Source organism: Neopsephotus bourkii, unplaced genomic scaffold (genome assembly GCF_033783945.1).
Source record: "Neopsephotus bourkii isolate Nb327-2 ecotype Australia unplaced genomic scaffold, CSIRO-AGI_Nbou_v1 NB_1508, whole genome shotgun sequence".
Classification (NCBI taxonomy): domain Eukaryota; kingdom Metazoa; phylum Chordata; class Aves; order Psittaciformes; family Psittacidae; genus Neopsephotus; species Neopsephotus bourkii.
In genome coordinates, this window is record NW_026901984.1 from 3,795,673 (window position 1) to 3,901,413 (window position 105,741).

Genomic DNA, 105,741 nt, shown 5'->3' on the forward strand with positions numbered 1-105,741 from the left:
GTGTTAGACAGAGATAGCAGGAGAGGTGAAGACACAGGACTGAGGTAAGGCACAGGATGGAAGACATTGCAAGGATGGCTCATGGTTTTTTGCATTAATTTTGCAGAGTGAAATACAATTAAAGCTTTATTTTGGATTTTGTTGTCAGGGATTCTGTTCAGGTCATCCTGGGAAGTAAATCTGACATGTAAGGCTGCACTGTCAATTTTCAAGTGTTTTAAAGAAGCACATGGATGAGCTAGTTATGCGTCTAAGCTAGTCCTCTACTAGATGTCCACCTTTTACTTTGCTTCAGGATTCCTGCAGAACAGTGTTTTCGGTTCTCTGGCACAGTAACATCATACCAAATCTTCCACACTGTGATTTTTTCCTGCCAGACTTCATCCACTTCCCAGACAACTCATCCCCTCTCCCACCCATTCTTTCAAAATATCTTTTCTCTATCAAAAGCAAATTAATCCGATGCCATGAAAACATGCAGATATCCTGGTATACCAACACTTTCTTAACTGCCTTTTTATGTAGCAGCACAACTGTCAGTGCTCGCTTTTTTTACTGGATCAGCCCAGTCCTTTGCTTTTGCTATGAGAACTTCCTCTGGTTTTGGGAACAACGCACTGACCGTGAGGCCGGCTCCCCACACCTCGGGCCGGCCACAGGTGCAGGCCGCACTTCCATACGCCCGGCTGTTCCACCAGGAGCTGCCCCTGTAGAGCGGGTGCCTTGATAAATTGGGGTTAATGACGTATAACCCGGCGGCCGGACGATTAAGGGTTTGCGGATGTGAAAGCCTACTCCCTCCTCCTGTCTTTCGCCAGAGATGCCGGCCCGGAGCCTGGCACTGCAGGGGGGGAAGCCTCCTCCTGGGAGGACAGGCCAGACGCAGCAGGGCCGCCACCTCCCCTCTCGCGGCTGGCACCTGCCGCGTCGACCCCGGCGCCGTTGCGAGGGGTAACGGCTGCCGCGCCGCCTGAGGAGGCGCTGTGGGCTCTGGCGATGTGGTGTGCGGAGCGGGGAAGGGTGCGGAGCTGCAGCCGGCAGACCGCCGCTACCGCCGGCCGCCTCCCGGCCCGCCGCGTCCTTCTGCTGCTGCTGTTGCTCGTCCTGCTGCCCGCAGGTAGCGTCCCGGGCCGGCGACACACGGAGCTCGGGCAGAGATCGGGACGGCGGGGGGGGAGCGTCGGGCTACCCCTTTCTCCCGGGGCCTGGCAGTGGTAGCCTCTCCGGAGCTCCGGAGCCTCGCTGCTTCCTGTCCCGGCCCTGCCTGGGGCATCGGGTGTGAGTTGTGTAGGTTTTATCGAGTTCACTCCCTGCCTGTGCTTTGTCCTTGCCCTCATGCATTTATTTACACTGTTCTATAAAAGCAGGTGTGTGTGTGTCACTGCATATGTGACCCTCTTTGCAGCCCGTTACATCTCTGTTGCTGTTCCATAATGCAGCAGCTGTGCCCTTTAACATCCAGATTTTATCCCGTGGGTTCTGTTTCACCCCCACTACTTCTCTTTCCACCCACACACACCATATGCACCAGTGGAATAAAACTTTCTTTCCACATGTGAAGGTGGGGACAGATACAGGAAAGCTAAAGGATTATCTAAGTAATCTCTTGTTTTCCTCAAAAATGATAAATGAGTGTTGAGGAGAGGGGTGTTTCTTCTCCCAAAGAAGCCTCATGCCGGAGTCAGGGGATAACAGGTGAGTTGCCTGGGGAGTGAGCAGCTGGTAAGCAGTACTGAGTGAGCAGTACTCAGCTAAAACAGCTGCATCACTTTGTGAAGGGCTCCAGGTTAGTTAATAGGTAGGCTCTTAGTTAACGGTTAGTCTCTAAGTTAGAAATAGTTATGTGGTAGTATGCCAAGATGTACATATCTGGTGTACTAGTGCTGATTTTGTATCCACTGTGTGCATAATTGGAGCTATCAGGTGTCACTGGTTGGCAAATTCTGGTGACGGCTTCTCAACTCTTAAGACTCAGAATAGCCTGAAAAGACAGTCTCTGCTTCCTAGTGAGGCTTTGAAATTTGAACATAGGAAATCACTTAGGCTTTCTGATTATTAGATTAGTATTGAATTATTTAATTTATACATTAGTGTGTATATATGCTAGATCTTCTTATTCAATGACCTGGTTATGACTGAGTTTCACTTTAGAAAATCAAGGTCTTCTCCAGGAGCAAGATCAGAGGTGAAGTCCAAAGTTGTTCTACTCTCTGACAAAACCAGGAAAACCATGTGCAGTATTTCAGTATGTATTCACTGAAATGTCTGTCTGGTTTTAGTGGGCATAAGAGACACTGTCAATTAAAAAAAGGTCACTTATTTCAGTTTTATTGCACTATTGTGTTATTAATATAGTCTGAGTTCAGAGTGATGTAAAGAATATGAACATCTTTGAGGATTTTGTTTGTTTTGTTGGTTGGGTTTGTTTGTTTGTTTACTAATGCTGACAGTTTTGGCTTATGTGTTTTTCCTTAAGTGAAGAATTAAACTTTTTAAGGACGATGTGGAGCATGGTTCTTAAAATGTCTTAATTGACTTTTCTGAGCCATCTGTAGGAAGTGTCCATCTTACTGAAAAGGTACATTTTTAATTTTAGCTTGCTGTATGAGAAGGAAAAAAGTTTCCTCTTTGACTTATTGTCATGGTTTAAGCCCAGCTGGCAACTAAGTGCCATGCAGCCGCTTGCTCACAAACACACCTCCCCAGTGAGGTGGGGAGGAGAACCGGAAAAAGGGTAAAAACCTGTGTGGTGAGATAAAAACAATTTAATAATTAAAATAAGTACAATATAGTACTGATACTAATGAAAAGAGAAATAACAAGAGAGAGAGATAAAACTCAAAGAAAAAAAAAACTCCAAGTGATGCACAACTCAACTGCTCACCACCTGCTGACCAGTACCCAGCTTGAGCTGAGCAGCAATCTGCCCTACTGGGTGTCTCCCCCCAGTTTATATACTGGGCATGGTGTGCTGTGGTATGGAATACCCCTTTGTTTAGTTTGGGTCAGGTGTCCTGTCTCTGCTCTCTCCCGGCTTCTTGTGCCCCTCCTCACTGGCAGAGCTGAAAAGTCCTTGATCTGAGTGAGCACTGCTCAGCAACAACTAAACCATGGGTGTGTTACCAGCATTGTTCTTAGTCTAAAGCCAAAACACAGCACTGCATCAGCTACTAGAAGAAAAATGACTGATACAGCTGAACCCAGGACAGTTGCGAAGTGTGGTAATACTGTCATTGTCAGAAACGAAATGTGAAAGCCTACTTGAAAAACAATATAGTTCATGTCTTGCAGGTTAAACTTAAGTGAGACAGGTTAGAAACTGCAGTTTGTTTTCTCCTATATGACTAGTAATAGAAATGGTAATATTTCTGCACAGCACTTGCCATCAATAGGCAGCTTAGAAATGCCAGCTGTAATTAATACTTGGAGATAGAAAAACACTTGACTATTAGCATAATTGAGCAAAAATAATTTAAGTCATGTTGCTATTTATATACTCTTGGTGCAGAAATCTCTTTACAAAAATTATCTCAAAACATAATTACTTTGAAAAAACTTTCAGCAACTACCGTAACTTAAATAAATCTTTTCCTATCGCTTCATGGAACTTTCATTTCTAAATAAATGAGTTGAAGCTAGGCCAATTGAACATTCAAGTAATACAGTATTTAATTCATGAATAAATTGATTGTTTAATTATTTAAGGCTCATTTTAAACTCTGTTTCCTGCTACTACAATTTTTAGACCAAATTTAATTTTCTGGTGAATTATTGTAAAGCGATTAATTTTACAGCTGTAATGCTCATTTTAAGACTAAGAGATTCAGGATAAAATGTTTTATGAAATAGTAGAATATACTTTATGTGAGATTCGGGTGAATGGCATTTCCTTTCACCTCAGTGGGCTTAGGAATGAATGCTCATGCAGTCAGTGCTTACCTCTGGTCCCTCTTTTGCACAGGAACTGGAGAAGGACTCCACATTACTTGACCATAGAGGAGCGGGGGGGGGTTGTCTGTGCAGGTACAATCCACCTGATACTTCTGGTCTTGAATTGAGACTTTTCCCCCTAGAGGCAAAACCCCTTACAAACCCCTTACAAAGCTCAATTGCTTTGTTGCCCTTTATGTTAGGGATAGGCTGGAGAGTATGGAACTCTGTCTGGGGGCAGGTGAGCACTTAACAGAGAGTTTGTGGGTCAGGGTTAAATGGAAAACAGCTATGGGAGACATTACTGTAGGGATCTGTTACAGACTGCCTGATCAAGGAGAGCCTGCGGATGAAGCACTCTAGACAGGTAGGAAAAGCCTCCCGCTCACAGGCCCTTTTTCTCATGGGTGACTTCAACCACCCTGACATCTGTTGGAATGATGGTACGGCCCGGCACAAGCAATCCAGGAGGTTCCTCGATTGTGTGGAACAAACTTCCTTCTGCAAGTAATAGAGGAGCCGACAAGGAGAGGTGCCATGCTTGACCCTGTGCTCACCAACAGGGAAGGGCTCATTGGAAATGTGATGCTCCAGGGCAGCCTTGGATGCAGCAATTACGAGGTGGTCGAATTTGAGATCCTCAGGACAGTGAGAAGAGCGCGCAGCAAGCTCACTGCCCTGGACGTCAAAACGGCAGACGTTGGCCCCCTCAAGAACCTGCTTAGTAAGGTTCCATGGGATATAGCCCTAGAGGGCAGGGGGGCCCAAGACTTTTGGTTGATATTCAAGGATCAAGCTCAGGAGTGTTGCATCCCAACTAGAAGGAAGTGGAGCAGGAGGGCCAGGAGACCTCCTTGGATGGATAAGGAGCTGCTGAGGAAAATTCAAATGAAAAAAGAGGCTTATAGAAAGTGGAAGCAAGGACAGGCAGCCTGGGAAAAGTACAGGGATGTTGTCCAGGAAGCTAGGGAGCAGGTTAGGAAAGCTAAGGTCCAGTTAGAATTAAACTTGGCTAGGGATATTAAGGATAACAGGAAGGGACTCCACAGGTACCTAGCAAGTAAAAAACAGAGTAGGGAGAATGTAGGCCGCCTCCGGAAGCTCTCAGGAGAACTAGCTACACAGAATTTGGAGAAGGCTGAGGTTCTGAATGACTTCTTTGCCTCGGTCTTCACTGGCAAAGGCTCTGACCACACCACCCAAGTCTTGGAAGGCAGATGCAGGGACCATGAGAATGGAGACCTTGGGCCCACTGTAGGAGAGGAACTGGTTCGAGACCATCTTAAAAATCTGAACGTGCACGAGTCCATGGGTCCTGATGAAATCCATCCATGGGTCCTGAAGGAGCTGGCAAATGAAGTTGCTAAGCTGCTGGCCATCATATTTGGTAGATCATGGCAGTCAGGTGAAGTTCCCGATGACTGGAAAAAGGGAAATATAACCCCCATTTTCAAGAAGGGGAAAATGGATGACCCGGGGAATTACAGACAAGTCAGTCTCACCTCTGTGCCTGGCAAAATCTTGGAGCAGATTCTCCTGAAAGGCATGCTAAGGCACATGAAAAACAGCAAGGCACTTGGTGACACCCAGCATGGCTTCACTAAGGGGAAATCCTGCCTGACTGATTTGGTGGCCTTTTATGATGGGGCTACAGAACTGATGGACAGGGGTAGAGCAGTTGATGTCATCTACCTGGATTTGTGTAAAGCGTTCGACACTGTCCCACATGACATCCTTGTATCTAAATGGGAGCGACATCAATTTCATGGATGGACCACTCGGTGGATAAAGAACTGGCTGGATGACCACACGCAAACAGTTGTGGTCAATGGCTCAATGTCCAGCTGGAAACCAGAAACAAGTGGTGTCCCTCAGGGATCGGTGTTGGGACTGGTCTTGTTCAACATCTTTGTCGCTGACATGGACAGTGGGATTGAGTGCACCCTCAGCAAGTTTGCCGGTGACACCAAGCTGTGTGGTTCGGTTGGTACGCTGGAGGGAAGGAATGCCATCCAGAGGGACCTTGACACGCTTGTGAGTTGGGCTGATGCCAACCTCATGATGTTTAACCATGACAAGTGCAAGGTCCTACACCTGGGTCGGAGCAATCCCAGGCACAGCTACAGGTTGGGCAGAGAAGGGATTCAGAGCAGCCCTGAGGAGTAGGACTGGGGGTGCTGGTTGATGAGCAAATGAACATGAGCCAGCTTCGGTGTGTGCTTGCAGCCCAGAAAGCCAACCATATCCTAGACTGCATCAAAAGGAGTGTGACCAGCAGGTCGAAGGAGGTGATCCTGCCCCTTTATTCTGCTCTTGTGAGACCTCACTTGGAGTATTGTGTGCAGTTCTGGTGTCCCCAACATAAAAAAGACATGGAACTGTTGGAAGAAGTCCAGAGGAGGGCCACGAGGATGATCAGGGGACTGGAGCACCTCCTGTGTGAAGATAGGCTGAGAAAGTTGGGATTGTTCAACCTGGAGAAGAGAAGGCTGCATGGAGACCTCCTAGCAGCCTTCCAGTATCTGAAGGTAGCATATAGGGATGCTGGGGATGGACTCTTCATTAGGGACTGTAGTGATAGGACAAGGGGTAATGGGTTCAAACTTAAACAGGGGAAGTTTAGATTGGATATAAGGAGCAAATTCTTTCCTGTGAGGGTGATGAGGCACTGGAATGGGTTTCCCAGGGAGGTTGTGAATGCTCCATCCCTGGCGGTGTTCAAGGCCAGTTTGGACAAAGCCTTGGGTGAGATGGTTTAGAGCTGGGTGTCCCTGCCCATGTCAGGGGGTTTGGAACTTGGTGATCTTAAGGTCCTTTCCAACCCTTAGCTATTCTATGATTCTATGTGTTTGGCAAAATATCTGCCAAGTGGATTTTAAATACAGCAAACAGGGTGTTAATGTTTTGTACTTACTGCAGGATCTTTGGCCTGTTTCAGTTGCATAAATCATTAGCAAAGCTGTTGAATTTAATTCCATCAGATTTGAAATTCACTCAATGAATCTTCAAGTATCTTAGATACTTTATGTGGTAAATATACCCTTGGATTCCAGTGTTTGGGAATGGGAATGGCTTTTCAGGTGCTGAGAAGTTTGAATCACCCTGGGCTTGGGGGTGAATTACCCCAAACCTTCATGTGTCTGATAGTGATCTAAAGCTATTTTTCATCTATGTTCTTGTGCATAAGGAACTGTTGCTCACACCTTGTATTATGCCTGTAAAAAGTACAATGAGGAATCTTCCCTACATATTTCTAGTGCATTGGGCTGCTTAAAAAAATTTGTGGAATTAATTCAGATATCTCATTTATTTTTCTCAAAAGTGAGTGGAACAGCTTTTGCCACTGCTTGTTAAGTGCAGGTCAGATTGAAGGGGTGGAATAAAATATTTAATAACTTTAAAATGTAATTTAAACAGATCATTTATCCATTACTGTTTTGTTTTTTTTTTGGTAGCTCTTTCTAGGACTTAATGACCTCTTGATACTTTTTTTTTTTCCTAGGAAAAGCATGTTTCTAACCTAATCACACACGCTCTTTTAAAATTGAGAGTGAGAATAGAAAGGTATTTGTGCTAGAGACTGCTACAGAAAACTCTTATTTAAATTCCAGGTGGTTAGGAGGAAAGCGAAGGAATTCAAGTAGGAAACATGAAAAAAGGCTTGAAAAAAATCTAAAAGGCATTGTAGAAAGTGAGGACAAAGTATATGAGAGTTGAGATTCATATGTGGACAGGAACATTTACTGACTGAAATGGTTGCTATGGAAGGGAATTGTGTATACACATGAAAGAGCATTTAAGATGACTTTCTCAAAATCTAGCATGCAATGTCACTGAAGGTACCAGAAAAGTAATTCCAGAAGTTGTACAGTGCTTTCCTTCAGTAATTACGTTGCTTTTACTTTTTCTAGCTCTTTTTAAATAAACAGTTCAAGAGCTCCATCTTTGGGTTTAAGCTATTATTGTAAAAAACCAAAAAAATACTACTTTCCCTTTGCATTGATTTAGTAGTGCTTATACATCTTATTAGTTACCTGTATCTGCTCATACTTTGTCAGTTTGCAGTGCTCAGCTTTTCTAGATGCATTTGTTCAGTCAGCTTCTGGTAAACTTTCAATACTTTCTGTATAAGGTTGGTTTTATTCAGTTTTTCATTAATTTATTTGGTTTTGGTGGATTAAGTTTTTCCTTTCCAATTACAGTACATAAATGAACTTGTCAGTTCATAAAATATTTATGATGTACATAGATAATAGTTGCAGAATGGATTTTAAAACAGACTGGATTTCAGGTAGGATTTATAATTTGCTGTGAATTAGTATGCTTTTATTAAACGCAAAGCATATGCTGATTATTTTTTTTTTTTTTTGGTCAATGGAGAATCCAATTGAATTCTTTTGGGAGCTGAATTTCAGAGAAAAATGAGTTTTGTTTCTGCCAGTGCAGCAGAATTCTGAAAAACTTAACATAAATGTTCCAGTGAGAAAATGTTAATCTATTTTGTTTTTCAATAAAATCTCTCCAATCCTTCTAGGAGGTCTTTGGGGAAAATTAAGTTATTTGAAAATCTTTGCTTCTCAAACAAAGTTGTGGAAGTGATACATAGTGAAGCAATATTGTAAAGTAAATTAAACTGTTAATCATGGAAATCCACCATATATAAAACTGCTTTTATAATTATCTTCTCTCAGTTGTTTTTTGGTTTTGTTTTTCTCAAGCAAGGTTTGATTTCTTCCTCCTTTCGAAGTATTTTAAGCTGTGTACTCTGCTCACATTCTGAAATGACAAGTACAGATAATTCTTTTAATTTACCTTGATTATCTTATCCTGATAGCTGGAGAATCTGCCTTGCTTCTGTTTTCCATAAGAATACTGTTGAGAAGTACAATTACCATTTGTATAATAGATGGGGTGAATTGATAATTTCTCATTATTGGTTAAATCAAGATAAACCAAAACAGAGATGGGACTCTACTACATCTCTCTCGTTGTCCCCAGATGCCTTCATCTATAACCAGTTTACCAGAGTATTTACTGTTGCTTTTAGTTTTTTAATATTGAACCTAAGTTAACAACAAGCACTGATGTAGTGCCACATAATTATTTAGCTTATCTTCATAAAATAATTGCTACTGATGATATGTTCGGTATTTTATTGCTTTCTACTGTATTCAAGACTTTGTATTAATTTATTATTTACTTTGCTTATCAGATTCCCCAGACGAATTAGAAATCACAGGCATATTTTAACGCTCAGTAGCCCATGTTCTTTCCAAGCAGGAGGTGGAGACAAAGAACACAAAATCCTGAGAGGTCTAATTGCCGTTGTTATCTTTCTGCTGGCGTCAGTTCCATATCTATAGAAACTCCTTTAAAAGAAAGTTATATCTGACTAGGAGTAGAATACCCACCTGAAAGATACTTCATTTTTCTTTCAGAAGCCTTGCATATCTTGCAAAGCTTTACAATCTTTATAAACATGTTTGTAATTTCTATTTAAAATAGAATAAATGCAAATGAAAATAGCCATATATTTCATTTCGTGGGGAAATTAAGAAAATCATTAATGGTCAATGTATAATACATTTATTGACATCCCGACTGAGGGTATCATAATAATGCAGCTGAGTTTTATCCTCATTTGTAGAGTGCCTATTCACACTTTCTCCATTGCGGACAATCTTAATTTAAAATGTGACAGTTCTTTTGTAAAACCTGACTATTTTTTAAATTTAATCTAAATTTAAGTGCCATTTAGAATAAGGATGCTTTTTCTAGTATCAAGCCTTTACCATTGGTTTTTGTTGCCTTAATGACAGTCATGTGTCGTATAAGACATTATACATTGAAGAATATCCATTGAAGAACAAGTCTATTAATGAATGTAGAATAGTCTAAAGCTGCTTGCTTTTGCAGATGAATTAAATGGTTGTATTAATATAATTGCTTCATCTTTTAACAGTTCAACCTTCAAAGAGATTTTTAAGAAGTCCAGGGCCAAAACACGACAACTTAAAAATAGTGGGATCTGTCTTATTTCCAGGTATTTTTCTTCAAACATAATTTAACAATTTTTAGAGAGAATATTTGTTTTACCAAGAAAAGGCCCTTCTTTATCATACCCCTTGTCGTTGAATTGTTTAGAATTGTTTTAAGTGGTTTAATTAATTACAATTCTGTACTGACATATGTATACGTAATAGGCCATCCTACAGAATGTACTTCTGTTATTGGTATTTATTTTTATAGTCATTTTATACTTACAATTTTTATGAAACCAAGATAACTATTTTTACGTAATTGTTATAACAATAGCAATATTCCGTGCACTCTTCCACCTGGCTATAGGACTCTTGCTCTGAAATGCTTTCTTCCACTGTAGGTATTCGTGTTTGGTCTTGTTACGTACACAGAACCTGGAGCATGAAGTTTATGTTTTATTCTACAACAAGAAATAAGTAGAGATAAGAATTAATTTCTTCCAAGTTAAATCAATCTAACTTATGTATATAATATTATGGCTTTCTTTTCTCATTAAACAAAATATTTATTGGAAAATCTGAAAATTAAATTATAGACCACACTGTTCCTCACTGCCATATATTTACTCATGTTGCTTTTTCTCTGAATGCACATTACTGGCTTGGTTTTGGTAATACTCTTCCCCATAGATTTCTCCATGTGTGTTTTCTAGTAACAGTAGCATAACTAACTAGTAGCATATCCAGAATTAATATTTCTATTGTTGGGGGAAAGCTAAAAGTCAGTATATTTTGCCTTTTTTGGGGGGGGTACAAATTCTTAGAAGTGTGAATTTTTGTCCAAGGTGAAACAATTCTGGGATTTTAATTTTTTTTTTAAGTTTTCTCTTAATAGTTTATCTTATAATACTATTTTATGTTAAATAACGGGCTATAAGTAGTCTCAAGTTTCATCCTATTTGTATACTTTTCCTCTCTTCTGATTTTCTATAAACATGGCTACTACTTGAATGGCAGAGGGCAATTTGAAAATTAGAAGACAAGATTAAAATGATTTATCCAAACTGTTTCTAAACAATTTGGTATTAATAAAGAATGTTTCCACCTTCTTTGGAATAGACAATTGTGAATATATTAGATTTGGCTCCAGTGTTCTTTTGAGATGCTGGACAACAACTCTATTTTGTTTGTTGGGGTTTTTTTCGCAAAAATTTTATTAGATTTAATCCTGCAGTTTTTAAATCCCGCAGTTTTTAAATCCTGCAGTTTTTAAATCCTGCAGTTTTAGAATACCTAGCATAAGTGTTCTTTTTTTTTTCTTTTATCACTGTATAAAATAAATATTTTTATAATGATGAGAATATGAACAAATAATAAAATTAGCAAACAACTTTAATTAAAAGAGTATGACCAGAAGTGCAGAGGAATAAGGTTATACCTGCTAGATATTTTTTTCAGCCATTATTTTTTGTCCGATGCCCTTGTGTATCCTATGATACATGCTTACAAAACTGTCATAGAAATTTAGAGTGGTGGGACAGAGTTTTCCATCTTCACAGGTTATGATAATAATAACACCATAATTTTGTTACTTTTTATGATGGGTATGTAATTATCCTTTTTTATATTGCCATGAGACATAACAAAGCAACCTTGAGGAAATAAAAAACAAAAATGTGAAGTGGGAGACATATGCAATGTATACAATTTTGCCTCAATAGTCTACTACTAAAGCCAGTTCATTAGTAAATTTTGAGAAAAAGTATTAAGGATTTGCAATGGAAGAAGACTAATCATATTGACAGTTGCATTAATATGTAGAATTCGTATCGGTTTTCATGCTTCAGGGTTAAAAACTGAAACACTACCTGTAAAAGACATTAATTTCCATGATATGCTGTTGTACAATTGAAAATATATACTTTGCTGTTTTCTGCAGTGTAAGCTACTGTAAAAAAAAATTATTATTAGCTGGGATGGACATACCTACTGATCTTAAGACAATCAAATACCTAAAGTTGTTCTTATTTATTAAATGTTATATCTAAGTCTTTATTCTTTTTAAACAACTTCATACTTTAATGTGAATGTAAGTAGGTTTTAATATTTTAGTGAAAGTGAACAATCATAACTGGAGAGGAAAGAAAGCTGTGGTAGCACTACTGCCAGTTGCCATAATGGGAAAGTGACAACTTTTTCTGAACATTAATCCATTCCTGTAACAAATAACTTAAGTTGTTTTCCACTTGCAGGGAATCTGAAATAGTCAATGGTAAGATAAAATATGGTAATTTGCTTGTTTGATTCAGTTTAAATTATTAGTCTGTTTTATCAATTCACAGATGTTCTAATAGCTGTAATGTTTTATACTAGTTGTAGCTTTTCAGTGCCAGGAAGGTAGCCTGATGTAGAGCATGGTATACTAAAGTACACATTTACTGAAATGTAAATACCTAGCCTCAGACTTCTGAAGAGGATAAATGCTTTGCAGAATGTCAGTAGGAAGGAAAATATAACAAATTGTACACACTGAAATCCTGCATATTATGGAAGTGATTATGACTATACCAGTTGTAGTGTTTAGAAACAGTTGTGAGATCTAGAAGCACCTCTATGCTACAAATTGCATACCAGACAAGCATACCTGCTCTTGTGGGAAAATACAAAGTAAATCCTTACCTTACCCAGTTTGCTTCCTATCTCATTAAACCCTGAATTAAAAAATAGGAAGATCACCATTTAATGAGCTACAACATCAAACCCTTTAAAACAAATACATTTTGCACTGGTAAAAGGCAGTACTATTAGCACTGTTAATAGAATGGAAACATCAACCTTTCAAGTCTGAGTATCCTGGACCAACATACTGCAACTTCACTCTCTACATGTGTGTGTTGGACTCCAGTTGAGACGGCAAGCTGTGGATGTCTGTGCTTGTGAGAACCCACTAAATGATATAATCCATTCAGGAGGATGTTAACAGCGCACTGTGGGTCTTGTTTACGTGAGATAGGTCTAGAACTAGAAAGAATTCTCTTAGTTTTATTTTCTGGGGAAAGCAAACCTGATAGTAGAGGTAACAGAACAAGTCCCAGAATCAGAACTCCATTCAAGATCATTGTTGAACCACTGTCTTGAAATTCATATAGCTCAGTGTTATGATACCATTAATAAATATTTGGTGTTAATGATATTTTTTTTTTTCAGTCAAAGTTTATGTCAAGCTGAATCACAACAGTCCACGTATTTTATGTCTGACAAATCGTCTGCGAAACTTAGAACTGATTGATCCAATATTCCAGTGGACTGGACCAGGTGGTGGTCTTTCTTCAGGTAAGGATGTATGTTCTTACATGTCCCTTGGCACCTTCTCGCTTTCTTCCCTTCACCCACAAAGAAGCATGAGGGTGGGAATGTGACTGAGGGTACTTTGTAAGAGTGCTTGTATGTATATTGTATAAATTAACTTTCACTTTTCAGAAGGAAAGGGGTGGGATAACCAAACTAAAACACTAAACTAAAAGTGCTAGGTGGAACAGGGCATGTTTGATGCAACAGAGGCTGAGGTTGAGTGTTCTTCATGGCACTGAGAGGCATCTGGCAGTGTTTTGTATGGACAGAATAATAGGATAATGGGCCCAACTTCCTGCTCAGTCACAGGTGACCATCATATATGAAGCTGCTCAGGACCTTGACCACTTGAGTTTGGGGAATCTGTACCCTGGGAGATTTTGTGTCTTTTCTGTGCAACCTGTTCATCTTTTTTTTCTTATTTTCAATCATAATTTCCCTTACTGTAACTTGTCATCATTGCTGCATGTCCTTTTGTGGTGCACCTCTTAAAAAATATGGGTTATTCTTCCCTGTATATCTGCTTGGGTAGTGAAGGACTGGAATTTCTTCCTTAAAATTTTCAAGGATAAAAATTCCATTTTCTTTTGCCTCTTGTCCTGTGCATCATCTCCTTAATCATCTCAGAAAGCTCCTTGTTGACTTGCTCCAGTTTGTTATTATTTGTCTTGTCAAAACTGGGCACAGTATTCCAGGGAGCTCAAATGAGTTCTAAGTAGGGAGAGAATAATCACTTAGCAGGGAACCTGAGTTCTGGTTTTTGTTTCCTTCTGTGCATCTCATTTGCCCTTTAGTCTAATTTAATTTTGAAAAAGAACAATAAGCATTGTGATGAATTTATAAACCTGTTTAATCTGTTATTTTAGTTTACAATTTAGGTTATGAATCATTCATCCTTTTACAATGGCAGTGTTTCTAAGAACTATTTGCTTTCCTCTTACTCTGTACTAGTGCTTATCAGAACTCTGTCTTTGGTCTTATACTTTCCTGCTACACAATCTGAAATACCATTTACATCACATGATTGTATGTTCTTAAACCTCTATATGCCAGACTTCATAGTAGAGCATTTTGTATTTATATGATATCTAACACAGATATATTCAGAGTTTTTGCTCTGTATCTAATAGCAGGCTTCACCCTCAGAATTTTTATCATTCTTTGCCTCGAAGTGCTATAGGTGGTTTTGCTTGTACTTAAGCCTGTGGGCTATGTTGTTTTACATGCAACTGCTAATCTCCCTTGGTATAGATATATACTGGTTAGCTGAATGTCCTGCATTGTAACATATATTTTGATGCCCGGTCTCTGATGCGTGACAGACACAATTTCAGATATATTGTCATGTGTTTAAGTACTGAGTACTTAACTGAGTCTGATTAGAAAGAAGACAATCTACCAATTCACAATTAGCAAAAATTGCCTGTTTCACCACCCTGGCTTCTGTTTACTCATACTGCAATTTCAACAGTGTAGAACAGAAAAACATGGAGACCTCAGACTTCTAGTTGACAGGTATAAATCTCTTTGGGCAGATATGCTTTAGCATCTGAAGTTGCTATGCCAACCTTGGTTAACTACCAAGAAAAGCTATGGTGGCAGGGGTTCTTGGCTCTATGACAACTTCAGGTATACTAGAATCAGCAGCAGGTGAGCAAACATTACGGTGAGAGAAGAAAACTTTTGTTTGTCTGACATAACTTTCTAGAGGGATGAGAAATGCTTTAGAAAAACTATTTTTAAAAGCAGTAATGAGAGGACTTCAGCCTCAGCCACCACAATTTTGGGTAAATACCACAAAGCTGTATTAGCCTCTTAGGGCTGTTGTCCCTTTTTTTTTTTTATTTTTTACTCAAAGAAAGTATAAATAGACAAAAAGTTATTTAAAATTTTTAGTTCCTGAAGTGTTTGCTATGTAAAAGGATTTTATCACTTGGCCTCCATTTAGGATGGGTGTATCTGTAATGGATAAATATTATCTGGGTTTTGTTGTGACTAGTTGGTATTCTAATACCTGTTGTAGCAGATCTCCAAAATAGTGGGAAATTAGGTTTCCTAAACCTTGCTTAATACATTATTTAATACTTTTTCAGTGTGATTGTAGGGAAGAAAAGAATAATTTTAGTGTAAACATAGAACTGTGAATTGAGTTTTAGGAAAGACTTAACAAAATAATGCTTCTTGGAATGCTGAAAAATAAATGCAAATATTTAAGCATAAAGACTGAAAGAGGAGAGCCTATCTTTCATTGTACTATCTGTCACAGTAGAAAAATCAGATTATTTTTCAGGCACATTAGCCTTTGACACACAGCTATATGCATCAGACATCATGACTACAAGGAAAGCTCACAAAGAGTCATAAACACTTTTCTTTCTGTAGGCATTAAAAAACAGTTCTGTTCTTTGAACAAGCAGCTTTGTTCAGATAGCTCCAGTCAACTTACGTGTGCTTGAAAGAGTAATGAAAAATTAAATACTGCAGAAAATGTAATTTAAAATCATTGCAACCTCAAAATTAGCAAGTCATCTTTCTTCACTTAGCATAGTGACTCTTTTTTCTAAGATCTGGAAATTGGACATTTTTAAGCAGCTTTTGGGCTGGCTGAGAATAAGAGCTTATTCAAAATATGTTTTAAGTGGAGGATAAAACCTTCAAAATAATTGTTTATTTTCTGGATCTTAAAGTTTTTCTGCATAAAACAGCAACTTTGATGGTGCTCTGAACAGCTAAGTAGAACAGAAGAGAGAAATTATTTGACCTTTGACCTGCAAATATTAGAATAGACCTATTCTAGTTTGCACCTAAGAATTTGGAATTACAGGAAAGTTACTGGTTTTCGTACACTCTGACAGCTAATATATGTGTAGAAGGAATATTTCTTGTGGAAGATTGTGACTCTCCTTTCACAGGACTGAAAAAAGTGTGTACTATAGTTTTGTAGGACAAAGCACCTGACAAATTAAATACCTGCACCCAACTTCTCAGCTGCAAGCTGAACCCCAGATATTCTAAAACCTGCTACTGGTATATCAACCAGGTTTTCTACAGACAGGCAAGTAAAGAGAATGAGAAGAAATACGAAGCTTCTTTTAATAGGTGTGTATATCTGTATACTCATGCTATCGTTATAACTGATATAGGACTTATACATGTTTCCTGAGAGACAGTCAGAGTCCTGTATGGTCTACAAAACAGAGTGTGTTTCATTCCTAAAAAGCTTTTGAGGTGAACTCAAGTTTATTATATAGGGTATTAGCTTTTTTCCTGTATGTCTATAATTAATCACTGAATTTACCCATTTGGACATTCTCGGATATTGCATATTTAAATCTGAACATGCACATTCTTTTTTAATCTGAAGATTAGAATTTAGGATCTGGATTGATAGCTGTTTCTGAGTGTCTGAAAATCTGTTTCTGAAAAGCCCATTGGCCTGATTTTGCTGTCATTTACTTCTTAATATATAATTTCAAAATACAGAAGTTGCTCTACTGTAAAACTGGTCTGATTGGTGGACAATGGGGAGTAACTTTTTTTTTTTTTTTTTTTGCACTGAAAGCACTGGAAGGAGTATCAGTCTGTTGGGTTGAAGTTTAGTAAACAGAAACTAGAATGTAGGAGCGCTTGGTTTCAAATACAACTCTACAAGTGCATGGACACTTGCGGGATTGTCTTCATAACGTAATTCTCACAGGAATAGCTCTATTTTGCATCCTTCTAATTCCTGAAGATCCTGGGAAATGGTTTAGCTTCCTTTCTTACCATAAATTAAAAATAACTTATTTTCTATTTTAAGTTTTTCTGGTTTTCACTGACTCCAGGGAACATCTCTATTGATCACATTGCTTTTTTGTCCATCATGAATGTAAAATGCCTCCTGTGTAATACAGGCATATTAAATCATATAATGTAATTTACATCACAAAATGTGAGGTGAAATCCTAGTCACCTGTCTTATTGAACCTGCTGTAAAGGAATAACATGGAAAAAAGATATTAGATTTAACAAAAAGGTAAATAGCTTAATTGCTTTCAAAATTTTGTTTTATGGCTAACTGTCTGTTTTGTGACCCAAGCTCATCTGACAGGTAGTATTCATCCAGATAATCCCACGGAGGAAGGCATTTTAAATGTGGTTTCTTTTATAACACTAGGGGGAAGACCCCAAACCAGCAACATAACAGGCTCTTGATTTAACTATCCAAAAGGACATTCTTTACACACAGATATACCATTAAAGTAATTAATAGTTATGATGTAAAGATTGTGATATTTCCTGGTAAATAAAGTGTTCATTGTTCAAGGTAGGATAAATTTCTGTAATAAAGATCTGTGACTCAGTCCATCAGAGGAACACTCTATTTTGCAGAAATTATTTGTGATCAGAACTTTTTACTGGATTTCCAAGCTTTGTCTTTTGCAGATTTCTTGTCATCTTTGCAGTTCAGTAATGCATTTTCTAAATATAGCAAAGCTGTCTGTGATACATCTTAAAAGTGTTCCAGCAATCCAGTCAACTAACAGTGGTGGTGTTTCTGGCCTATGCCAAAGATGAGAACTATAGCTCTTAAATCTATGCTTTTTTTTTTTTTTTTTTGACAGTATTAATCTGATAGCTATTCTAGTGTACAGTGGCAAATGACATCCTAGTTTATAGACATAGCATGCTGAGTAGGTCATCACCAGATTAAAAACCTCTTCATCATCCAAAAAAACGGAAGACAGTGTGCCATTAATTTGCGAGCCCAGGTTGATACCGAATCCCAAACCTTTTTTGTCAAAGAATTTACTCTTTCAGTCTTTTTATAGTACTGCTTTTTGGTTTTTTTTCTTTTTTACCAGTATTTGATATTTTTTTTAAACAGAGTGATATATATGAAAAGGTAATTAAAAGCTTAAATGGTTTATTGAGGACCAAAGTTGTCCTACATCATTTTGCCAAGTATGTTAAAAGATGATACACTTCAATAAGGCTATTTTTTTTCCAGCATCTTTTTTAAAATCACACAGCAGGAAAGTCACTGTGCATCTACAGTAACATGTTAGTTTGAATAGAAGTGTAGCTTTGAAGTTAATTGCTTGATTGTACACACCATGTTTTGTTTGGATCATGGTGTTGTCTTTGAATGCACAAAGTAGATCCGTTTTGTGTGAAGCTAATTGTAAAGGTTTTATTTGAAAAATAATGTGTGTTCAGTCTTTAAAACCAGCTTAGGACTCGTCTGAAGTAAATGCCATAAGATATATGTGGTATAAATCTCATGTCCATGATTTTTTCAGTTTGGAAATACACTGCTCTTGCACCACATGCATTGACTAAGCTTCCATTGTCTACATAAAAATTCTGAATTATTTAGGATGTTAAAAAGATTGGGGAGGCATCTGAAAAATTGAAACAAAAATTTATTCTCAGTATTTTATTAAAGTGAGTATTTTATCTTGAAGCCTATTAGAATCAGCTCTAATGTAGTGGCTCCCAAGGTTTCCTTTGACAGCAAGATGGGCTGCATATTACTATTTGACAAAGTCATTATCTATGTTGCTGCTGCCTGAGGACTTTTCAAATCAGGAAAGGACTCATCAACTGTCATCATTTAACCCACATGCAGGTGACATGGCTCGTTATCAGTGTCTAAATCTGACCTTAAGCAGTGCTTTAGAAACTTAAAGAGCCATGCTCATTATTTGCACTGTGAAGTAGGATCCTGCTTCACCTCTGCCTTGAACTAAGGCATTGTGTTAAGGCTTTGGCCACTGTAACAGTGCTTATCTTTCCATACAGAAGGATTATTTTACAATCTTAAGCATACATGATTCTCATTTTGGCATATACATGCAATTCTTTTTGGAAGGTCTGTTATATACTACTTGCTTAACTTGAACTTCCTGACTATCTGTGAAGTTTACTGCATGTTAAACACTAACAGGAGCTAATTCATCAGGCAGTTCCTGAAGACTGAAAGGTTAGTAATCGGTTTGACTATATACAGAGGTATAAGAGATTATTTGCCCACTTTGTGCTTTTTTTCTTTGAGCTTTTTGCCCTTGGAAGTAATTATTTGAGAAAGCAGGAGATGTCTAAGATCAAACAGAAACAGGTTTCAAGGACAGCTTTGCTAACCCAGTACTTAAAAACACAGGAGCAATAAGACGTGTTTGAGTAATGCTGAACTGAGTGACACCCAGTCAGCTTCAATTCCTGAGTCCTGTGCCTTCAGCTGAATCCATAATATTAGTATTTTGTGCACAGTTTAACATTAAATAGCCATTTTGAGCCTTGCTTTCTACATTTTTTCATGATGATAACTAAATTTATTTCATTATTGTATTTATTAGAAAACAGCAGTGTGAAAATATCACCATCAGGAACTTTAATACTGAGACACTTCAATCAGAGTGGAGTTTACACTTGTTCCATTGTTTATAAACTAACAGCAATGCAACTTGTTGAACACCTCAGAATAAAATACCTTATTTATGGTAAGTTATGAATCCATGTGTGTCATTGCTTTGATAAAGTTTAATTTTAAAAAAATATGTGTTCCTAATTTTAAATAAGTAGATTTATTTAGAATTTAATTTTCAGACATTCTGTTTCTCTGGGAAATTGTTTTTAATATTAGTTTCTACCAGGCAGTTCATTTAATGTCATTTACAGAGCCTTAAATTAAGTTCAGTGGGTGACTGAGAAACTGATGAATACAGTTCTTTTTTAAAAAAGAAACAGAAAATGTAATGAAATGTAACAAATTGTACAGGCAGTAATCCTTAATAACATTAAAATAGTATCATTTTAAACTGAATTATTCTTTATGAGCTTGATTTTTGCACAGCCGTATTTTTTTTTCACACATGTTAATGCCTTAATTATTACCTGCTTGTGCTTTGTAAGTATGTATCATTTAATAATGTAGTATTTGTAGCTTATTCTTTCCTGTTCTGATTACATTTCCTTCTGTCAGGGGCTAAAAAGTCTTTGATAAAGTGAAAGATTGTAAAGGCAGTGTCAGTTATTCATTATGAGCTCTCCTTTAAAGGATATTTTATTCTTGTGGAGATGTGGGCAAGAGCTTCTCTTGCCTTCAGCAAGAACTATGTCTGATCTTGAATTTAAAAGGCGAATCAGTGCTCATTTAGAAACACGGTAGAGCACAATAACCTAAATTAACCTTTGATGTAAATTAATTTTACTTTGGCACAATAACCTTCATACAGAATAGCCCGGACTTTTAGCAGCTAGCTTGCTTGACAGAACTGCAAAGGAAGACGTTTCTTTGAAACTGTTTTAATGGAAAAGGTTACAGTTTTCAGTAATGCAGAATTATGTCCTTATTGAATAAGGATCAAATCTGAGTATTAGTATACCAAATTCAAGTTTTATGCATATATATATGTAAAGGAATATGCAGCAGCAAGGGAAAGGAAATTGGGGGAGTCAAAAGCAAGGTGGAGGATCTAATAAACTGTCTTAGTTGGGTACCATATTTTGGATTTTCTGCTCCTTCTTTTAGCTGGCTTGGTTTCTATTCCTTTGTTCTTTCTTCCCTGCCACCCTCATTTCTGTGATTATACCCACACCATGACCCCTGTTCTTCATTCTTTTACTCTTATATTCTGTTTAACATTGTGCTCTGTTGATTTTCAGCTTTGGGCAAGTAGAGTAGTTATCATGAAATAACTAGAAACATGCATTTTATGGTACATTGGCTTAGTTGTAAAGATGTCCAGGTGTGCATTTAGGTTTGCAGTAAAGGTGAAATAATTTGTGCTCACAGGGAAGGAATTCCTGTTCATTGTACTAGTTCATCTTCTGTTGATCTGTGGGGAAGAGAACTGAGGTTTTAAACCCTTTAAAATAATTTGTGATAATTGACTAAAAATAATTGACATATCGGTATAACTGGCCATAATGTGTAAGATTAAATACTGTGCTACATACTAAAGGGTATTTTGTGTGTTTCTTAACATTACCATTCATAACCCTGATCCTTTTACTGTAATTTCTTCTTGTTTTAAAAATGAAAAAAAAAAATCAGTAATAAAGAGACTTACCCATGGGTATCAATAAGAATGTTGACTTATAAAAATCTCTTAAGTGTTTCCAGTTGGCCCAGCATATACTATTTTATCATTAAAAGTTCTCTGGGGGTGCAAAATAAGCTTTGTTTATAAATTAAGTATTGAAATTGTTTTTTTTCAAAACACACAAATTACTTTTTTTTCTTTTTACTTCATAAATGTTCATTATCATCTTCCACATTTTTCCTTGCAGCTTATTCTGATCCTAAAAATTACTATGAGTTCACAGCCCAGTATCATACAGCCCCCTGCAACAGTTCTGAGAACGCTTATTTTGAGAAGGCATTGCTTCAGATACTAAGCAATCTTGTTGCTGAACTTTCTTGTGAGGTTACATTAATTAAGTCAGAATGCCATCATGTAAAAATGCAGAGAGGAGGTCTACAGAATGAAAACTACTTTACATTTTCAGGTAAAAATCTAACTTGTTTTTAAAGTAAATAATACAATTCCTTCTGATTAATTTGTAAATTCATCAGAATTTACAAATAAATGGCAGATCCCATAAAGGATTTAAGTATACCAAAACTGAGACACAGACATGTAGTGTCTATGAAGATAAGCTCTTATTTCTTTAAATCATTGAAAGTCAGACATCTAAAATGTTCTAAAAAGTCCTAAATACTTGCATAAGAACTAACTAGAATCTTAAATCAGTTAATTAAAGAAATAACTGTTGATTTCATTGACTTTGTTCTTTTATAAACAGATTATGTTTTATTACAGTTACTTCCTTAGACGGAGAAAACCACAGACTATGTCAGCAAAGAGATTGTGATGCATTTTATAGACTAAACAAGGTACAGTAGCTAACGTAATACAGGAACTACTGTATTAAGCTATTCTCACAATAAAGTGAGAATATCTAGCACTGTATTTGTGCAAAACTTTTTTGAATGAAGCGATTAGTGTTTCATGATATGGTATTAACAATCCCCTTATTTAACTTGGCTTCAAAAGGAGTTTGGCATTTTCTTTTTGTTGAACAGAAATTGCTAACAAAGGTGGAAATTACGTCTAATATGTAAGTGAACCTAAACTACAATACATGTATAGATGGGAAAGCTGCACTTCTCTTGATGTTGAGCTACAGATGTCTAATGTAAGCAGAATTGCCATAGATTAGATTTTAAAGTTCCATTTATATAAACCTGAACACTTCAAAGACTTTGCATTAGCTGATCAAGGTTTATCTAAATTAAACCCAACATATTCAAAAGTATCAGACTGCCCTGTTTCCATTTAGCTACAATCAAGAGATTTAGTGGTACGTCCTTTAAAACTCATACTCACTTTTTTTGTCTTTTCTTGTATTCTGACCTCTTCCATCAAACATTCTGATACAATATTGTTTGTTTCAATTTAGGCAAAACACATTATAGAGAGATTTTTTAAGGAACAAGTGGAAATTACCAGAAAAAGTTCTGAACCATTGCCTAAAATATACTACATTGATGGTACTCTGCAAATGGTATGGGTTGATCGCTGCTCTCCAGGGTATGGAATGAATGCTGAAATGCATCCAGAATGTCCTGGGTGTTGTGGTAAGTGACAAATTAATTTATTGTACAAAGTATTAAATACTGTTACTGTTTTTTGCTCTGATGGAACTCAGTACTTTGTTACTTGACTTTGTAAAAATGTTATGACATAATATAACAGGCTGTGATCCTGTCAAGTCTGTCAAGGTAACCTGTACTAGATTAGGTTAGTCCTTGGGTATAACTTTCTTAAGACCTTGTTGATTTAGATTTTAAGCTAGACCTGCAGTGTCTGTGGATTGATTTAAATTAAAATAAGTAAGATTAATTTCAGACCTCTAGATAGCAGTGGGGCTTTCTTGAATTAGCATAGAAATCTATGATCTGACATGGTATCTTTCAAGGTTTTTTAATTTATATTTTTAATTTTTTTTATGGTGAGATAAGGCAATTATGTTTGTTCTTAAAATTATAAAAGGGTACATAATAATGCATAATAATGCGATTCCTTTAACTAACTACATGCTACACTCCAGATATGTTTAGCGTAATAGTTTTCTTATCTGCTGTGCACCTCCACCTCCTACACTAGACAGAAACACTACATAGTCCTACACTAGTGTCAAGATCTCTGTTGAGCTTGAATCATAACAGACACTGCTTTGACAGATACAAGGGCAAGCTTTCACATCTGAGGTACCCAAGCATCTAAAACAGTTAGTCCTGAATCTTGGCTGATTACTACCTCCCATAGTTGAGGATGTAATTCCCTTAGCATGCTCAAACATTCACTGTTTTCCTTAGTTGACCTCTTCCTAGAATTAGTAATTTCTTTTCCCAGAATCCAAAACACCGTATCATAGGCAGCAAAATGGAAACAGTCCTCTGCTTATCATTCTACCTCAAGGCAAGATATGAGCTTCAGTTATTTCTAACAGATGTATCCTGCATAATCTTTAAAACCTCAGAAGACTACGTAGACTCACAAGGGAATAAAACTTAGTATGGCATATCCTCACCCTTGGAAGGCTTTTTTCTAAGATATTTATGTAATTTCACTTCAGTTCATACCTTGTTCTGTCTTCTTGTTCTGTCTCACTAAATCCAGAAACAATTCTGTTAACCTTATCTGTGAAGTAGCTATTGTATATCTTAGAAGACTCTGACCATTTTTTTTATTTTTCTGATACTTTGTTGAATTAAACCACCTCAACTTCTGTCTTTTTGACTGTGTTTGACTGACCTCAGTTCAGTCTGATTACTGTCCACACTAACTTCCCTACCTTTGTTTTTAGTCCCTCAAACATGATGCAGTAGTTCTAAGAAGACCGTGTTAACATGAGAGGATTAGTTGTGATTTGCTAAAATCGCTGGATCTGTTACTTAAATAGGAAATATTTTCCCCATATCTTTGTTAGTGGGGGAGGTTTTTCCAAAACATACAGTTACTCAGAAATATTTTGAAAAACATACTTCCACTGAATTACAGCAGAGTTCATTTTCTTGGGTTATGCAATAATTTCCCTTGTAGTTGCAGAAACCAGGCTCTGTAAATCAGATAAAACAATTTTAAGGCTCATTTTAGAACTGTTTGAGAGTTTTGGTCTCTTTTGCTACCCTTGTTCTGTAGTTAGAAGATCAAGCTTTCAGTCTAAATCAATTCATGGAAAGTTCATACTCGTTTGCCCTAATGGGGAGAATGACCTTTAGCTTAAGTAGTTTTTGTTTCCTGTTTTATAATCAAAACAAGCCAAGTACTTGCTTTTGTAAGAGCTTTCATGCAGTAATCCTCTATGTCACATGCCTTATTTTGAATTTTCAGTCTTTGACATCACCAGTGCTTTTCTTTTGGTCCTAAGAACTTCTCTCTCACATGATGTAACAGTTCCATGCTTCTCCTTCCCATGGACTGATTGTGCTTACAGTCTTCTTTAATCAAAAAAATATACAGACTTTCTAATTCATTTCTTTTTGCCTATTTAAATCTTGACCTTATTCACAGCTTCTCCCAGTTTTGTTGTCAGCATAGTTCATCGGGACTTGTAATTATCTTGTTAGTAGAAGTATTTAGTAAAATTTGTCTTAAGACATAAGTTATCTCCTTAGCAATGTCTTTTTTTTTTTTTTAAGCAATATTTGGTACTCTTTTTAAGTTTTCTTCTAATCATCGTCTTCTGTAGTTTATTACGTTGTATGTGCTGCCATATTAGCTGCTTTAAAATTAATTACACGTTGTCTTATAATGAAGATAAACATCAAACTGTATTACTTTGCACTTACCTGCATGTGTTTCAGTGTTTATTCCTGAAATCTTTACATAGTATAGAAGTCTCATCAGCTGTTGTGGTTTCTGCTATTCTTTTTTTCCTTTTCTGCAAAATTTATAATACATTTCTTTCCAGTCATAGGTTAGCACCAGTCATAGGGTATCATAGCAGATACATTGAAAACCCATTGAAAACTCGTTATCATCTATGTTACCCTTTTGAGGCTGGTTCTATTCTGGAACACAGTAACAGATGTTACTCAGACTTTCTCATTTGAAGTACATTAAACGTTGAACAGTGCTACTGCTTCTAGTCTTCAGGTCTTGATAAGCATATGACAGAATGAAAGAGGTTACAGGCTAAGCCCAAGAATATGGACAAGTAAGACAAGTATGCATATCCTCTGCAAGTTGCATAAGCAAACCTACTCTTACTTCTTATACAGCAAAATAGCTAGATATTCAGTTACACCTGTTCTCTCTCCTCTATAATTTTTAGAATAACTAGGTTTATGTAGTCTTGTAGTGGTTCTGGTTCCTCCATGCTGTTGTGCAGTGCTCTGTAAACATTGCATTGTTTATTCACACTACCATCACACAATTTGTGCGCTAAGCATAACCCTTTCACTTACTGCATGATGTACCGATCTGAACCTCCTGTATTAGAGCTTCATTCTTTTTCTTCCCTATGCTTCAATCTCATGTTCTTTTGTATCATAGTGTATCATCATTCATCTTTCCACCCTCTGCTTTTATATTAAAATGGCATTAAATATTGAGCTATTTCCTCACCTTCTACTCCCATTTTGTAGTCTAAATCTCTTTCTGAATTAGTCAATCAATCAAACATGTTAACCCGATTAGTCACTGGGTAATGTATTTATTTTTAGAGAATCTTTCTGGCAGAAGACACTGGTGGTAAAACATATCAAAATTTTGTTCATCAGGTACTACATAAGCCTCAGGCACAACTCCTTACTGTGTAAGTTTTTAGAGGCAATGACTTAAAGAGTCACTGCTGATTAATAATCATTACTGCTGATTAATAATTCCATTCTGCCCCTGTAAAGAAGTCCTGAATAAACAGAACTGATGAGTACAAACATCTTAGAAATTATTTTACATGGTTTTATCTTAATGCTAATGTTCGTCTGCTTTTAAAGCACTATTTTATGTTAAATAAAGCACATTATTCCAGGATAAGTTAATTAAATATTTCGGCAACAGCCACGAGGTATGATCAATCATTACCTTTTATTTAATGTAGGTAATTGAGTCACTTTCATGTCATCAAAACTTCTAAATACAATTTTTCTGCTTTATAAATCTATTTTTCTGGTTAAGGTTTTTTTTTGTTTGGTTGGTTTTTGTTTTTAATCAGATGCAGGTGTGAGATTAATACAGTACAAAATGATGTATTTTTTTAGGGCTTCTCTGGAGACATAATTTGATATCATACCCTGTACTAGCTTGATTAAATATTTTTTTGTCCTGTATTATTATTCTCCAGAGCTTGATTTATGTGGTATTTTTAGTACATTAGATACTGAATAGTCACTTCTAATTTGTTTTTTTTCAGTTGTTTCTCACAGCATGGTGATTATTTACTTACTGAAACACAGTAACTTGAAAGTTCAAAAGGAAATATATTATTCAAGAGAATATTGAAATAGTCCTAAAAATCAGGAGAGAGTGCAAAATACTAGCTTTTAGGATATAAGAACAAAATAAGATGACATGCATATCAGTTTGTGAGGTTTGTAGTGTCAAGTATGTAATATACACTGTGAAGATGGAATATTTTGCTAAGATGTTTATACTTTCAAAGTGAAAGTATATCAACAGGAGTTTTCCACCAGTGAAAAGGCTGAAACAAGTTTACCAGTTAAAGAAACCTTCTAGCAGCTGGCTAAATTAGCTAGGAGTCCCTACTTCAGATTCCTTTCTCTTTTTCATGCTTTCTGCCAGATAGCAAACAGATTACACTTCTGAGAAAGAAACTTTTTGTCCCATTGTAAGGGAAGTCTAACTTGCTTTATTTAAATAAACTGAAAACTCTGAAGGACCCCAAGAGTGTCTATATTCTTCAGTAAAAAGAGGATAATTACTCATCTGGTACCCAAGATGATTGATTTTCCAGACTAGTCCCTTCACTATAAGAAAGACACTGAGGTGCTGGAGCAGGTTCAGGGAAGGGCAACAAAGCTGGTGAAGGGTCTGGAGAATAAGTGTTATGAAGAATGGCTGAGGGAACTGGGGTTGTTTAGTCTGGAGAAGAAAAGGCTCAGGAGAACCTTACTGCTCTCTCTACAACTACCTGAAAGGAGGTTGTAGTGAGGTGGGGGTCAGTCTCTTTTCCCAGGTAACAAGCAACAGGACAAGAGGTAATGGCTTCACGCTGCACCAGGGGAGGCTGGATATTGGGAACACTTTATTCACAGAGAGGGTTATCAGGCATTGGAACAGACTGCCCAGGGAACTGGTGGAATCAGTGTCCCTGGAAGTGTTCAAAAACAGTGTAGATGAGGCCCTCAGTGACATGGTTTAGTGGTGGTCTTGGCAGTCCTGGGCTAATGATTGGACTTGATGATCTTAAAGGTCTTTTCCAACCTTGTTTATGATTCTATGAAAATGCCTTTAGTTACGTGCATTTGTAAAGCTCTCTCTTTCCCATAAAGCCACCTTGGTCTGCCTATAGTGATGTACAAAAAAGGCAAAGTTTTGATGTCATCTGCAGAAGACTCCTTCTCTTTTCCTTTCATAAGACCGCTAAAACCCTCTTTAGTTAATAGCAGTGGCAAAATTGCCAGGCCAAGCTAGTAACAGCCACTGGGGATCAAGTGAATCCTGCCAGCCTTAACAAATGAAGATAAACGAAACCAAATACTGAAAATACTGCTGAAGGTTTCTGCAATAGTGACTGAGAAGTCACTATTAACCCAGGCAAACCCCAATAACCAGGTAAGCATTGACTCTGCGAAAGCAAGGAAACTCTTAATTACCTTTGCACAGTGAATACTAATGCCATTAATTAAAAATTTATCCTAAAGAAAGGCTACTATTGCCAAAGAGAAGTATGATACAGGATAGTCATAACCAAATAGCTCAAATTTTGCTTTTTTCTACCAAAAGCATAATGGTGAGTTGTCTTTTGTGATGAAATCATTCTGCAGATGACTGTACACACGTCAATAAAAGGCATAATCCAACAGGAAAGAATGTTTCATCCAAAACACTTGTTCTCCATCATACACTGATTTCGGGTTCAATACTTTTTCACTACTACTTAATAATTATGGGAGCTTACACTTCGGTTTGTCTTGTGTTACTTTTATAAGCAGCTAAAGCACTTTACTTAAACACTGTTGAATATAGGCCATATTAAAATGTAATTGATGGACACATCCCCTGTAAGCAGATGGAGTGGAAAGTGATGAAGAGAAAAATATGGTGTAATAAACAGATGATGCATAAAATGTATACAATTTTTTCATCAAGTAGCAGAGTACTGGAAAAAAATCTGATTTTTTTTTTTTAATAGATGAAGATGCAATCTAAGCATTTCAAATGTAAATATTTTGTAGTTATCATTTAAATTCCACATTTTTCCTTGTTTTTCTTGTCCATAGTTGTATGCAGCCCAGGATCATACAATCCTAGTGATGGAAATCGCTGTCTTCAGTGTGACAGAAGTTTGATATATGGAGCAACAAAGTGCTAATGGCTGAGGGATTTACACTCTTACAGTACCTCTTATGTATTTTAACATGGTAGTGTTAATAAATATTTTTAAAGTACGTACAGTTTGTTTGGCTTACATCAATAAAATACACTTTTTTTTAAGAAATAATGATCCATCAGAATATTGGTGAAATGTTTTAGGTCATCTCACTTAGGGATACTTCATTTGTAAGGTCTTTAGAACATCTGCTAGGTTAATACCAATAGAAAAGTAAATCACAAAAAGTAGAGATATATCACAAAGGTAGAGATATTTTGTATACTTAGTCCTTTGCTTATAGACTTCAGCTCCTCTTGACACGAAGTGGAGTAAGGCATCTATATTTTAGTTTTATCTACCTGTCCATTTATTCATCGGTTAGGACCATTATAGTAAATAGCCCATGGTGTACCTCCAGCACTGAAAGGTCATGAATGTTGCAATGCAGCCTCAAATGCAAAAATGTCCTAAAAACTTATTTTCAAGATGAATTATAATATCACTACTGACCAGTTAGTAACTTCTTCCCAAAGAATGTAAAATTCTGCTTGGGTCTGTCGCCTATTCTACCTTTAAAGATACTACTTTGAGCACAAGACTTTTGCTCTTACCTGAAGAAAACAAACACTAATGCAAAATACTGTGGTACTTTTTATGACATTCATCTTCTTTACTTTTGTAAGACTGTTGAGAATTACTAAGCAGTTAGGTTAATACATTCCTTGTATTTGTCATTCATTAATAGTCTTATTGGTATTCAGTAACAGAATCCTGTTTAAAATCGTATTTGTCTTGTATTTGCAAGTAATACCCCATGCAAATTGCAAAATTTTTAATGAATATTCCAAATTTTATACCCTTTTTCTCCTTAGCTCTTTGTTCTGTTTAGTTCATGTATAAAATGAGCTAGTTGGGAAGGTAATTTTTAGTTGTCATGTCTGGAAAACGGGGATTGCAGGCTCTAGTTTTTCTCAAGCATAGATACGGAGCACAGGTTTGAATATGTATATTTTCAGGAACCATACTCTGAAAAAAAAGGAATAAAAAGAAATTCTGTGCTACATCTAAGAAGTAATCTTGGAATACACTGTATTATCGTGAGATACTATACTATCCCACTAATGTACTCTTTATGTGGCAGAGCCTGAAGCTCCAAATATATTATGTTCTCACGTGAAGGACACAAAAAATGAAAACAGGACATCTGAAAGTAACCAGTGAGGCTGTATGATTTCCCTTTCCAGTTTGAATGTACTTCTGTGCAAAAAATACACAACTAAGGCATTTGAAAAAACTACAAAATAAGTATTGTTAGCATTCTACAGAGTGACACTGAGCAATGGCTCAGACTCTGGTATAAACACCGAAACTAGCAGAATATATAAAATAGCTCTTTTTATCAAATGCCATTTGAAAATAAATATTTGGGAAACAGCTTGTTAAATGTTTAGCAGTTAAGAAATTAAACTCTATTTAACTGTAATCAATAGAATGACTAAAGGCTACCTAGTCCTTACTTTTGTGTGGTAAATAGAAATGAACAGACTCCTCACTTGCTACGTTAGGCTGAAGCACTGCACATCCATATGCTGTGTTTCCATAATTTAGCCTACATTAGGACATTGTCGTGGGGAAAGAGCTTGCGTGCCCTTGTGAAGTTGGGAGTTATGCTGGTGGTGGCTTATGCTTCCGGTAGGGTCTCCCATGCCAGTCAGCTCTCAAATGAAGGGTCAGACAAAGTGTGTCCATGGGCAGGATGGGCTCACTAGCCTTCAGGCAACCATCCTAGGAGAAGGACAACTCCAACTTCAAACCCGGGCAGATGGAGCTCGTGTAGCCCTGTAAGGCCATCCATCTAAGAGAAGGATACTCTAATTAAACCTACGACCTGAGGACTTTGCTGTCACCGTCCAAGCTTGCTAGGCCCTGGCAGATAAACCTCAGGTGTAAAGGGTGAGGTCAGTTCTGCGCACGCTGTGCCTCACCTAAAATAAATCCACTGCGCAGGCCCGAAGGGTTTACCCACACTTGCAAAGCCCTGCAGCGACAGGCGAGGGACGAAACGGCAGGTGATAAGGTGCACTGGAAGTCGCAGACCCAACCCTGCATGCAGGCGATTCAGGACATTGGTCGCTCAAGTCTGACCCAGGAGATGACAGTCTTGTTCGGCAGCATCCTGAATGACCAAGCAGCCTTTTTCAAGGACAGCACTGCTTGCTCCATATGGAGAGAGGCCTAGAAAAGGTGGCCTAACCAAAGCTCATCTCCCCCTCCACCTGGTTGGCTAGCCGCGGCCAACGGGCATCTTCTATTGCGGTCAATTAAAAACAAAGAGACAAAGGCATACACCTGCCTCCAAAGGTGTGTCCAGATTGACACTCGCATGTTGGAACATCAGAACCATGCTTGATACAGTGAACAGTGGGCGTCCTGAGCGCCGTTCTGCGCTAATTGCCCACGAATTGTCACGTCTTAACATCGATATCGCTGCACTCAGTGAAGTTCGCCTTCATGAGGAAGGTAGCCTCAAAGAACATGGTGCTGGCTATACACTCTACTGGTCAGGCAAACCCAAAACTGAAAGTCGTCTTTCTGGAGTCGGCTTCATGATTAAAAACTCCATAGCCTCCAAACTTGAAAATTTGCCGATAGGTCATTCCGACCGTATTATCTCCTTACGTCTTCCACTGCACAATAAGCAACACGTTGTTCTTTTCAGCATATATGCTCCAACTCTGCAAGCTGACCCTGCAGAAAAAGAAAAATTCTACTCCGACCTGCGTCACCTCACTCAGAAAGTTCCTATAGAAGATAAGATCATAATCCTTGGTGACTTCAACGCCCGAGTAGGAAAGAACTTTGAAGCCTGGAAAGGAGTGCTAGGCAAGCACGGTGTTGGCAACTGCAATGATAACGGTCGTCTCTTGCTAGAGTTCTGTGCAGAGCAACAGCTTACCATCACCAACACTATCTTCCAGCAGAAAGACAGCTGGAAGACAACCTGGATGCATCCACGATCTAAACATTGGCACCTTATTGATTATGTTTTAGTGCGCCAGAGAAATATTCGTGATGTCTGCCAGACCAGAGTGATGCCTAGTGCAGAATGCCAAACAGACCACCGCCTTGTGCGTTGCAAACTTAAATTCCACTTCAAGCCCAAACCTAAGAGGGGCGGCATTCCAAGGAGGAGGCTCAATGTTGATAATCTTCAAATAGCTGCAGTGAGGGACAGCTTTCAGGCTAACCTTCAAACTAGGCTTGAAGACCAACTTACAGATTCTTCTCCTGAAGCGCTTTGGCAACATATCAAAAACAGCATCCTGCAGTCCTCCGTAGAATCCATTGGGTTCTCCTCAAAGAAAAACAAAGACTGGTTTGACGACAGCAACCAGGAGGTCCAGGAATTGCTGACAAAAAAGAGATCTGCTCATCAAGCACACCTCGCTCAGCCACTCTGCCATGTAAGAAAAGCAGCCTTTCGTCTTGCATGTAGCAAACTCCAACAGAAACTTAGAGACATCCAGAACAAGTGGTGGGTCAACCTAGCAGAAAAGACTCAACTATGTGCAGATTTGGGTGACCACAGAGGATTCTATGAGGCTCTGAAGGCAGTGTGTGGACCCACATTCCAGGTTCAAAGCCCCTTACTTGGTGCAGATGGCCAAACGCTTCTTACAGATAAAATCTCCATCCTGAATCGTTGGTCTGAACATTTTCAAACCCTCTTTAGTGCTAATCGTGTAGTCCAAGGTGAAGGAATCCAGCACATTCTGCAACATCCGGTGAAAAACAAATTGGATTTGGCCCCTACCATGGGAGAGACTCTTAAGGCCATACAGCAGGTGAAAACTGGCAAGGCAGCTGGGGTTGACGGTGTCCCACCTGAAATATGGAAGCATGGAGGCCAAGCACTCCACGCTAAATTTCATGAGCTAGTTGTGTGCTGTTGGGAACAAGGTAAAATACCGTCAGACTTTCGTGACGCAATCATCGTCACTCTGTATAAGAAAAAAGGTGTCAAGTCAGACTGCTCAAACTACCGTGGTATAACTCTGCTCTCCATTGCTGGTAAAATTCTTGCAAGAATACTATTGAACTGACTAGTACCTGCCATCGCAGAAGAACTTCTACCTGAAAGTCAGTGTGGTTTCAGGGCTAATAGAAGTACCACAGACATGGTATTTGTTCTCAGACAATTGCAAGAAAAGTGTAGAGAACAGAATAAGGGGTTATACGTAACTTTCGTTGACCTCACCAAAGCTTTTGACACTGTGAGCAGGAAAGGCTTGTGGCTGATCTTAGAACGATTAGGTTGTCCCCCCAAGTTCCTGAAAATGATTATTCTGTTGCATGAGGATCAGCAAGGCCAAGTCAGGTATGGTGATGCACTCTCTGAGCCTTTCCCAATAACCAATGGTGTGAAACAAGGTTGCGTTCTCGCACCGACCTTATTCACAATCTTCTTTAGCATGATGCTCCAAAGGGCTACAGCAGACCTCGACGAACAAGACGGCATTTATATTCGATATCGTACCGATGGTAGCCTATTCAATCTAAGGCGACTGAAGGCCCACACTAAGACCCTAAACCATCTTGTCCGTGAACTGCTCTTTGCTGATGATGCCGCCCTTGTTGCCCACACAGAAGCAGCTCTGCAGCGTTTAACATCTTGCTTTGCGGAGGCGGCTGAGGTTTTTGGGCTGGAAGTCAGTTTGAAGAAGACAGTAGTCCTCTACCAACCTGCACCGCAAGAAGATTATCACCATCCCCATATTACCATCGGCGAGTCAGAGCTTAAGACAGTTCAGCAGTTCAGCTATCTGGGAAGCATCATTTCCTCGGACGCCACGATCGACAGAGAGATAGACAACAGAATAGCAAAGGCATATAGAGCCTTTGGAAAACTCCATAAAAGAGTCTGGTGTAATAAACACCTGAAGAAAAGTACAAAGATCAGTGTCTACAGAGCCATTGTATTGTCTACTCTTTTATATGGGTCTGAATCATGGGTCATCTATCGTCATCACCTGCGACTCCTGGAACGCTTTCATCAGCGCTGCCTTCGTACAATTCTAAACATCCATTGGACTGACTATGTGCCTAATGTCACTGTCCTCGAACAGGCAGGGGTCACCAGCATCGAGGCCACATTGCTGAAACTGCAGCTGTGCTGGGCAGGGCACGTCTCTAGGATGAAGGATCACCGCCTCCCCAAGATCGTGTTTTACGGTGAACTTGCCACCGGTAGCCGCAAGAGAGGTGCCCCAAAGAAGAGATACAAGGACTCCCTGAAACAATACCTTAGCCTTGGCCATATTGACTACCATCAGTGGTCCACCTTGGCCTCCAATCGGGAGACTTGGAGGCACAGCATACATAATGCCGCTGACTCCTTTGAGAGTTCACGAAGAACTAGTCTCGAGGAGAAAAGACAACGCAGGAAGAATCGTGTCCCACCTGTTCCACCCAAGGAGACCTTCTGCTGTGTTTTTTGTAGCCGGATTTGCCTATCCCACATTGGCCTTCTTAGTCATCAGCGCGCTTGTAGTAAGCGTGGGTAAATGCCCTTCCCAAATCTTCGTTCGCGAAGTCAAGCCATGATGATGATGATGTGGCAGAGCCTGAAGCTCCAAATATATTATGTTCTCACGTGAAGGACACAAAAAATGAAAACAGGACATCTGAAAGTAACCAGTGAGGCTGTATGATTTCCCTTTCCAGTTTGAATGTACTTCTGTGCAAAAAATACACAACTAAGGCATTTGAAAAAACTACAAAATAAGTATTGTTAGCATTCTACAGAGTGACACTGAGCAATGGCTCAGACTCTGGTATAAACACCGAAACTAGCAGAATATATAAAATAGCTCTTTTTATCAAATGCCATTTGAAAATAAATATTTGGGAAACAGCTTGTTAAATGTTTAGCAGTTAAGAAATTAAACTCTATTTAACTGTAATCAATAGAATGACTAAAGGCTACCTAGTCCTTACTTTTGTGTGGTAAATAGAAATGAACAGACTCCTCACTTGCTACGTTAGGCTGAAGCACTGCACATCCATATGCTGTGTTTCCATAATTTCCTACTCGTAATAGTATTAAAGTAGTTAGCATTACTTTGAATTATTAATGGATAAAGAGAGAGCATAGGACGCAGTATTGTCTTTGTGAAAATACTGACTTTGTTTCTGCTAAAAAAATCATCATACCAAGTAATACCAGCACATGGAACTCCCTACAGTATGGGTAACAAATCAATTTGAGAATTGCCTTCTGAAATGAATGCAGCTTTTAAGGCAATAGCAATATAGATTAAAAAGTTTGACATTTTTATATATTCACCTTCCCATTGCACATCAGAAACAGAATGTTCTGGTTGGCAGACCATTTCATCAATTAAAGACATTTATAGAATTGTCTCTATACTTTGAGGGAGAATAATAAAGCTGATGTGGTTTTCTCAGGAATACTGTACACACAAGAATATTGACTTTCTTCTCCATGAATACATTTTTGTGTTTTAGCAGAATACAGAAATGATGCTTTTGAGTCCTCCTGACAGGTGAAATTCATTTTTAATTCACAAAGTTTGCACACTGTTTAAGGCTTACTGGAAAAAGGAGATCAAGTGGCCATAAAGGTTTGTCTTTAATTCTGCTTACTACAAAAAAAAGCACTTTATATGAATATTTGTTAGTGTTCTCCCTCATTCACTCTTCGCAGTCAAGTATAAATGCTCTACTACAAGAGCAATCTGTGGAAGAAATCTTGATCTCAAGTTAACAGTATCAGTGTGGGCTTCTAAATTACTCTTCATTTATGCTGGCTTCACCAAGAAAAGAATTCTCGTGTGCATACATGCTGTACATATATACATCTCTCACTATTAAAATATTGTAAGTTTACTCTCTTGTGTGGTTAAGAGACCCAGAAGAAAGTAATTTGTGCATAGAACCATGGAAGTAAGTTTTCCTTTTTTATCCATTCCCCAAAATAATCACGTTGAACTTGCTCACATTTCCTCATGGTACATTTTGTATGTGTTTGCTATTTTTCCACATTGTGTGTAAACTGATATTTGTATTCCCATTTTCACCATTTTTAATAAATTCACCTCTTTACCACAAGGTAAAAATCTGTGCACAGAAACACTCAGCACATACATACACTTGCTATTCTGTTACTATAGTCTGCCTCTTCAGTAATAGCTTTACTTATGCTGTCTGGTTCTTAAAAGCAATTATCTTTTTAAAAGCAAGAAACAGTGAAGTGTTACAGAAATAGCATTACTATTCACTAATATGCCCAAATGAGCCTAACATGAACAATGTTAACAAATATTTCTGGCAAGTTGAGAGTTGATTGTTTTTAAACATCAGCTTTGAGCTGCTGATTATATCAGTGTTTTCCTATTACTACTTAATTAATATTACATATCAGTATTTCCACATAGCCTCAACAGGTAAACAGTAACATTTCTGACTGCTCTGATGCCTGGTAACTGACATACAGATTTGGAGTTTTCCTGTGTTTGTTTTAAAAGCATATAAAATGCATGAGGCACACATTATATATAAGCAACCGGAAAAACATACTAGGTTGTGTTTATTTTTTTGCTTTGGGAGTTGTTTAATGTGACATTTCAAAAGACTGAAAACTTACACTGTCGGTGTGGTTAAGGAGAAGTATTTTTTTTTAGAGGAAAAAGGATTCTGGGAAGGAGTGTCTGTCTCTCACAACTGAACAAGTTATAAACTTGCTGATAGTACTTAACTTTTATTCTAAAATTTGACTTTTTGAATAGCCAGAAAAATAGTCTGTGGTATTCAGTTTAATGCTGTCTCTGCAGTTTTTAATGCAGCAGGAATATAGGGCAGAAGGTGTATTTTTGCAGCAGAAACCCCATGGAACCCAAGCTGTGAAGAAAATTCATTGCCTGATAAAGGGAATAAATGGAGCGTTTACTGGACTGTATTTAAAGAGTCTTAAATATGTGCCTTTCAAAGCCTCCTACGTATTATGGAGCTATCATAGTTTAGATTATATTAAAATTACCATAAAAAGTAACACTGAATACTTTACAATCATGACAATATAGTTTATATTACACCATATGAGACAAAAGAGATTGTTTTCCAAAGAGAGGGAACCTTTCATCATATCTTTTTCTTTCTTATTTTTACTATAGACTTTAATTCAATGTCACTTAAATTGGGATTTCAATTTTACACTTCTGCAGATCATCCAGCCCAATACCTCACTGAATGCAGACTGAGTTCCATCAGGCTGCTCAGGACCAAGTCCAGTCAGGTTTTGACCATACTTAAGGATGGAGACTCCATGACATGTCTGGACAACATCCTCTAGTATTCAGTCACTTCTACTGTGTGGTTTTTGTTTTGTGTTCCCATCTCCAACTAGGATTTCTGTATTTCAATTTCCGCACAAATATATTTCTCATTTACTTACGATTTCCTTTGAAAATCTCCCTATGAAGTACCTGTATGACATTGTAACCAGTTTTCTTTTATTGAATATTCCTACCGTAAATCTCAACTCCTCTGTTTTATATCTTGTATCTTTCCTTTTTTTCCCTTTTCCCTTTCAAATCTCACATGAAGTATTTAAGTGAATATCAGCACTTCCATTTTTGTGGTTTAAATGAGTAGTATAAAGAATCCTACTGCACAGTAACTGCGATTTTCTGATTACCTGAAACCACCTAGAATACAATCTCTCCAGGCACCTACTTGCACAGGTTCGAAGCCAAATCCATGTATATTTCAATCCTACAAAAATGGATGAGGCCAAACCAAAAAATAATTTGTCTTGATTTCAACTAGGAAGTAAGCAGAAGCAAGTGAAGTAGAAGCAAAAAATCTGATATCCATTCCAATGCAGCTACATAAGAACACGGCAGAAGAATATTCATTATCCAAGCAAGAGAACTTCAAATACAAAATCGTTCATGAGCTATCAGTGTGTCTGGATATACAGCTTTTATAGACAAAACCCACCTGCAAAGCTGAAGAGCTCCTCATATGCAGGATGCATAATACTGTTTGCACTGAAGCAAGAACCAGCTGAGTGCCTAGGCTTCGGTGGGGAAGTCAGTATTATCTAGAATTTGGTTCACTGGAAATGATGCAGATGGCTCTTTTATTTTTTAAGGTAAACTATGAACAGGTATATTACATGCCCAAATCTTAGTATTTAGGTCAGCACATGTGGCCACCATGGCAGTTCTCTTTTTTTGCTTAGAGATTAAATTAAAGGCAAATAGTTTCCAACTGCATTCCACAATGGCTCTTTTTAGAACTTTTAATCTTTTATTTTCCACATTTTCATTTTCCACTCTTATAAAGAGAAAGGAAGTTTTCTGTTTTAAGCCTTTGTCTCTGTGAAGTGACAAGACACAGCAGGCTGCAAATCTCAGCTCCCCAACTCCATTGCCAAAGACTTATGCACTGCTTGTTTCCATCACCTCTTGGAAATTGGCTTTCAGGGTCTTTCAGTGTGTTCCCTTCTGTGCTGGGGTTGCTGATGGTATCACTTTGTAGTGTGTCTGGCTGGGATTCCTCACAGTAGGTGGTATAGTGCTCTGTTTTAGATTTTTGACCAAAACAAGGCTGGTGACACACCACCAGTATTTTGGCTATTGCTGAACAATGTCCGTGCACAGCGTCAAGGTCTTCTTTGTTCCTTATCCAACCCCAACAAGTAGAGTGGGACTGCACCAGAGCCTGGGAGGCGACACAACTGGGCAGGTGACCTGAACTAACCAAAGAGGTATTCCATGCCATATAATCTCTTGCCCAGCAGTAAAATGAAGAGGAGCCAGGTTCAGGTAAGGTTAGCTTTCTTTTGCTTGGGAGCTGGCTGTTGAATGGTCTGCACATGGGAGGTGGTGAGTGATTACTATTGCATCTTTTTTGTTTTTCTACTTCTTTGCTTAGATCATTTTCATCTTAACCTGTGAGTTTTCTCACTCTTCTTTTCCCCTGTCCCACTGGGGTGGGTGGTGAAGAAGTGTGCAGCTGTGTGGTATTTAGCTACCTACAAGGGTTAACCCATAACACACTGCATGCCAGCTGTGGTTCCACAACTGGGCAAGGCTGTTGAGAGCTGCCCAAGAAGAGTCACTCATCTCATTTCCCCATCTCTGGGACAACAAAAGAGAGCCCATATGGTAATACCTGCCCAGAGAATCTGTGGCTGCCCCATCCCTGGCAGTGTTCAAGGCCAGGCTGGATGGTGCTTTGAGCAACCTGGTCTAGTGGAAGGTGTTCCTGCCCATGGCAAGGGGTTAGAACTAAATGATCCGTAAGGTTATTCCAACCCAAACCAGTCTGTGGTTCTGTGATTTTACTACTGGCCAAAACTGCATGTGTCCAGTGATCTTAGAATAAAGGAGCTCCAAAGCCCATTATGACTTATACCTTACTACATAAAAAAAGGATCTCAAAAGACATGTGCTAGGAATTCCAGCTATTGGAGAACAGCATTTCCAGTACAACGTTTAATATGTACACACCCATTTCAGTGTTACCTGGTTTTTGTGTGATTAGAAACTATTTAAATCAAATAATGCCTTTCCTGTCCTTGTAACTGGACAAATACTGTGTGTCTTTGCCACAGGACGGAGTGTGCAAGAGACAGCTGCTTGATTTTGGATTCTGTCACTCCTCTTCCTCTCCTGTACCATCACTGGGGAAAATAACACACCCAGTGACAGACAGACACATCCTCAAAACACAGACGTAAGGTAGTAACTGGGATCCATTTAAGTCACTGGCAAAAGTCCCATGGTCTTTAGAAGTATGAAAAAATCATATGACTGCAGACCGGCTAACCAGGTTACACCATAGAAGTAACTAGCAAAGAGTAGGTCGGAATTCAAGCGATAGTTTTCTGTTTTCAGCTAATGATTCATTAAGTCCTCTCTCTAGCAAAAGATTAAAGGTAAGCACATGTTTAAGTGTCTTCTTCAGCCTTAAGAGGTATTCAGAGCAGATGCAATGCAAGAGCTGGTGACAAGCTAAACTAAACCCAAAATGCATCCAAGCAAAGGCCGTTGGTGGCTGAAGCAGAGAGACGTGATTCACCTCACAAATGGTCAGGGTCAGCTTCTGTGCTAGAAACCCTTTTATGGATTCAAAGACTTGGTTCTAAACCTGTGTCCTCAACACAGTGTTACACACCTCGTACAGACTGCCAGACAGAACCCAAAAGCTGAAGCAGCATGAGCAAGGCGGCAAGAGCAAGGCCTAGGGAACAGTGCAGCTACTAACCAGCTCTCCTACCTGTGGATTAACATGGAGCCGCATCACTGGAGGCTTGTTTGGCTGCTCTAGCCCTTCCACACGGCACTGCTCCACATTCATTATGCATTACATTAATAATGCTACGTGATTACTTACCATAATTTCCACCAGCTATGTTGCTTATGCCATAGAGAAGTTTGTCCTGCTGAAATATGTTATGTTTGAACTGAATATTAGGTAATGATATTGTCGGATTAAATTTTTATAACAGCAGTTATGAGAGACCAGTTTCCTGTTACCCACTACTCCAAGTTATCTTGGTGATGGACCAGTAGGTATGCACCAGTGGAACAGAAAGAAGGAGCTGACCCAGCTGTACACTACAGCAATATTCTCTGAAAGCATATTTTGTTCCATCCTCTTCAAAAGCAAGAATGTTATTCTTGCTTTTGAAGCACATTTCTGTCATATGCTGCTGCTTTCCTGGCCCACTATACTGAAAATAAGCAAAAACCAACCAAACAAACAAAAAAACCAACCAAACAAACCCCAAACAAAACAAAAAACCTCTGAGAAAATCCTTATATGATGAAACTAGAATAGAAATGCAATGTTTTAGCCATGGCGCATGTATACAACAGGACAGGCAATGATACAGTACTTTAATCTGTATTGTCTATATAAAACATTTATTTTTAAGCTCTATAATGATATTATAGAAATACATAGAATATTTATAGAGTGTATTTTAGTGTACTCACTGTGAAAATAACACATTTATTAAGACAGGTATTCTTATGTCCAAACATTTTAAATATATGCACTTCTCTGCCTTGCAGTATCATGTTACTTTGAAAAAGAAAATATCAGTATTTTATTCTTTGCTCCTCACCAGAATCTTCTCATTCAGATTTCCCTGGGTCATCTAGGGTGCTCACTGCTGTGAGATATTTTATAAAAACCACGAAAAGTACTTAGATTTGTAGATTTGCTATATTTGCTTGCATTCATGTCTAGTGCACATAGCTTGCCGTTCAATTCTCCAAGTGCCTTCTTCATAAGTACAGTGACATATAGTGCATTCATCAGTTTTCACCTCCCGGCCTGCTGGAATGACAATGGTTTCTGCAAAGCAGTTCGGGCCTAAAAAAAAAGGGAAGAGTTTATTGTGTGACATCAATAGCACACAGTAATCTGACATAGTTCACTTTTAGTCTGAAGCATGGAAAATCTAACACAAGGTGAGTAACACCGGGCACATTAAACAAGAATGAGCATCATGCCCGAGGCTGTCCTGCCCTGCACAGGGGAAGGCACACTAAAGGCTTTCTGTGAAACATGGAACTGTGACGGTGACCTCGGCACAAACTGACAATGCAGATGAATACAGATTTACGCTAGTGAAAATGCCAGCTATTGGTAATGCAACAGTGTGACTGTAGGTTACTGGAGAGCTGAGTGTAAGTGTTACTACTTTTTTCCCATTGGAAACAAGCATTGTATTTCATGTGGTAATCAAAATATCAGATTAGTTTATTTTCCATTTCATGAGAAAACAGTCATTTTCCAGTTGAGTGGAATAGTTCTAGCCTCTTCTGAATGGAGATGCTTTTTGTGCATAAAATGCAATATTCCATTTTATGTTAAATCAGCAAGTCTACAAACTCCCCTTTTCAAAGTACACTGAAATAGCTTCATTTCCAAGGGCATGACAGGAGAACAACCCACAAGCACAATGTTCAGAAGACAAATCTAGTTCTTTCAGAAGGTGACATCTTCCCTCTGCTGCAGGAGGCTATGAGTACTGTATTATCTACAGTCCTGTTAAAAAGAAGTCTGATTCTGCACTGAAAATCCACACACACTTGCAAAGCAGCACTAAATCCTACCAATCATCTATCTATAAACTGTCATATCCTCGGGGGAATTATAGTATCACAGTATCACAGTATGCTAGAGATTGGAAGGGACTCAAAAGATCATCAATCCCCCTGCCGGAGCAGGAACACCTAGATAAGGTTACACAGGAACGTGTCCAGGCGGGTTTTTAATGTCTCCAGAGAAGGAGACTCCACAACCTCCCTGGGCAGCCTGTTCCAGTGTTCCGTCACCCACTGAGAAGAAGTTTCTTCTCAAGTTTAAGTGGAACCTCTTGTGTTCCAGTTTGTACCCACTGCCCCTTGTCCTATCATTGTTTGCCACTGAGAAGAGCCTGGCTCCATCCTCATGACACTCCCCCTTTATATATTTATATACACTAATAAGGTCACCCCTCAGTCTCCTCTTCTCCAAACTATAGAGACCCAGCTCCCTCAGTCTTTCCTCATAAGGGAGATGCTCCACTCCCTTAATCATCTTAGTTGCCCTGCACTGGACTCTCTCCAGCAGGTCCCTGTCCTTCTTAAACTGAGGGGCCCAGAACTGGACACAATATTCCAGATGAGGTCTCACCAGGGCTGAGTAGAGGGGAAGGAGGACCTCTCTCGACCTACTAACCACCCCCCTTCTAATACACCCCAGGATGCCATTGGCCTTCTTGGCCACAAGGGCACAGTGTCGGCTCATGGTCACCCTGTCGTCCACTAGGACCCCCAGGTCCCTCTCCCCTACACTGCTCTCTAACAGGTCGTTCCCCAACCTATACTGGAACCTGGGGTTGTTCCTGCCCAGATGCAGGACTCTACACTTTCCCTTGTTATATTTCATCAAGTTATTCCCCGCCCAGCTCTCCAGCCTGTCCAGGTCCCTCTGGATGGCAGCACAGCCTTCTGGCGTGTCGGCCACCCCTCCCAGCTTAGTGTCATCAGCAAACCTGCTGATAGTACACTCAATTCCCTCATCTAAATCATTGATGATTTATCCCTTCCATTCACTAAGCACACACAAGAGGTGCTCGGGCAGAATCTGGCCACTCAACAGCATTTTGGTGGCACTATCCATCATGGTAGGATGGGCCATACATAATGGCCAACATATATTGACATGATACTGCTGAAACTCTTGAATGAATATGGGTGTGCAAAACATTCATCAACTGCCAACCTGTTTGCCATACAAGTAAATGAATTACACATGAGGCTCTGTCTTCCATTGCCGGGTCTACTCTGAGACCTAAGCCAAACAGTATGATTGCTTCTATTTTTTAAAGTGCTTCCTCTGAAAACAAAAGGTAGGGGCACACTGCACATTCTAGGGCACAAACCAAACAGCTACAAATCATCTTTAGTAGTTATCTCTTCAGATCATGTTATGTATTTGGGTACTGACACAGCAGCCTGAGAATCAGATGCAAACTGGCAGTAATGACGGCCTTTCCTCTGTGAAGAGCTACCCTCTAAGAGAGACACCTGCCAGACCTGCAGAAATTTGCTTCACCAAGTTGTACCATTAATCCTCTGGATATTTAAGCTGGTATTTATTCTATCTGTAACATGTGGCTTCTTTGATAGTTTTGAGTGGCTTCTTGTCTAGTCGAGGCTTTGGATGCAGAACAGATAGCAAAGTACAGTGTATCTCATGTAAAATTACCTGCTTTACTAACCTAAAGTTACTGTGCTACTTTTGTGTTTGCAGCCCCCTCAGTCTGTCCATACAAGGTATCACTGATCCGGACAACCCAGGAAGGAGGACTCTGGCATGGCAGACACGCTCCTGGGTCCCACCACATGCTGGGAGGTACCCCAGCTTTCACCTGAGATGAAGCAGTGTTCTTAACAATGCTCTCCTTAGTGGAACTTTAAAAGATTTAAACTCTAATCTATGAAATTCTGTTTCAATTAAATACAGAATTATTCTTGTACCTGATGAACTTTCATCCCAAGATGGGTTTGTCTGCACATTAGGTAAAGAAACCTGAGTGCTTTGCATGCCAGCCTGTAACGGCCCCGTGTTTTACAAAGCTGTATGATATAAAGAGTTAAAATACTAAAAGCAGAATCTACTTTCCACAGTGAATTTGTATGAAACCTACAAGACCACTTGAAATTTAAACACTATGTAAAAGGCACAAGAGGAACACCAGTGATGTCAATCCCCTGTGCAGGATTTATTTCATTCTGGGAAAGTAAATGTTACAGGCTGTGCTTGGTTACAAAAAACAGCTAGGGAATGAAGTAAAAACAGTGCAACACACACAATATAATTCACTAGGATTCCAAATGTAAGTGCCTCCATTCACAACTAGCAGCACCTCAATGCAATGTGTACCAGTCCTTCTTACATCAGAAAGTTGTTACATGTAAAGATACAAGTTAGCCCTCAATAGTTAAACTATTTTAGATGGGGAAAGTCACTGTTTGGGTAAAGCTAAATAAAGAAGAGCAATAACCATCTACTTGAGAAAGGGACCCACAAAAGTAAATGACAGCAACAAATATTTTTTTAGTATCATGCAACTTTTCTACAGAAAACTGCCTATTTCCTGGTTCTGCATTTGCACCCATCATCACTGTAACTGCAAATCCAATATAGAACTTAGACTGGCAATAACCAACTGGTATCCTTGCCTCATCTTTTTCTTTGCAATACTGTGTGCACACAATATTGTGGTTAATGTTACAGAAAAGGTCATCAATGAAAAGGCTGAACTGACTATATTACTGCAACACCCTGCACATAAATGTCAGTATAATATAGTGTCCAAACAAGGGAAAACAATTCCATTGCTCTCCTTTTATCATTTCTCCAAACCTTCAGACCTCTTCTAGGGAAAAAAACAACCAACCAACCAACTGAGCTTCACCCCAAACCTCATTTAGTATTGAACCTGTATGAGCTAGCCCTGGCTTTTGGTGTCTTGTGGCCCCCTTCCACCAAACAGGCAATACTCATCCCTTTCCTTTTCCTCTGAGGAGCAGTCACAGAAACCAGACTGGCTAGAGGCAACTGGTCTGCAGTGATGAAGAATGCATGGGGTGGCAGTGGCAGGACCTGGCTACACCTGCACCGCCAGCAGTCCTTCCGGGGCCCTGCCAGTCGGACAGATGATGCTGATGAAGCAGCTAATGATCCACCTGTCTGCCTAAAAGCACAGGGGGAAACTGAGGAACCAACGATTTTAAGCAGAGTAAGCAAAGCAGGTACACAAAGGCTGGTGTTAGGGTCAAGTGTTATTTCCTCACTGTTTCTTAGCAGAGGGAGGCAGAAGCACGTGTCTCCTCTACATTCAAACTGGATGAACTGCCTTGAAGGTGCAGCATTTGCCAAAATACTGCTTTACCTGAAACTGGGAAGCTTATATTGAATTAGCATGAACTTCAGATTCCCATCATAAGGGGCACACCATTTTTTAGTGTTTTTTAAATGTTTGCAAAATCACCTGACTTAGCACATGAAAAGCATTTCAGAGTGAACTGGGGCTGTTCCAGCTCCAAAGCCGTGGTGTGGTCTTTCTGACTATAAGTTGCTATTGCAGGAATAGCGGATCTCTTCTCCTTGGTCTACAAAGCAGGCGGCCTGCTTTCTGAGCTCCTCCTTGGTGATACTATCCTGCGCATCCTCACCACTCAGTGCTCATGCAGTGCAGCAGTGGCTTGTTTGAGCTTGTTTATCTATAGTATAAACCTCCTGGGCCCCATCCCCAACTGCATACACACAGCTCTAAGGAAGCTGCATGTTTTCACAGTACATGAAGATCTTGCCATATCACTCTTAAATCTGGCAGAAAATTCAATATGACATACTGTATCAATTCCAAGTGCAGCTTGAAATCTAACACGACATCATTTGTTTTCCTAAAGTATGTACTGGCGCTGTCAGACTCCACTTGAGCCATACCATGCTGGTATCAGCAGAGGTTTCTTTCCTAGGGCTATGGCACAGTTGCTGCTGTCTCAGTGATGTCTTGAAGCAGCTAGTTCAGTGCAAATCCTCAGTTCTCATGCTGAGCACTAGACTGGCATGCAGCTCTCAGCTTCCCTGCATCTGAAATATTGAGTCCTAACTTCCAAAAGCAACATTTATATTGGGATCTAAGAAACTAGGAAGACATATTGGTGGTTAACTCATTCGGAGTTTATAATGGAATTTACTGATTTGGGTTCAAACTTAAACAGGGGAGACTTAGGTTGGATAGAATGAAGAAAATCTTTACTCCGAGAGTGGTGAGGCACTGGAACAGGCTGCCCAAGGAAGCTGTGGCTGCCTCATCCCTGGCAGTGTTCAAGGCCAGGTTGGACAGGTCTTTGAGCAACCCGGTCTAGTGGAAGGTGTCCCAGCTTTTAGCAGTGGGGTTTGAAATGGATGATCTTAATGTGTCTTCCAATCCAAACCATTCTATGATTATACGATTCTATGAATGGGAACCTCACCTTTTAAATGCTTAAAAAGTATAAAAATACAACTGGGGAGACTGCTGCTATTGTGATTTTTTTCGAAGGCTTTACACTGGTCCTGTGAAAAGCTTCCAATGACTTCTCTGTTATGCTTCACAGTTGACAAATGCAACAACCTCATTAAAATGCAAATTTTGTTATCTCGGAAGAAAACAGCCAATACCAATTGTCGGCAGAGAATGCCCAAGCCACTCACCTACAGAAGCAACAGCACCTGTAACCTTGACAACCTCACAAGAGGCTCTCAGAAGCTTCTTCTCCTCCTCCTCCTCTCCTTCCACAAAACCACAGCTGTACACTACAGAGCTGTGCCTATTTCCTCTGCAGCCTGCCCTTGCTTTTGCATGGGCACATGTTCCCATCAGTTCCAAAATGTAAGATACAGCAATTTGGTAAATTGTGTTTTAATCAACTGTTTTCATCATGTGTTAAACCAAATTATGGACAAAGAAATCTGTTTGACTGCGAGTGTTTGCCTGAAGAATAAGTCATGGCAAATTTCCGCCTATTAGAACTACGGTGACAAACTGTAATATAACACTTTAATGTAGGACTGCTTTGGGCTGTGCATTGGACTTACTCCCTAATAGCTTTTCTTTGAATAGCTCCTTGCAGCAGTCAAACAGGTCACTTCCAAGGTACCTGACAGCAGTCCCATCTACCCTGAGAGTTTTAATGGTATTCCTCACTGCAGTATTAGAATGCTTTGTAAATGACATAACCTCAACATGCAGTTTAGCCCCAATTTGTTTCTAATTTACTTTCAAACTTCAGGGAGAGATTTCCAACGGTTACAGGAAAAGACAGATCCTACACTTTGCCCTGGAAGTCTTGGGAACCATGACATTACAACACAAGAAACACCGTGCTGGTTGAGATTAGAGGTCCACCTCCAGCAGCCAAAAGGAGATGCCTGGGAAGTATATGGGGACACAGCAAGCACACATGCCCAACTTCCAGCACTTTCTGAATCAGAGATTTTGTAAATGGCTCCAGTGCTTAATTAATGAAGTTAATGGATTGAGTTAAATACATTTCTTTATGATGAACCTCTCCAACATCCTGCTGAGCCCACATAAACAGCACTTGGTGGCAAAGAGGTCCAAAGCTCTGGTGCACAGTGTAAAAGAGTTTCCTGTTGTTGCCCAATGCTTTCCACCTACCACCTAAACTTGGTATTCCCAAATCCTCATAGTGGAAGAGGTAGTAACAACCAGGCAGTAACAACCACCCCCTTTGCTTATAGATCTGCATGACGCTTCCCCTTCCTCCCATCACCTCACCTGCAGCCTGAGGAGCCTGGTTCTGAGCCCTGACCATGCTTGCTGACTTCTTCACACCTCTCCCACTTGCGTTACCTCTGTTTTGGGCTGAAGACCAGACCTGTGCACACAAGCAAGTTGCAGAAACAGCACAGACTTACACAGTAGCACAGTGGTATTCCCTGTTTTGTTTCCCATTTCCCTCCTACTCCCTGACATTTGCATTTCTGTTGTGACCACTGGTTGAAAAGTTGAGCTGGCGTTTTCAGGACACTGAATTTTATACCAGATAGAAATCATACAGAAACAAATATTCTGCTACATCAAGCCAAATCTGCTGCTGCCTTTCTGCATTACAGAAAAACTTCACTTTCCAAGCAATGCTACTTGACAATCTTCCATGTTCAGTAAGAGCGTTCCTGTTGTTCAGTCATTTCAGTAACACACCAGGGAAGGTGAGACCTTCCCCTCACCTTTCAGACACTTCTTTCTGATGTTAAGACTTCCTCCAGGAAGTTTATTGCAGATGCCAGTAAAACTGATGAAACACCAAGCTGGAAGAAGAGATGTAAACAATTTCCTCACCTGCATTTCAAGCTGTCTGCTGCAGATGAGCTGGAATGCCACAGCACAAACCCAAGGACTATTCCACACTCCAGATGGAAGTTACACGGGGGAGGTGGGACAGCCAAGGACCAAATCAAGGATAAAGGGTAGCTATACCTGTTTCCCTTACGTACCTGCTAAGATGTTTGAGGTGGATTTCAAAATCTGCTAATGCAGCATGGTGAGTCAAAATGAAGCTGCTCTGCCGTGCTGCACTGAAGCAGCAAGATTTCTGAGATGCAGGCATTACCTCCCTCATCCCTCTCAAATCTAATCACTTCCTCAAGAGATGGTATTGGTACCTACTTTGTGCCCTTCTAATCCCTCATCTCTTCTTAAGGGTCTGTATTTCCCTGACCCGATTCTGTTTCCCTCTCATGTGGATACACATAAATACATCTATCTCCTGCGAAACGTCAGCTTGGAAGATAAAGCACAAAAAGCATCTGGCATAAGTCGCCTGTGACTGGGATTACAGCAGATTCTCATTCTCTCACAGAAATAAGTTCATCACCCCTGCTGCTGTCACGATTCTGACTGCTCCCAATCCAGCACAACCTTTTACTTTACTTCAGTACCTTTGAATGCTACTGAACCGAGTCCAGAAGAGAGTTTGCAATTACAGAGGAAGGATTCACGGAGACCCAATTTTAAGAGCAATCTGGGACCCTCAAGAACCATGTATTATTTCTGTAGTTTACCAATGCCTTAAGACAATGGCTGCCAGAGAACTATGGCAATAGTTCTGAATAGTACTGGAAGTCTATGAGACTTTCAGTAAACGTGCATATAAATGACAGGGAGAAATAAAATAAAGGTATTCATGCATTTGGTGATTTTAGCTAGCTGCTATGGGAAGTAACAAAAAGACAGTGTATGCAATGTGCTATCTTTCATGAAAGTGATGTTTTGCTTATGCTAGAGGCTCGGTGCTTTTAAGAATAATAAAACTCCTCCCTCTGTTAGGGTGTCCTGGGTTCAGCAGTAGCAGTCATTTTTTCTCCTTCTTAGTAGTTGGTGCAGTGCTGTGGTTTTGACTTTCAGCCTGGGAACAGCGCTGATAACACTGACGTTTTTAGTTGTTGCTCAGTAACATTTAGCCTGACCAAGGACTCTGTGAGCCTCATGCTCTGCCAGGGAAGAGGGGAAGCCAGGAGGAAGCAGAGACAGGACACCTGACCCAAACTGCCCAAAGAGGTATTCCATACCACAGCACATCACTCCCAGTATATAAACTGGGGGCAGTTACCTGGAAGGGCTAGATCACAGCTTGGTTGGGCTGGGTATCGGTCGGTGGGTGGTGAGTGGTTGTATTCTCTTCCCTTGTTATTTCCCTTATCATTATTATTATTGGTGGTAGCAGCAGTGGTTTGTGTTATACCTTAGTTACTGGACTGCTCTTATCTCAACCCATGGGAGTTATATTCTTTTGATTCTTCTCCCCATCCCTCCAGGAGCAGGGGGGGAAGAGAGTGGAAGAAGGGGGAGTGAGTGATCAGCTATGTGGTTCTGGGTTGCTGGCTGGGCTTAAACCATGACATAGGGTCATGCTTTGCTAGAAGCACAGGGGACTGGCAGATTGAAAGAAAGTCTGTCAAGGGCAAAACAATTAAAAATAAGATTTTGCCACCTGATTTAGAAGGATGGGTACAGCAGCATCTGCTGTGAGTGGACAGACAGAAGAGAGCTCAGTGAAGTACTCCAGCAACTAAATGGGGCGGCTGTATCCTCAACAGCACTGCTTTGGCAAAGTGGATAGCAAAGCTCCAGCTGTTCCTTAGTCTAACTGTACCTCTGCATGTGTGTGTGTGTGTGTGTGCATTTTCTTTAATGCATAAGATAGAAAAATCTATAATCCTACTTAGAGTTGGGCTTTAATATTCTGCTTATAAGACTCACAAGACCTATTTATGATTAAGTTCTATTGCTTTACTTTTTCATTTATCATGCTTGGCAGCACTACTGATCAACATTTAGTTCCATCCCTAATCCCAGAAACTGAAGAAGTGTCCCAGTGTCCTCTGGGACACAAAACAAAGCCACCATGGCCACTGGACAGATCCTTCCCAGCTCTGATTCTCCATCCCCTTGCACTTTGTGGTGATGTTAGTATCCCTGGAATGACAATGCAAAATGCTACCAAAACCATGGCTGCAGTTACCTCTGCACAGGAAGAAACTGCTTGCAGAAAGGGAATGGCCACTGCCGATGGCCCCTTGGATTTTCACGTGTATTCAGAGAGCAGAATTTGAGATGTCTGCTTTTTGTGTGTTGAACAAAAAGAAGCAAAGGAACATCGACCACTACACAGTCCAATTCTGCACAAGCCAAACAGAAAGCCTCAGAGCATAAAAGGTACCGATTAAATAGGAGGCTTAAGTGCCATAAAAATAAACTCCATCAAACAACTTCCTTTATCAGAGAAAATATAGAAAGACTTGAATGCTCTGCTTAAAATGATTTTCAGAAGTCCTGCAACTTGTAAAGAGATATTGTGTTCCACCCAGAAATGGCACCAATTAGACATGAGCTGAACATGGTGTGCATCTTTCACAAAATAAACACATAGAAGCCAGCAAGCCGTGCATCAATTCTGCGCTCAGCTTTCTTGCAGCTCAGGCACCACCCAGACGATTAGGAAACTAGAGACTCGGGGCTTGAATGTGGCAGGAAAACTCATGTCAGATGCCTCCTTAGATAACTGAAACACTCAGGAGCTGACACTGCTCACCTGCAGCTCACTGCTGAACCTGCCTGCTGGGAACAGGTTTTCACCGATGTTATGCTTGCAGGGACTACCTGCCTGTGCTCCCCAAAGTTCTCTGCTCCCTGCTTCACTGGCCAGGCTAGACCGTGAACTAGCCTGGATTAAAGTTGTCCTGGAAGACAGGAGGGCTGATTTTGGCCCAGGATATGATCTTCAGCGCAGCATCCTGCAGGGATGCTTGCAGTGAAGTGGGGTATGCAGCAAAAACATGAGCTACTTGCTTAGAAAACTACTTCTGAAGCCCAGAGAGGGCAGTCACATCTCAGAAACCAAACTGATAAATTGCTAAGTTTTCCCTTAGTTACAGAAGCTGCCGCAGCATTGCCAGGCACTGTGGGGACATACTGCAAGCATGGCGGCTTAAAAGCTCTGCTGTGGAGGTTAATGCATGGGGGCTAATCCTTCCCTTTCGTAAGCTGTTTATTCATCCCAGTGACCCTGCCTGGGAGCCTGGTTGAAGCCCTACTCAGCACTAAGACATCTTCACACTGGAAAACATCAGTTGACTCTTCAGACTAAGCAAGGCATGTGAAATGCCTTTGTCGAAAGATCCTCAACAAGTTACCCTAAAAACTATTACGCAAATTTAAATAGACTCAGCACTTCTAAAAACACACACTACAGGCCAGTAATTTAATGCATCAGAGATCTGCTGCAAACCCTAAAAGTACATTTTAATTAGCCAAAACACAGTAGCACCGGTGGGCTGCAGCATCTATCAAGCAGGTCAGTTAGGTCGCTCAGAAGTGTACAGCAGCTTAGGTGGTGACGTGCACGACTGTATGTGTCAGGAAACACACACTAAATGCAGGATGCTAATGGAGGAAGAGATTTTGAGAATTATTATGGAAAAATCCCTAAAGACTTCAACTAAATTGAAAGTTAAAGTGGTACCAAAGCATAGTATAATGCTGCTTTGGCAATGAAGTGGAATCTAAATAGACTAATTTTCCAGTCACTATAAAGCACTGGGTAGTGAGAATGTAAGGATGGTCAGTAGCTACCGACTGCTACAAGGAGTTATTCGATGAAATTAACAAAACATTATCAGCCAAGCATCAGCCATATTCTCACCACATTTTAGGATAGAATACTGTTAAATCAGGGGTTAACTTTCTTACTGAGATGATTTATTTATGTACTTATGATCTTCAGTATTACTGAGGATGATTTATATCAAAATACTGAATGTAGTGTCATTCAATTCCAGAAAGACTGTCAGAGCAGACAGTAACAACTCTCCCAATTAAATAGTTCCCTTACAAAATTAAGTATTTTATAAGGCATTGGTTTGGCTATTTTGTTGTTATTTTAGGTTCTGTCACCATAACCAAAGCTTTGGGTTTTTGTGTTAATTATGACTTTACCGGCTTGCCTACACAGACAGATTTCTAGCCCCTCATCCAAATTCACTAGAGGTGGTTTGCTGTGATTGTAGTTGTACAGATGTACTTAACATGTCTCTCTCTAGATAATCAGCTGCTGAAATGATACACACTAATCTAGAAACAGTCGTTATCACTGAAGGAGCAGTGGTTTGAGGTTTCAGACACCTGTGTGACCCTCTCATACAGGCAAGCTGTGAGCAATGTTGTCAGCTGCTCGCAAAGGTAACAGAAGTTGAGACTGAAAGGCAATAAAGTTCATGCAATAACAGAAATAAGTGGTCCATCACATCTGAACTGCTCAGCTTCAAACCCGGAGACTGTTCCTGTGGCAGTTTCTGGACTGTATCTGCGATGTTTGGCTCATTTTATCCATTTTCTTTGAGTTAGGTGACAAAAGGTAAGAACCCAGCAGAGATCGATCCCAGTGCAACTGTTATTTAAAACATTAAAAAACACCGTTCCACAAAGGTCTTTCTTTACTATATATATTGAAGTCTGACCGCCTTCTCTTCCCCTTCCACCTTTCCTACTTAGAATGTTTCAGAAAATCTGTCACCTAAAACCAGATAAATGGTGCCCTTTACAACAGGGATAAAAGTGACAGCGATCTATGCTGAAAAATGAATTATAATTGTCGGCGTGTCATACATCACTTTAAAATACAATGACTTCCAACAACATCCTTTGCCATGCATTGTTAGCTTCATTGACTGAAATAAGAAGCTGTACTTCTGAAAAAACAGGTGTAGTGCACTGGAATCAGAATGGAAACTGAAGAAGCTGTTTCCTCACCAATCCTAATGAATCACTACTATCTTTAGGTGTGAAAATTTATAAAATATAAAGTTATCATGCTGGTAGTTTTAACATTACTAATATCATGTGAAAATACCGGTAAAGAACAGGTATTTCTGCCTAAGAAAAAAAAATCAACTCTTAAGATGCACCCAAGTTACTCCAAAACTGAGAAAAATCACAGCACTTTTATGAGCAAAAGACAGGCTATGCTTTGCCCTCCATGCTGCTGAATCAATAATTCTACCGTTTCTTGCCCTTTAATGATTTTCCTCTGGTGGTTATGAAGCACAGCAGTGAGACAGCTTGCTTTTGAAAGACTGTATTTTGTGCCTGTTCAGGAAGCCAAAGAGAAAGTATCTGGAAAACACTGCTGTGAGAGCATGCCCTTCCTGCCCCTCATACCCTGAGCTGCTCTGTTCCCGTGCTCCACCAGGATGTGACCCAGAGAAAGCCTGGCTTTGGTACCTACACCAGCACACTCCTGGAGAGCTCTGAGAACAAGTCACTCGGCACCCAACTTTGCCACCTAAACCCAAGGGATCTGGTCCGAGCCGGCCATCTGTCTATGGAAGGAAAACAACAGTCACCTCCAGGGGCAAGTCACTGCACCCCCTTCAGCCACATGTTGCAACAATGGTTCACAAGCCTGGTCTGCCATTTGTTCCCCTCACCAGCATGCAGACGTCCTCCTCATAGTTCAGCCCAAGTTCTGACATGGGCTTGTACTGCTTGCTTATCTCACAGAGCTCTTGCCCTTCATGCCAGGTGCCCAACAAAGCTGCTCTACCACTGCCCTGCTCAACTGGACAGAGAAGACAAAACATAATGAAAGCCTTGCGGGTTGGGGTAAGGACAGAGAGAGACCACTCAATTACTGCCATGGGCAAAACAGACTCAATTTGGGAAATTAGTTTAATTTATTACCAATCAAATCAGAGTAGGATAATGAGAAATAAAACTAAATCTGAAAAACACCTTCCTCCCACCCCTCCCATCCTCCTGGGCTTAACTTCACTCCCAAATTCTCTACTTCCTCCTCCTCACTGGCACGCCGGGGGGGGGGGGGGGGGGGGGGGAATGGGGCCTATGGTCAATTCATCTTATACTGTCTCTGCTGCTGCTTCCTCCTCAGGGAAGCACTCCTCACACTCTTTCACTGCTACAATGTGGGATTCCTCCCATGGGAGACAGTCCTCCACCAACCTTTCTAACGTGAGTCTTTCCCATGGGATGCAGCTCTTCATGAACTGCTCCAACAGTTGCAACACAAAAATTCATCATTATCAGAAGTCAATTCCCTCTCATTTGTGTCTGCTTCACCATTTCACAAGTCACGAATCAACAGCTGGCTAACAGAGATCCTTTGGGGTAGGAAGAGTGGAAAACCAGAAGATGGAAGGGTGATTCACTGCAAGGGCAAAAGAGTAGGAAGACACTAGTGCTGGAAGAAACCAAATTAGTGGGATTGCAAGCAGGAAAGAAAAAGGCAGGAAACAGGCCAGGTGACTGGCAAAATTATTTTAAGGGCACGTCTCTTTGTGGAGATGGAAAGAAAGGTGATTCAAAGTGTGAGACATGAATTATGAAAGATACGGGAAGTGGTTTTGTTAAATGCAAAAGATTGTCTCTCTGAGTTACGCAAATACTTTCATCTTGAGAGAAGAGCAGCAGCACAGAAATTGCATGTCACTCACAGGGGCAGACATAAAAGGATCTCACTCACTACCCAAATGAAATCTTCCATAGAGTAGTGCTTGACTTTGTATCTGGTGTCTGAATCCAACATTTTCCCATGCAGTTATTAGCACACATTTTCTTTCCATTACACAGGTGTGTGAAATTGGGAAGGGCACAACAAGGAGTCAATCACCTCAGAGGAGACAGATTTGTATGTACATGGACGCATGTCAGCTGGGTCAGAGTCTAGTGAAAGAAACATAAAGTCATGAGGGTAAACTGCATGTTTCCTTTCACGTTCCCACTGCAACACTGCTCGCTTAGAGACCTCAGTTTTTAGGCAATGCAATCTCATAATCTAAGCAGCCAAAATTCGTAGAATGAAGGTTGCAAAGATGTCTGCTCCTCTGAGAAGGAAGAGACAAGATATTCCCAGACAGCAGCTGAACTATTTAAATGTCCTACCGCTTAGCCAAAAGCTCTGGAGGATGCAAGCACTACCAACATTACTGAAGTTCCTGTTCACAGGAGTAGCCAGCAAAGATGCTCTGGGGAAAGTAAGAAATCAGAACAGGCCTTTTGTTAAATTAACAGTCCAGAAAACTCTGTCTTCACAAAAACCAAACTGGCTTCCAGGCAATGGCCTCCAGGATGGCCATGCTGCCACTGGGAGCCTGGGCTACATCTTAGATCTCTCTTTTCCAACACGTTAAACCTCTGGAGCAGTTATTGAGGCATGAAAGCTAGTCTTTGTATTTACAGTAATAGAATCACTGTAAACCTACTCTTAAATATTTCCACATATTATACATTTCTTCTTGTAAAATTATCCCCAAAGGCAAGTATTATGGAAATAAAAATTCTAGGGGAAAAACAGCTGGTGCTTTAATGTTTATCTGAAAGCTATGTTTGTTTTCTCCCAGGCAAAACCAGAGCCATATGAAATTGTAAATGATTCCCGAGACACCCTGAACTGTTTTTTGTAAAACTTAGATTAGTGCACTAAAAAAAGAGTAGCAAATAAAATGAAAGCAGCAAAACTAAAAATTACATTTTACTTTTCTAATGAAGTTATTAATCCAAAATGTCCTACAACCAACAATTAAAGCACTTGGTTTACAATGTTAGCTACTCCATTTGTCTTTGGGATATTCTTCTACTCTACAGTGATAAAAATGCTTGCTTGCCGCATACAAGGCATAAGCTTAAGGGAGACCTGGGAAGCTGGTGTGGAATGTAAGTCATTAGTTTACAGAAACCCCCTAGAAGGCAAAACTAAATTAAAAGGAGGTGCTCTTAATTACAGAGTGGACCAAAGTGTTGCAAAATACATGTGATTCAGAGACGTGGAAAGGGGATGTTTCCTGGAGAAAGCCAATGTCACAGCAAAGGGGGAATATCAGCCCAAGAGGAAAAAAACACCAGCTCGTTTTGATTCATTCCTTTTCATGAAGTGTGGTTTATTTCTGGCTTGCTCAGGGGCTTAACTTACAAACATTCCTTTTGAACTGATACCAGAAGCTTTAGTAGCACAATACGTACTCGTAAAGTCTACAACCACTAATGGATTAGTAATTTCTTTTCTCATTCTTTATTCCAAGTATGTGTGTAATTTATGCATGTCATTGAAATCTGTGTATTAATGTGCATAAAAAATGAGGTCTGTAATGAATCTCTGTGGAACGAAAGCTTTGGATGGGTTTTCAAGAGTGGCTGGAGAAGAGAAAAGGGAAGGAGGAGTTTTAAGCAGTCTCATTTCTACTAAAGAATGCATGAAGATTGGAGGACAGAAGATCCAGTCCACAAACAGCCAAAGAGTCATACGATATCTACACTGATTTCCTTCCCTTTGTATTTGTACTTTTTTTTTGCTTATAGCATTGTAAACTCTTCAGCGCTGAGGCTCTTTCTTGCAAGTTTGGGGTTTTTTTTTGGCATAGGACCTTGCAAGTTAGATCATCGATCCTAATTTGGAAAATAATTACAGTAATTACGATGAACATTTTTCTTTCTATAGGACCTTTCAGGGCTTTGCCTGATAGTCCAAATGCTAAGTGTTAGTTATTTGCCACAGCTACTAAATTATGAAGTAGCAAATCTCACTGAACAGTAAGGAAAAGTTGAGACTTAAAGGAATTCTCTCACGGGTGTGTTAGAGATGAAGGAAACCAAAAATGGCCACAGTCAGAAAAGCTTCCAGGGCTCTAACATTAGTAAAACAAATGTACACACACATTGTAACACCCCAAAATTAACAAGGTGGCTCTGCAGTGATTGACTTGCAGTGTCCACCAAACACTAAAAAGTCACTCATAGTGCTGTGGGAGCTGGCAAATATTGTGCCTCTACAGACTCCATGACTCTATAAACCTTGTCCACATGTCCCCTCCTCCATCTTCTTTCCAAAAGGAAGAGAGGCATCCTTTTCAGTCTCTTCTTTTTGGCCAGCCCCATGCCTTCTAGCATGCTAGCTGCTCATCTTTGCACCTTCTTTCCGTCTGCTCCAGCCTTTTTCAGGTGCAGAGACCAGGACAGCACACAGTGCTCACACATGAGTGTGCTGGTGGGGAAAAAAAATGAACCATCTATTTCATTCTAATTATCCTTCCTGGTTATGGACAGTATTTTCAATTAAGGGCAGTATTTCACTGGCTGTGTTACCTGCCACCGCGTACCAAGCTGGTGATTTCAAACTTCTCAGTAACCGCACCTGAGCTGCTACAGCCACTTCCCAGCCTAGCACAGAGACACCGTCAAGATTATTTACCCTATAGGCATCACTGTACACTGAACCATAGAATCACAGAATCATAGAATAGTTAGGGTTGGAAAGGACCTTAAGATCATCAAGTTCCAACCCCCCTGACATGGGCAGGGACACCCCACACTAAACCGTATTCCCCAAGGCCTCGTCCAACCTGGCTTTGAACACTGCCAGGGATGGAGCATTCACAACCTCCCTGGGCAACCTATTCCAGTGCCTCACCACCCTAACAGGAAAGAATTTCCTCCTTATATCCAATCTAAACTTCCCCTGTTTGAGTTTTAACCCATTACCCCTTGTCCTACCACTACAGTCCCTAATGAAGAGTCCATCCCCAGCATCCCTATAGGCCCCCTTCAGATACTGGAAGGCTGCTATGAGGTCTCCACGCAGCCTTCTCTTCTCCAGGCTGCACGGGCCCCAACTTTCTCAGCCTATCTTCATATGGGAGGTGCTTCAGTCCCCTGATCATCCTCATAGCCCTCCTCTGGACTTGTTCCAACAGTTCCATGTCCTTTTTATGTTGAGGACACCAGAACTGCACACAATACTCCAAGTGAGGTCTCACCAGAGCAGAATAAAGGGGCAGGATCACCTCCTTCAACCTGCTGGTCACACTCCTTTTGATGCAGCCCAGGATACGGTCAGCTTTCTGGGCTGCAAGCACACACTGAAGCCGGATCATGTTCATTTTCTCATCGACCAGCACCCCCAAGTCCTTCTCCGCAGGGCTGCTCTGAATCTCTTCTCTGCCCACCCTGGAGCTGTGTCTGGGATTGCTTCAATCCAGGTGTAGGACCTTGCACTTGGCATGGTTAAACTTCATGAGGTTGGCATCAGCCCACCTCACAAGTGTGTCAAGGTCCCTCTGGATGGCATTCCTTCCCTCCAGCGTATCAACCGAACCACACAGCTTGGTGTCATCGGCAAACTCGCTGAGGGTGCACTCAATCCCACTGTCCATGACAGTGACAAAGATGCTAAACAAGATCGACCCCAACACCTATCCCTGAGGGACACCACTCATTATGGTCTCCAGCTGGACATTGAGCCATTGACCACAACTCTTTGTGTGTGTCCATCCAGCCAGCTCTTTATCCACCGAGTGGTCCACTTATCAAATTGATGTCTCTCCAATTTAGAGACAAGGATGTCTTGTGGGACAGTGTCGAATGCTTTACACAAATCCAGGTATATGACATCAACTGCTTTACCCCTGTCCATCAGTTTTGTAGCCCCATCATAGAAGGCCACCAAATTGGTCAGGCAGGATTTCCCATTGGTGAAGCCATGCTGGCTGTCACCAAGCACCTTGCTGTTTTTCATGTGCCTTAGCATGCCTTCCAGGAGAATCTGCTCCAAGATTTTGCCAGGCACAGAGGTGAGACTGACTGGTCTGTAATTCCCTGGGTCAAACGGGGAACGCTGCTTGTCATCTTTTTACGCACTCATTTTGTGAGCTACTTTTGGAGATGTTTGCCACTGGCGTAGCATCTGACTATCCAAAAGAGTTTTGTACCATCCAAAAGGGTTTTGTACCATCCAAACTGCAGAAATCAACTGCATGCTCCCTGTTGGATGTTGATTCCCTCAGGAATTAAGGCAGGAATGCCTTGACCCTCATGCCCCTAACATTTTGCTCTATTGGACTCTCTTTCTGTGAATGTATCTGACCATTTTTCAAATCCATGCAAACTCCTGACAGCCAAGGGAAACTGTGGCAATGACTTCCAGTCTCACTCTAATGTCTAAAAAATCACTTATATCCCTTTGCTTAGTTTGAGCCTTCACATAATAATTTCACTGAGCTAGACTAGTTCTTTTAATGTGAGAGACAGCAGAGGTGTTATTCCTAGGATGAGCAGCTGAAGTTCTTGATAATAAGAATTTTCTCCTTTACGATGCCTTCCAGCCAAGAACTGCAAACCCTATCTTGGGACTTACATGCTGTAAGATTAGCCAGATGTCTATGAATTTATAGTCTGAGGATCTGTTCACTTTCTTAAGCAAGAGAATAGCAATGATTTTTAATACAGTTTTCTCATTATATTTTGAAAAAGAGAAAATCACCTAAATCCTTTAGATGAAAGTGACCATTTTTCTTAAAACTGCAGTACAGAGACACCAACCAATTTCTAACAACCATTAAATATACTCTTGCTATCTAATGTGCATATGGAAATAAGGTTTGCAGTATTACTATTTTACAGGCTAACAAGGGATCACACTTCGTTTCTAAATTGCAGCACAAAAAAACACCACCACCACCAAAAAAAAAAAAAACCAACAAAAAATACCCAAACCCAAACCCCTAAACCCGAGAATAATTTTTAAGGGAAGTCTTTACCATAATGCTGTGAATAAGACCACTTTAATGCTTTCAAATAGACTAAAGCACTTCGCAATGGAAACTTTTATGCAGAATTTTGCATAATTGTAGGCAAATTACATCAAGGAATAAAATACATCAGGGAGTCAATTCCCTGAGGCATGAGTGTCAGTTGATTTCTACTTTATTAGGAACACTGCTCCAGGTAAAAATATCCCAGCAGCAGGGCAAAATAATCCAGTTGCAAAGATAAGATTCCCTGAGGGAATCATATGCAAACAGAAGCAACGGCTCTTCAAAATGCCAGCAATAGAAAATGCAGTAAAACACACCTTCATCTTGGGCTAGCGCTGCAAACACCAGAACTGTGAAAGAATACTGGACTAAATCAAAATACCCCAATCACGGTTAAATAATCAGACTGATAAATTCAGATTTCTGATTTTAAGCCTCTTTGGCATTGTTGTGTCATTTTTTCCTGGGTGCAGTCTTAGCAAATAAAACACCTGTACAAATGTAATGATGAGATTTGTATTTTAGCTAATTATGGCATATTTACGCATATTAAAGAAAACTGTGGTGACAAATAATTACTGAATACACATACTGATGAGTCCGAAAGGGGCAAATTTTTAAAAAAGGATAAAATGTCAGATATAATGGAAGACAGGAAGAAAAACTGCTTTTTATCTCTGGCACTTTCTCTTCTTAGTCTTCATTTCTTTTCAAAGGGGAGCTTTTAAAAGTCGTACTCAGTCACTTGTTCTTCTCAGTAACTAATCTATTACATGTCCTTCCTGCACACAACATTGCTTTTAAAAGACCATTTCAAACAGTGGTTTCTGGTTAAAAGCCAGATTTCATTTCCAGGCTGTTAAAAAGTGAGAAAAAAACATCTAAAGGAGAGGGCTAGCCTGCCAAGCCATATTTGACCACATCTGACTCCCATTACAGACAGACTTCCTATGGCTTGTATTCTTATTTGTTTGCTTTCTATTAAAAGAAAGATTTAAAGAAAAGCTTCCACTCCAGACACATTTATTTTTTTTTCCCTTAAGATGCTCCTCCGCCCTGTGTTCAGTTTTCAAATGTGAGCTTTGTGAGAAGATTGGAGGAAGACTGTGGAGGACATTCAGCCATATACACTTAGGAGAACAGAGCACCTTGGCCACATGGCAATAGAGGATGAATGAGGATGGTAAAAGAACTTGGGGGAAAGTAAGAGTGAGGGAATTACACAAACAAGGTTCCCGCACTGAAATGTTCATGTCTGCATGTTCAGACAACCAGGCCCAAGGCATTAGGAAGATTTCAAAAGACTATAAATGAAACTTAAGAGTACCGTTCCTCCAGCTATCAAAGCATGAGCACCTTGCACCTAAATGAGCTTTTCCAAATCTACCCACTGCCAAGTCTATGTGCATTACGCTAGTACCTATGTGTTTCAAAACAGACAAACCTCTGAGGCCCTGGATTTATTATTACAACGATTTCCTCCAAAAACATGTTTGTTTTTTTTTTTTCTAAAGAGTCTCCCTCCAAAATCACCCCCCTCTCCCCATCAGAGCTTTATACTGCCTGCAGAAATTACATTAATTAGCACTACCTTCTACAAAGACAGACAGGAGTTTAGGGGAAAAGCAGTAATCACTCAGTACCTCATCTCTGGACATGCTGGATTACACATACATTTGTTTCTCAGCGCCTGTGGTCATACGAATAGGCACAGGTGCCAGATCATTGAAGCAGTGGACTATAAACAAGAAATGTCTTTTGAAAATATGTTTGTTTGAAGGACAGAAGACAAAGATTCTTTGAAGGATTACAAGACAAACAGTGGCAAGTCTGAAACACTGTCAGATCCCTTCAGCTGCATGAGTCCAGGGACTTTTAAACCTTGAGGGAAGATTTACCCAGCAGAGGTGTAATTAAACATGCCTGGAGAGCACACTTACAAAGTGCCTCAAGGATTGCTCTTGGCTGTATGAGTTTTGTCCGTCTTGCTCAAAACATGGAACTTGTCCAAGCACTTTCAGGAAAACACAACCAGCGATCAGCCTGCTCCTCACTCCCAGCTGGCACTCACGGGTCTCCTCCTCAACGTGCCAGCTTGGAACTTCCTGATCGCTACTCTGTGCTGGGTCACACTCTCACAACAGAAATACACACACTGAAGTTCCCTGCAGTGGAAAACAGCTTGTTCTAAAGGTCAGCACCCTTTGGCTCATCCACATATACCTAGGTACGTGGTCCTGCTACCACTGCACAGGCTAGTAAGAAATCAGAGAAGGGAAGAATAAGCCTGTGTTCTGGGGCAAAAGACTTTTTATTGAAGAGATTTACAGAAAGCAACAGATTGTTGTAACAAAAGCATATAAAAGATAACTGATGTGAGAACGGAGTCCATCAGTTACGATACCTCATTCCCATTTACTGGAAAATAGGTCACTCTGCATGGATGTCTTACCTTTACAAAATCAGGTATTACGGGTCCATTCATTATGAGGCAAGTCTAGGAGATTATTATGGGAGAAATTCCAAAACAAGTTTTTTTTAAAAAAAAAAAAAAACACCTGAACATTAGAAGACAAGTTTTGGTTCCATCAAAATCACTGGAAGCTCTGACCAGCCCACAGTCACAGTGGCAACAGTATGTAAAATATAATAACGAGAGTATAGAAATCAACCACAATAGGTTCTGTCAGCAGTATCATAACAACCCTACTTTTTCTCTCACCGAGTAGCACTAACTCCATGTGATAGCCATACACTTATTCCATGTTTCCATCTGTCAGTCATGGAGGAGAGAGAAACTGTTACAGTCTGAGCTGGAAAATCTACATCAGGTAAGTTTAAGTTGTACACCAGAATTTTCTTTCTATGCAGGACTGTTTTGCCACAAGGGCACCTTTTCAAGATGGCTGCCATGATGAAAATTGAATGCTGCGGTGTTAATTCAGTTTGTACTTCAGTTACTACCAGCCCACAGAGTGCTGAGAAGTTTCTGTGCTATTAAAACAAAACCCACCTGCTTGAAAGTGCATCCCATATTTGTTCTGCAGCTACATTCTCAACCAATTGTCCCAGCAGAGCAGTACAAGGCACACTACACAAGATGCAAGTTTCAGCTGGCTGTTACCACAGGACATACCTTCACGGAGTGCTCTTCTGTAAGTTGCCCAGATCTGCATGCAAACTGCAACTGACAAAATCTTGAATTAAGGTGAAATACTAGTGAATAAGGATGCTGGTATTACCTTGGGGATTCACATAGCTATATCACAGGTTTTCGGCTGTCAAAGCACTCATCAAAGACTGATAAGGGAAACACTGTAGATTAACAATACTAAAGGACAGATGCAACTTGAGCAGATGTTTAGTATATGGGAAGATCACTCAGCTATTGAAGCCTTTTTTGTGTAGTTCTTAAGCACTCTGGCAAAAAAACCCAACAAACACTGCTGGAGCAGGCCCTGTTTGCCTGTTGGTACATCAGTAAGCTCCACCAGATGTTGCTGGTGATAGACTGGCTACACGAAGTGGAAAGGCAAACATTCAATAACTCCACAAAGAAACACTTTGAAAGCTACTTTCCTTCACTTCAATGTCCTGATCAGGTGTCCTAGTGAAAAATACATTTTCAGACCTAAGCAGAATTAGGTCTGCAAAGATCTCAAGAAATTAATTCAGACCTGTTTTTAACACTCAAACCAGAAGGAGCTGGACTCAAGAAGGTCTCTGACACACTTGCCTTGGCGCCTTTCCTACTGTGCTGCTAACAGTAGCTAGGACTACAGAAAAAAACCCACAACATACAAAACAGGCAATTTTATTTAGAAGAACAGTGCAGCACAAGCCCTACTGAAAACTTTCCAAGGCCATCTATCTGAATTATTGATAAATGCAACACCATCCAAAGAATTGATGGTGTAAACAAAACATCTATAAAGTTTCTGGAATGTGCTCAACAGTAATAAAGGACAAAAAATCCTCTGAACTTGCATCATGCTTTTATTAAAAGGATATATCCAAAAATGCCCTAACATAAAACATGGGATAGAGCAAAAACATTCCTTTGGAGCAAACAGCTGCAGGTTAAAAAAACAGAGGAAAACACCCTATCATCTCATCAACATTTACTGAAGGCTCATGAACCTGCGGGTCAATGAAATCTAGCCTAACCTGCCTAGTAACAGAGAGGAGCTACAGAACAAGTTTCTCCATGTCTTTGATGACTTCTTCCAGCTAACCAAAGACCCCTGCAAGAAAATCCCTCTTCTCAAATCATCTCTACACCACAAACAGCTTTGCTTGTGCTTCACCCCACACACAACAGACCCCACCCAGTCAGTCCTAATACTGGTGGTACATGCATACACATGTGGCATTCTGGTGGGGCTCTGCAATGATGCAGCATGTCCATTACAAAATAAATTTAAAATGTGCAACACAAATTAACTAAAGATTAATCATGTTGTTAATATGGGCTCAAAATCTGCAAGCACTGACAGATCAAAATGCCTTTTCAGTGTGGTGATTGATGAGTGAACTTGCAGGCATGGAAAACTGGGAAATCTACATAATTGGACAAGAATTTGCTGGAAAATACACCTTTTTTGTGTGTGTGCAAATGTACATCATGCTTTCTTTTGCAGAAACTGCAGCAATTTGTATGCCACCTCCACATCCCCAAAGGTACAATGAGAGTTATCAATAAACACTACCACAAACTTTCGTTTGCCAAAACAAAACCTTATTCACTCTCATCTAGCATTTAAGTGAAGGAAAGGAGACAGCTCCTGCAATGCAAATGTCTCCTGCCAGGACCAACAAGTAATGGATGGATAGCCAATACTAAAAGGAAGACTAGAGATTCAGTAGATCCCAAAGCAGCCCGGAGCTTTTGAAATGAGTTTGCATGAGTTTGTAAGAAAGGCTTGCCAAATCAGGCATAGAATTATTTAGTTCCCCTCTAGTATTTCAAAGTTGTCATCCATAGATAGTTATATATATATATAATTGAAATATAAATGTCTATAATGCATATATATACACACACATATGTATACATATATATGTCTGTGTGGGTGCCACAATTAAGAATGCGTTCATCCTTCCTAGGCTGCCACTGAGAGGTGGTTATCAAGGCCAAAACAGAACCTAGAAACAGGCAAAAACCAACGCAAAACTTGTCACCTCAGGCTGTAACAAGTTGAAATTTCTGATTACAGCTCAATTACTAAAACACGTTGGTGGAGGACACCTACCCTTTTAGAAGCACAAGCCAAAATATATTTACCATGTATTACGGCAGCCCTTCAGTAGCATTTTCTGCTCAGGAAAGCGAGAAGATAGATTAAAGCAATTACAGAATACATTGCAGGGGACATTACTAATGGGACTGAGTTGTGATCCTGCCATTAGTTTGTTATATAAATATGATTTTATATACAATTTATACACTGCCCTTGCCAATAAGGTATTGAAATTACACCAAAAATCAGTGTAGGAGCAGGGTTTTCAAAATTAAGAATATGTATATGCACATACATATGTGTGTTTATATATATGCACACAGACACACACAACTCTGCTGTATTATATAGTACATTGTTATATAATGTACATATAATTATATACTGTACTGTATGTCCACATGCAGAAAGTGTAAAGAGAATGATAGTATTATATGCATATGGTTAAAATATTAGAAATATATTAGCAATATTGTCATTGTCAGAAGACTGCCAATGGCAATAATTTCTTCTTTTACATTCTTGGCAATATCCGGGTTTGCTGCACCAGGCTTTTTTAGATACAATTCATTCTAGCACTAAAGCAGTGCACAAGTTGCAGGGATGTACATGTGCTCTCGCTGTCTGATGATGAGTCTGAAAAGAGGAACACCAAAGCCTGTGGGAAGGGCGTTCACGGCACTGGCTCTCCGTGGTTCACTTTAAAGCTGTCAGTGCAAAAGAGCTCAGCTCTGCCAGGGTTCACCAGTTAGTGGTGGAAACTGAACACTTGATCCTAGGAGTAAACAGCATTGGTCCATTCGGCATGAAAACTCAAGAGTAAAGGAAAGCAGAAAAAGACTGGAGAAGTCTTTATTCTGCAAGCTGAAATTGAGAGTTATATGCTTAATCATGACTTACAGGTTTTGTCTGTTTTGTTATTTAGAAAACACTGTACTATCCAGAAAACACCAAACAAGAGCTCAGCCTCCCTTACAAAACAAAATAAATGAGCATACAAGCCCAGATTTCTTTTTCCACAGAGCTAGCACAGACCTCTCTCACTCACACCATATCTGGTACCGTATCTCTGTTTCAACAGCAGTGCACTGGAGCAAAACAAACTGCACACAAGAGAACAGGAGGACAACCTAGATGAACTCATTCTTAGTTCTTTAGCCACTTCTTTTGAACCTTTGCCTAGAAGAGAAACTGCAGCTGTTTTAAAGAGCATCAAGTCCACCTGCTTCAAGAGATAGGTATGACTGAGGATCAGGACTTTCTTGGGTTGTCGTGCCAGGCAGCCAGGAGCAGCAATGGAGTCTGATCCCTGCAATCAATACAGCTGCTTGCTACTCAAAACTCAAATAAGGTATCATAGAATCACAGAATGGTTTGGTTTGGGAGGGAACTTAAAGCTCATCCAGTTCCAACCCCTTGCCAGGTGCAGGGACACCTTTCTACTCGACCAGGTTGCTCCAAACCTCATTCTGGCCTTTAACACTGCCAGGGATGGGGCAGCCACAACTTCTCTGGGCACCCTGTGCCAGTGCCTCACCACACTCATAGTGAAGAATTTTTTCCTACTATCTAAACTAAACCTCCCCTCTGTCAGTTGAAAACCATTCCCCCCGTCCTATCATTACATGCCCTCGTAAAAAGTCCATCTCCAGATTCTTGTAGGGCCCCTTCAGACACTGGAAGGCTGCTATGAGGTCTCCATGCAGTCTTCTCCAGGCTGAACAAGCCCAACTTTCTCAGCCTGTCTTCATAGGAGAGGTGCTCCAGCCCCTGATCCTTTTCATGGCCCTCCTCTGGACTTGCTCAAGCAGGTCCATGTCCCTGTTGTGTTGGATTTACCAGAACTACACACAGTACTCCAGGTGGGGTCTCACAGGAGCAGAGTAGAGGGGGAGAATCACCTCCCTGCAGGCCACCTTCTTTTGATGCACATAGTTGGCTTTCTGGGCTGCAAGCCATTGTCAATACAATCATTACCCCCAAGCTCTTCTCTGCAGGGCTGTTCTCCATCCATTCTCTCCCCAGCCTGTAGCTGTGCCTGGGATTGCTCTGACCCAGGTGTAGACCTTGCACTTGGCATGGTTAAACTTCATGGGGTTGGCATTGTCTCACTTCTCAAGCGTGTCAAGGTCCCTCTGGATGGCATCCTTTCCCTACAGTGTGTTGATTGCACCACACATCTTGCTGCCACCAGGAAACTTGCTGAGGGTGCACCCAATCTCACTGCCCATATCACCAAAGATGTTGAACAGTGCTGGTTGCAAATCTGATCCTTGAGGAACACCACTTGTCACTGGTCTCCACTTAGACACTGAATGCGGCCATACAGCCAATTCCTTATCCACCGTGTGATCCACTCAGCAAATCCGTACCTCTCCAGTTTAGAGACAAGGATAAACTATTTCAGAGTATTCTTACTACTATTGGGCATGTGCTTGTGGGCAATTATTTCAGTGGAAATGATATCTCTAAGAGAAGAGTTTGTGGTCATCTTACACTGATTATAAAATACTCTTTTTAAGGATGTTATCAGAAACTCTAATAATAAATTAAGGAAAATAAAGAATAGTGCAACTGTGCTTGCATTCCTGTATAGGAACATCAGTTTGTGGTTTCTTGCCTTTGAAAGACTGAAAATTCTTCACCGATTTTTAAACCACCTTAGCCACAGCCTTCACACAGGATTTGAACATAATAATGCCATTCAAAGAAACTGCAAGGAAAGAAATAATTACTCACAGGCTTCAAATTTTAATTAATGCTTCCTGTTGTAACAAGAATAGGGTATGTTAAAGGGTGCCTGGGCAATGGAGCTTCAGACGCCATGCTTATTTCTTACAGTAGCTTTTACCAAGTTGTAAAACTGAAATCATTAATTTAAAACCTTAAAATATCAACATGATATGTTTACTACCAAGTCTTAAAAATAATTGGGTCATTATCATTAAAAGCTCCTTAACTGACTGCAACTTGAAAGTGCTTGCAGTGGTGGAGATATGTTGTATAAAATGAAGATGTTTTTAATCCCATTTTTAATGCTATGTGATCTAAACAACCAAGACATCAAAGTCTGCACACTTTCTAACACATGGCTTTCCAGTTTAATGACATCCAGTTTTCCACTGCACTCTCCTCTTTGTCTCACACGCTTCAACCTTCCCATTTATTTTAAATTACACTAAACCTGCATCAAAGATGTAAAATCCTAAACCTACAGCTGGGTGAACTATACCTGCAGTGGCAGCCCCCTGTTCGGAGCAGTCAGCATCAACTTGCTCAGAGGTCACTATTTCCCTTTGAAATGATCATCAGCTTCAAACCACAGCCAACATATCCTCTAAATATCAGTAACCCAAAGATGACTTCCAGAGAAAATGAATGACAAGCCTGATGCGCCAACTCCCCACTGCTGGTTTTGCTCTGATTCCCACTGGAGCTTAACAAAGTTGTCACCAACCAGTTTGACAGCACACCTGACTACCACACTGCTGCATGCTAACATCTATCCTTTAAATCACAAGACGGTTTAAAGACAATTTGCTTCTACCCCGCATCACTAGTGGCAGCCTCCTGGTGCCGCAGCTGTTAGTTGGTGAGCTCCTGCCTTCAGCTTCAGCCACATGTGCAAACAGCCTCTGCAGTCCTATCAGATTTATCTAGGGCACTGCCTTCTCCATTTTCAGCTGTCCCAGCAGCTTGTGTGGCACGAAGCTAATGTTTACCCCATTTTGCTAGCTGGGACACCTGAAAGCTGGAAGAGAAGGTAACAGCATCCACATGTGAAGGAGCTGAAGGGAAAGGGGCTCCTGCCCCCAAACCCACTACTTCTTTGTGGGTAGCAGGAGGGTGGGAAGTGCAGAAAACTGCAGGCCAAAACCAGGAAACAGAGAGGCCTGAATGTCTTGGAGCAGACCTGGCAGCATCATAGGGAACCTGAATCCTTGCTTGAAGGAAGGGTGGAAGAACCTCTCTACAATTAAACCCTTTCAAGCCATCCACATCTCAGCTTGTGAAACACCGCTGTATAAATGCAGCTATCTCCTCTCGTCAGTCAGACATAGTGTACCAGCTCGGTAGAGTTAAACTCACAGGTTGCAGTGGTAAACAAGAGATCTTTCCAATGGTTCAATACCTTGATTACCTTCAGCAAGAACTACTGAGTTTCAGAGCACCTTCACACTCTGTGTGCAAACTCAGCGTCACCCTCTTCCTTCTCCCATTCTCCTTGTGCTTGCACAATTACTTATTTAAGATGCAAGCTGTTCAGAGCAGGGCCTGTCTGCTTCTTCACCTCACAGCTGCCTTTCTGTTAACAACAAACACAGAATAACACAACTCTGGTGCTTTGTTCCTGGGTGTTTGGTTGTTTTTTCCTTTTTCTCCAGAGATAAGTTTAGAAAACAGTCTATCCTAATTTCCGTCTCTTAGGACTGTGTGACTGCAAGTCGTGCAACGCAGTCAAATCAGACCTGATAACTCAAAGCTCTATCATTGAATCTACATGTCTATATACAAGACAAGGAAGTTGTATTAAATAAAATCTTTAAAATCATTACAATGGCAATCTGAATTCTTGTGTTCTGCACAACTGAACATAGCAGAAGCCCACAAGAAACATTTATAAGTGTACACACAACTCAAAACCTGTACTGTCAATTTTGAAAACACTATAAATAGGCAATGACCGAAATATAACCTGGCAACATTCCAAGCGAGCAAGTCAGAACGCTGGCAATTAAAATTATACTAACCAAGAAAACAAGCCCAAGAGACACTTCACCTTTGTTTGAATGCAAACCCCTGTCTAAGAATACCTCTTATACTTTTTTCTTTTCCCCAGATAAACCAGGCAATATTGATGGCACTAATAAATACCTGAGTACACACAGTCTTAATGAATAGATTGGATAAAGAAGTGGAAAGTTCCTCATTTGCTTAAAGATTTACACTTTCTTTGTAGCTTAATGAAAGCAATTAAAGAAACAGAAGTCAGGGTCAAATCAGCAAGCTGATTAAACTGGAATAAGCATGTTAATGAATAATAATTAAGTTTAAAGGTGTCCTGAAGGTTTTTTACTTTGTTCACTGGCCAAGTATCCAGATTAATGATTGAAGCTATTCTCTATTTTTTCTGGACTTTCAAACTTCATGTTGGCACAGGCTTTTCCATATACTTTACTGAATTGTCTCATTCATGAATAATAATGATAATGATCAGATTTTTTTTACTCCTTACTTAATACACACTCTTCAGTGTTAGCCAAATGCTAGCCTATGTTTTGTGGCTGTAAACGGCTATGTGTCATTGTAAGAAAACCACTATCTGTACAGAATAGGCAGTTGACAGTTTAGGAATTGACAGTTTGGAGACTGTGGCACTAATAACTGTATTCACAACATATTCCTTACGACAAATATGCATTTAGACTGGAAGCTTGATAAAGCAGGGATTTACTTTTTATTCTTCACTCGCATAATACTTACTAATTGATCTAGTCCTGGTTCACAGATTCAGAATCTTTAGTACTATTGCAACACAAACAAGACAATCACAAATGTAATGAAAGCTGCCTCAAGACTGGAAGTCTCTCTAAGCAAAAGACTCTTTTGACCATGTGGTCGGAGGAAGGAGGCATTGAGATGCCATGATACGTTGCTTGACCTGGCCAAGAAATCTATGCTACAAATCCTTTTTAAGCTAATTCTGCTGGCAAACATAAACCCAAGCAAAGGCAGCTGTGAGGGAGTAATTTTATACAATCAATGATCTATTATCACTGCCAAAAACTTCACGAGCTGCAAGTGTCACCAGACAGATCAGAAATGCTCATTTCAGCACTTCCCATTTGAAACAGATGTAATCTCCTTAAAATGTATTTTTTATATTCCAAACATCCAATATTTTTTCATATTTCATATTCTAAACATATTCCATATTTTTTCACATTTTATATTCCAAACATCCAATATTTTATTCCATATGATGACATCTGTGACATTTACAAACAGAACTGAACATCATGGTCTTCTCTCAAACAACACAGTGTTGGGATGTCATGGATTCATACTGGATGAGACACTCTTAGGTCCCCATTCCCTGAGCTTCTCACGCTCAGGGTGCTTACCCTAGACAGTGAAAATCTGGGAGTTCATGAAGTACATCACACAGAATTTGTGTGATGTTGAACTTAAGAGGACACTGCACACAGCACTGCATCTTACAGCATCTCCTCTTTTCTCCGCTCTCCTAAAAAACCAAACCAATTTCTGTGTCATGTTTTGTGCTTGCAAGAGACCAAATGGTATCTTTACAACCTGCAGCACTGAAACCTTTTGCCAACAATGAAAAACATCACCTCTGTTTACCCAGGAAAAACAACTCAGAAGTGAAATCACCGAACCTTTCCTTAAGTTCTCTGCTGCCCACTGCTAGTTCCAAGGTCATGAAAAATCTATTATCATCAAAGGCAACAACTAATTAAAAAAAAAAAACCAAACAAAAACCCCTATGAATTTTCGGCTAATAGTTCTGTTTCTTGAAAACCCCAGTGCCTCGCCTGACTACAGATCTCTATCACTAACTTCCCTTTTTAATAGACATTTAGCTGTGCCAAGCCCCCCCTTTGTTTTACACATTTTAGATAAAACTCTCCTGCCAAAGCAACAGAACCGTGCTGTGATGAAAGCCACAGTCAGACACATACAAAATCTCAACAAGCTCATCAATAAAATGGCTGCTTAGCTCCTATCCTAGGAGGAAAATTTTAAGATGCTGATGGATGACTTTGCTGAGGATGATTAAAACAATGAAATAAATCTTGTGCTTGCAGCAGTACAGGGCAGATTCAGGGAAGACAGAGACACAAGCAGTTTGCTCCTGTCTGCCTTGCAGGGTTAAAGCCAGCCAGGCAGATGCAGGGTCTGTGCAGAATATACAACCATCACAGCTCTGCTTTTCATGCCTCATGCTCCCTAATTCCTCACATGCAAACATTTGGAGTTGACCCTCTGGCAGAGTATATTCTTCTCCCGCACACACAGAAAAGAAGAACATACATCAAACTGCAAGTAAGGGTGCCTCTTGCCTACCTCAGTATGGGTACCCAACCTTTTTCTTCTGGAGTGCCATAGTTTAATTCTACCTCTCTCATCTTCCTTGACTCCTTCTCTATCCTTTCTTCTTCTTCATTCTTTTCTCTCATTTTTTCCTCATTCCCGTATTTTCTATCTCTTTTCCTAACATCACTTAAACACTCTTTTGAGCTACGATGTTGGCAGAATTCAAGATCAGCTCAGATGACCAAGAAATACCTGTAATTGTCATTTCTTCAAGCAATTGTAATTGCTTACTGTACCAGTGTACCATATCAAATTTAACAGGAAAGGAAACAATGTTACTTTGTTGCATACAGCCAAGGTATCCCAGACTTTTTCCAAGTTATCTTCCAAATAAAGGGATGATAAGCATTTGCCGAAACTTTTTGCATTTCAGTAATTATACTAGAAGAGGCACCCACACTTCCATCGCAGCACCAGAAGAGACGGGTTTATGCTCTCTGCAAGTCTGCATGTTTACAAACACAGACATAACAAGAGCTAGGAAATTCTGGTTTGCTCATTTAAAAAATGATTCTAGACAGGGGTAGGGAAAAGAAAAAAAAAAGCAACCTTTTCCTGTGAATTTTCTCTTCCTTATTTTTTAAAAACCTCTATGTATCAGCATGTTGCTGGGATACAATAATATTTTGTTTTCTTTTATCATTCTGGTGCATATACTCTTTATCACAGTTTGGCATGGCTTTGATCTGTGCCTCCGCTAATAGTTCAAATTCATACTAATGGGAAAATGGTTAGCGACAGAATTCAAGCTGCAAACCTGATAGCTACAGACCTATCTCAATCCCGTCAGCGGTCTCAAAGCTCATGGAGAAAACACATAGACTGCACACCTGTTCCTGGTTAAACAAAGAAAATTGGATTTTTATCAGTCTGCCTGTCACCTTTTACACAGCACTGTTTTGTCAAGAGCTACTAATGAAAGAGCTTAGCAGCAGATAAAGGACATACAGCTTTGACTGAATTCATAGATTTATCTAAAATATTTTCCATCAAGATTTATATTATATTCTTTTCAGTGCTGAAATAGGGTTACAAAGCATGGAAATGGATGTCTTAAAATATGTGTCTGCATTACTGCATATGACTGAGAGGCTTCATTAATAATGATGTCTCTGAAGATTTTGGTTTTGCACATAGTCTTGGAGAAAGTTCAAATATACAGTCTATAATCTGTATTAATTTTGGTTGGCATTTTGAATGGCAGCACTAGGTAAAAGCAGAGGGATTTTAGCAGTTTGTATGCTAAGATATAACCCAAGAGTTAACATGTTCATTTCCTTCTCTTGCCCATGTTTCAAGGACACAGTATCTGCTTCAGCAGTGCTCTTCTCCAGCATTACTTCTATGGTTACAGAGGCACCATGTGGCTGAACTGTGTTGGAGATGGCTGGGCTGACTATGTACTCTGCTCATGGAGGTCTATACTATATAAAGACTTAAAACAGACAATGTTGGCTGTATGACAGTGCAGCTTGAAGACCTGGAGGTCTTTATGAAAAGCCAACCTAACATTTCAGTGGTACCAGAAGAATGAAAGACACTTCTGAAAAACTGAAAAAGAAAAAAAAAAAAAGCTATGAAGAAACACACAGCTTTTAACTGTCCTCTGAAACCACTAAAAGAGTAAGTTAAAAACCAACAGAATGAAAACAAGAGTCCCAGTAGCAGACCAGTAGAAGAAGCTCTCCCCATAAAGCTGGAGATGCAAACTCAAGTCCTTTCCCAGAGCTGTATCTCAGGACAATGCAGTTGCTAGCAAATACCCTTCCATTCAGCTGAGGAGTCAAAGCTGAATAAATAACATGCTAACCACATCATTTCTTTGTGCACATGAACTGCAGGAAACTTATGAGCCTCAAGCACACTCGCCAGATGGGATAATTAGGCTCAGACAGATCACTGACCTTCCCAATAAAATACCCCGGGAATGGAAGTTGACAGGAATGGAGCTGAATAAATCTGTGTCATGTTACCACACTCTCAAACAATCCATGGAAACCCATCTACACTGATTCATCCAGAAGCTCTGTATTCCTGTAGGTGCATCTTGTGAGGGTTGAAATCATTGGATTTTGAATATTCTTAAGTATTCTTTGAATTTTCTTTATGGAAAATAGGGATCAAGAGTTCACTGCTGGGAACTACTCAGCTGTCTTTCCATGAAAATGATCAAAGCGCTTATATATGCATTTATGCTAAGCTATTCTTTCTTTAATTGTCACTGAGGCTGGTTTGTCACACTAGAACAATTTGGGAGAAGTCAAGGCTTTGAGACAGCACAAAATGCAAATGCCAGTTCACCTTCCATAAATGGAAGGCATGACAGCCATTTAAATAACACTATTTTATCTGGAATTATATAAGTAAATATAATCAAATAATCTTATGCTTGTAAATAAGTTCATTATCTTAGATCTACAAAGCCCACATGAGACACTGCGCTCTTCCTGAAATCAGAGATTTCCATCCTTTCCCCATAAAGTCTATTTTTCCTTCCTCGATGTGCACCATGATGTTCAAACACATGCTAATGAATAATCACATTCACACAAGGCTACTCTGCTATTTTCCAGGCACTGCCATGTCATGTAATTCTTTCACATGCCAGTATGCCCTAAACCAGAAAGGATTAGACACAGTGCCAATTATTACTCAGCACAATCTGCTATGAACAAAGCACACACTGCAACCCCAAAAGACAAGCAACTGCGGAAGTTCACGGGCAGAAGACAACAGCAACTCCTCGAGAGTCCCATCACTCCCATGGAGATTAGGGTTGGCTCAGTGAGCCACAGCAACTGGCAACATCTTTTCCTGTACCCCTGGGGCCTCGCATTCTCAGGAAGCCATAGATTTAGTTTATCCAAAAGCTTTCTATGACTGCAGTCTGTATGTTATATACCCCAACACAGACATGCAGCTCCACTTGGCCATACACTCGATGTTCTTGCATGAATGGATCCACGGCAGGGGGGTTGGAACTAGGTGATCTTAAGGTTCTTTCCAACACAAACTATCCTACGACTCTGTAATGAGACTTGCATCTATATACATTACTTGCACAAGGAAATATGGGGCATCAAAAGCTAGTTGTTATTTTAACAAAACACACATGTTCCAAAAATCAAACTAACTAAATATTCAAATTAAACTTGCAGCCAGATCTGCCTTTTACATACAAGTTCTTTGGCTGGGATATTCAAAGGTGATTGAAATGGCCTATGCCAGCATTAGAAACAGGGCTTTGGTGGGGAAATTGTATGCCTCTAACTCCACATGATGCACTCCTACACACTGCCTATATACCCAGCTGTCGATCCGCAAAAACCAGTGAATCACAACAGAACTGTAACAGTATCTGTGTATCTAACTTCTCCCAATTCCCAGCTCAAAATCATTTTAACAGCTATTCAGTTGGAACTCTGCTAATGAACTAACCCATAAATTTTAAAAGAAATGCATATTTTTAATTATAAAGCAGGCAAGTAAACAGGGAGGGAAATCACAGAATCAAATCAAAAGATAATAGATCAAATCATCATGTCATTTATCTGCAAGTAAATTAGCAGTCAGTCCAGCAAAACAAGAGGGGTTAGAAGAATATATGAAATGAATCAACCCAACTATTCAAGCTCAGTATTTTACCCATTTCATGCAAGTGCCACCTGTGCCACAACTACCCACAGCCTGAATTTACAATCCACTACATGATAAGAAGAGATCTGACCCTGAAATTACTTTAACACTGACTTCTAGTGACAATAGGTGGGACTGTACCTTTTTATGGGGCTGCCCAGTTGGGAACACTATCTTCAAGCTTTACTCACTATGGAGGTTGCTCTTGAATGTCCAATCCACAGCTAATCCCGCTGCAAGGGTCATGCAGCCAGGGTGGGACCTATAACTTGAGCACATTAGCTACAGTCATGTGTGAATTATGGGTCTGTAGAAATTTTATTATTAAATCCAAACCTGGTTTTGCTTCTTAAAAAGAGGAAAAGGCAACAATCCCGAAATACAAACACTAGATTTTGAGTCCTGTAACGGTAATAAATGTATTGCAGCATAAGCTAGGCCCACCTAATGACATGAGAACTGCTCACAATCTTCAGGCAGTCAATCAAAAACATCATCTTTCATCTCAGGGGTTGTAATACCAAGACAACCTTTCCTCCTGTAATGCTCTGTAGCAAAAATAGCCATGCAGCTCTTGGTACAGTACTCTAGCAACTTTCTCTTCAGAAGGAGGATGCACTCATGGGAGCAGGTATTTTGCCCATGGATCCATCACAACATAGTCCAGATGGAAGGATGTGCATGTTACACCAAGTTGCAAACCACCCTGTCTCATGAAAGTAGTGAGAAAGCTACAGCTGCCACTCCAGTACACAGCCCACCTGTCTTTGCATGCAGAACCACAGAACCATAGAATAGCTCAGGCTGCAAGGGACCACTAAAGGTCATCTAGTCCAACCCCCTCTGAAATAAGCATGGACATCTTCAACTAGACCAGGTTGCTCAGAGAGCCCTGTCCAACCTAACCCTGAACACTTCCAATGATGGGGCATCAACAGCTTCTCTGGGCAGCCTGTTTGAGTGCCTCCCCAGTCTCATTGCAAAAAATGTTTTCCTTCTATCTAGTCTAAATCTACCTTTTTTCAGTTTAAAACCATCATCCCTTGTACTATTGCAACAGGCCCTACTAAAAAGTTTGTCCCCAGTGTCTGTGAAGTGAAACAAGAGGGTAATGGCCATGGCTCACTGCATGAAACTGCTTCAAGAGGGATTTTCCAAAGTGGGAAGTGCTTTCACTAAGGATGGTGTCTGACAATACCTGTAGCATATGTATATATACATATATATGTGTATATACATATAAATAACATGCTTACTCAGGAGGCTCTAAATCTGCCAGATGGATCTCAAAGAGCAAGGGCCATCTTTGGAGCTGATCCCAACCTGGGGTAGATATGAGTGGGTTCTATAAAATCTGAATTGAAAAAGTTCCCTTTGCGTTGTCCAGTGGTTGTAATCTGTGTATTTCATTTAGACTAACATGACTTGTGCCAGGGAAGATTTCCATTTTCTGCCAACTATCCACCCTGAACATTCGTCTCTGGTAGCAGACATCAAAACCAGAGCCCAGAAAACTTCTCCTGCCCCCCCCCCCCCAAACTTGCTTCAGGGACTGAAGCGTTTCCAGACTGCTCCTCCACTTAGCCAGTACCACAGGGGTTTTCATGGAAACATCTTCCCATGCATGGCCCTAGCCAGGCGACTGCACAGACAGCAGCACAGTCAGGGGAGAACACCAGGGCCCTGAGGGAGAGTGCACCCTGACAGACCTCAGAGCTAGAGCCTAAACAGTCATAGCTAGGCACACACACACAAACCCCCATGTATTTTCAAGATAATTGACTTGACTCTCCAGTCATTTTGACTGGAGAGAATTGGCTGTCAGAACAAACTTAACTAAGAAGACTGAAGATTAAACACTCGACTGATGCGAAATTAAGAAGTCCTCTCATACTGACAAATGCATTACCTGCTTGTAATGAAAACTGTGCAATAGAGAAAACTTCTCTGCTGAATGAGCTGCCAGCAAGAAAAATCAAAGAAGTGATTACTTTTCAGCATCACAGGCATATAAATGGTGCAATTGACAAACGCCTGCTTACTAGCAAGCCACGCAGCCTTTAGCAACGCACCTGGACCTCACTTTCCTCAATGCTTGGACCTGACAATACTTCCACATTTTAGCAGCTTACCTAATGACAGCAAAACATGTCAGCCACAGAAGAAGGAGACCACCTTATATAAATACACTGAAATCAAGACAAGTCTGAGAGTTTAATATTTAGGCTACAAACTAGGTAATGAATCTTCCTCATGTATTCCAACTGTATGTGTGAGCGCTGAGGGATGTACATGGATAACTAGAATTAAATATCTGTGGAAAAAGACAAAGAGAGATATACACTAAATAATGGATGCAAAATTGCCTCTAAGTTGTCATAATCATTATCTGGCTTGGACCTCAGCATCAACATGAACTGGTCTTAAAAACAATCATTTGTTCATGTTAGTGGCTGCCAAACCTCCATCTAATCCTTTCATTAACAATATATCAGGTTAGCAAGCTGCCATGGCAGGAAAATAATTAGCTTTCCATTGCGGGGTGGCACATTCTCTATTGCACTGACATAACAAATAAGTCCATAAACTGCTATAATTTATTTGCGCCTGAGCCTTTTTTTTTTCCTCAATTAGCCCTTCAGAATATTGTATTAAATACACATGAACTGTAACTACAGAAAGTCTTCTGGCCAATCTCAGAAGTCTAAGACAGTATGGATGGCTATTACACAAGCAATTTATGGGTGACCTACCTTTAGGTCAGCTTGGCAGAATAGCTGAAAGCAGATCATGCCAAAAGGCGTCCTCATTAGGTGGTGTCCTTTCCATCATCTGCACGCACTGAGTAACATGCTGTTGTGTCCCAGCATACACACAGTGATTGTACAATGGTTATGTGGGAAAAAAACCCTGCTGCTGTTTTAAAGATTTCTTAATTAGGTCTGTCTTCTTGCCTTACCAAGAAGGTACATGTACTTCTAGGATGGGTTTGGCTGGGCCAGAGTCAAGACACCCTAACGTTTTTTCTGCAAAGTGCTTCAAAAGAGGCAGTTCAAAAAAGAAATTCTATGATGTGGACAGTAGGAAACAATGTCACATTTCTGCTCATGTGAAAATTAACTCCTATAAGCAGGTTTCAAGGCTTTAAAGCATGTCACCCCAAGCAGTTTTACTGCAGCTAGCTTAGGGTGTTTTATTTCTTCTATTAAAGATATAATCTTTATTTTAATCCTAGGAAACTGCATGTCAGAACCATCTTCTGCAGTGTGCTCATGGGTTAAATACACAATGCATTAAGGACTGTGTATGTACAATGCCTTTTGATTTTCCTGCTTCTCTCGACTTTGCATTGTGAGCACAGAGAAGATTTTCACTGGCAGTATCCCTCTCCCCCATCAGCACGCTTTTATCACGTGATTTTTAATTCATGTACTGTCACTATTAAAGACCTCATCTGTTCTCACAGGGGAATATTCAGCTTTCTTGCTGCTCTTCTCTGTACTTCTGTAACCTCTTCCTGCTGAGTGCTCAGCAAACACAGAAGATTACACAAATCAGGTGGGAGGAACCAGTCTTTATATAATAGCATACTTCTAATAAATGCAAGCCTTTCTTATTGAATCCTGACAGATGCTTACATACAGCATTTCACATTGATATTTAGCTAAAACCACCTGGCAAAAAATCTTAACAAATGGTCATCAAGATATCCAAGCAACTTCTTTCACAACCTGACACAACGGTTTTGCTGAATTTCATTTACTATTATGCTGTCTTGTTACTTGGCTTCGTAAGATACCATTAACAGCCACTACTCCTTCTTTCTCTGCTGTCTTTAATAGGACTCACTCACTATCTCCCTCAAAATTGCCCAGGTTACCCAGTGATATCCCTCTTAATCTCAAAATGTTCAAGGGAGTTTGAGATCATACTACCAGAAAGGAATAGGAACTATTTAGGCATAAGAAGTAATACCTTTATACTTTTTCTGGGAAAAGCAATTAACACCACACTCCTGTGAAACTACCTTTCTGAAAGAACATTGCAAGCATTTCAAACACAAGAGGCTAAAAAGCAATTGCCTGGATATGGACCTTCTCTATTCAATGCTGTTCACCAAATAGTATTTTGAGTCCTGATACAATGTATTACTTGTTCTTCTTGTCACTGTTCCATCTGATCAATTCCATTGGAAAAGAAAAACAAGTTTACATCACTCACTAGGTAAGCACGCAGTGAAGTTACAGCTGTCTTTTCCATCGGTGATAAACAGTGTGTATCTTGCTCCTTGCAAAGAAAGGTTGTCAGCAACCAGGGCGCAACAGCAAATGGTTGCAACAAGACAAGAAATGATGCAGGAGAAAAACGCTCATCATCTATAAGACTGCAAGGTCAGTTGCATTTACCTGTGCAACTTTTTAATAGGCTCCCCCACCCAAGGGCTACTGGCACAGAAACAGAGCTGAAGACTCAGCAAAAAAACCCAGGGCATTTAGAAGAAAGTGATGTTTTCCAGCAGGAAGTCATTCCTCTAATGGAAATTTAACTAGCACCAGTGTAGGCAGTAAAAAAACACCCCACAAACAAAAAAACCCAACCAACCAAAAAAAAAGCTAAACAAAACCCAACCAAAATTATAGGGTTTTCCTAAATGAAGATAGAGAAGGTTTTGGTTGCCTATCAGCTTTGTCATGTTAATCATTCCGGTAACCATGAAGGTAAGGAATTACTTAAAAATTGCTGGGGATTGCTTGGTTGGTTTGGGTTTTTTTCCTTGTTTTAATCACTGCTGTACAGCTGAACATGCTCAACGAAGCAAAACTGCATGGATAATTACCCCCATGGAAGCAATCCAAAGGCTCACAAAATAAAAGCTGCTTCCAATTTAAAGATCAAGGTTTTAAATTGGGAAAGTACTTGAATCTCCAGCTGATAAAGATGTTTTACCTGCTGGGCAAAGGTAATGGTCAGGGACTTAATTCAGGATTCCCACAGCACACAGGGTAGGGGAGTTCCCCCGTGCAGCAGTTTGAAACAGTAAGATACCACTTAAAGAGACAAGGAAAACAAGCACTGCCATTTTACAAATATTAATAAAAAATACCAGAGGCTTTTAGGCTCTCCCCTAAGAACCTGTCACTCCCCTTCCTCCAGAACTGACAGAGGAGTACAAGTCAGCCCCTAGTCAAGCTGATGTCAGGAAAGGAAATAGGTTTTCCTCTTTGTAAGATCTGTACTTCATTTACAATACAGTTCAAACAGGACTGAAAGAAAACTTCTGCAACTGCTGTCATGGTAATGTGAGGCCTAAGACATAACCCAGAGAATTGAAGTGTAATGACGAGTTAAAGCAGACCTTGCATTAGCAATGCTGCGCTGCATGGAAAGGCCATTGTGGTTGCAAAGCACAAACCATAGAAGAGCACAGTGTTAAGAAATGAAGTTTAATGGAATCAGCCAATTCCCTGCTCCCATCAATCAGTAAGTCACATGGATCAATTCACATCTTCCTTAATGCCTAAACCTGAACTTCCTGTGAAAAATAAGCAGAGAAAAATTACACTGCACTTAGAAGTTAAAGGAGGTTTTTGAATACATCATTTATTATCAGAGGGATACTATTAGTATTATCAGAGGGATATACTAACATACCATGACACTTTAGTATAAACTTCCACCTCCCCTCCAAGCCAAGCAAACTCCTGGATGCCTCATTTAACACAACTGAATAGCAATGAAAAAAAACCCAGAAGAATGTAAAGCAAAATACACAAGGTATATATCTTCATTACTGCTTTTGATCACACTACAAAATACTAATCACCCACACAGTCCTATTACTGTACTACTGTAGCACCTAGCTAGTAAATAGTTTCTATTTGCAAACACGATTATCTGCAGAGAATACAACTGAGAACTTACGTGGACAGTTACAGTGGCTCAGCTAGCATTGGGTAATGCATTAACCTATGATAACTCAGTTAGGAGCAACACAGGGCTTCAAAGCTCATAATTTAACCAAATTGATAGTGTTCTACTGATAGGGAATATTATTCCAAGGATATAGTATACAGTGAGATGCACTTGACAAGTATTTCAGACCTTGGAATCTTAAATGTCCCCAAATCTTTGTGTAATTTCAATTAGTGACAATACAAAATTGAAATAAACATCAAATAGCAGAATGGGGGAACGAAATCAACACTGTGAATACTTTATCTCATTAACACAGCATAAGGAACAAGACTCGACACAGGAAAAAACTGCCTCGATGTTGTTTCTCTGAACTTTGAACTGCAAAGAATGAACACTAGGGGCAGTGCCTGCAGGAGGAAGGGAGGCAATATGAGATCCACGATTATTTTAACTTCTTTTTTAACATGTCACCAATCTCCATATACATGGGTAACTAAAACTGCAAATCAAACTCAGAAAGTTATTTTATTAGGAACCTAAAAACCAAAACAAACAGCCAAAGCAACTGATTACTTCATTTTGAGGAGCACTGGTTAGCTGTTTCACTAGAAAACAAGCAAATCCACAAATGCATGTCTGTGTAAAAGAGAAGCTGTCAGGAAAGACAAACCAAGCAATAGCATACTGTTTACTAAAATACTTTGGTGGTTAATAGCATGAAGGCACTTTTGTGTCTGAACCAGAACCAGCACCCAGGACTACACAGGATGGCAGAATACATGAAACTGCCTTGGCGAACAGCGTAAGAAGATACATGATATCTCTCTCTTTTTCTGTGTGTGTGGTTTTTTGGTTTTTTTCTTGTTTTCTTTAAGAAAGTACATGAAAGTTGGCAGAAAAGCTGTTATTCTTCTCCCCACATCCAGTCAGTTTCTTCTTTGTCTGTGAGTACAGAGCATTTTCACCTTTCTGCTCCTGGAGCTGAAGCAAAGAACCCAGGAGCCATGACACTGCAGCTGTGACTACACCAAGAGGAGCTGGCAGTTTGTTTCCCACAGTCACCTGGAACCTTCACTGCTAAACAACTGTTTGGGGCACATCATCATCAACTTGTGCTTCAACTCACAGTAAAGTGATACCCCCTGCAAGCGGTTGCCATGAAAGTAACGGATACAGCAGAATTCAGCTGTGATATACGAGTTAAGCCTGCAGTATTAGGTAAGAGGAGAAAAACTGCCTGCCAAAGAAAGGGTTCTCGGGCTCACTGTAACAACCTGTAATGAAAAAGTACTGCAGAGTGAGTTCTGGAAAGCTTATAGGATACACTCTTTTTATATTTTTAATAGTCTCTCCTACATCCTCATATTTAAGTATAAAGTGCTACTTTAAATACTGAATACTAGTATAACTTCTGATTGCCCTCATAAGTTTGAGCTAAATGAGAGGATGCTATACACTCAGGGAGGACACTTAACTGCTGCCTTCTGCTTGCAGAGCTCCCAAGTGAAAGCATTTTGGCTTCTTAATGAAAAAAAAACAAATAGAAAAAAGTATACCTGTATATGGAATAAATAAATACCTATACACTATATACAAAATACATATACATTATATAAATAGATTTGTCCTGGTAACTGATTTAGGCTCAGTATAACTGGATACTTCTGCATGTCTTCAGACAGATCCTTCTCATCCTCTGACAGCTTACCATCATTAGAAAAGAAAAAGCCATATACCCTGGAACTCACTTGTAAACTAAGTACCCTTAGAGGCAATAACAACACCAACCCTACTTAGCCAGCTCAACATGAAAATACCTAGTCAACACTGTATCCCACAGCTGTGTGCATATGTACATGCGAGCTGGAAATGACAAGACCTGTGTGGTTTTGGCACAAGGTTTTGCTCAGGTCAATTTGCAGCTGCATGCCATGCACATTTAAACAGGTTCTGATCCAAGCGGGAAAAAGTCCTGAGAAGAAAATTCAGTGATTTCTGCATAGGAAGCACACACAGCTTGTGTAGCCACCAGCTTTCCCAGAGTGGAGAGACGAAGTAAGAGCGGTGAGCAGAGAGTTAAATGGGGTTAAAGAAATACCTTGTGTTAAGGTGACACAGCCTGAACTTCCTCACAACTTCATCGAGAGCAGAAACCAACAACAGAAACTACTGAAAGTTGTTTACTGATTTCATCTAACAGATATCAAAGCCACTTTAAATGCCCAATGCAGCCAAGAAGAAGCACGTCTGATATTTCTTCCTTTCAATAAAGAGATGCCAAAATACCTGCTACAGTTTTTCAACCTACCTGCATATTCTGTAGGCAATTTTAATCATACACAACTTTTCATGCAACTTTAATAGTGCTTTTCCCTCTGAAATATTCAGCCCCCTAGAAGCACTAATATTTCCTGGTTAACAGTCCAGTATTATAAATCATGTTGTGAAATAAAGCCTATTAAGTGGAACTTTTATGCAGATTTTTTTCTAAGTGACTCATGCACACAGAAACAAATACTACACTGCAAACACAGGCATTTAAGTGTCAGCTAAACACATCAGAAGGAACACATCACACTGGCACACACAGTATGGGTGGAAGAACTGGGATTAGTTTGAAAGGATTTCTTATTCATTAGGTTATTATTTTTTAATGTAAATTCATTTCTTTCTTATAAATCCTGTTTCAATCTTATAAACTAGATTTCACAATAATTTTATGATTCCTGCATTTTACATCTAGAACCATAACCACCTGATTTGATCCCTTCCTTAATGAAGGCTGAAGAACCACTCTCAGGCTTTAAAACTTCTGGGTCTTCTTTGCTATATATTAACTGCCAAAGCACGACTGAAAAAGGTATTTAAAATGAAAGTAAAAAGGAGGAATAGAGGACAATCAAAGTCACTGTTTATCTACATTTCACAACAACTAAATTCCTAATGTTTGCAATAGTCCTGCCTTGACCTCTACTTGTACCTGCATTATGGTACTTTCTTCATTACTGAGATTGAGGCATATACAGTCGAGGGCATATCACATTTTATTTAAACACACCACAGAAGGACATTAAATCTTACAGGTCAGATTCTCCAAGGTGCTTGAGCAAAGCTGGGGCTGCAGGGAAGAACAAACAGCCAGCTGACGTGAGGGCTGCCAAGGTACAGCTTCCCTTTCTCTGCCCATAATAAACATCCTTGAGCCTTGTTTCTGTCAAACAAGTGCCTTGGCCCAACACAATCCCTTCTCCACCAGGATTTTAGAGGGACAACAGCTCACAGGTGGTACGATACTGCCTCGACCAACACCATTTTTTTTAACAGACTGCAGACCCACAATGAAGCAAAGTCCCATCGTACGGTTAGTTGCAAAAGGGGCTGGAAGTCTGACAGCATTTATCCCCTTTGAAAAATCCTTTTTTACAGATTTAGGTCCCCATTTGCCAGTTCAGAGGCACTCTCAAGTTACTTCATGCCTAAACACTGTAATTCTACGTAAAGGTATTAATGCAAGTTTCAATGAATTAACCCCACAATATGGGTATATAAAACCATGACCATTTACCCAATCAGGCCATATCATGTTAGACCTGCACTTTACTAGCAGCCACCGTTTGAACCACAACACATATATTTCAACTGTAGCTATGAATCTAAATATGAAATGATGGCCTGATTCATGCCACCTAAGGCACTTGAGATGACTGCATCCAGAGTAAAGTCTCCCTAGTGCATGCCCAGTGAGAATAGACAAGGCATCTGTGAACGTTCCAGCCCTGAGAAAACACATGACTCCCTGGGCATCAGCACTTCTGTACACAGATACGAGCCTCTGTTGACAGGAGAAGCTCAGCTCCACCTGCTGCAGACATAGCAACCCTGACGCACAGATAGATAAACACTAAGAAAGCACCAGCATCAGCTTTGTCTTATCCAGGGCAATCTTTCAGCCATATAATGGAATTAAAATCTCTCAGGGACCTTAGAACAAAATGTTTTTTTGGTCTCCCCCTCCAGGCTCCACGTGGATTGCAGGTTTAATCTCATCCTCCTGCAAGAACACTGTCATAAGCAGGGCCACCCCTGACTCCATCGCTTCATGCTTCAGACAAAGCGGCGCTCAGCTGTGTATACATGTTAGGGCCCTAATACTGGAAATAGAAGTGGAACAGACAACCAAAGGAATTTAATCTACCACGGTAATTCATTTCCAGTATGACCCCCACCCCCTTCCCACAGCCCCAGATGAATCAGTGTCAAGTGCCCAGCCTTAGCTCCCCCTAATAGAAAGGGAATTGTATGCCTGTTATCCTAACCACTTCGTACAAACTGCAGAAAGGTCTGTACCCCATACTAGCCTTACTGATATTGCTGTTAACCGGAACAGCTTCCACAGAAGTACTACACTGCTAATACTGTGAAGTAGGACGGAGATCTGAATTGGGCACCTGCTACTTAATGCAACTCCCTGAAGTCACATTTAACTTTCTGGATGTTTTTTTTTCTTGTTGCTGCTGCTGTTGGTTACCAAAAGCATGAAGCTCAACCTGTCAACCCATACAAGAGGAAAAGCCTCCATCTCCACCCTGCTTCCCTGCAGGGCACGTACATAAGATGAATACAAACCGGCTCCCTCAGCTGTAGTGACTTAAGACACAAAAAGCAAAAAAATTCACCTCACCCCAAGATTTTCTCAGTGATCTATCACCTTTTATCTCTTCTATACACTACTTTTCAGGAGACTCTTCCTCAAAGTACTCCCTTGTGCCCACCCACAAAGAAGAAAATACTGTCTTCAACGACGGAAGTATCTAGGCTCCTCCTAGGAATTTGTGGTGTGATAGAAAATGCTATTAGATCTTACACATAAGGCTGCTCTTCACTCTGCAAGTTTTCCATTCATTACTTCTTACATTCAGAGTAAGTCTGTACCTACGCTAGTGCACAGCTGCATAAGCCCAACGTGCAGTTACCTTATCCCTCATCTGAAAGACTGCCAGCACATTTGTGGAATCAGGGGAGTCAACTAACCCCCCTCATTCCCACAAGGGATAACACACAGCATCTCACACCTGCCAAGAGGCTGAATTCCTTAATTTTTAATAATGGCAGGCTTTCATTAGATTTCCATAATTCTTAATCAGGCATTTGTATGCGGTATTACCAGTGACAGATGCAGTTGCTTAGCTCTCACTCTGCTGGTTCACTGCCAGCAATCCACAAGCCAGGCAAGTTGGGAAACTGTTACGTATGATGATGTGCCAGGAAAGGGAGGAAAAACAGTTGGTTTGTTTGCGTTTTTAACACATAAAAGTTAGTAAATATAGAGAACCTAAACTTCACCTCCCACCCCTTCCTGCTCTACCAAAGGCAGGATACAAATCATGACAGCAGCTACCTCCTCACTCTCCATGGCTTCACCTTTCCCACTGCGCAGATTATGCTGCAGAGATCCCTATACATCACCCAAGCTCTTCTGGGTCACTAATACAATGTTGTTGACATCATTGCTGTGACAATCAACCCTGAAGCACAATGTGATGATTGCTTCCCCAGCTCACATTCACAGTGCATTTGTTCCAGCAGGCTTGAAAATGAGGGGATGAGGCTGGCTAGGTTTTCCTGCTCAGTAGGTTTTTGCACCAATCTAATTAAAAACATTCAGCAAAATTCACGTGTCCCATACTTAAAAATAAGTTCTGAAAGCAAACAGCCTGGTTTGGGTTTTTTCTTTATGCACTTCCCAGATGGAGAGGATTCCTCAGAAATTTCTTTGTGATACCATACTGAAGCTGCTGAACCAGAAAAGCTGAGCTTCTTCTGAGCTGTATTGGTTTTGTTATTGTTAATGGCTTTTTTCCACTTCTAAAAGCTAACAAGAAAAGTCACTCTTGGTTCTCTGACATGCAGAGAAGTGACAGTACAGCTCACTGGAAACAGACAGCTCTGGTCACCTTGGTCTGAAACTGGGTCAGGGATGCCAGCTTGTGGTTATAGCCAAGGAATATGCAAGTAATGCTTGAAACTCTGAGGACAAGATCAGCCTTTTCCTGCAGGCAGAACTAGGGTAATTCAGCATTAGCACTCAGAGAAGGCAGCCTCCTCACAATTAAGGCATGTTTTATGTACAGTTCTTAAACAAAGGCTCCATCTCTGGGAAGCATGTCGGGGTATCCCCACAAGCAGCCAAGCCAAGCCCTGCACTGCAATACCAGCTTAATCTAAAGGCAAGCCACTGCTGGGAGATAGCCACTGCAGTGCATTATGTTGATGCCTGTGGGAGAACACACACTCATGAAGTCAATCTAGCTCCAGTGTTAACACTGCTGGAGAAATTCAGTGGGAAAGACTAAACAGATTTAATGCGTTATGTTTGTGACTCCACCCACAACACTGAAAACAGACCTTTTGCCTGACAAGAGCCACTCTGACCTGGGGAACTACGGCAGAGCATGGCACATATAAAAAGCCTGTGAGCACATCAGGAAAACTCTTGCCATCAAAGAAGCGCTAAAGGATGCTCTGCACTGGCTAGCTATCACATCACCAGCTCCTAAATTCAGCCTGCCTCAGAAACTATCCCTGAATGCCTCAAAAAATGCCTGTCCTCAACTCCAAAAGCAGAGTGCCCTTAAGCTGTACAGCCAAGAACAAATTCCTTCAGGGCTGTAACAACCAATTAAGGGATGTGAAGCAATTACTTTTATACCCATACAAATGAAACTCCTCCAATGCAATTAACTATCCCTTATCATCTATTGTTGAATTTGTGGAAAGCATATGCTGTACACTCTCTCCTCCCCTAGCTTTTCCACAATTTTAATCAATCAGTTTGGTTTAGCTAATGCAATAGAACCTACCTATTCTAGAGAAATAATAAGTCTGAAAATTATCTGAATATTTTAATGTCTTTTTTCATTTTAAATATAATTTCATTTGAGATTTTGCAGCTTTCATTTCTATTAATAAATTATCATTTCTTCTTTATAAGCGATGTGCTAGTATGTCATGTAATTTCTTCCTCTAAATAGACCAAGACTTTGATCTAATGCAAGCCCTTGCTGGGAGTAGAGAGACTTTCTGTCTAATTTAGTTACAAAAAATATTCAATTAAAGTTGGGAGTTTAATTCACTTAGTTATGAAAATTAAATGAGCTCTGTAAGGTACATTTTATTTGCCTCAGGAAAAAAAATAGAAGAACCTCTGAAAGGGGAACAAATAAGAAGGGAGAACAAAAGTAACTTTTCCTGCTCATGTTGAAAGATGGGTAACACAAAGAGCCAAGAGTTCTGCTTTGTGTGCCTATTGCAAACCTGTTCACACAACGAGTTCATGCAAAATTATACCCAGAAGCCACACGAATTACTGCTATTAATACCCTAATTGTCTCCTGGGTAACAAAAATCCCTATAGGTCATAATCAAGTTCATCCCAACCAAGGGAGGATCTGACTCCTCACACTAGAAAACACGATCCATGCACAACTGTTCTCCATCTCCATTTGGGGGGGAAAAGAAAAATACTGGAATTATTTTCAAACCCAGAACAGCAAAACACAGATATATCTGACAGAAGCCCTCTTCTCATTGTACAGACATCACTTACCATTTTTACAGATAGGACAGCACTGATCGGGCTCATACACAGGATCCACGCACTCAGTCTGGGGGCAAGCAGAGACAGTGCACAGCACTTCACCATTGGCTTCACAGCGACACTTCTCACATGGAGAAACCTGAAACACAAATCCAGACAACACTTTTTATTTCTTTCACTTAATGCCCTCCTGAAGTGTGCAATGCCTACCTTCCCAGCTGCAAAATTAAGGAACCACAGCAGAAGAAAACACAGGTTCTGCTCTGAACCTGCACACAAAATGGGAAAGTCAAAGGGATCTTGCGAACAAGAGCTCTAGACTTTTAACACAAATAAAGCAAGAATTTTCCTACCACATTTCTAATCCAGAAAATTAATGATATAGAAGTTATCTAATTCCAGCAAATTAAATTCATAACTTAGATGAATTCTAGTTTAATTCTACTACAAGTTCAAAAAGTAATTTAGCAGAAAGATATTGTATTTAAAGAAATTTTGCTAAATTAAATATGAGGCTTCTTTTGGTGGAAATCCTTATTGCAATTTTTCCAGGTTTTAAAGTTTTTTGGTAGCAGGAAGTTGCATTTTATTGAAAATTACCAAAGAGAAGTCAGGAAATAAACACCCCCTGAATTCAGGTGTTTCCCTTAGGTTAGTTGTATTTGGACCATTCTTGTAATACTTGCAGCTTTCTGAAGAGAAACTGCAATTCAGAGAAAGGGGTAAAGCAAAATACAGGTCATCCTTTTTACCTACTGAAATGTTACTGGGTTTGAATAACCCTACAGAATAGGAGTACCATGAGATAATTACTTGAGTGACCTACTTCAATGAAATTAATTCCAAACAAAACAGCATCAAGGCCCCATTTAGCAAAAAACAGACTTTCAAATGTCTGCATTTGCGACATGTACAATTCTAGCTGTCCTCTTCAGTGCTCCTGACCAGGTGCTGTACACTGTATACAATGAGGTGTTCATATCACACAAGGAGCTGGTGGTAGAGGGAAGCAAGGGGGCTGAAGAGCAATAAATGGAATAGTTTAAATCTCATTGCTGAACTCCAAAAAACAACATCGTCATCCATGCTCAGAGCGCAGGATGAAAATGCAGCTGAATGTTATTATTAGTGATCCTCTAAGTCTATAATCTGAGCAAATTCTTGGTTTACTTAAGGATGAGGTTGTTTTTTACGGACTCTTTTCAATCCGGATTCCAGCTGATGCAAGCCACCACCTGTCACATTTTTCCAACAAAAGCAGGACAACCTCAAATCTAAAATCCCATTTCTCTCTGAGAAGAATCATCTGGATGTCCACTTGCAGATCATCTGTTTATTTTCCCTATTTCTTTGGCAACCCATCCCTTTTATTTTTTTTTTGTCAAATCCACTCTCTTGCTTGCTTGCCTCTTTCACATCCTTCTCGCTTCCAGAGTTAAAACATGCTGATGCTTGCACAGCATCACATCCAACTAAATGCTCATCCATGCTTTGCCACTTCTCTTCCCACCTCCCAGGGCTGTTCTTTGCTTATGCACTTGCATAGTTTTCATGCCACCCCTTCTGTTTAGAAAGCCTAAATAGGGTTTCTTGCAGTGTTGTGTTTTTATTACTACTTATTTCAGGCTTCCTTTGCCAGCTACTCATTTCCAGTTTCTTCTCTAACCCAGGGTAACACCACATCATACAAAACATATACATACACACCATACACCATATATAATGCTACAAGGAGGCTGACAGTGTAGTACTGCACATTTTTATTGCAGGCTTTGGGACGAGAACTTTGTCCTGTAATTGTTTATAAACTGTCATGTTCCCTTGCACAGCTGGAGTGTCACCAGATGTGGAGGTTCCTGATCCAGTGTTCAGAGTCGATAGGCTCAGGTATCTCAGGTAGTCACCTAAACCGCACGTGACATTTTGAATGTTTGGAAAACCTGAGCTCCTATCAGCAAGTCAATAGTAAGACTATGTCCCCTCTGGAGTTACACCCAGAAACAATACTTACTAAATTATGAAAACATGCCTTTTAAGGAGGACCGATTTTTTAACTGTCATTATTTTTAAGGCATCCTACTTGATTGTAGCTAGTAGAACTCAATTCCAAGGATCAGGCTCAACAAGGCAAACCCATAGCTTTCAATCAGTTTTAACTTTTTTTTTTTGCCATGACTGAAAAAGATGCAAATTTGCCAATCAGAGTTCAACGAGACAAGTAACTACTACAACAGGTATTCCCTCTCCCAGGACACCGCTTAGTAGCTGTGCCATTCAATATTAGAAGTGACATGAAAACGAGAATATCTGGTGATAAGCAAGAAACAAGACAGCACACAGATGTTATTCCTAAAATCTCTCATCTGTAAAATCTAAACATATTCTAATTAAGTAGGTTGTTTACTTGATTTCCAAATTTGACAGAAGCCTAAAAGTCTTAGAACAAGAAGCCATTTCATGAAGCACTGAAAACAGTACTGAACAAGAAACAAAACTGATCTAATCTTTAATAACAATGATTCAGAGTAACTCACTTCCATCCCATACAGCACATACACTTGAGGACTACATCTTTCATGAATGTAGTACACTGTTAATGTGATACTGCAGTCATGAATAACCATCCTGTGAAATCATGGGATTTCAGGGCAATACACACCTTTAGTAAGTACTGTCACCCACAAAACCCACCAAGATGAGTAATGGTAGCAAAGTTAAGGAAGATCTCCATGTGTTTATGTCTACAAAGGTCTTTTCAGGCACGTAAGTGAACCACAGTGGCTGCTAAAATGCTATTGGTGTCAACCTTTACATGTTCATCTTTGGACTAAATGGCAGGGCACTGCTTTTTGTGTATCATCAGAATGCAGCAGGAACTGTAGAAAACCCCCACTACTTTCTGCATCTTAATGGCAGATTGATACTTGGAGACATAATCATCACTAGAAAGACGATAAGACTGTGTGTATATGTAACAACAACTGAATAAATCAGAATCAAAAGACACATTTGGTCCTTCATTTCCTCTCTTCTACTCTTTATAACGTTAGCGCATTCCCTGCAGCACAGTTTCTAGTGGCAGCCAATGCAACAAGCATCCCACTTGTTCATCTGGTAAACAACCAGCCCAGCAGCATTCATGCTTAACACATCTGACATAACCAGGCTGGACTGGAAATAATACTACCTATCAACTTCTCTCTGAGGACTAATGATACCACAACTCCATGGTCTACAGATGAAGCTATTAGCTCTATAGCATCAATAGTTCTGCCTATGCAAAAAGTATGGGAAGACAATAAGAGGCACAGAAGTTTCACGTATTCACTAGGCAGCCATAAACCCTGTAGAAAATAGAGTACAGATGGCAAAAAAACCCACAACACCACTTCTTTAGAACTGTTTAGAGGGAAGTTTATGAGCAGATGTATAAATGGGGTTGCAGATGTTGTAAAAAAGCAAACACACCATTGTGTAAACAGGTAAATTTCCCACTAGTGGGGCATGAAGAAAACTGGAGTTTAGTAAGGGTAGTAAGTTTATCCAGCGACTTAGTGTAAATTGTGGTAATTAAGAAATGACAAATCATTTGCACTCATTGAAGTTCTGTTCTAAAGCAATTTGAGCCTTCTCCTCTCCCTCTCCACATGCCAAACTTTAATTAAAAGAATACAAAACCAAGCCAACAAAACATATGAATTAGATACATATACATATAATCTACATTTGGTTCCTTGAGCTTTGAAAGCATCTAAATTAAAAAAAAAAAAACCCACTCATAATCCCCAAATTATTTGCTATTATGATGAAATTCTTATTAATATTTCCTTGTTACACAACTTATGAGAACGTCAATGGGGTTAGGCTGACAAGAATAAACATACCAGCCTTGGCTTTACTTCTCTGTGCCTTCAAAATACCACACATGTTTCAAAAGCCATTTGGGTTTGTCGACTTCCAGATTTATTCACAAAGAAATACTATTTGGGGTAGCAGAGAAATTCTAAAAAAAACCACACAAAGCAACAACTTTCAGCAATGCCAGTCCTTCCCAAATGTTACACTTCTGAAGATAATTTATGGTCCTTGAAGGCCATGACTTTGAAAGTAAGCCTACATTTTCTAATCTCACTTTCAGATTGGAAAGTGTCTAGTGGAACACATGCTCAGCTCTCTCCAACTCCAGTGAAGAATTTTAGCCTCATTGCATTTCATCAGCTAAATCTTTTGCTCCCAGTTCCACTCATATGGATGCTGTGGTCTCTCTGCCATTCTGCCTCATGATATCCACAGGGGAGTAGAGTGGTGCTGATGGAAACACCTTTATGAGACCTCATCCTTCCCCCACGCCTGTGCTGTCTTTTGTGTTGACATCCATGTCTGTTTTGGAAAGAGAAAAATGCGTTCGCACATACACACACACACACACACACAAGCAAAGTGCGCATGAAGGACTGTGAACCAAAGAAACGCATGAAACCCCCCATTTCATGGCACACTCAGCTTCTGAGTTAGCACTGGCTCTGGTCAGGGCAGGTTTTTGTCATGCCAAGCCATACAGGAATTCTATATAAGCAAACTCCCAAACCTGCGTGCACGTTTACATACCTATACATAAACGCTTGTGCAAGTAGCATTACTTAAAAGTTAGGAGACCAACTTTTTCTTTGATGTCTGGTACTCTTTGCTACAAACAGTAGGTGCAGACACAGACAAAACTCAGATCACTGTCCCATTTGTAACTCCTTCCTTGACCTTAATGAAGAGATAGCATATTAGTAACCACTCCAAGCCCATCAACTTTAAATGTGTAAAATTACCTTTGAAACCATCTGCAATTACTTGCATTTACAATGGCTTCCACTTAGCAGCACCAATGTGACTACATCGTACCTTACCGCACCAGACATCTCCACTGCTTGCAGTGGCACAGGCAAACATCTGCATTTACAGTTTTGTGCTCACAATATTGGGATCAGTGTTGAAACTCAAGTAAAATCCAAGGTCCTCACATATCTGTGATACTGTGATATCAAAATAAATAGACTGCAGTTCCACTGCCTAACTGTGTCAGTAACTTGCCTTGTGCATTCCAAGCAGGCATCCGTTCTCACTTATGTTTTCAAAGCTGCCTAACACAAAGTGGTAAGGGAATTGATGCTTCATTACAGGAGGGTATCAACACAAGGGCTTAAGGCTGAATGAGGTTAAAAAGAAAGCTGAAAGCTGAAGTCTTTTTAGAACATCTCTGTAAATGTCAGTGTTCAGCACTCCCTTCCTACCAAGACTGCAAGCCATGCTCAAATGTGAGAGCGGTTTTATTCTCTCACTAGACACTTAACAGAATATAGTATTTTAAGCTTGCTTTACAGCCATTAATGTGTCACAACTGTAGAAAAAGACAAAGAAATGCAACTTTTTAGAAGAGTGTGAATGAAGTCTGGGGAGAAGCCTTTAAAACTGACCTAAGAGAGAACATGTGCAGCAGTATCACTGTTTTGGCCACCCCTCAGAATTAACTTCTCTGGCAAAGGAAGGATCTCACAATCCACCTCTGAAAAGGTCACACCAACTAGCCACTGCTAAAAGTGGCTACCTTGTCCCTCCTAAAGCAGAAAACTGTAATCCTAAAGCTGATCGCAATCCTTGAGGGTTACATGGAAAAAGGGAGGATGGTATGATGCCTTCTGCCACACTTTGAAATCCACCAGTGCTCTACACATTTCTGCAGAGAGCAAGGGAAACACCTGGGTTTACTCCGGAGAGGGTAATTCTGCTCCTTCAATTATTTATTTTTCAGTAAGTCAAAGAACATGAAAAGACATTATGAATCAAAGTTATGTTTCCAAAACCAGGCAAACACCACAGGGAGCAGAGGTGGCAACTTATTTACAGCCTTCACAAACACATTTTCTCTATCCCAAGAGGGGCTCAAGCTTCCAGAGCCCTGAACTAGATTTTGTACTCCCCTCAACATATTCAGCTCAAAAAATCTCTGGTGTGATCAGAAATGGGGTTTGGACCAGCCCTGTGTCTAACAGTCATTTACAGCAAATTCCACCTTTTCTGCCTGCTCACAGATCTCAGCCACAATAAAATACCAAAGGGAAAAGGGCAAAGTAAGCAACCTGTAAAACTTTTCAGCACACTTTAATGAATTGCATTTTCAATGATAACGACCTCACGCAACAATGCTAAAAAGGCCCTAGTCCAAAAGGATTTCCCTAAACATGAAGCTTTTCAAGTCCTTTGCTTAGGTATCTTCTGTAATCCAGATTGCGAACCATTGCTCCTATCAGAAAGATGGCCCACAGACATTCTGAGAAAGCGAACATTATGCAACCTTGGCAGAGCAGTTTAAGTGGTTAAGAAGGGAAAGAGAAATGTCTATTTCCAAAAAGGCACCATCACAGCCTGACTACTAGGCACAGAAGCCAGATCACAAAACCCTGTTTTCCCCCATGCAAGGCAGAAGTTTCACAATTAACAGTTAAATAAGGAAACAAATGTCTTGCTGAAAATTTTCATCAAATCCATATCACCATCAAGTAGCATCCTTTCAAATAGCACTTTTTACTGTAAATACCAAAGGAATTAACGAGGATCAACCCCCTCATTTAAAAATATTACAGTACCACAGAGCAAGAAAGGTCATGTTTAAGGGGAATATTTTGCAGCGCTGCAGAAGCAGTATTAACACAGAAATGAAAAGGGGAGGGAGAGAGAGTGCCAGAACAGCCCCCGAGAAAGCAACTGAGGAATATAACACCACTTTAAACGACAGAAGGACCCACAAAATGACTTGCGGCTTCAGCCCTTACCATGAACTCCTCCAGGGTCTGGTAGGTTTTCCCTCGAAACTCGCAGTAGTTCTTCTTCTCTTTGCACTGCGGGCAGCACTGCGTGGTGTCCACCTGGATGCACCGCGGGTGCAGCCGGGGGCACTCGGGCTGTATGCACAGCGGGCCCTCTTCAGTGCACAGGCAGGGGCAGGCAGAGGGGCCCGGCGCAAACTTCTCCCCGATGGCATAGACGAAGCCGCTCTCGTCCACGCAGCCTTTCCCTCGGTAGTCCGGGTAGGCGTACTCCTCCGGGGGTTCAGGAGTTACACTTGCAACAGCGTCTGGGAGAGACGAATCTTCAGCCACCTGAGCTTCCTCGGGAGCAGCGTCCCTCTGCTCTTGCACTGCAACGCTCCCGGATTTACTGCCTGTCCCCTGGCTGTTCCATGCCTGCTTTTGCTTAGTCCAAGACTCCTTGTTCGAGTAGTTCCTGTTCCCTTTGCTCTTCCAGTCCCTGCTCCCCTCCTCCCTTCCGCTCCTGCTGATCTCATTCATTTTCCCCGGGCCTGTCTGGCTGTCCCTCGTAGACGTGTGATCCCTCTTTTCCTGGCTCGCCTTTATCTCCTGCTTGTCTTGAGCCTTGGCCAGTTTTTGTACAGGTATGGTGGAGCTACAGAGAGCAACCATGAGGCAGCAGGTTACGAGAAGAGAACTAGAGAGAGCTCCAATTGCCATTGCAGTAGAGCTGGGCATCACCTACTGCATCCCACAGGGGACACTGCATTCACATCGGAGGGAAGCGCTTCACAGATACACAGTCCCTAGGAAGAAAAGGATTAGGAACACTTCAGCTTCTGCACTTCTTTCCCCCTGCGCCCCCCCCCCCACTGCCTCCACTGATTCAACATCTCAAACAATATGCAACCTGTCTCGGTAGTTTATGCAAAAGGCAAACAACAGCCTGGGTGCTGCATCCCTCCTCCGCCGCCCCCACTCTGCCAAGTCTTACAAATAGCAGACCTCTGGGCACGGACAGGGCGCCTTCGGCTCCGTGAGAGCGCAACGCGTTACGTCTGGGGAGTTCGGATTCGCAAAGCCAGATGCATGCAAAACCCAGAACATTTGAGGGTTATTTTTCTTTCTAAATGACAACACGTGAAGAGAACGCACGCTGAATTAAACAGCTCCCCAAAACACAGGAGAGTCCGGAACAGAAATCACCCGAGTGAATCCTATTCGCTGACTGCAAGCACGCTGGCTGTCATTAACCTCTTATTCAGTCTCAAGTACGCTGTAGGTTTAGGGTTGTTTATTTACTTACCAGTGAGCACATTTCTGTTAAAGACGACCGAAATGAAGTACATTAAAGCGCGTACAGCCAGACTATCTCTCCTCCGAACTACCTAAACAAGCACATACCACCCCTTTCTCCCTGTGTCTTAAAGGCAAAGAGGAGCCGTTGAGTTTCCGCAGCAGAGGCTCGTTTAACCCACAACCTCCAGTAGCTCAGCGCCGCTCCCGTCCTGAAACCGCGGCACACGAAACTGGAGAAAACCAACCCAGAACGCGTACACTGCACCTCCGGCCGCGATGACCGACGGCACTCCAGGCTCCCGGCACGGCCCCACCTCCGAGGTATGGCTCCCTAAACCCATGTAGAGCCTCCCGCTCTCCCCGCCCGCCTCCCCCGACCCTCACCGCGGGGCAGCGCGCTCCGCCTGCTGCCCAAACTTTCCGTCGGGACGGGCAGCACCGCCCGACCCCCTCCCGGCGGGGTGGTGAGGAGCGGGGTTCAACCCCTTCACCAGCCCGGCAGCCTCCCCCAGGTGCCCGGCCCGACACCTTCCTACCTGCGCTGGAGCCGGGCTCAGCCCCGCCGGCGGCTCAGAGCTGCAAACCTCACCCCGCGCCTGGCTCCCATGGCGGGGAAGAGGGCGTTCGGCCGGCGTCGGCTTGTTGCAGCCCGCCCGCCGCCGCGGTCCTGCAACGCCTGCAGCGCAGCGCAGCACGGCACGGCACAGCGGCCAGCCGATCCAGCCCCGCCGCCCCAGGGGCGGGCTCCGCCGCGGCACCCGTTCCTCTCACATCGCGGCCATGCGCCCCCGTCCCCGGGGGCGGCGGCAATGGGGCAAGACGGGGCGCTCCGCGCTGCCCACCCGTCCGTCCTCCCTCCGCCGCCGAGCCGGGAGCAGGGCGGGGACTCGCCGCTCGGCGGGGGGGCGGTGGCGCCTGGTGCGACCGCACGGCGCCCCTGCCCGCCCCGCCCCGCCGGTGGTGGTAGTGGGGGGGGGCGGTATGGAGCGGCTGACCCGGTTGTACAGTGGGGCCCGCTGGGGAGATGACGGCGTCAGGGGGGTCTCCCACAGCGGGAGATGGTGCGGGTGCTGGGGGTGGGGGTAAGCGGGGCAGCGCGGGCTCCTCCAGGGTCGGCCCCGCACACCGACGGATGAAACTTTTGCTGGTGTAAAGGTGTCAGCTCGGGATGGAAGCTCCGCGGAGCCTGCGGCGCGGCGGGAATGGGCGCACTTTTCGCGGTGTGAGACGCGTACCGGCTGCCGAGGTGGTGGCCGATGCGGAGGGAAACTTGCGGTATAGCCGCGTCCGGGGAGCTGGCAGCGTTTAGCCGGGGCAGCGCCGGCGGTGTCTGCCTCTGGTGCCCGTGCTGAAGCATCAGATCCCCCTACTTTAGCTGTCTCCTGCTAGCCTTCGCTCGCGATGGAGCGCTACACGATTTGCTAGCTGAAATTTTCACCCATGCTCGTGGATGGTCGATGAACACTTAAATGTAATTGCGTTTTTCTCCTTTATGCTTGATAGAGAGAAAGGGGCAGAGCCGTCTATTACGAATGTGATGGCTGAAACACAGAGTGTTGGGACAGAAATGCAGAAGAAATGCTAGAGGTGCTTTTGTTTTGGAGCTGAGCAAGGGCTTGGAACCCAAAAGGTTATTTATTTACGTGTTTGTTTATTTTTAAGCCGCATTAGATGACATACCAGTGTAATCTAATGAGTTTTGCTTTACAGATGCTCCAGAGCAGTCCCAGCTGCACTAACCCTCTTCCCCCGGTAGTTCTTTAGCAGCCTTCTGTGCCCTACTCGTGGCTGGGGCTGGATTTCCCGAAGTGCTTGGTGCTGTAACTGAAATTTTTAGGCTATGTAAAATTTTCAGATTATTTTTCATTAAGATGGGAGCACTGCAGTATCAGTACTCAGGAGAGCAATGAAAATCTGCAGGATACTAATGTTTCACTGGTAAGTACCCTCATGAGTGCCGGTTATTTGTGAAAATCCAGACACTTAAACTCCTCCACAGGAGGGTGCAGGTGCTAAACTCTTTTAGCTGTTAGGTTCTTGTTATAAACATCTATGAGTCCTGCCTAGTTTACAAAATCAGTTGTATTGACACCATCTCATGTCTCCCAGTCAGATATTAACCAGCTGAACAGTGGCTTAATCTTCTGAAACTTTAAAAAACAAGACTGAAGTTTTGAAGGATACAAGAAGTCAAATGTTTCTGTAGGCGGCAGGAGTTCTAAATTGCTATGGGGGTTTTCTAGACAAAGTCTTACAGGGTTAAGCTACACTTTTCTCATTACCTGACTGACAGTCATTAAGAAGTATTTGCCTTCGAATTATTGTCTCGTTACCTCTGAATAAAGAATTAAATCTTTGCCTTTTCTAAAAACAGTAGTTTTATGTCTTATATAGCTTAAACCCTGACATGGGGTGATCAACCAGGATGCAACACTGCTAATTCTAGGAGAACTTGAATGACCACCCTTACCTTGTGTTCTCAAGCTTATAAGCTTTGCTGTCAAGCAGCAGCTAGTTGTGGCTAAAGCAGGACAGAAGGAAATGGGGGACTTGGGAAGGCAATGCTACATGTGTGATAAAGAGGAGAGAGAAGCCAGTTTATGGTTTTGACATTTTCACATGTTCCCAGGTGAATCTTTGGTACAAAGTCTGGGATCAGCATACAGCCTTCTCTCTGTAAGAGCTCTGCCTCTCTCAGACAGATCAGCCAGGGCTGGAGGTTCAAGATGCTGCTGTGTAGCAGGAAGGGCAAAACTTTAGAGAACTTTCACAGTGACAACTGCAGCTCATCCTAGCCTTCTTGGCAAAGAAAGAGGTAAATACCCTCATTTCTTTTCCTGAAAGATTTGTCATTGGGTTTAAGCCTCTGTTTATTCATAGATATATTAAATGATGGATTGTACCTGACACTAGGACCCTTGCAGAACTGCTTTGTTATAGCATCAAATTGCAATATATTATAGCAATATGCAATATGTTGTAGTCCAAGTGGTCAAACAGCAGATATGTAAGAAGTATTTGGTGTTTTCTTGAGTGTGAATTTTGAACTAGAAGAAAAGAGAAACATGAAAATCTGTTATTTGAAAACCACTTTTAACAATGTCTTTAGTGCGAGTTTTATATTTCTTGTATAACATATAAGGCTGTGGAGACAAGTCCTTCTTTCTTTGTGCAGGATAGGCATGGCATAAAAACATAGGTCCAAGTTCCCCCACTCTGCTCTCCCCCTAGGCAACACTAACAAGGAACTGTGTCTCTGGATAAGAATCAAATTCTGCATCCCATTCAAGACGCTTTCCCTTCTGCTGGATCTTGCCTGCTTGATGAAAACTTTGCATTAGCCACATCAGAGCTGTCATGAACACAAAATTATCTATGCTGATTTTAGCTTTATTTTACTAGGAATTAGCTCATTTTTACTTGGAAACAGTTGAACGGAAAGTAACTTGGTAGCTGAAATAAAAATGGTGCTGGAGAAGAACGACTGGAGTTAAACTGGTGCGATGACAATCTCCATTAGACCAGGGTCAAGACAAGTGAGTGTGGACATCCAGGCTGAACATAGGCTGGCTGTTTGGAAAGCTTAATGAAACGTCTACTTCATGAGATTAGGGGGATTGAAATTTTGAACAATATTTTTATTTTTTTTTAAGAATGGCCTTAGTGTGAACGACAGGAACCCAAATGTAGGATGTATCTTATGCCAAGTTAAAAAGGGTTGTCTGCCTCGTTAATAACAATATAAAACTAAACCCCCATAGCTATGCAGACATTTCATCTAGACATCTAAGAACAGTGAGACAACCACTTTTAGCCTAATACATGGATAAAGAAAGGCCCAGGATATGGGCATATGCACGCAGCCCCCCACACCAGATGATCACTCAACACATCTATCCCTTCACAGGGTTTCATGCAGAGCATGCTCCATTTTTCCTATTTAATAAGTGTCCCCTGGTGGCCGCTGTCTTCAGCCAAGAAGACATAGACAGAAAAGAGGAGAGTTCCATGAAAGCCTGTGGAGCTGGGCAGGGCATGTCAGCAGAAGAGGAGCCTCAGTACAATTGAGGGGGCGATGAGGAGGGTGTGTTTAGAAAACCCCACTCCACAGTGATATTGGCTTTGGTGACAGATTGCTGTCTGAGCCCTTGAAGGTGACAATGTGTGCTCAGGGGGAAGAGTATAGCAGGAGGTGTACTTTGTGTGTGCCCATCTCAGCTCAGAGGCTCTGAAACAAATTCCGGAAGCAGAGAGGGAAGAAGGTGTTCCCAAGGCAGGACTCCTCTGGGAAAATGGATAGTCATGCCTTTTTATTTTGTTTCATTTCATTATTTCTCCTGAAAGGAAGAGAGTTGTTACAGGAAAGGTATTTTTTATTGTGGTGCTAAAGTGGCAGTTGTTCAGGCAGGCTCACATTGCAGCCTTCGAAAGGTAGCAATTTGTGCAACAATATTAGTCCAGCCATATAAAATAGGGCCTTCAAATAGCAGTCAGTCTGAAGGCAGAAAGAGAGAAACAAAGCCAAGGTACATATTACTCTAACAAATAATGTGTATTTGAAAAATTCGATTATAAATAAGCAATTTAAACAACTCTTAAAAAAACCCAAGCAAACAAACAAGCTTCCATAGCTATTTTTAAACTAGGTTAGCTTTCATCTTTTTATTTCTTCTATTTCCTTTATGCCACTTGGCAAAGGATACTGAACATGTACTGCTCCAGTTCTTTCTTTTTTTAGGAGTCTGATAGTAGTTATTGAAGAAGTATTACACAAGCTGTACTTACAGTTGTGTCTCATTAATTGTTTTTAAATTATTAATTTTTTTCACAGATAATGATGTTACAACATTTTTCTTCTGTTTTGCATGCATGAAACCAAAACTTAAATGACAGAGGGGCTTCCTCTGTCATTTAGAGCTGACGATCTTCAGTAAAAGGACTCTCTTTAAACTTCTGTAAATCACAGTTTGCCCGGTGGGAAACAAATAATGATTTTTATTTTAAATTTTGCTTTTTACTTTACCCCAGCTGACCCAAGGGATATTCCACACCTCATGACATCATGCTCAGCACCAATGGATATCTCAGAATCATAGAATAGTTTGGGTTGGAAGGGACCTTAAAGCTCATCCGGTTCCAACCCACTGGCATGGGTAGGGACACCTTCCACTAGATCAGTGAAACATGGTCTTGAACACTTCCTTGAACATAGAATCATAAAACCATTTAGGTTGTAAAAGACCTTTAAGATCGTTGAGTCTAACCGTTAACCAGTTTTCATTTCAGTTTCTGATTCCAGATTCATTCCAAATGCCAATTTCAATCCAGTTGGTGGCAGCAACAGAAAATGGCAACACAGCTTAGCATGATATGGGAGGTAGGATCAGGCTCCACATAAGACTAGTTTTGTATGTTCCTAATGTGAAACCTAAGAAATATTTGTGATATGGAAGGTGCATCTTACCAGACTGTCCAAACAGGTTAAAATGAAAACCAAACAGCTGCTCCAAGTGACTGTCACATTCTGGTTGTAAATTCTCAACCAAAACCAGGAAATCTTAAATTTCTTCTGTGAAGTCAGCTATACTGACTTGTAATAATTTCTTTTTATTTCAGATCCCAAATTAAATAAAACCTGTATTATTTGCTATGACTAAACGTGAATAACTGCCAAATATTTAGAAAGAAAGCATATCCCATTCCGTATCTGTTTATGCTCGGCATATAAAGCTGGGGGAAGAAGTAGGAAAGAGGGGACATTCGAACTGATGGTATTTATCTTCCGAAGTAACCATTACATATGATGGAGCCCTGCTTTCCTGGGTATGGCTGAATACCTGTGTGCCTGTGGAAGCAGTGAATGAATTCCTTGTTTTGCTTTGCTTTTGTGTGTGTCTCCTGCTTTTTCCATTAAACCGCCTTTATATCGACCTATGAGTTTTCTTACTTCTCTGATTTTCTTCCCCACCCCACCAGGAGGGGTGAGTGAGCCAGCTGCATGGTGTTCATTTGCTAGCTGTGGTTAAACCATGACAGCCCTTATTGGCTCCCAGTGTGGGGCTTGAAGGGTTTGAGGTAACAACAGGTTTGATTGGAATGTGCTAGATTGAATTTATAGCTGTTATTGCTGTTTAGCGACTAATTGACAGATTCCTGTGATTGCCTTGGGGTGGGCTTGCTTGCCTTACTGTACCTAGAGTCTAGTGCTCATTACTGGCTGCTTTTTGCTTTCGCTGCTCACTGTACTGCTGTAGTGCTGTATTGCTGATCATCTTACTGTGCTGTGCCTGGGAACATTTTGATAAGGGCAATGGCGATGCGCCTGGGCTGGCAGATGGCCAGGGTATCACTGCTGTTTCTGTGCTTCTGTACTAGGCAGGCTGGAACTCCAATGTGAACTCGAATCAAACGGACTGTGACCTGTGGATGGGTCCATGCAGGAGGAGGACACCCTGAAGTGTCTGTGGCTGTGGATAAGCCCATGCTAGAGCAGATGCATCTCAAAGTATCTTTTCTGATTCTGTTCCCCACCCCATGAGGGGTGGTGAGCAAGTGGCTGTGTGGTGCTTAGCTGCTGACGGGTTAAATCACAACAAATAGAAATAAAATATTTTTTTTTAAATTTAAAATATCCTAATTTAAAGTATTCATAACGAGGCTTGTTCCAAAATGTGAGAAAGAAGACTGGCTTTGTTTAACAGAACTCAGAAAAGCTCTCTTTCTGTAATGTGATCAATTTCTCTGCCCTGTAAGCTCTGAGGAGATTCTAATGCAAGTATTCAGCCTCAGTCCATGGTTCTCTTCTAGGTCCATGAAAGAGAGAGGGAAATACATGCTGCCTTTGTGTGTACAAGATGTCTGCAAGTTCTGTTGCTTTCAGTCACTTTTCTATTCTTACATGCCTGTTACATCTCTAATGGACTTTCTGCCATTATAAACTTCAGAAAAGTGGTATTATGATCTTAACCACAATAATTGACTAATATTAAATATTGCATAGTGAAACCTTTGGAGAGAGAGGAGGATTCAATTTAGGACCTGTGCATGTGGACTCATTCTGAGGAAAAAAATAATTATCTATTCAAAGCACAGTATTTTGTGCTTGTAATTACAAGACACAAGAGTGATTATAAATGGATTTTGATGCACCTATTTTCACCACATTTCAGTAACCTGGGCAAATTGGATGTTAATCATAGCTCACAATGTTATTTGGTATTTGTGCCTTTTTGCTTGAAAACAGGGAACAAAACATTTTTTGCATGTACATACACATGGACATGCAGAGAATAACATAAAACATTTAATACACCATCTTTCATATAAACAAGTCCTAATACTATACCTTGTTTTTCCCTTTTGCAAAGCTAAAGGATGCACTATGAACATTTTCAGTTTTTACATTGTCACTGTGTTGGAAAACTGAACAAAGTATTTCTTAAGCTTGTGTTTAGCTCTCTTCACATAGAATCTGAAATTTGGTTGAAAGTACAAATCAGCATTACTTCTCCCTTTATTATTTGTAATTTCATTCTTGCTCTACTTACAATATTTAAGTTTCTTTAGATACATTTGTGTTTACAGTAAATTTCTTCAATAAAGGCAACATCAACTATCACAAGGTTTACAGGGAAAGAAAGTCTATTCCTCTACTGTTCCACATTTTAAGTTAATATATCTCATCCTTTCACTGCTTTTTAATAGTACTGGAAGAAAATGCACCCCCAAAAAAACAAAACCTCAGCTTTGCTCTCTCTTTAGTTTTTACAGGATTGCTTTACTTTTGTCGTATTAAGCACTGAACTAAACTTAAAGAGTAAATGGAATTGAAGAAAAAAAATATATCTTATATACCTTACAGGAAGATAGGGAAAAATAAACGCTATTACTGTCAAAACCGATTTAGCACTGTAACCCATGCCAATATTTACTTCCATTCTCTAACTTGCTTTAAAACTTCCATACCAAGAATTGTACTGTTTAGAATTTGGTTTTTATTTAAATGATTTGAAAAACAGCATAGGTTGTTTTCTAGATGACCTATGTATATGAAATATAACTGGTTTAAAAGACATTGTTCTTATTCAAATACTCTGCTAATACTGGTATAGAGTCAAACA

The 105,741-nt window shown here is 40.6% G+C and overlaps 2 protein-coding genes and 1 long non-coding RNA gene across 8 annotated transcripts; 2 read left to right on the forward strand and 1 right to left on the reverse strand.

Annotated features, from left to right (window-relative positions):
- The first annotated feature begins 878 nt into the window (after positions 1-878).
- ZPBP (zona pellucida binding protein) lies at positions 879-28,884 on the forward strand. Of its 3 annotated transcripts, XM_061369644.1 has the most exons (8): positions 885-1,117; positions 9,893-9,973; positions 13,119-13,244; positions 19,601-19,744; positions 21,537-21,755; positions 22,070-22,143; positions 22,710-22,887; positions 28,720-28,884. In XM_061369644.1, exons 1-8 carry the CDS (start codon positions 997-999, stop codon positions 28,809-28,811), a joined length of 1,035 nt encoding a protein of 344 aa, XP_061225628.1. In that variant the 5' UTR covers positions 885-996; the 3' UTR covers positions 28,812-28,884. The 3 variants fall into 3 exon arrangements, with proteins under 3 accessions (XP_061225630.1, XP_061225629.1, XP_061225628.1); XM_061369646.1 differs by lacking the exon at positions 21,537-21,755 and having other exon boundaries at positions 879-1,117; XM_061369645.1 differs by lacking the exon at positions 9,893-9,973 and having other exon boundaries at positions 879-1,117.
- Positions 28,885-40,732: 11,848 nt separating this feature from the next.
- VWC2 (von Willebrand factor C domain containing 2) lies at positions 40,733-98,472 on the reverse strand. 3 transcript variants are annotated; one of them, XM_061369613.1, is made up of 4 exons: positions 98,158-98,472; positions 96,347-97,128; positions 89,535-89,664; positions 40,733-41,222 (listed from the first exon to the last, which is right to left on the reverse strand). In XM_061369613.1, exons 2-4 carry the CDS (start codon positions 97,058-97,060, stop codon positions 41,071-41,073), a joined length of 996 nt encoding a protein of 331 aa, XP_061225597.1. In that variant the 5' UTR covers positions 97,061-97,128; positions 98,158-98,472; the 3' UTR covers positions 40,733-41,070. The 3 variants fall into 3 exon arrangements, with proteins under 3 accessions (XP_061225597.1, XP_061225599.1, XP_061225598.1); XM_061369615.1 differs by lacking the exon at positions 98,158-98,472 and adding an exon at positions 97,880-97,903; XM_061369614.1 differs by lacking the exon at positions 98,158-98,472 and adding an exon at positions 97,629-97,713.
- On the forward strand, positions 97,830-101,102 carry LOC133221049 (uncharacterized). Of its 2 annotated transcripts, XR_009727879.1 has the most exons (3): positions 97,830-97,942; positions 98,777-99,575; positions 100,867-101,102. It is a non-coding gene; the product is annotated as an uncharacterized LOC133221049 (long non-coding RNA). The 2 variants fall into 2 exon arrangements; XR_009727878.1 differs by lacking the exon at positions 97,830-97,942 and having other exon boundaries at positions 98,718-99,575.
- Positions 101,103-105,741: the final 4,639 nt, after the last annotated feature.

What these genes read in the sequence shown, in the direction of transcription:
- VWC2 (XM_061369613.1), bottom strand. Translation starts at nt 97,060, where the DNA reads ATGCCCAGCTCTACTGCAATGGCAATTGGAGCTCTCTCTAGTTCTCTT. An exon ending in AGACCCTGGAGGAGTTCATG is followed by an intron (nt 89,665 to 96,346) that starts GTAAGGGCTGAA and finishes TTTGTGTTTCAG; the next exon opens with GTTTCTCCATGTGAGAAGTG. An exon ending in CTGTCCTATCTGTAAAAATG is followed by an intron (nt 41,223 to 89,534) that starts GTAAGTGATGTC and finishes CTTTTTTTTTAG; the next exon opens with GCCCGAACTGCTTTGCAGAA.
- ZPBP (XM_061369644.1), top strand. Translation starts at nt 997, where the DNA reads ATGTGGTGTGCGGAGCGGGGAAGGGTGCGGAGCTGCAGCCGGCAGACC. An exon ending in GGGATCTGTCTTATTTCCAG is followed by an intron (nt 9,974 to 13,118) that starts GTATTTTTCTTC and finishes TTTTTTTTTCAG; the next exon opens with TCAAAGTTTATGTCAAGCTG. An exon ending in AATAAAATACCTTATTTATG is followed by an intron (nt 19,745 to 21,536) that starts GTAAGTTATGAA and finishes TTTTCCTTGCAG; the next exon opens with CTTATTCTGATCCTAAAAAT.